Here is a 144179-nt window from a genome sequence, read left to right as displayed (position 1 = left end):
TTAAAAATTTACACGATTCGGAAACTATAGCTTCAGCAATTAGATTTGGGAAACAGGAAATTATATTTTAAGTAAGAAAAGGTCAAAATCTAAGGTAATACTATGTTTAAGATATAAGTAACTGATGAAAAGTATGTTAAATTTAGAGGTATAGTATTTGAAAAGTACAAAATAAGGTACGAAACAAGGTAATAATTTGCTGATATCTTTATTATAAAGAATGCAGGGTAAGGGAGATGCGAGGAAGTCCAGTTAGTTATATAAAAAATGTGTTGAATGGTTGGTTTTCTTTTCTTCTTTTTCTTTTTTTCTTTTTCTTGTTCTTTTACTTTTTTCTTCAGTGTATGTTTCTAACTTTGTATTTGAAACCTTAATAAAATATTTATAAAAAAAGAAGAAGAGAAAATCCTTTCGCTTTTCTGGGGCTCAGGGAAGTCTCAGAGCCGGAGGTTGGGGAAGGGACCCCCTTTGCTCTGCCCTCTTCTCCCGTCTTAGATTTGCATGGGGGTCCCCGCCCAAGCTTGCCTGGCCACCGGGCCACACAAGGGCCGCGCTCTACGCGGCGCACCTTGCTAGCCGCGCAGCTGTCCTCCGCGGCTGCGGAGCGGCCCTGCGCCGGTGCCCAGCCCCTCTGGGCGCCCGCTGCGCTGCCAATGACAAGCGGGCGACGTCGCGGGCGGGGAAGGCGTCGCTTTCTTTCCCGATCCTGCATCCTCCCAGTCTTCCAGCCCTTTTTTGGGTTGGAAGCTCGTCTCGTTCGCCCTTCTCCTTTCTTCACCCTGCGCGCAATTTTCCTCCCTCGTCTCCCTCCCCATTTCTCCTTCCTTCCTGACTGACTGACTGTCGGGCTTGGGCTCGGGCTCCGGGTCGGGCTCAGGCTCGGGCTCCGGGTCGGGCTCGGGCTCCGGGTCGGGCTCGGGCTCCGGGTCGGGCTCAGGCTCAGGCTCGGGCTCGGGCAGCCACAGCGTCGGCGGTGTTGGCGATCGGCGGCGCGGGGGGATGGCCCTCCCGGGGGAGCCGGCGCTGCTCAATGGGGTTGCCAAGGAGACAGGCCGGCCGCCCTCCTCCCCCGGCCCGGCGCCCCCCGCCGCGCCGGTGCCCGTTATCGAGCTGGTGCGCGCCGGGCGCCCTATAAAAGCCGCGGACGCGCCCACCGCCGCCCGAGATTATTGGGGGGGCTGAGCCCCCCCAAACGAATTTTTGAGGGGGCTCGGGCCCCCTCAAGCCCCATGGAGTCGGCGCCTATGTGTTTTTTAAAAAAGCCAGTATGAGTCCACATAGGGTAGCGTCAGAAGGAATCGCTCCTCACAATTGTTGGATCACTGCAGTCTGCTCTCCCTCTAGGATGCAAAGTATTTCGTGTTAGAATTCTCCTTAGGCTCATCCTCATCATGGCTAAAGTGGTTGGTAGCCATCTCAAACTTAATGGCCTTTTGAGCAAAGTATATACAGTGGTACCTCAGGTTACATATGCTTCAGGTTACATACGCTTCGGGTTACAAACTCCGCTAACCCAGAAATATTACCTCAAGTTAAGCACTTTGCATTAGGATGAGAACAGAAATCATGCTCTGGCGGCGCAGCGGCAGCAGGAGGCCCCATTAGCTAAAGTGGTGCTTCAGGTTAAGAACAGTTCCAGGTTAAGAACGGACCTCCGGAACAAATTAAGTACTTAACCTGAGGTACCACTGTATGTCTAATATTCAAGTGGCGGTCAGGGGTGTCAAGATCCGGCACATTGAGTGGACGAGACCAATAGCGGGTCTGGTTTTGGAATGGGGTGGGTTCGGTAACCCTGCTGGACGATCTTTGCTTAGAGATGGACGGATGGAATGTTATTTCTGCTGCTCTTACTGTACTTCTAACCAACTTCTGACACTGTGGATCACAAAACACTCTTAAACAGTGTACTCTGTTACATCCAGTTGTTGGTGCTTGGATCACAGCATGCAACGAATCTTGGAAAGACCATCTAACCTAATTTGCTGCTGATGCAGAAAACCCAGCGCTCAAACGGAAGTGATTGAAGGGAAAGTGAAATTACTGAAGGCCGCATATAGCATACTATTAGAATGGGAGACGAAAGATGAAGAGGTAAAATCAGTTATGATTAAATGGGCACAAGATGTAGGTCACAATATTATGATGGAGGATTGGGTTAAATTATGGAAAACTGACTTAAAATTTACAGATTGTTCACTATTGAAGGAGAACTACATGAAGATGATGTACAGATGGTACAAAACACCAGTGCAGCTAGGGAAAATGTACAAAACTAGCTCAAACATATGTTGGAAGTGTAAGGAAAAGGAGGGAACATTTTATCATATGTGGTGGGATTGTAAAGTAATTTTAAAAATTTGGGAAATGATATACAATGAACTGAAGAAAATGTTCCATTTAATATTTGTTTAAAAAAACCCGAGGCATTTTTGTTGGGGATTGTAGGGAAAGACCTGCCAAAAAAGTTGAAAAACATCTTCATGTATGCGACAACGGCCGCGAGAGTTCTGGTAGCACAAGGATGGAAGACTGAAGAAATCCCAACTAAAGAATCATGGCAAGAAAAATTGATGGATTATGCAGAACTGGCAAAATTGACACATAAGCTATGGGACAAGGATAACTGTGACTTTAAGGATGAATGGGAACCTTTCACAAAGTATTTGAAGACGCAACAAAGTGAACTGGACTCCTTGGCAGGTTTTGAATAAACATCCACAATTTTTTACCGATAATAAGTAGCTAAACTGTTGGAGGATCTGTACAACTCTGTAACATGCAGAAAATAGCATTATTAGAGAAACCAAAGACTGGAACTGAGGGAAGTCGGGGGTGGGGTGGGGGGATGGGTTTTGTGGGGGTGGGGGGAGGAAAAAATGGGCAATAAGGATATGTTTTTGGAAAATATGTTTTGTTATAACTTTGAATTAAAAAAAAAATTAGAAAAAAGAAAACCCAGCGCTAAAGCATCCCTAACATCCAGTCTTGCATGCCTCCTGCTGAAAGCAGCAGCCATGCCTCTAGCTCTAACCCTTCTAATAGGTCTGTGCTGTGATATCAGGCACTCGGCATTGCACACACAGCAGCCTGCAGCAGCCACTGCCAATGGTGTGCACAGGCAGGGAAACGCATACCCTTACGACATCAGAACAGATAGAATTACTACTAGACATTGCAGAAGGGAAGCTTAAAAGCACAGAGTTGCCATTTTCAGCAGCTTCTGGTCCAGATTGAGATTCTGAAAATGTATGCCGACTTCTGCTTCCCTGCCATTTATTTTCAGTTTGAAACATATAAGAACAAAGGGAGTGACAGCACCAAAAAAAGACCAGTGGCTTTTCGTTTGCAGGAAACTCACCCTTTCGAAGGCTGCACTGAACTTCCTATGACTTGGGAAAGAGGAATCAAAACACTTCTCTAAACTTGCCCTGGAGCAACATTGGCTTCCACAATGAACCCCGGATTTATTTATTTATTTAAAAAAAGAAACTTCCTCAAAATTGCTTTCAAACATCCTTTTTCTTTTATAGGATGAAATCAATCTGCTGCCGATAAAAAAATAAACAAATGCATGCCCACACAAAATTCTGTATCCAATATGGAATGAGGCACTTTGTTGCACTTGTAAGTTACAGCGTATCTCAAGGTGCTAACCAGGCTTGCGAAACTATGGTAGTTAAGGTTGCAATCCTCTGCAAGCACATGAACCTGGGAATTTCAAGAGGGTGGGGTCCTAAGCATACTTACTAGGGGAAGAACCCCACCAAACTCAACAGGCAACTTAAGTGTTACATGCAGGATTTTTTTTGTATTGAATCCTACTGGAATCTTTTGCATATGCCAATAAAGGTCTGAGAATCTGAAGTCAGCTTAGCATTGTGCTGTAGTGCACATGCATGTTCGGTTGGGCTGCATCTTGGCTTCCTGCATTTTGCCCTCTCCCTGTGTGTTTGGATAGTTGCAAGGAAGGGAAATTCCCCCCCCCCCCTCCGCCTCAGTATGACAGAGATCTTCATTTTCATGTACAATACCGTGATGAGACTTTACAGCATCTGTTCTGCATGATAAGAATCACGAGCAGTAAAGCACAACCGCCATATGATCTTAAGTGCAAACAGCTGTCTGCACAGGAATCTCCAGGGGGGTCCCTGAAATCGCAGCAGGAATCTCACAGCGATTACTGAAACAAACACTAAAATGGGGGTGGGGGGTGGAGAGTGATATAGAACCCGGATGATCTGATATAAGGCTCATTGAGCACTCGAAATATCTGACCCACCCAGAGGGCATCTGTCCTTCAAAACTGAAGACTTTTAAGTGGCTGAGGTAGTTCCACAAGGCCTGGAGAGATGAAATTCTGTACACATCTTGTTCCAGACCACCTAGAAAGCTACAGAACAACAGTGTTACTAACCAACATGGTAACAACTGAATGCTGCCCAGTTGGCTTTGACCTGCAGCAGGGCCTTCTTGGTGGTGTTTCCCTGTTTACAGAATGCCCTCCATGGTGAGGTGTGTGTGTCTTTCTCAGTACTAATGTTGAGGATGAAATTTTTAAACGTTCCTGTTCAGCCAGGCATTAGGTGGCTGAAAGATGCCGTTCCTGGCAAGCCTGAGATAGTTTCCTCTTGTGCCAGCAGAGAGGAAACAGAAACACACAGGGGTTGTGGAAGTCTTGTTGCCTTCCACACACTTGGATCAGTCTGGAGAGAATTTCCAGGCGTGTCCCGGAATGTGAATCTTTGTCTGCAGAACACAGACTTCCCCACACATATTTTGGTACACGCCCGTTTTAAGCACTGCTGCCATTCTCCAGGCTTACATATGCCTTTTGTCCTCAGCCCTTGACTCTGTTTATAGAAATATTGTTCTATAAATATTAAGCCCTTTCTCACCGAAATTTCTACAGATCACATGTTACGGCATTGCAGGAAGGTCTTGAAATTGGGACATCTGAACAAATGCATATCCCAAATGTCTGCTGTAATGCATTCTGCACATGCCACATTAAAAAACCCCAAAAAACCTAAGACCTATTTCAGAAATGTTGGCGAGAGTTCTAAAATAATTTTAATTGGTGCTTTTTTCAGCACCCTCATCTGTAAAATCCATGAGCTTGAAGCTCTGCAAGACCAGCTGTGCACGCCTGAAAGAGCGAATTACAGAAGCCTTTCTAGTAAGGACAAAAATAGATTTCTGACCCGGAATCATCTCATGAATATGAGCCAATATATTGAGACCTCCAAGGTGAGAAATGGAAAGCCATGCTTCCATCTGGTGTGACCTGTGAATCTCTCATTGGTGAACATGATAAAATAATGGTGCCCAACCGCTGAAGCACAGCTGTGTGTCTCACAAAGTTATCTGTGTACTACAAAATGGGTTAATTGTAGTTGATCAAATTCTGCTAACTGATATGTCACAATCAACACAGACCCAGGCAAGCTTTAAGTTCATTGGTTTCAGTGAACTTAAGCCTACGTAATTATGTCAGATTGTGCCCATTTCTCTACATTGGCCCCAACAGAAGTGAAAAATGGCAGACACTCTTCTCCCTTTTGCCTTGACAGCGTCTTTTCTACACTGAACCCTCTCTAGTTAGCTGTTTGGTCCAATTTATATATTGAGCTTCTCGCAGCCAAGCATCTGATACTGTTTAGCGAAGCTGGCGTGGCAGCAAAGGAAGCTCAGTTGTTGAGGGAAGTAAACTGGAGTCCAGCTTCTGAGAGGGAGGGGAAACATCAGTTTGGCTGGGATCAAAATCTCATACAGTGGCAGGTTGATGGTTGGGAAATGTTCTGGGACATAGGGAAGATACGAGGCAGGAATTCCAGTGGCAAGGAAGCTGAAAATAGTTATAACAGCCAATGGTCTGAGAAAGAGGAATCTGAAGGGTCCAAAGAGGGCTTGGGGAAAAGGGAGAGATGTAAGACAAGAGGGGCAGCCACAGAGCAGTTAAGAAGTGTGGGGTTTAGGCAGAAAGCAAAGTGGCATAGGGAAGCTGATAGGGCATCTAGAAAAAGTAGGCGGTGTCCTGGGACACTCTCCAATCCAAAGAGTGCTCACTAGTGGTTCCTCAACATCCTGGGGGGAAAGGGGCAAGTGGGATGCCACAGGGTTCTGTCCCATTGTTGTTCAATGTCGTTATAAATGACTTGGATGAATGAATTGGGGGGTGCTCATCAAATTTGCAGATGACACCAAACTGGGAGGGGTAGCCAATGCAGCCGAAAACATATTCAGGATTCAATATGATCTTAAAAGATTGGAGAACTGGGCCAAAACTAGCAAAATGAATTTCAACAGGGACAAATGTAAGATTCTACATTTAGGCAAGAAGAACCAGCTGCACCAGTATAAGATGGATTGCCAGTAGCACATGTGAAAAGGATCTAGTGGTTTTAGTAGACCACAAGCTGCACATGAGTCAGCAGTGTGATGCAGCAGGACAAAAAGCTAATGCTATTCTAGGCTGCATCAACAGAGGTAGGTGTATTGTCCTGATCAACGGAAGTAATAGTACTGCTTTATTCTGCCTTGGTTAGACCACACCTATGGTGTCCAGTTCTGGGCAACACAATTAAAGAAGGATATTGAAAAGCTGGAGTGTGTGCGGCTATCTTAAGGCTGGCTGAAGATTTAGGGTGGGGTGTCCACAGTACAGTACCAAAGGAAGTGTCCCAGCCCATCTGCAATGAAAAAAGTTTGGAGGCTATGGTTGCTGAAGGTAACACAACTATTGAATCTAAGACAGTGGGAACATGTTCCAAAAAAGATCCAGCAGACAAGGACCATACTCTTCTACATCCTTATGAGGAACGGTTGAAGGAGTTGGGTAAGTTTGGTATAATAGCCATCTTCAAATATCTCAAGGGCTGTCATGTGGAAGATGGAGCAGGCTTGTTTTCTCCTGCTCCAGAGGGTAGGACCTGAACCAATGGATTCGAGCTACAAGAAAGGAGATTCCTACTAAACATCAGGAAGAACTTTCTGGCAGTAGGAGGTGTTCAGCAGTGGAACAGTCTCCCTCCGGAGGTTGTGGATTCTTGGATGGCCATCTGTCATGGATGCTTTAGTTGAGTTTCTTGCATTTCAGGGGGTTGGACTCGATGGCCCTCATGGGGGGACCCTTCCAAATCCACAGTTCTGTGATGCTAAGAGGAGAGCATGATATTTTGGAGGTTGCTAGCAAGAAGCAGCCCTGGGGAGCCGCAAGTGTGTGCCTGTTTCTTTGGCAGGAACTGATAACTGCAAGACTTGTGTATCACTTATCCAGGTGCTTGCTTGCTTGCTTCCACCAGCTCAGCCTGTATGTTTGTCAACAGCCATTACAGACACATTACAGATTCCCTCCTCTCAGTGAACTGGACCCCATAAAATGAGTGCAAAGCAAATAGGCGAGGCTTTAACACTAATGGGTTAAAGCAAAGGAGATTATCTTTGCTTGTCGAATTCTCTTGTGGAAATTATCCGCGTGGTAGCCCCAGCTTGTTGGGGTTACGTTCAACTTCCCTGCCTCTTACTGATTTCTCTCTCCGGTGCTTGTGGTCCATTGACAAGCCTAGTGCCATGTCCCTCCCGAAGGGACTAAAGCGAAGCTGCCAGCAGTATCCCCGTGAATGGGGATGATCTCATCTCCCAGACGTGCAGAGCTAGGATTATATGAGAACAGAAAATATTTACTGCTGCACCAACTGGGTCCCATATAAAAAAATGTATGTGTGCAAAAAAAAAAAAAAAGGAGGGGGAATTAAGTGCATGCTAGTTATTTAGGGTGGAATTTCCATGCATTGATCACTCACCTTTTAGGAATCCCACACATCAACCAACTATTGTCATCCTATTATTTTCCCTGCAGTCTTTGCATGGGCTCCTGTAGATTCCTTGTTTATTGAGCATTCATTCATTCATTCATTCATTCATTCATTCATTCTGATTTGCTTGCAGGCAGGTTATACGACAATGACAAATCATATATAAATTGTATATATCTTCCTCTTCACTGGTCATTTATCCCACACATTTTTACTGCATTTCCCCATCACGTCCCACAAAAGGTCTGGGTTTTTTCCCCTTTAAAAGTTGATTTGTTACAGCAAAGCAACAGAAGGCTCTAATCTGCTTTAATTGCACGAACCTAAATTTCCGGATGCAATTGAATCCCTCCAGCAAAATACTGACAGTCTGGAGATGGCAAAAAAAAAGTCTGACTTTCCTCCTAGCACAATCTCCGCAGGTGTAGATATTATACTTCCATGTTTTTTAAAAAGGGCAGGGTTTGGACTTCCAGACTGCCAAACTTTTGCACGGATCTCTTGCCCAGTCAAGTCAGCGTATGACTGTTTACCTTCCTAACCCACCGCAAAGAATGTGATAAATAGCAATGGCGCCATATCACTCTTGGGCAACAAAATAACTTAATTTTTTAAAAAAGTAAGGCCTTTTACTATAAAAAAGTGGCCGAAAACTAAAGAGGAAATCACAAGACAACAACTTTTACACAAATTCTGTGAAAATAAGCCAGGATGATTGCTCAATATCCACTTCATCAAAAAGCAGTTGCAGTCAGCGGCATAATGAGCAGATGAACCTATCACAGATCTTTATAACCTTAGCAGTGGGCACAGTTTTATGATCCAGGTTGTTTTCTTTTGATCAAAATTTTAATTAGTGCTGTGCTAAAACACTTTTCTGGCTTGCCTCATCCAGTTACGACCATCAACCAAGTTGCTGAAATGCTGCTGACCAGAAAGGACACCAAATACTTCTTTCTTTCACAAAGCTATTTTATAAAAAATAATAATACTGTGTTCATATGGGTTTTAACTGGCATTCAGCAGGGATTAAGCTGTTCCCTTGTTTTAAATGGCATTGGGTTGAGTTGATAATGTACCGCTGTGGTTGATATATTTTAGTGTTATGGTTGATATGCTTTATTATGTAATGATGATTTTTTTGCAATATATTTTGCATGTCACTTGATTCACAGTTGTATTTTAGTGTCTTACAAAAGCTGCCTTGTGAAGGGATTTACTCCAGAAAAGCATCCGATAAATATTGTAGGTCTTCATTTATATATTTTCTGTATTCAGGGTTGCTGTTCTCAACATATTGAAACAATCTGTGACATATAAGATGACAGAAACATAATCTAAAACACAATGCTGCATCTATAAAAAAAGGGGAAAGTTACATCACCTTATCCACTATTTAGCAACAGCAACACGGTTTTATCCACAAGTTGTCACCTGGACCTAAAAAAGTGCACCTAAATAAAGTTTATGTGTCTGTGGGCTTTACTTTTTTCCACCAATGTTGGATGTTATGCTGGGGCAGCTGATGGGCAGGAGGTGGGGACTGTGACCACAGTGGGAGGCCTGGGAAGTTGTGATGAGGCCATGGGTTGACTGTTCTGATCAGTCCATAAAAGATGCCAGCAAGGCAGCACCATGGAGAGCTCCTAGTGAGCCACTTACTCCAGGGTGGACTGGGGCCTTATGATCCCCTCTACTCTTCCCAAGCTCCTCCTTCCTGGCTGGAGAATATGAATTCTTAATGGACCATCCATCTGGCCTGAAGCAAGCACTTTCCTACCTGCGGCCTCCCACCTGACATGTTCCTTGCAATGTTTGGGCAGGCATAGTAGTGCAAGAGATACCTGAACCCTGAAGGGAATCAGGTCTGGGAGGAAGGTGTCCACAAAGATCCTGGCTCGGGTCCCACAAGTTCCTGAACCACCAGCCTGAGGTTCAGAATCAGGAACATCAGAAAGCCAGTATGGTGTAGCAGTTAGAGTGCTGGACTAGGGACCTAGGAGACCAGGGTTCAAATCCCCCCTTCAGCCATGAAGCTGAAGGTGACCTTGGGCCAGTGGTGGACCTGAAGCTTGAACTGATATGGGGCCCCCTTTGCAACCAGCAATGAGGTCTGGGCAACCACTGTTGTCTTCTTCAGTGGGTTTGTTCCATGACAGATCACCATAATTATTATTTTTTTTAAATTAGCTACTGCATCTCAAATTTTGATTAAAATTGCTATACTCGATTATCTCACATGTCAAAGGTGCAGGTGTGAATTTAAAAAATCCTGCGCCTTATAGTTTGAGTTATAGCTCAGTTGGTAGAGTATGAGACTCTTAATCTCAGGGTCAGGGATTCAAGCACCATGTGGGACGAAATATTGGACTAGGTGGTCCTTGTGGTTCCTTCTGACTATTCTATGGTTCTATGGGGGAATGGAAATTAGGGAAATGTTATATGCATGCACGGTGCACTTTTTAAAGCTTCTGCTTCAAGATCTCCAGCAAGGGAGAACTCACCACCCCTCTGAGTGTCTGATTCCATTACCAGGTTCCTCTTCTCATCAAGAAGTTTCTCTGACTATTCAGCCAAACTCTGGCCTCTTGTAACTTAAGCCTATTAGAGAAAGTCCTATTAGAGATAGTTCCCCTCCAGGGAAGTGGAAAACAAATATTTGCCTTCTTCTGTGTGGCAACCCTCTGGGGACTTGAAGAGTCCTCTCATGCCCCTCTTCAGTCATCTCTCCTGCAGACTAAGCAAGCCCAGCTCCTTCCATTGTTCCTCAGAGGACTCAGAAGCTACGGTGACGCCTAAAATAACATTTGGCTTGTTTGCTGGTCAGCTTCTCCTGAAGAGCTTGCTACAGTGGTGCCTCGCAAGACGAAATTAATCCGTTCCGCGAGTTTCTTCGTCTTGCGGTTTTTTCGTCTTGCGAAGCACGGCTATTAGCGGCTATTAACGGCTTAGCGGCTATTAGTGGCTTAGCAGCTTTAAGAAAAAGGAAACAAACTCGCAAGAACTCGCAAGACGTTTCCTCTTGCGAAGCAAGCCCATAGGGAAATTTGTCTTGCGGAACGACTCAAAAAACGGAAAACTCTTTCGTCTTGCGCGTTTTTCGTCTTGCGAGGCATTCGTCTTGCGAGGTACCACTGTATTTCTTCCCAGTGATTCTGTTCCTAGAAGGAAAGTAAGTCTCCCTCTTCTCTGCACAACTCCTGGGCTCTCTCATTAGCTGTTTACAGTAGAGCCTGGAAAAGGTCCCAGCTTATCAGTCTAATTCCCAGTGACCTCATTTCAGGATGCCTCCCTCTGCAACCAAGTTTCTGATTAGTTAGGGTTTGTTTCCACACTTCCTTGCATTACATGCCCCATGCCTCACATCACCAAGAAGACCTCCTGTCTTTTGTGCTCCAGTCCCTCTTCAAGTGTTTTTGTTCATGGCTATGTCCCTTGAACCTGGAAAGGCAAATTGAAGTCATGGTTACCTGTTGATCAAGGGCTACCTCACAGAGATAAGTGGATTCAGAATCGTTAACCTCTCTGAATTGTTAGCGAGTTTGGCTGCTAAAGTCCACCTGAGCAAGGCCCTGATTCTTACCTGCTACGTGCATGTAGTTTGCTGGTTATATTTGTTTGCCCAGGACCCTTCGCAACATTCACCAAGGCAAGCATCTGCAAAAGAAGAAGAGTTGAAGAAGAGTTTGGATTTGATATCCCGCCTTTCACTACCCTTCAGGAGTCTCAAAGCGGCTAACATTCTCCTTTCCCTTCCTCCCCCACAACAAACACTCTGTGAGGTGAGTGGGGCTGAGAGACTTCACAGAAGTGTGACTGGCCCAGGTCACCCAGCAGCTGCATGTGGAGGAGCGGAGACACGAACCCGGTTTCCCAGATTACATGACTACCGCTCTTAACCACTACACCACACTGGCTCTCTGAGTGTCTGATTCCATTACCAGGTTCCTCTTCTCATCAAGAAGTTTCTCTGAATCTTCAGCCAAACTCTGGCCTCTTGTAACTTAAGCCTATTAGAGAAAGTCCTATTAGAGATAGTTCCCCTCCAGGGGAGGCCGCACTTTGCTGTGAGCTGCTAGTTGCATGCCCATTATAGAGGGAACAAAACTGGGAATGAGTTAGGGTGGGAGTTGGGGAGTGGGGCTTGGCTGGAAATTAAAAGCAGCAACAATGACAACAAAACAAACCAAGCCTCAACTCTCTAGTTAGCTCAAAACGAAGGAAGGACACCATTAAATTACGACGTGCAAGGCAACCTCAGGCTGACTAATAAATTCAGAGAGGTTTTATTGTAAGTTTTAATTCATGTTGCGTTAAACAAACCAGCAATGGTAGGTGAGCATTTCAAATTACAAAGAGAAAAAGGAATGGAGCCATGACAGATTTATCTAGTTTTCAGTCTCATCACTTGAGGCTAGGCATATTTATTCAGAAGTAAACCTCATTAAGTTCAATGGGGCATACTCCTAAATAAGTGTGCATTGAATGTCGCTGAAAAGATCTAGAAGACTTATTAAATATGGGACTTATGACTAAGTAAACGTGCTTAGGATTCTGCTGCTACAGAAATAACTTTGCTCATCCTGTGGCTCTTTTCTTTTGCTGAGAAATAAGTGATGGTCCAATTGCTTAAGGGTTATTGCATTCAATTTCCCCTCCTATTTTTGGTAAGAAATTCCAACTACCTTTTTAAACAGTCAAGCAAACCATTTTTCCGACAATATGGATTGAAAGATTCTTAGGTAGTCTCAAGATGAAGGATATATAGCTTTTCTCAACAGAGCTTGGAGGAGAAGGGCGAGTTGACTCCCTGAATTACAAGCTCAAAAGGCATTTCTAGGCCAAACATTAATAAAGTTGTTGCAGATATAATACAGAATGGCGATGCCCATTGTGAAATCCCTCTGAACCCATGCATGCATACACTGAAATAATGAAACTTCCAAGTAATAGCGTTAGGATTGTAAGCAACTTGACTTGGCAGCAAAATTCCAATTTGGAGTCGCAGCTCCACAAATTCATTTCCTGGATCATGGCACCTGCGTTTGTGGTTTTGAGTCCATTTTGCTTTTCTGCTTCGGTGACCTCCTGGTTCTTGATTTCAATTGACGATGTCATCTGAGGAGTGTGAATGCTTGAAACCAATTTACCTTACTGTAAAAGGAGGAGGAGAACTGTTCTGGTTGTGCTCTTTCTTCCTGTATTTGTAATACCATTAACCAGAACTAAGCAGGGCAGAATAATGATTTCACTGATTACATGCCTTGGTTTGTTTGTTTTTTGTAAATCCAGCGTTATGCCTGACCAGGGAGCATTTTGACTGTGGCCTCATAGCACTGATTCATGTCCAATGCACCCCCCATCATGAGCTAAAATTATTCTGTTGCCCTTCTCTCTTTGACTCTCCTGCCCTACTGCTGTGCTCCCCTCACCAATCCAGTATTTGTGCCTGTTGCTTGCAGTTCAGCCCCCATGCGAACCTCTTACATGAGTCGTGATTTATTTATATTGACCCACTTTTTCTCATTTATGAAAAGGTATTTATGCTAGGGGTTTTAATCCTGCTGTTATCTTCTCAAGAATCCAAGATCCCTCTTAGGTTTGTACCAGCCACAAATTTGATCAGCCCAATCTCCAGTCTACATTCCTTGACACTAATGAATAAGGATATTGAACAGCAGCGGACCAGTAAATGAACTTCTGCGGAAACCTGGTGCAGGAACCAACCTCCAGCTGGGCTCGTTTTGCTGTTGGTTGCTGAGGAGCAGGAGCAAAGCAGCAATGGGGATGCTGAGTCACCCTTGAGTCATCAGCTCCTAAAACCATAGGTCAACCAAGGGACAAAGACTTAACAGCACTGCAAAGTTGAGCAGAGTGTTTGGTACATTTCAACAGCTGGGGATTTTGTGCTATATACCAGCCCTATTCAAGTCTGTATTCTTAGGGGAGAAATAAGGAATGTGCCTGTAGCAGCTAACATGGGAGCAATATGGAGCTGTTGCTAAAGGTAAAGTAAAGGTACCCCTGACCATTAGGTCCAGTCGTGGCCGACTCTGGGGTTGCGGCGCTCATCTCGCTTTATTGGCCAAGGGAGCCGGTGTACAGCTTGCAGGTCATGTGGCCAGCATGATTAAGCCGCATCTGGCGAAGCAGAGCAGCACACGGAAACACCGTTTACCTTCCCGCCGGAGCGGTACCTATTTATCTACTTGCACTTTGATGTGCTTTCCAACTGCTAGGTTGGCAGGAGCAGGGACCGAGCAACAGGAGCTCACCCTGTCGCGGGGATTCAAACCGCCGACCTTCTGATCGGCAAGCCCTAGGCTCTGTGGTTTAACCCACAGCGCCACCCGCTACCCATTCACAAATCAGTTCTATCATGCAGCACATAGTTAAGCCATGGAAGTTACTCAGGTAGGAGGCAGTGATGACCACTAACTTGGATAGCTCAGTCAGTAGAACAGGAGACAATCTCAGAGTCATGTGTTCGAGCCCCATGTTGGGCAAAAGATTCCTGCAGGAGCTTCCCCCAGGGTCCTTTCCAACTCGACAGATCTATGAAGATTCCACAAATAAATCAGAACAAATGTTCAATAAGGACCAGGCATAGTCTAAGCTTCGAGCAAGCAGTTCAAGACAAATCTCGCTCAATAGGTTGTCTGGAGAAGCCCACAGCAGCCTACAATCAATTTGTAACAATTATAACGATAATTGCAGGGAATTCCTTGCTTTGTCAAAATGGTGGGCTCAAAACAGGCCTCATTATGAGACTCCAGCGGTGCTTTCCGGCATCTATTTGAATACCTCCAAAAAAATGTTCTGGGTATAGATGGCCATCGACACCTTCCATTTGACAACGAACTTACCATGTGCATATAACCATCTGCTGATGTGGCGAAATCTTCTTTACCACTTAGCAGGATGAGAGAGATGACTCAGGGCCCCAGGGAGAGAGCAAACACCCCAAGGTCATTAGGTCACTTCAGCTCCGTCCTGCCAAATAGGAAAGCACAGCGCCAAACAGATGACCAAGCTGCTACCCCAAGGAGAGGGAGTTCCCTCTTGCATCTTTGCTGTGCTGCCTAGGTGGTGATGGGCTGGATATGGGCCAGTAAACTGGGGGGGGGGTAACCCTCATAAAATACAGAGGTTTTATGTGTCCCAGGTCCTCATGTCTGAGAGGTGGGGAGATGGCCTGCAATGGATAGGATTACTATCCCCTGGAAGCAGCAGGTCTGCAGTGTTGGAGTGCTCCTATCACTGACTGGAGGTTCAAGTGACTTGCAATGCCTTTTTCCCAGTTACAGCTGGTTCTCCAGCTACAGCCCCTGTTGGACGGAGGTGACTTGGCCCCTGTGCTCCATGCTCTGGCAACTTCCAGATTAGGTTTTTATAATGTGTTCTACAGGAGGCTGTCCTTGAAGATGACTCACTTGGTCAAAAATGCAGCAGCTAGATTATTGGCTGGGGTTCTTTTCAGATCTCATGGAACTCCTGTTTTAAAGCAGCTGTACTGGTTGCCAGTTCGTTTCCCGGCCTAGTTCAAGGTTTAAAGCCCCAAACAACTCAGGTCTCAAATCCGGGAAAGGCCTTGCCCTCTCCTACAGACCCTCTCAGGTGCTATGATTGGTGGAGGGTGCCTACCTGGTTGTTCCACCACCCTCAGAAGCTCAGGTGGGAGCGGGCAAGAGAGGTCATTCTCGGTGTCACCCCCTAAGTTGTGAAACTTTCCACAGAGGTAGGCGTGTCTGTCCCCTTCATTATACAGCCTCCTACTGACTCAGCCCCTTGGCCTATCTAGCTCAATACTGTAGACACTGGCAGGCGGCTGCTCTCAAGGATGTTGGACAAGGAGTCTCTCCTAGCCCTAACCGGAGAGGCCAGGAATTGAGCCAGATTGGTTGCTCTTCCACTGAGCTATGACCCTTCCTGTAAAGAAGCTTGCACAAAGTAGCTCAGAGTTGTCCTCCCATTCTTGTCCTCCATTTTGGCCTCTCATGGCTGCTGCGCTGTTTACTGAAGTAGATGAGTTCTTCCACTGGGCAGGGCCCGGATACACTCATATTTTTCCTTCCTTGAATGCATGGTAATCTGCTTTTTAAAAAATGCTTGGGGTACTGCCTAGATGTTGTAGAAACCTTGTGTTGATCAAAACCACTATGGGATAGAGATATCATCTGAAAACATCCATCACTGAAACTCTCTCTCTCTCTCTCTCTCTCTCTCTCTCTCTCTCTCTCTCTCAGTGAAGAAATGATTGAGGGCTCTGTGAATTGCAGATGTTGGGGCACTAACATAAATTTCCTCCGTTTGCTTGTCAAGCCTTTTGGTTAGCTCATTAGGTTGTCAGGACTCTGCATCTTTCCTGAGATATGAAAATAAAACAGACATTGGCATGCGAAAGCCTTTTTGGTGGTTGAGCTGACTCCAGCCTCCAGAGTTTGAGATGACTCAGAAGTTTGTGGGGGGGGGGGAGTGTGAGCACATTGTGGTTAAAAAACAAAGATCGGTCCAGACATAGACGTCTCCCCCCCCCACCAACCCCCCGCAAAACCTAATGGCGTATTTGCAGATTGCTGTTTTCCCTTCTTGTGGTTATCGCTTATCAGCGAGGGATGCAGTGCACAGAGGGGTGACTAAGCTGAGAGCTGAGAGCAGCTTAGCATGGCTCCTGCCGGCTTGTGCAAGGCTTTCTTCTATCCATTTAGGATCTAGGTCTGGGAAGATATTTAACTGCATAGTAGACACATTGACTTTCAGAAAACTGTTGACAGAGAAACATGACTTGAAATGGCCATGAGATCACTAGAGAAATATGTCATATTTGGGAAGGTGGAGATTATTTTGACTGTATTGTTTGATCACAAGCCTTCACACACTATGGTATCAAAATCACCATAGTCATAACAAAGATGATTATCAATGCCCCACATCTGCCCGCCTGTTCCCTCCTTGCAAACTGCTTTGTCAGCATGAGCAGAAGAGGAACCCAGCAGTTATCACAGAATAAGAGGAAGGTAATAGACTGCAGTTACAGATCATGCAACCCTCCATCTATGAAACAGACCTCACCTTGTGGGTACAAATTACTGCTCCAAGAAGCCATCGGAACCTATGTGGTAGCTGCTGCCATTGTACCAATCCTCCCTCTCATCTCACACCTATTTGCATGTGTAGCAACCAAGACTACTGTGCCTGACAGATTCAGAAGCAGAATTCAGAATTCGGGTAGGAATATGGGCATGCAGAGGAGAGCCTCTCACTAGCCCTCTCATTCAACTCCAGCCTATGTCTGCTGCCAAATATCCATCCGTATCACTACCATTGTGTGGATATCTCATTAGAAATCATCATTATTCATTCACAGGCAAACTTTGGAGGAACTTCAGCCCACAGATCCTTGAGCAAATCTCAGCATGTATTCATCCAGAACTGAGGGTCACACTTACAGATAGGTAGCCGTGTTGGTCTGCCATAGTCAAAATAAAAAAATTCCTTCCTGTAGCACCTTAAAGACCAACTAAGTTAGTTCTTGGTATAAGCTTTCGTGTGCATGCACACTTCTTCAGATACACACTTCTTCAGATACTTCAGTGTATCTGAAGAAGTGTGCATGCACACGAAAGCTTATACCAAGAACTAACTTAGTTGGTCTTTAAGGTGCTACAGGAAGGAATTTTTTTATTTTGAGGGTCACACTATTAGCTTGGATAGCACTAATTGCACACTGGGAGAACGGGAAAACCAGGGCCCTGCACCCCTCCTCCCCAAGATGATCAGCACAATCAACAAGGTGAGAAAGAAGCGCTTTGCCAACCCTGTGTGCAGTTCTTCCTAAAGGACTGGGCATAGATCTGGCAACACCCACTTGTGCTGTGGTTCCCAAGTTCCAGCCAGCTGGTTTTCAGGCGCTTGGGAACCCCATGCACAGGATTTTGACGGGTGTGATGCCATGTGATTGACAGGTGGGTTGCCCTGCCCGCCTGTCAAAGTCAATCCACAGGGTAGCCAAAAAAGGTACCCCAGCTGTGTTAAGAGCTGTGTGCTGCCCCCCATACCTGATCCAGCACAGCCCAGGCAGTGGCTGCTGGATTTCTTAAATTCTTGTGAGCTGTGTGTCTAAAAGCTAATCCAGAGGGCAATCTGAGGGGGTCTTCATTCCATTCATTGATCAGCCATGCCAGATCTCCCAGCCATCGCATCTCTTCATTTTCTATTGCAGGAGAGGCCACGACTCTAGGAGGAGACTGCAAACGCTAAGCGCCTTAGACAGAAACAGACCGTCATCTTTTTCAGCTAAGTGGTGTTCCCGCACTCCCTGGGTCTGGTGAGCAGATAACATCTCAAGAGGGTCTGCTTTTCCATGCAGAGGCTCATCTGTGCAGGAGGCAAATTTCTTCAGCTGTCCCACTTTTTCTTTTTCATTTTCAGGGAGGAGAATCAAGCACATCGCACCCCTCTGGATAAGGCTGCCTATGTAAATCCCTCGGCTTGCATGTGATGTTATCTGCATGATGCAAGAAAGGAGCTCTCCGCTTTTGGCATCCATGAAAAACTCGAATACTCTGGGCCAGAAAACACTGAGGTTTTCAGGGTGGGTTCCAGGTTTCAGGGGCAAAGTGAGAGTCAGTGCAAGGACTCCTGGGTTTAACTAACCACTGGTGAAGTTTCCCACCGTGGTTTAACATCCAACCTCTCTTCCCAGGGAACCCTGGGAATTGTTAATCCGTGAGGGGAAGTGGGGGGGGGAGGGAGGTCTCCTATCAACTCCCAGCACCCTTAACAAACTACAGCTCCCAGCATTCTTTGGGGGAAAAGTCATGACTGGTTAAAGTGGTAGCGTAGCACTTCCAATGCATGGCGTGAATGTGGCCATTGTGTCTTTTTAAAAGCGTACCTGCTTTCTGACCCAGGGCAGTCTCCGGATTTTACTCCCCATATACTGTGAAATGGAAAAAAAATAAACTGTTTAATTTGGCAGAGATTAATTATTGTGGGAAGGGCATAAAGCAGGCTGTTGTGGGTGGGGGAGATGCTGGAGGGGGCACATGGCTGGCAAATTGGGGGCTGGGGGAGAGAAGTGAATGAAGCTCGGAGGTACAATGTCTCATGCAGAAATTGGTTTTATTTTTAGCCTCCCAAGCCCTGGCTCCACCACGGTTTCTTAATTACCATATTATTTCGCTGCTCAATGAAACCCAGATGGCTGTTCTGTGCTGTGGGCCAAGAATTTAATAGGGCTTCGTGTATGGTGGTACATCACAGAAATAAAAACATGGAAATTATTTTTTAAAGAACAGCAGCCCTGCTGGAACGATACTGAGTGGCCCGGGGCCAATGGGTGCATTCTGGGCAATGATGGAACGTTTTCGCACTGAGCAGGCTTCTTAATGGCAGAGATGTATGTTGGAGGAGCTGCTGGGAGCCTAAACATAACGTTTAGAGTCCCCCTTGGCGCTGTGACAGGCTCCTTGGCCAGGAGCCACCTCATCAAAGCTATCAAAAAGGGTGGGGGAGGAAGTTGGAAAGTCCCCAGGGAGACACCCAAAGCATTTTCCAAAATGGCAGGGTGCTGGTTCGGGGACCTAAAGGTTGCCATGTGGTGCAGCAGTTAGAAAAGGTGTGAGGAACCTTTTGCCTTCCAGATGTTGCTGAACTACAACTTCCATCAACCCTCGACACGGGCTTGCAGGGGCTGATGGGAGTTGTAGTTCAGTGGCATCCAGAGAATCACACTTTCTCCACTCTTGAACGTTGGACTTGGCAGAACCTGGCTCAAATTCCCACTCAGTCATATGAAACCCACTTGAGCTAGCATGTTCTGGGTGAGCAGACATAACCCACCTTCGAGTTAGTATGCTATAATGTTGTTATGGCAAAATAAGTTTCTGCTGGTTCTCACCCACTTTCTCAGATGCCCACAAACAGCTGAATTAGTCTGGGGGGGGACGGACAGACAGACAGACAGACTTAACTCTCTAGTAGAGCTGTCAGCCAATTGCAGCATTTTTGCCAATTAACTGCTTTCGAAGAGTTGCAATAAATGACTGTGGAAAACCTTAATTGGTAGGATTAATTTAAGCTAATTGCAGAGCGCAAGCGAGTGGGGCAGATGTCCCTGACAACAGGTTAGTGTGGAAAACATTGTTGTAAACAACAAAACAAAAACAGAGCCTGGGCCAGCTCAGTTCCACTTCCTCCCTGCCTCTGGAAAGCTCTGGAAAGGAATTCTAAGATGAATTTGACAACACCAGCAGGAATCCTGAGCAAGACCTCCACACCTGTAGAGTCACACTGTTGTCACTCTGCAGGTGGAGGCTGCCAGGAGACCAGCAGGGCAGGGCAGTGGAACACACACACATACACACACCAGCCCAGCACAAAAGGGGTTTTGTTATTCCCTAATGTGCCACAAGAATGTCGGTTCATTTTGCTGAGATGGACAAACAAGGCCACCCCTTTGGAAACCCTTGCAAACAATTTAACCAAGAGCACCTCTTAATTTGGTCAATCGCCAACTAACCAGTAGGGACGGGGCGGGGGGGGGAATGCAGGAGAAACAGGTGTCTGCAGTTATTTTCTTCTGCTCACCAGAGCTTTTATGTGTTCAGGGGTTTGGCAGCCATTACATGCAACAACCCTGAGTGTGAAACCATACGTTCAATCCTTGGCTGCCTCCTGAGTTGTCCCTGCATGATGCATGTTTCCCCCCACAAGTTTTTGTCTCATTCAGCCACATTTTTAAGCGTTTGCTTCAAGAATCTTAGAGGTGGTCCACCAGGTGTAATGGATGAAGATGTGAGAGAGAGCCAGTGTGGTGTAGTGGTTAAGAGCGGTACACTCATAATCTGGTGAACTGGGTTCGTGTCCCCGCTCCTCCATGTGCAGCTGCTTGGTGATCTTCGGCTAGGCACACTTCTCTGAAGTCTGTCAGCCCCACTCACCTCACAGAGTGTTTGTTGTGGAGGAGGAAGGGAAAGGAAAATGTTAGACACTTTGAGACTCCTTCGGGTAGTGATAAGGCGGGATATCAAATCCAAACTCCTCCTCCTCCTCCTCCTTCTTCTTCTTTGTATCCCCTAGCAATAGGGATTCCATGAGCAGGGAGGGACATCCTTCCTTCCTTCCTTCCTTCCTTCCTTCCTTCCTTCCTCCTTCCTCCTTCCTTCCTTCCTTCCTTCCTTCGCTTGAGAAAGATTTCCACCACCACCACCCTCCATCTAAGGTCCAACTCTACATGAGAGGTTTTGGAACTGGCAGGTAATGCCTCCAAGGATCTCAAGGTAAAACGTATCACTCCTCGTCATTTGCAGCTTGCTATTCGTAGTGATGCGGAATTGGATTCCCTTATTAAAGCTACTATTGCTGGGGGAGGTGTAATTCCTCACATTCACAAGTCTCTGATTGGAAAGAAGGGGCAGCAGAAGACTGCACAGAGAGGAGTTCTAAACAGCCCTCTTCCTCCCTGTCATTGTACTGTAACTGGGACAGAAGAAATATGGGGATATGCCATTTTTTAAAAAAAATAGTTAAATGGAAGAGCATAGACAAATGATTGTAGACTTAAAACATTTGTATGTTCTTTAGATTCAAAGTTTGACACAAAAGTACCTTGTTATGCGGCAGCAATTTATGTGTTGATTGGCTAGGTTTCTCACATGTGTTTTATATAAAAATGGAACTGATAAAACCAATTTTCTTTTTTTTACAAAAAGGGGAAAAAAGAAAAGTGAAAATGCAACCATCTATTCCTGTGCTGAAAACGCTTGACAACAATTCTAAATATAAAAGGGGAAACCAAACAAAAGGGTCTATTTCTCAAAGGAAAGCAGGTGACATCATGAAGGCACATAAAAGAACAAAAAGCAGTCCAGAAAATTACACATCACCCTTTCAGTCCCCCTCCCACAAGAGCTTAATTTAACCATTGTTATTATAATTCAAGCATGAGCTCAACTGCTGTCATTTTACGGTCGAGGCTCAAGCATCCACTGATGTTAAAGACAGGGAGGAAGAGCACAAATATCACAGCCGGTCAGAAACCAAGTCGAAGCCATGAGTCTAGACAGACCACAAGCATCCCAAACAATGCACAGCAAGCGCACTGGACCCACCCCAGATCACCCGCCTGTCTTTGCTGTGCTCTATTTAGGCATGGCACCACCTAGATAACACATTTTAAAATAACGCTACATTTCAAAAAGCTCCTCCTCCCATTCCGTAGAAATGTGTATGATTTGTGTTGGTGTATAATTGTATGGGGTAGGATCCAAAGAACCACACAGCTGTGCTCCAAATGCTCGGGGGTGCTCTGGAGTCATGCGCTGTGCATGCCACAGACACAGCCAACCATTTTGGAAAATGAACATATGGTACAAAGGAAGCTGCCTTACACCAAAATAGACTACTGGCCCATCAAGCTCAGGGGTGCCTAAGGTTTCAGGTAGGGATCTTTCCCAGCCCTTTCGGGAGATGCCAGGATCAAGCCTGCATGCAAAGCCCTTCCCGTCCTCCCACAGTGTACGTGGGAAGGCAAGAGACTGTTGCAGTAATAAAGAAAAGTCAGAGATTCCATCAGGTATGCAGAAATCCTTGGGCACACCAATGGTAGCCATTTGCCTCTTGGCTGTAATGGTTAAGTGGTGGAAGGAAAGAAAGAAGGAAGGAATCTATCCAAACATAGATCAATCAATTGCACCATATCAATGTGACAATACATTCAAGTAATCATGATAGGTAATAAATATATTCAGAATAAGTGTCCGATAGGACAAGTGGTTCCAAGCCCATTTTCCTGAAACACAAACCGCCCCATGAGCACAAAACCAACTGCTTGAACCAGACTGCTTCAAGCATCAGGATTTGTAGTATCCTTTGAGAATCAACTCTTATCTTCCCAGACCTGCTTGCAAACCCAACATGGAAGCACCTGTTTCAAAAGGGAAAGAATGGGGGACCATGGACCTCCATGTGATAAAAGGCCAGGTGTTGCACCTAGTTCCTGATGGTTACGCTGATCACCTGGGTGAGTAGCTCCTGCCCTCAGGAAAATCCATGAACCAACCTTCTGCCCAAGATTCCATACTCCCTTGTAGATCCTTGGCTGAAGTGACAGCAGGCCTAGAAAGAGAACACCATAGAAGGCAAGGCTCCAGGGCAGAATGTGGACCTCTTGAAGACCTAGTCACATCCCACTGAGGAGAGGGGCTAGGAAAGCTAATCAGGGCCTTTTGCTCTCTGTAGCTCAGGGATTACCAAGCTTTTTGAGTCAGTGGCCATATTTGGAATTTTGAGAAAGTGCCAGGTGTGCCTGTCACAAAATGGCTGCCATGGAGCTGCAGCATAACACAAAATGGTAGCCACATCTGAAAGATCAGAGAAAGAGGCAAAATGACGGGGCATGCCTGCCGCCAGTGGGGGAGGGAAGTCACTTACATTAGCTACTACCACACTTGTTCTTTGAGAGAATCTTGCACACATTTCCTCTGTTCGGTCCTGGAATCCAGCGAAGCATAGGCATGTTTAAGAGGGGTGTTCAATGTAGGAGAGGCAGGAATTGAACAGGAAGAGAAAACTGACTTTTGAGGTAACGATTACGGAGACCTTCCATGGGCACTATAGGATGCACTCCCACAGGTGCCACGTTGCCATGGCAGCTTGTGGGCAAGCAATTGTCTGCTGCCCCTTAGAGAGTTCAGGGTCTGACATATCTGACGTCTGACTTAAGTATCTTCCCTCATTATCTACCTTCTTCCTGCTTCCTTTGCTGACCATTAGCAGCAACTGCTGTTAACTCCCAGCAGCCAAAATAGGCCCGGCAGCCTCCGGCCAGTACCTGCAGGTCCCAGTCAACCAAAACTTGGACCAGCTAAACAAATAAATCTCTCACATACATTGGAAGGAACAAATCATACCAAAATTAGACCAGTCTGCTGCTGAAAAGTAAATACAGTTATAGCACATTAAAATTATATAGAATATGGCTGTGCGTCAGTTTTTTAATGTCTTCTACTTTTTCTAGAAGTTGCCAAGGCAGCCCCTACAATTTTATCCCTTCGCAGTCATTTCTGTATTTAATATTCTTCAGATTCCTTCAAACACATGTGCCTGATTCTGTATTTATTAAGTTCAGTGGTGATGGAGAGAGAAAGAGAAAGAGAGAGTCATAGGATCATAGACCTGTAGAGTTGGAAGGGTTCCCTAGGGTCATCTAGTCCAACCCCCTGAAATGAAGGAATATTTTTATGGCAATCAAGGTAATCTTTTCACACACACACACACACACACACACACACACACACACACACACACACCAGTTAATGCTATGACATAGAATATGGCTTTCTTTACAAACAGGGGAAGTCGTTTTCATTTCTTAGGGAACTGTGATGCAGTGGCGTAGCGTGGGTTCTCAGCACCCGGGGCAAGGCAAGTAATTTGCGCCCCCTAACCCGTGGATTTTAGCACTCGAGTCTCTTCCGCGCCCCCCCCATGTTGGGCCAGGTGCGGCAGGCCCCCCCTGCACCCCCACGCTACGCCACTGCTCCCACCACAAGTCTTCAGGACAGCCATCCGAAGGCTGGTGCGAGGCGAAGGTCTCTCCGCCCCACCGCCAGGCTTCGGAGGAGGTCCGAGGACAGTGGGGTTCCTGCTTCCTCTAGGAGGGCCGGCCAAACGCGCCCCCCCAAATGTTGCGCCCGGTGCGGCCGGCACCCCTGGCACCCCCCACGCTACGCCACTGCTGTGATGATTAGGTTCAGAGATATGCTATGACCCAGTCCCCCATTACAATATGGTTCTCATTAGTTGACCTCCTGAGGAGAAGTGAGTGGAAATTACTGCTAAGAAAGTCAGTTAAATAGCAACCTGAACACACAGTGCAGCAATCAGATAACAGCTTTGTTTAGTGCTCATATTTCTTGCCTGTACGTTTCCTTTTACGTCTCCAAAGCCACACATTGGTTCTGTGAATGGCCAGGAGGAACTTTTGCAGATTTCGGTAGGACGCAAAAAGACTTCATCGGTGATACAGGAGAAGATTATTGGTGAGATCTGAAGACCCACTTTTGCATATAAGTTTTAAACTGCAAGTGCATTGCAAGGACTTTCTTAATACCTTGAAATGATTATTGACCCAGTCACTCTTTTCAAAGCAAAGTTGGTTTTAAGGGAAAGTTTGTGCATCTGGAGATTATGCCAAGTATACAGGTCTGTATAATTGTTCCTAATTTCCAGATCCAGAAAGTTGTCCTGAAATGCAGGTGCTCCCGAATGTTGATCACATGAGGTCTGAATCACAGGAAGGGGTCAGTTTGGTGGGGAGGCTGACCTTATCATCTTTCTAGTATTCCAGCAAGTTAAGGTCAATTTCATTTGGTCCACCGCAAGCTGTGTCCCTGACTGGTGCGCAGGAATTGAATGTCTCCCTTCAAAGACCGAAATGCCATTTCACAGCGTTAAGTGCCAAGCTCTGCTTCGGCCTTAAACATGCCGTGCTGCGTATTTCTGAAACAAGAGTTTCTGTCGCTTTGCTGTTAGGAAACCTCCTCTTCTCCCCCACCATGTTTCAACTGTTCCTTCTGGTAACAACCTCTCCTTGGCAAGGTCTCAAATGCCACGTCAAGGATTGAGAACTAAGACAGATGAACGGATGGAACTTCGAAAAGCCAGTTTACTAATGCTGCGACAATGAGAACTATTCCTTTTGCTCCAGGTCTCCTGTTCAGCTCCAAGGGCACACTTTGGATACAAGGCCTTCTCCATTCTACCTGAGCTAAGCACTGGAATATGCAAAACAAAGGAGGGAGCTATTTGGAGGCAAAGCTTTTTGTGGCACCACTGAGAAACCAGAACTAGTTTCAGCATACCTTTAATTAATCATTTTTTAAAACCCACCTTCGAAGCTGTGGGTTGTTCATTAAATCTAAGAGCCAGTGAAAGGCAACATTACCTTGTAACAGAATTGAGTAAATCAACTTGCCCCTGTAATCTGAAATGGATTTGGGCATAGTTCTTTCTTTCCAGCATTTCTTGGGTCTGAAATGGCAGAAACTGACCTGGAAGGAAAATATGGAAGTCATTTATGCTAGATGAAAATTTTGACCTAGTGTGCAGCACCTGAGAAAAAGACAAATTGCACGCTAGGGAACATTAGAAGAGGGATTTAAAATAAAACTGCTGATACTATAATGCCTTCTACAAATCTATGGTGTGACCACACTTGGAATACAGTGGACAGCACTGGTCAACTCAGAAAGGGTATTGTAGAGCTGGAAAGGGTTCAGAAGAGGACAACCAAAACAATGAAGAGAGTGGAGCAACTGCTTATGAAAAATGGTTACGATGTTTGGATCTTTTTCGTTCAGGCCAAAGGACCGCAAGTGCTGGTGGTGGAGACATGATAGAGACATATAAGATTATGCAATTCTGGAGAACATGGATGAATCAAAGTTCCTCTTTCATAATATTAGAACTTGGGGGACATCCAATGTTGGAAGGTTCAGGATAATCCTTCACACAGCCCATACTAAAACTCACGGTGGCAAAAACCATCCATGGCTACTAGTCACAATATGTTCTACTTCTTCCACTTCTGAAGGCCGTATGTTTCTGGAAACCACAGGGGGAAGAAGAGTCCTCTTGCACTCAAGTCCTGCTTGTGTGCTTCTCAGAGGCATCTGGCTGGGCACTGCGAGAAGAGGATGGTGTAAGAACAGCATGGCCCCGATCCAGCAGGGCTCTTCTCAGGTTCTTATAGGGAAAGCCAACTGATCAAAACTGTTTTTCTTATAGGGAAAGTCAACTGATCAACTATATCAAAGTCAACTGATTAGGTACATACATATATACTTGATTATGAGCTCTTACCTACACTTATTGCCCTGCTACTTGCTCCCGGAAAAATTCAAATATTTACCGCTGAATTGGAACAAACGACAATCAGGTTTTCTCCAGATGGATGTTTGCTCCAATTTAGCACCAAATAGTGGGTTTCCTGGGGAAATGAGGAGGGTGCAAAGACAACACCATTCAGACGCTTGCCTCTCACACTCGTGCCATCTATGCATGGAACAAGCAGAAGTGTGGACGAGCCCCAAGTGTTTCTCCGCCAAGGGAACTTTCAACACGCATCCTGACCCTCCATTTCATCTGCATAGATGCAGATCTCTTCTCCATCTTCCACAGGGCTCTGTAGGTACACCACTTTCCCAGTCATTCTGGCAAAAGGCATTTTCCATTGTTAGCAGAGAAGCTGCTGGCACACACAAGATTGTCGTCCACCACCACCATAGAGGAGGGAATATTGCTGGAGTATTTTCACCCCAAGTTCCACTGCTGATGAAAAAGATTTGGTAAGAAGGGATCAGGGATGCCCTCCCTCCCCCCCCCTCCGGAGTAATTGGAGCTTGCAGATTTTATGAGCTCTTGCCTGGGTGTGGGACATTTGGCAGGAGCGGAAGTTGCTTCCTGGCAGTTATTTGCGATGCAAGTGATAAGCAATTCCCCAAAGAACTTGGAGGCTGTCCGATAGGCAAGCTGCTAATCTAGTGAGTGAGATCACGTTATTCCACTTGGAGGTTATTTTTAAAATGGATTTCGTTCAGCCAACATGCGGCTATATATAAACATTTTGGTGTTACGGGGGGAAAGCAAGTGAGAAAGCTAGCGGCATTTTCACTTTACACAAACATTTCAGTGGAGTTTAGGTGCTCTCTCTCTCTCTCTCTCTCTCTTACTCCATCCATTTACTTCCTAAAACTCCCTGTACCACTTCTCCTGAACTAACTGGTTTCACTTATGCTCCTTTCCCCCCCAGATCCAAAGAATTGGCTGTTTGAAATTACAGTGGTACCTCGGGTTAAGTACTTAATTCGTTCTGGAGGTCCGTTCTTAACCTGAAACTGTTCTTAACCTGAAGCACCACTTTAGCTAATGGGGCCTCCTGCTGCTGCCGTGCCGCCGAAGCACGATTTCTGTTCTCATACTGAAGCAAAGTTTTTAATCTGAAGCACTATTTCTGGGTTAGCAGAGTCTGTAACCTGAAGCGTATGTAACCTGAGGTACCACTGTAGTAACATAGCAAGCTGCCTTCTCCAGAGTCGGAACATTGCTCCATTTAGCTCAATTCTGCCTACACTGGCTGGCAGCAGCTTTCCAGGGTTCCAGACCAGAGTCTGCCCTAGCCTGACTTGGAGATGTCATGGATTGAACTTGGGACCTTTTGCGGGCCAAACAGATTCTTTCCCACTGAGCTACAGCTCCTCCGCTTTGTCTCATTAAACTGTGTTTTAATGGTATAAATAAAGTACCCTGGAGGGAGAGGGAAGTTGAAAGCTCAAGAAAGGAGGCTTATCAAAGCCACCTAATGCTGTGGGTCTGGTGAATGAAGAGGAAGCCTCCAGGTGATGTCATCCCAGCTTTCCATTTACACCGATAAGATCAAAAGCGTGGACTTCCGAAGCAATTACGGCTTAATTAATTGCACAGGGAGGCTAGAGCAAGGCTTCCAAAGATCTCTGCTGAGTGACAGGGGCATGGCTGGAGGGGAAGTGGGTAGTTATTTCACAAAAGGCCCATTGTTGGGAAAGTTTATAATCTGCTCTTTTGTTTAATTCAATCCTCATGCATCATCGCCATCCTCCTTGGCCTCCCCCCCCCCAAACAAAAGATCTCAAGGCAAGCTGCAGGCTTGGGAGGTTTTTATTCATATCCTTAACCTCACTATGGTCCGATTCTAGCATATGATCCGCGGCTGAGGCTGGGATTTTGCTGCTGTTTTCGCTTCACAAGTTATCACCATAGCACAGTGGCCCAGACGCAGCGAGGCCATTTTCGGGAAGTGATTGAGATGCCTTGACACAGGCTGACTGCAAAGTAGTAGTAGCATCTGCAGGAATGGGTCCGTACCACCCGGTGCTTGTGAGAGGGAAAACCTTTAAAGTAGGGGTGGCTGACAACCACAGTTCAGGGGTCTGATCTTGCCTCTTAAGCACTGTTTTCTGCTCCCCTCCCCTTCCGCTCCAAGGGCTCACTGACTTTGACAGCGGCAAGAAAAAATCATAGCACCTGAACTTGGAGACAGCCAATGAAGATGAATGTGGTTGGAAGGTTCACAGCAAAAGAAAGTACAGTGGTACCTCAGGTTACATACACTTCAGGTTACAGACTCCGCTAACCCAGAAATAGTGCTTCAGGTTAAGAACTTTGCTTCAGGATGAAAACAGAAATTGTGCTCCGGCAGCGCGGCGACAGCAGGAGGCCCCATTAGCTAAAGTGGTGCTTCAGGTTAAGAACAGTTTCAAGTTAAGTACGGACTTCCGGAACGAATTAAGTACTTAACCTGAGGTAACACTGTACTTCTTCACATAAGGGAAAGTAAAAGGTAAAGGAACCCTGGATGGTTAAGTTCAGTCAAAGGCAACTATGGGGTTGCGGCACTCATCTCGCTTTTCAGGCCGAGGGAGCCAGCATTTGTCCACAGAGTTTTCCAGGTCATGTGGCCAGCATGACTAAACTGCTACTGGTGCACGGAGGACTGTGATGAGTGCTAGAGCGCATGTTTACTTTCCAACTGCAGTGGTACCTATTTATTTACTTACACTGGTATGCTTTCAAACTGCTAAGCTGGGACAGAGCAACGGGAGCTCACCCCATCGCACGTATTCGAACCGCCAACCTTCCGATCAGCAAGCCCAAGAGGCTCAGTGGTTTAGACCACAGCGCCACCCATGTCTTCACATAGCACGTAGTTAAAGTAATACAGTATATAACAGTTGCCTTGCAAAGAAATGCAGCCTCAGTACCACATTCCAGATGGTGACTGGAGAAGCAGGATAAGCGGATTTTGCAATACAAACAAGAACTGTGTGCACGCAAGCACACACATGTACAGTGCACCTCCGTAAATATGATACAGCAGCTTCCTTTTATTCCCGAATTACAATATATCTTCTGACAGTTCACAAGTGTCTACGGGAGTAAGATTCTAGCTTTTGGACAGTTGCATTAGAAACAGCTAATAGAAACGGTCTGCTACATATTGTACCAAGTCCATTATTCAGTGACATCACCTGTAAATTATTCAAATGCTAAAAAACAAATATTTAAAAATCCCACTGGAACAATAAAATTCTACATCAGATGTTTCACATTTGAGAAGGAGAGCCACGCTGCTTCCTTCCCAGAAGCAAGATACTTGGCACATGGCTTTCAGAGTTTGTAGTTGTGGCAGAGCTTACTCCAAAGTGGGGTGGGAACCCCAATATGATTTACACCATTGGTTGTGGGTGTGATGATTGACATCCCTTCTGTTTCCCATTATTCTAACCCAAGCTTTTGATCCTTCCTTTCCATTCATGCATTGTTTGAAAAGTTGTATGCATTGTCTTTTTTCGTTACCATCCTCATAAAATTGTAACCCTTCAGATTCATAAGGCAGGGTTGTTGTTGTTGTTGTTTTGCAAGTACCTGGTTTCCTTTTTCTGTTGCACCTCACCTAATTTCCAACACAGCTGGCACTACTTCTTTAGGTAAATGCTGTGGAGTCTGGGTTCCTCCACATTTAAAGCTGCAACTCCTTCAGCTTGAGGCAGCAAGTCTAAAGGGCAGAGATGATGGGAGGTGCATTGGACCAACACCTGAAGAGTCACAGCTACTCTGTGCCAGATACAGGCGTTAAAAAGCAAGAGGGTTAAAAGAGAGAGAGAGAGAGAGCGCCACATATAAGCAATAAACACAGAACAGAATTCAGCTTCTTGGGAATCTCTGCTTTTTTTTTAAGGCATCTTTCTGGTTCTCATGGGTGCAAAAGTATGCTTGGGAGCATCCTGCTGGGCTTCTAGCAAAGCCAAAATAAAGCATGCAAGCACAGGAGAAATGATGCAAATCTGATCACTAAGTTGCACACTTCAGACTACCTGGGCAAAGAAATTTCTTTTCTTTTCTTTTTTTAAAAAAGCATGCTCTTTGCCATGCAATGGGTTTAAAGCTTTGGAAGAAGGGAGCTCTGTTACATTCTAAGGCAGGAATGGGAAACCTGTGGCTCAACAGATGTTGCTGGACCACAACTCCCATAATTCCTCTCCACTGGATAAGTTGGCAGGAGCTGGTGGGAGTTGGTGCCCATTAACATCTAGAGGACCAAAGCTTCCTCCACTTCTCTGTTCTGTGAAGACCCCTGGTTTTAGGAAAGTGGGCGTTCTCTGCATCTCTCCATGAGGACCATTTGAGCATCACAGGAGCATCCTTGCAGACTCTGTGCTGCCCCATCTGCAACAGCCCCTCAGTTCAACATGAGGCTCAGTCATTGAAACAGGAAATCTTTAGTGCACCAGAATGCACAGAAATGGGCCCAGCTGTGCACAGGGCTCTTTACATTTAGACCTTTCAGTTGCTGCAAATTTCTGCTCCCCGTATTTGAGAGACGCTCTTGCTTCTTCTTTTTATGTCAGATGGACTGTTGCTCAGTGGCAGAGCACTGGCTTCATATGCAAGAAGGTCCCAGGTCAACTGCAGCTGGGATGGAGAGAGCCTTCTGCCCAATACCTCATAGAGCCGCTGCCAATCAGTGTGGACAATATTGAGCTAGATGGACCAGTGACCTGCTTCATTTATCTGTGTCTCCTACTACATTTCCTGAAATCGGATTCTTTATTTCCAGTCCCCCCCCCCGTAAAACAATTTTTAATGGCCAAAAGGATGGACTGTTTACAACAATTTGACACACTTATTCACTTCTGACTGCTCAGACATGCCTTTCTGCAAATCAGGGTCTTTCTACTCACTGCCCCAACCAGTCCTCAACCAGGTCCACCAGGATGGTGTCACTTTACTTACCCTGGTCCTCAGAACCGCAAGCAGAACCTGCACATACAATGTTCTTCCTTCCAACAGGGCAAGTGTGTCAAGAGTGCTTCTTCTGTTATGCAGAACAGTTCCCTCTCTCTAGTGCCCTGCATTTGCTTGTGAACAGAAAGATGTTCCCTTAATGATCAGTCTAGTCTTTACTTAAACCAGGGTGGCCCTCCAGCTGTGGTTGGACTCCACCAGCTCCCATTGGGTCCAGCCAGCATGGCTTAATGGACAGGGATGGTGCGAGTTCTGGTCTGGCATTATATGGAGGGCCATAGGTTACCATAGCATGATCTAGACTGAGATTAGAAAGCATGTGTGCCCAGCAGCCTTCCGCTGCACTCAATGGCCAGATGAAGAAAGCACCACACATGCACAACCGTCCTATGTTTTCTCCATCCTGCGTTCCATGGGAGAGATATGCAGAAGGACACCCCTGTGGACCTCTCCCATTCTTTGTCGAGCCAAACTCTCTAACAGCAGTAGCTTCTTGCACCATCAAAAAAGGGTACCATACAAACTGAAATCCTCATCATAAAAAATATCAGGAGATTCACGTGGAAGAAAGAACGAAACGATCCCAAACTGTCCACTTCCAAACGCAGCAATGCCACGTATGTTTTTCCTGCACATGCATATTATTTAGCACATTAAGTATACAACAGACCTGTAGGGGATAAAAGTCTTTGGGGTGGGGGTAAAAATAAGGCAGGACAGCTCCCATTTGGGAGGGACTTTGGGGGGAGGGAGAGGGAAGGACACACCACTTGCCTCGACACTCGTCTGCAGTTATCTTAATTTATTTTTATTGTGTCTGAACGAACCCTACGAAAACGTCTTCAAGGCAGCTTAATGTCTTCTTCAATTCACAGTCCTCCCTTAAGACGTATTTCTCCACATTATATTTATATATAAAAAAAAAGTCTTTAAAAAAATCCACCTGGAAAAGCAAAGAGAGTGATGCGGCCGCGTGGGGAGAAGCGCTGCGATCCTCACTGTGCTTTGGAAAAGGCCAGGTCCTAAACAAACTCTCCCCGGAATGGCAGTGAACTTTGGCTCTGCTCCTGCCAGCGGTAGCGAAGCTGGGAGAGTGGCTTGTCCTCCAGCTTCTCAAATTCGGCAAAACCCAGCTGGTTCAGGATCTCATAGACGCCAGCCTTGGCCGCCACCTGGAAGCAGGGAGGGGAAAGAAAAGGAGGGAGGGAAATATACGCTTAGATTCCTCCATGTATACAGGTGAGCAAGTGTCCACATTGCAGAAGTGGCATGCCACATTATGTCCACATTTTGCAGCGTGGGGGGGACGGGGACGGGATGAGACGACATCCTAAATAAATGACCAGCATATGGGGGGTGGGGGGTGGCAAAGAACAGCAAGGCAACTCTGGTTCTCTGGGGAGCAACAGCAAAGTCATTTGCAGAGGGCAGGAGAGGAGGAATGGTCTAAAATGTCCTTTGCAGCTCTTGAAAGAACTGCTTGTATGCATCGTTAGCAGCATGTTGAGGAACACTGCCGTATTTTCCTTCCATTTCAGACGTGTCTGCAGACAGGTAAGTACTGATTGTGTGCACACCTAGACCCTGCTCCAATTCAACACGGCTAGTGTTCGCAGGCGCTTCCTGCAAGCATCACTTCTGCACTCTGCAGCACTTCATCTTGGGTTTTGTCCTATAGAGGAGGGGCTCCCTAGCCTAGGGGATGGGGCTTCATACAAAATGAGCAATTCGTAGGTTATTCTGAAATCCTTTCCCTTCTGGCTATTGAGACTTCCCCCTGCACCTCTATGCTATCATTTATTCATTTAAAGTACAGTGGTGCCCTGCAAGACGAATGCCTCGCAAGACGGAAAACCCGCTAGACGAAAGGGTTTTCCGTTTTTGAGCTGCTTCGCAAGACGAATTTCCCTATGGGCTTGCTTCGCAAGACGAAAACGTCTTGCGAGTGTTCCGATTTTTTTTTGCTCCCCCCCCTTTTTCTAAGCTGCTAAGCTGCTAATAGCCTTTTAGCTGCTAAGCCGCTAAGTCTTTAATAGCCGCTAATCCGCTAAACCGCTAATAGGGTTGCTTCGCAAGACGAAAAAACCGCTAGACGAAGAGACTCGCGGAACGGATTATTTTCGTCTTGCGAGGCACCACTGTATTTCTATCTCCCTTCTGCCACATCACCTTTAAGGATATATAATCCATCCCATAGTGGCTTCTTGTCCCCACTTTTACATCTTCTTGCTGTTGTTCCTTGTCCCCTTCCCACATCAAGCTTGGACAACCACCCTAATCGGTGCTATTTTTCTTTAAAAAAAAATGTGCTGGAACTAATGGCCAGAAAACCTCAAATTGGCTTTACACTTAGAGAGAAAACACGAATGCATCTGTTTCCTTCTCTGTGTTAACATGAGATTCAGATTGTGGGAAATGTATGCTCTTGCCTTTATGAAGTTATTTCACAACAAAAATGCATAGGAGTCAGTATTAAGGAGGCTGCGAGGAAGGGGGGAGTGATGGGTTATAAAACCTAAGGAAATGCTGTTCCTGGAACACCTGGGATGTCTCCCTGACCCACTTCAGATACATGCAAGAGGAGAGCCCAGAGACTCGTTCAGAGTATGTTTCATCTACTTCTGCTGCAGCAGCGGATTAGGCGAACATCTGCTTTGTTTGTGTTCCTCTCCATGCTTGTTCTTAAGCCAGAACATCCTACCCAAGCACTCCAGAAAGGCATAATCCACACTATTTCCCTGAAACTTTCATTCATAACCGCCACCCCAATTGCCCATCCATTCATCAAGCCTTCAGTTGACAGAGAATGACTCCAAGCAGTACAAAATGTATTATAAGGAAATGCTATCTATCTCGGTGGTATGAAAATAGATTTAGTTTTAAAAAAAACCACACACACACACACACACAGAGAGAGAGAGAGAGAGAGAGAGAGAGAGAGAGAGAGAGAGAGACTCTATTCCATTATTTTCCTCCCTAAGAATTAACAAATTATACTGCACCTTTCAGATGACCAATCAACTGGGATTCACCGCAGAATCTATTTTCACCATTATCCATGCTTGGTAAAGGTAAAGGGACCCCTGACCATTAGGTCCAGTCATGGCCGACTCTGGGGTTGCGGCGCTCATCGCGCTCTATAGGCCGAGGGAGCCGGCATACAGCTTCCGGGTCATGTGGCCAACATGACTAAGCCGCTTCTGGCAAACCAGAGCAGCGCATGGAAACGCCGTTTACCTTCCCGCCGGAGCAGTACCTAATTATCTACTTGCACTTTGACGTGCTTTCAAACTGCTAGGTTGGCAGGAGCAGGGACCGAGCAACGGGAGCTCACCCTGTCACGAAGATTCGAACCGCCGACCTTCTGATCGGCAAACCCTAGGTTCTGTGGTTTAGACCACAGCGCCACCCGCGTCCCTTATCCATGCTTACCTATTAGAATAGTTCATCTAAGGCTACAAATCTTGCTCCATTAGCATTTGCCTTTCCCATTTGCAAGCCTGTTTGCTTTCGAAATGTAAGAGATTACATACGAGACCTGGATACAGGATGGAGTCTTGGAAATACATTCCTCATGTTTATGCAACCTTAGTCAAAATGGGGAATAGGAATGTCGAAAGAAGGACAAGGCCTAGAGTCAAACAATGCATGCATGGCTGCTCGGTTTCTTTGGAGCAGCCTTTGCCAGCCAAGTGCTGCCCAGATGTTTTGAACTACAACTCCCATCAGCCCCAGGCAGTGCAGCCATGCCACAGCTGGCCCCGATGGGAACTGTAGCTGAAAGTATCTGGAGGGTTGCAGCTTGGCAAAGGCTGCTTTTGGTGACGTCAACATGTTTGCTGCTGGGGTTAGCGGAAATTTCTAAGCATTATCAAATCAAATGTGGCTTAAATAACTTTTGGTCCATCTATTTGGGACCGTTTACTCATAGCCAGAAGCTCTTCCTTCCTTCAGGAGGGCCTTCCTGTTAAGGTAGTGTGGTGAAAAAACTTTTAACCGTCTGGCCCACTAAGATTGACTCATAACCTCATGTTAACCCCTGTGTCTAGTGATAATGGAGAAATTGGCCAAGCAAATAACAAAGAGGCCGTGGTCCTAGAAAGAAAGGGGTATTTCATGAGAACTGGCTTTGCTTTATAAAATTTGCGGCTAACAAAGAACATGATTGGGCTTCTCCTTTGACTCATACCTCTCTGTGGAGAGATGTTTGGAGACGGTTTGTCATTCTTTCATTGTATAACAAATTTATAGAAAAACTATTTTTCAGCCTGACTACTATTAGATAAACATTGTGATGTAACACATATAGAAAAATCTTTTTTAATCAATTTCTTTAGAAGCAGGACAACATATGTATTTTATAGGGAACACTTACATAAATTTGCTCCATGTGTATTCATTTTTTCTGGATTTTTTTGTTATGTAATGTGCATACATTATTAATTTTTAATAGAATATTTTTTATAAAACCCTCTGTATTAATTAGAACAAACGAATTCTTTTTCTAAAAAAAGAAATAAGTTTAACTTATCTTTTGATTTAATCGTTGAGAAGTTCTTAATTTAGCAGTCTGTAGGTTTCTTCATGTGGGTGCTCTTTATTTTACGGAATAAACTGCAGCTTTTACAAATTTGACTCTTGCAAACATCTAGTGACTGGTGTTTGAAATGATGGGCAAAGGCTTAAAAAACAAACCAACCAGGAATTGCATTTTGTAAGTCAACATGTTTGTTTCTTTTTTTAAAAAAGTCACCTTTCCTAGGCTTCAAGGTGGACCATGTGGTGAGTTACTGATGAAGCAGGAAGCACCAAGCAGGGCTTAGAACTTCCAGTGCTTATCATTGTTCTCAGTATTCCTAGAAGTCCAAACATTATTCGATCAGTTTCCTGGTGCAACAAACTCCCTTGGATGGTATGGGATCTACAAGATGGAGCGATGGAGCCTTCCTGATTCAAGGAAACTTGCTCAAGGCAGGAGTAAAGAGTGAAGCTGAGCCTTCTTCCCTAGGGGAAGGAAATAAACAAGGGCCACCATCTTTGACTTATCTCAGTTCAGCAACAGAGCACATTCCAGCTCCATTCTGCTTTCTAACCAAGCACGAAGTGAGCTCGTGCAGATAATATTCCTTCCTTCTCTCCTGCTCCGCTTCATGCTGTACATCGATGGGACGCCAGCAACATCCCCCCCCCCTTTCATTTCCCCTCCAGCGCTTCCTCCCCGCCCCCCGCCCCAGACATGCATGCGGGGTGAATGTCGTTTTCCAGCAAGTCCCTTCAACCAAGAATGGCCGGGGCTCTGATTGTAACCGCATTTGGCAGGTGCCCCTTTCATCTCTCACCAAAGAGATCAAACATGCCAATATGAATTAGCAAAGCTAATTGAGACGGAGAGGAGCCGAGGCTTTCCCATCACACACCAGTCAGCGACTCCCCACTTAGAGTTGACACAAACAGGAGAGGGAGAGAGGCTTGTCTCAAGGACACCGATAAAATGAGCCCGTTCCGACACCCACACCGCTTTCCTCCGTCTGCACAGTTTTCACCTTCTCCCGTCACCGAACGGTTATTTTGAATCATGGCACTTTTGTTGTGCAATTCCACTCATTTTTTAATTTTATTTTTTACCACTGGAGCTACATTTGCAGTGCAGTTGCCCATGCTAAGGGGTGTTTCGAAACATGCAAACACCCTTTCTTTTGAAGTAGGAGGTGGCTCTTTGGGGACTATTCAGTGAATGACATATTGGTCTGAACACAGGCTACGCTCCTCTCCCCGACTCCCCCCCCCCCAAAAAAAAAATCTGGCTTGTAAAAGTACCCGAGTGTGGCCTATAACCACACTCTTCTAGGATAGAGAAGCTGTGATCTCATTTCAGAGGGTGGCCTATATTCCAAGCAATACAACATTTGAAATTCAATGGAAGGTTGCATTCTGCAACCGCAGCTTACCAAATCAACCTGCAGCTACTTTTTTAAAAAATCAGATCTCCTACTCCATCTTCTGCACCTACCCTTTCTCCAAAAGGAGCCGGGGGGTGGGGAGTACATGCTTTGTATGCAAAATGTATTTGGTTCAATTCCTGGCATCTCCAGTGACAATGATCTCAGGCAGGTGGCGATGGGAAAGACCCCACTACCTATTAAGAGAAGACAATATTGGACTAGGCGCACTAATAATCTCGCAAAGTCTAAAGCAGCTTCTTAGTTTCTTTTTCACAAGGCTGCAGCCGCCACCGCTCCTTCCACACACCCTTCTTTTACTTCTCGGAAACTGGCGTACAGGCCAGATTTGGCCTAGGAGCTGCCAATCATTGATCCAAAGATCAGCAGACTTGGTAACAGTAACTGGAATCCTCTTTTTCATTTTGACTTTGCCTCGCTTGAGTTTTAAAACATGCAGTCAAAGAGACAGGACACACGCCGGCTTTTCCAATAAGAAATTTGTATCTTTCTCCATACGCAGACAGATTTAGAGTTCCAGAATTATTCTTTTAACAAGCCTCCTGGCACCTGAAAAGGCTTAACAAATGATTACGGCACAAGCCTTTGTAGAGCAGAGACCACTTCATCTGATGCAAGATGTAGTCCTAAACTGGCAAGCATATGTACACCTTCTGAAATCGCTTGGAGGTTCTCAGCTGTGATCCACAGACCCCTTCTGCTCCACAACCTCCCCTCATATAGGGCTCTTCTTAGTGGCCTGGCTTAGGACACCCATGATTTTCATAACATGCTGATGGTTTGATCACAATGCTGGCATGGAAGGCAAACAAGGGAAGACCCCCAACTATTTCAGAGTGGTTGGGGTGGAAGGGAAAACGTTTGAGAACTGCTGCCTGATCATGGTTTCCAACTGGTTTCCAGGTGCATGTTTATGGGTATCTGCAAACATGGGAGATGTCACCCACATTCTCCATACTGGTTTCAGGAAACTCTGGCGCTGCATCAGCACACCTGCATAATCATGCCTGTCACGTAAAACATGGAGCTGTCGTTTGCGTCTCTTACCAAAGAGGCTAATTGGAGGGTTAATTTGTTGCAGAGGGATGCCTTGGAAGGTTCCTTTTTGCGGGAGCAAAAGAGAGAGATGGTGCTCTATCGGCCAACAGTTCTCCAGGCCTCTCCCATTCTCATGCACACAAAAAGCTCTCATTTCCAAACGGAGAGAGGGCGAGAGATGGATGAGGGGACCACCCTGGCTCAATCAACATTGCTGGCTGCCTCTACAAAGCCTTTCAAGTTGCAGCGCTGGGGCAACCACAGCACAGGCAGAGGTCTGATAAAAAAACGAGAGAGGGAAGGCCAAAGGTCCAATGAAATGAAAGGCCTCGAAAACCCTTTTGTGCCTGGGAATAATAGGGTGAAGGAGGGTGCTTTTCAAGGGACAGCTTTGATACCTTATGAATGAAAACAGGGGGACTCTGTGCCTTGGTGGCAAACACTGCAATGGATTGCAGTTGATCTCCCTCACTTCCTCAACATGACCTCATCCCCTGGGAAGAGCAACTCAGCCAAGCTTTGAATATAGGGACATGGTTCCCTATTCTGCTTCTTCGGAGATGTACAGAACCACCATGCCACCTCACACCAAAATAATTCACTGTCTCTGGAGAAGAGTGGGCATGAGAAGGGGGTCAAGTTTCTTTGCAATGGACTTGTTTTGTGGGTAAGGAAGCAGTGTGGCTTGTTTGAAGTAGAACGATGTACCTGCAAAGATCCATTACCTAAGCAGAAGGCAGACACAAAGGAGGAGAAATATTCCCCTAGGTGGAAACCTACTTCTAAGACAAATGGCAAGACTACATCCTCTTGAGATGGAAGTCTGTATGCCATGCTTTAAACATGCATGAGTTTTTCAGATACATGTGGAATCTGGGGAGTGTTAATGGATATTTCTTGTTCTCTATTACTGTACCAGAGAAACGCTCTGTTGTGCACAACTGTCCCATGCAAAAAGAAGTAAAACAGATTACAAAACCTGTCAAGAAAACAGTACTCTTCACAGTGCAATCTTGTACGTATTAATTCAAAAGCCAGTCCCCCCGTGTACAGGGATGCAGCCTAGGAAAACTTGAAAGATGTGTTCACACTTTGGTCTCTCGGCACAAGCTGCCAAAAAAAATGCAGGCATTACTGTAGGTAGGGGAGTCTGGGAGAGAGTTGAACGTCTCCTCTTGCAATCCTCACCAGCACCCCAGGTTTATCCAGCAACAACATTCCCCTCTTGCTGTCACTAAGCTCTCTTCAGCAAGGTGGGGGTGGGGAGAGAGAAGAGCAAAATAGCGCACCGAAGTGGCGAGAGCTGATGAATCAGCTGTAATCTGTGAAGAATGCACATGAATTCCATTCCCTTCTGTGTATGTCCATCTGACCAAACCGCATGGAGATTAATTCGCCAAGCCACAGACACTACGAAACCTCACTTGTGGAAAGAGCAGAGCTGGAAACAATAGGGAGCCATGACATGCACCGGTACATACATACACACATACATTCTTACAACAAGGGCAGAACTGCCTTTTCCCCTGTGTCTTCCACCCTGCCCCCTTCCCATGCACCACAAACAAAAAGTAGGACATGGTTGAAAGTTTGGTAGGAAGTGGCAAGGAAGAGGTAGAATGATGAAGAGGTAGGAAGATTCAAAGGGGGGCAAGGAGGAGAAAATAGGGGAAAGGAAAGCAGACTGAGATCTAGTCCTGGGATATGGTACACAGGCTCTTAACTGAAATGGCAAATGCCAAAAAGTCAGATGCGCCCATTTCCCCCCTTTTTGAGAGTCTCTCAGCAAGTGACAATGAAGCTGTATTATTTTGGAGAAGTGTAGAGGTAGATGCACACTTCTGTGCTAGAAAAGACGCAGTGCAGATTTCACTCCCCTTCCCCCATTCTTTCCATCCCTGCTGCAAGTGGACAATATTAATTTGACTTCTGTTATTCGAAGCAGGAGAAACTGACAAGGCTTTTTCACAGCATGACACATTTGCAGCACAAATTAAAGTAAGGATTAAAAGCTTCTAGAGCAGCCTTTCTCAACCTCAGGTCCCCAGATGTTGTTGGATTACGACTCCCATCATTCCTAGCTAGCAGGACAAGTGGTCAGGGATGATAGGAACTGTAGTCCAACAACATCTGGGGACCCAATGTTGAGAAAGTTTGTTCTAGAGGGCATCATAGCTGCATGCCAGGAATAGGGGGTCCAATCCTACAGACTGATTTTTTACAGAGGTCCAGACGATGTCCAGGAAATTAAACCATCCTAATTTCTGAAGTGTATTTTATGAGCCTTTTGTTGCTCTTGTTGATGTTCAGAAAGGGACTTCTGAAGATGCCTATGATTTGGAGTCCCTCCAGACATCCTTCTTATTATGCATTCATGATGATTTGTGCTCAGGAGGATACTGCAGAGGTTATATGTGATCCCACTTTTTACACTGTGTCTGCAAGTTTTGGCGCGGACAAACCGTTTCATTTCCAGTCAGTGTATGTCCTCATAACTTCCTGACACCATAGCACCATGAACGCTTTGGTTTATTTTTTGTTCCACCTTTGCTGCACTATAGCATAACACTGCCCCTCAAGTAAGACCAAGGAAGCAACGCAGAACAACTAAGAAAGCGGAATGAGGTGTGGACGGTCCAGTATAAATCCACTAATACTCTCTCATTTCATCGATGAGATGTTGCAGAATACACTTGCAAGAAAACCAGCAGCCTGGAGGAGCAGAGAGAGAGAGACAGAGACGAACAAGAATCACTCAAAACACACCTATCTTCTTTAGCTGCTAAGTGTAGCAGGTTAGCCCTGACAGGTTAACACAACGATATTCCATCTTCTCTAAGCTGCTTGCGTGAAAGAGTGGGAGAGCAAAACAGAGAAATAGCAGGGAGTTCATCTACGGACAAACCACAATTCTTTCTCTCCAGGACAAAATTAGATCTTGGATGTGTGAAACTGAGGTGCCTCTCAAAGACTGGCAGGAGAAAAAACATAATAGTATTTGTGGGAGTTCTGGATAAACCAGGAAAGGACAACCATGTGGGAGGCACAAACACAACACACTCACACACACAGAGAGAGAGAGCAACAGAGAACGGAACTGGGAGTGCAGTCAAGGAGGAAGCACTAAACAAGACCAATATTTGGAGGGGAGAACATGACAGGGTAGCAGCATGAGACAGAGAGGGCAAAATGCCTAGATGTATTTGCGTGGCTTCTTTCAACCCCAAATTTTTCTATTTAAGCACAAAATGGGTGGCTTTAAACATAACAAAAAGGTCAATGAGGCTCCTCAGTCTCCTGTCTGAATGACTCACTCTAAGGCAGCAGCACTATGGAGATTCTGGGAAGGTTTCTCCTAACATGCCTCATCCTGTGCAAGGACTTCCACCTGTGCACTGGGGCTTCCCTCCCCTCCCTTGTGTGCCCCCCACCATTGACCCTGTGGGGTCAGGAGGAGCCCAGAACAGCAAAAGGAGGGAAAGAAGGGCAATCATTCCACTTGGCAAGCAGCAATGCAGAATTCCACCCTCTGCCGCAATGCAACTTAAGAGCAACCATCTTGCAGCTATTCTGGATGGTGTCTGATATTCAGATCTCCTTTTTGTTCAGCTCCTCAAATATTTAATGCATTCTTCAACCTGCAGAGAGGAAATTCTTCCGGGTTGCCAGCTGTCCTGATAGTCACAGGACTATCTGATCTAATCCTGCCTCCGTCCAGCACTCATATACTAGGCTACTATTCTGTACTCTGTCCTCCCAAGAAAATCCCCAGTCCACTTTGTTTTGGAAAGCTGCCCCCCACCAAAGCATGAGGCTACCAGTTCCCCTTTCCAGTGAACACTTAAGTATCAGTGGGGAAACCCAAAATTTTACTGCTTCCCAGATTCTAATGAGGTATGAGCATGTGATAATGTTCTCCTCACCACTCGGCAGGATGATACAGACAAGCGGTTGCATGCAGTCCTCACTAAGCTGTTTGTTAATACCTGCTCATTTGTATTTACCGGTGGAATCAGTCGAACTGGAGAAAAAGGAATGTTCCCCCCCCCCCCCCCGCTCCTCCACTGCATGCCATGCAAAGTTCACTGGATACAGTGGGGAATTTAGATGAGGCGGCTTAGTATGTGAACTGGCCCTTAGCTATTTTATTTCATTTGGGTCACACATGGCAGAGGCACAGCATCTAAATATCTGGAGGGTCGGGGAAAGCTCAGATGAAGCATTTCCACGGGTGATTTAAAAACTGGGTGCTTTCCGTGTCAGTACACTGATTGAAACATCCATATTGACCAGGACATATAGCTGCTTTTAAAACGCCTCCCTTCCACTTACTCCTCTGCACTGACAGCATTCCAAAATGACACACTGGGGACAGAAAGGCATACCTGTCATCATGTGGGGCAATATATTTGGCTTCTATTTTCCATAAAGTGCTTGGTGAAGCTAAACTGTTTGATCCGCTGATTAACCTATCTTCCCCTGCTTTCTGCACCTTCCTTTCCTAGCATTGCAACACTCCTCGCTACCCCACTATAGGATTGCAGTATCCCTTTTTCATGTATTACCGTACTTTTCCATGTATAAAACTATGTTTTTTTCCCCCTTCAAAAATCATGCTAAAAAGTGGGGGCATCTTATACATGGATAGTGCATAGGGTGGACGTTTGATTGGCTGCTGCCACAGCTGTCAGCAGTTATTGTGCGTGTTATTGGTTGCTGCATCAATGGCAGGTGTTGATTGTCTGACGCTGCGGCAGTTGGGCAGGAAATTGGCAGCTTCTGCCGGTGATGGTACAGACTGCAGACGGGAGGCAGATTTTGTGACACATGCGGGTGAGCAATTTTTGGCAACCCCCCCAGGAAAGCTCAACAACTCTGTGCCACCCCCACCCCCCATTTTCTTAAATTTGAGTCCACCAAAATAGTGGGTGTCTTATACACAGAAAAGTATGGTATATTTTTTATGGTGAAGTTTTTTTATCTTATTCTTAACAAATTTTTAAAATTTGTGTTGTGATGTTGTCTGACCACAACTCCCATCATCTCCACCCAGCTTAGTCAATGGTCAGGGAAGATGGGAGCTGCAGGACAACAACTTTTGAGGTTGAAGAACACTGGTCTTGAAGACTCGAAGACTAAGTTAGCAGGTAACTAAAGGTAAAGGTAAAGGGACCATTAGGTCCAGTCGCGGATGACTCTGGGGTTGCGGCGCTCATCTCACCTTATTGGCCGAGGGAGCCAGCGTACAGCTTCCAGGTCATGTGGCCAGCATGACTAAGCCGCTTCTGGTGAACCAGAGCAGCGCATGGAAACGCTGTTTACCTTTCCGCTGGAGCGGTACCTATTTATCTACTTGCACTTTGACGTGCTTTCAAACTGCTAGGTTGGCAGGAGCAGGGACCGAGCAATGGGAGCTCACCCCATTGCGGGGATTCAAACCGCCGACCTTCTGATCGGCAAGCCCTAGGCTCTGTGGTTTAACCCACAGCACCACCCGCGTCCCAGGTAACTAATGACATGTAAATAATAACCTAAGTAATGGATGAAGTTGCCTCTTGGTTTCTGTTGGAATAGGTCTGGATAGCACACACCCTGATCTATAGAAACAGGAGCCAGGTGTGCATCCCTACCTACTGAAGTCAAGAACCCTGTTTATGCATCCATGAATAGCTTGCCTCCATCCTTTTAGCTGGAGCGGCCAAGAGCAGAAATGTGGCTGCTCCCAAGAGGGGCCCAAAGCATGTGGACTCCAGGGAGAGGAAGATGGGGCTGTAGGTTCCTTCAGCAACTCTCCCCTCAAAGTGGTGCTCTCACAGAGCTACTGGCCGACCAAGATCCAGGTCCTGCTGAAGCTGTGAGCCTGCCGCCAGAGCATTTCGACGGCTCCTGGTCAACTGAAGCCGCTCAGATGAGACTTGCTCTCTGCCAAATATGCTTACTAAATAAAAAGATAGTCCGAGGACAATGAACCAAAAATAATAATAAAATACAAAAACAGCTGTTTTCCATGGGAATCAATCCAGAAGGAATGCAACGGCAGCAGGCTGTGTTTGCTGTGCTTTTATTTTTTTTTCCAGCGCATGGTGTGATGATGGGTGGGGTGGAAGGCTGAGAAAGCTCTCTGCGACAGCTGGGTGAACCGCTAGCAGCAGCTATGAGCAACTGGTGAAACTGAGAGGGCAGAAATGTGGGCTTGGGAAACAAAACCCAAAGACCCTAAAATGCTGTTCCCATATAGGTCAACATCCACTGCACCATTACTGAACAGACATACAATGTAGACATTTAAGGTAATGGGTCTCCCGACAGCCTAATAACCATCTCATCATCCCGATCCTACAGCAGTCGAGATCACAGCAGTCAATCCAGCTGAGCAAAGATATTGCGCTTTGGACTTAAATAAGAGTGCGTGGGATATACAACAGAAACAATATTTCCACAGCACTTTCATGCAACTTATGATTTTGTTAGAATCTAGCTCTCTCCAGCGGTCATTTTTTTTACATACTGAAAAGCATGGCTGCATTTTATTTTTTTTTATAAGGATGACAATTAAGCAGCAGGGGCTGGGAAAACACCCAGCAAGTTCAAAACGTAATAAAACAAATCAGCGACCTTTACAAATCTCAACATCTGTTAAATGGCTAGTGTTAGTGCTTAGCATTTGGAGTTAGCAACTCAGTGGTTTGTCTATAACAGAATAGATGACCAATGTCGCATCGCAGGCAAACGGCAGTATAATGACAATAATGACTTTGCAATTGTTTGAATGGCGAGCTGCTCACCAGACAAAAGCATACATGTCGGCATGCTTCCTTCCAAGTTAATATCTGGGCTTTTTCAGGGCATTGTTTGGCACAGCCAGAAGCGAATGGTGTTGGAAAAGCGCTTACCTCACGCATCCAAACACTGAAAGGCCTCTGCCAGGAGTCCTTTTTCCCCAGATGCAGGTATGCATTGAACAAGATGAGATAGATATAGCGTTCCAAGTACTGGAGGCTCCTCAGCTGCAATGTCCGCATCTCCTTCTCCTCCTTAGCTGTTTTCCCCTGAAAATAATAATAATAATAATAATAATAATAATAATAATAATAATAATAATAATAAATAGTAGTAGTAATAATAATAATAATAATAATAATAATAATAATAATAATAATAATAATACAATTGCTTAAGGGCCAACACTAGACAGCAGAACTGCCCTGCAAGTCCCAAAACTAGGACAGGCCATCTTGCATTTTATCAAAGGAAATGCTGCTTCTGAAATGACCATGGTGGAATGAGAGCTGCAGTGGCATGGCTCCTCCTTCCTGTGCTAGGAGGTTGAGCTCTGAAGCTGCCCGTCGGATGGGAGGAGTGCCACAGAAAGGTTGCGAAGGGCTCTTTGGTGGAGCTCATGCTTTGCATTCAGGAGGTCGTAGACTGAGTCCCAGGGTAGGGCTGGGAAAGACCCTAGGGCCTTAAATACTTTTGCACCTGAAGCCCAACTTCAACACCATAGACTGGGGAGCTTTGGTTTTCTTTGGGGGACAGGAGTGGACTTTGCTTTTGAAGACCACAAATGGAAGGAAATTAAGAGTCACCCACCCTAGGACCTGCCACCCAAAGCGGGGTACTTTGTGGCATTTCAATGAAAGGCTGGGCCTGCTGCTATGTAGTTTTTTTCAACCCTAGTTCCTCTTTGACATTTAAGATCACTGTGGGATGCTTCAGTCACGGGAGCCCCTCTATAGAAGCAGCTCACAAACTGATTCATACAGCGGTGTGCCAAGCATGGAAAACCACCTTGCCAGCAGTGGCCTGGTGATCTGGAGAACCTCCTCCGGGCCAGGGCTGCACATTATCCAAAGGCTACTAAAGGGACAATGGGGCTGGTGTGGGAAGAGACTTGCAAATGTTAAAAATCGATGCATACACATACCCAACACACACACGGCAATTTCTGCAACCATGCGGTGGGGGGACTGTATTGTGGGAAACTTCCCTTGAAGACTCTGGCTGCGGTCAACTTAGAATGAACCTGCTTCTCATGCCAGGAGAACCGGCAGTGTTTGGAAGGTGGCTAAAACAGGGTGGCATTTAAACTTGGCAGCCCAGGCTCTCATTAAGGCAAACGCTTTCCTCTTTTAAACACAAAGACCCCTCCGAAATAAGTGTGGTGTTTTTTTTTAAAGCAGTATTGTATGCATCTACTTTCACGTACACATGTGCATTAAAAAAAATAAATCACACACACACCAAGCTATAAACGGTGCCATTATTTTATATAGTGCTTCTATTCCTGAAAGGCTGTGGTGACCAAGAATTAGTCCCCTCCTACTGTCTGTCCCTGCCTTGACCTCAACTGAGTCATTACCACACAACAGCAGGCCGACCGAGGTAGAAGCCTGAGGTGTGTTAGGGGTTTTATTCATAGTTTCTGGCCAAACATGGAGACCAGCCATCTTCCAGTTCAAAACGACCTCTTAAGCAGCTACTTTGCTATAAGTAGAAAACACCAATTAAAGCTTCATAGAATAGAAACACCACAAAACTGGAAAGGAAGAACCTGAGGGCTTGAGAAAACAGAGCCATTAACTAACACCCTATAGCTGCAATCCTACACATCTTTCTCAAGGATTAAGTCCCCACTGGGCTCAGTGGGGCATCCTTCTGCATCGACAGTGCATAGGACTGTCAGCTACAACAGTTTAGAAAAGTCAGCTACTCCTCTTTTAACACTTCGCTCATTCAGGGTTTAGACGCAACTTAACTTGCTTTTAACTGCATCCAAAGCATCCCAGTAAATAAACGACAGCAAACAGCGGCAAACGCTGCCATTATTTCCTTGTTTTGATTTGGCAGAATTTCACAACACGCCACTATTTTCAGTTTTAAACATTGCTTTGTTTAGATTGCAAATATTAATTGGAGAGGCGAGCGGGCGGGAACGCAGCCGATGGAAGTTGCAGTATTCCAAATGCTAACAAACTGACCAAATTTTGGACTCAGACTCGGCACAGCTGGAAAGCAGGCTCCACTGACAGCTACCCAAACTGGCAACAACCCAGACGCTCAAGAGACATTTCGTTCTAATTAAACACACGTGCAACATTTTATATATATATATATATATATATATATATATATATATATATATATATACACACACACACACATACACACATACACATATATATATTCCAACTGCAGCACTGCAATGCAACAACTTTTAAGAATCCAAAACAGAACTGTTACTCTGTGATCTCTTGTCTTGAAAAATTAATGGACCCATGGGATAACTGCCAGAATATTATCATAAAGAATCAGAGAAAGAGGACATGAAGCTCATTATTAGTAGCAACCTGATCTTACTGTGACTTTCCCCGTTTCAAACGGCTGCCAGGTCCTGCTTCCACTACAGTGTCTATCTGCCCCAAGTTCTGCCTGGCTTTTAAATCATTATATTTCAGCAATCTTGTAAACAGCCACTCGTTTGTGGTGAGTAAGAATTGTATTCAGGCAACCAAGCAGAACATTTTTATAAAATAGTTCTTTTTCTTTCTTCCTGACTACAGATTGATTAACCTTTGTGTGAGAGAAGCGGAGCTGGTAATTATTTTATTTGGGCTGGTACTTTTGATCCATTTGGACTAATTCCTTGTGTTTCATCTGTCTCCAGCACAACATTATTCACTGGCTGCTATTCCTCATTTTCCACTTTTATTGCCAATTTCCTTTTTTGGTAAATTCATCTATTTATTACATACACATATATAGATGTATATCCTGGCAATATATATATCCTGGCTTTTCTCCGCAGAGCTGAAGACGGGGTACATGATTCTCCACTCCCAATGCTTTTAACCTCACGACAAAACAAGCAGAAGCTGCCCTTGGAAAAAATGCAGGAGGTATGCAACCATTCTATTGCAGAATTTCAAATAAACTGCAGAAAGATGGTTCATGCCAGAGCTTCCTACACATATTGAGTGTGAAATAGGTTCTGGTGAAAATTGGTGAGCTTCTGAAGTGGTTCATTCTTGGACTTACATCCCTTGAATCATCTGCAGCTGATTACCAGCAGCCAATCATGTCTGAATGCCATTGGGAAAAACATAAGCTTTGAGTACAAAAATCAGTGGTGGCCATTGCAAAATCTGTGAAGGTCATCTGCATGTGCATATTTAGTCTAGAGTTGAGGCATAAAGTGATCCCAGGTAAACCACCTGGGTCACCCAAAGGCACATGGGATGGAACTGGCAGAAGGCCTTTTTCAGTAGTAGTGCCCTCCTTGTGGGATACCCTCTCTTCAGATGTCAAGGAGATAAAGAACTACACAACTTTTAGAAGACATCTGAAGGTTTTGTATATGCTGTAAGCCGCCCAGAGTGGCTGGGGAAACCCAGTCAGATGTGTGGGGTATGAATAATAATAATAATAATAATAATAATTATTATTATTATTATTATTATTAACTGCCAATTTAGAATTCTGATTTGGCTTCGCTAAACATCAAAGTGAAGATCTACTTGCTCTTTCTCTGCCCTGTTCCTTACAGTTCACTGCCCCAATGACTGTGAAAAATACACAGCTTTTCTGATGAGCTAAATGATCTAAACAATCCATGAGACAAAAGTAAATGATTAAGTAGAGTGATACTAAACTCTGTATTGTCTTGAGATAAAATGTGCCAGTACCAAAAGGAGAAAACCATTAGATTAATTTTAAGGCAGAGCTAAGGGACTTTGGAAGGCAATTTATATGACAGTTCACAGCATTCCAAAGCTGCTCTAATTACTCGTGGCGAGACCTCAGAAATGCGATCTGCCAAAGAGGTATCTCTAGAGAACATCCCAGTCAGGTTGGTGGTCTTAAAAGGCTGATGGTTTCTGGCATATGATGGGTTGGCATTTGGAATATGGTTTCTCACTATTGCTGCAAGTCCCTTCTTCCCAAAATAACCAGCACATAAAAATATTCCCATTTCCCTTCAGAAGTCACACTTACTTCATTTAATGTTATTCATTCTCAGCAAAGAGAAAAGCTTATCAACCGGAGTCCAAAAAGAAATCCAAAGTTCTCATCAAAAATACAAGGAATGTGTGGACAGTCCATTCAATTTTTTTCCTAGGCATAACATTTGTGAGCTGCTAATCACAGTGGTATACAGCCTAGAACATGTCACAATTAACTCATTTGATTTTGATTTCATCCTGCTTATGATTGGGACATTCTTCTTTGGCTATATCCAAGCAAAAAAAATAAAGTTGAAAATGTGCAGCCTCAAGTTCTCTTTTTTTATTAAACTTCATCATAAACCTTTAACATTAGCTGCTTCTCAGCACTTGAAAGAACAGAACAGTATGCGTTCAGATTTAAAGTCTTTCCATGGACACAAAGAAATGCTTTGCTTCCTTCCAAGCAATACTTACTACTCCTTATGTCTCTATGGTAGTATGCTCTGTGTAGCTGTGTAGGTAACCCCTCTCCCCGCCCCCAAAAACCCACTTCCTGACCCAAATATCCTATCAGCTATGTATTTTAATATGCCCTTTGGGGATCTGCATGGTTAAACGCACACTATTGCTTCAAAAGGGTCTAGTGATAAACGTTCGATTTCACACACACAAAAATGCCAAGAAGAAAATCCATTGAAAAAAATATGGTTTCTGTGCTAAGCAAAAGCACAGTTCTGACATGCAAAGCATCAAACTTTAGGGACACAGATGCAAGTACTAAATTTCCCTTCCACTTGTAACATCATTTAAAAAATAATAATAATGAAGGGATATTTCAAAAAGAGGGAATGGTTGAAGAAACCATCGTTCTTAAGTTTGTTTGTGGGTTTGTTCAGGATAGAAGGAAGGAACTTACAAGGACACTCAGTATGCTTCACTGTTAAGAAGATTTGAACTTGAGAGTCCATATTCCACCCAAACCCAAAGGTTCCCCCTTCTGAAATTAACCAATATTCATTTAAATAGCCAGCCGCATTTAAACAGTGTGAAATGAAATTAACTTGGGGGACACAATTCCAATCTACAATGGGGGATTTACTTATGTGTATACTATTACTTTCCTTCTCTTCAACCAACCTGCCCTAAGTGGCGGGTGTAAAAACCAGAGAGACAATTTGCACCATAAAAGCAACAAACAAAAACAACAAACAATGAGAACAGAAGGACGAGGAAGCGAAATCCTGCATTGAAGTAATCTTCTCTATAAATAATAAACAGGGAACTGTGTGTGTGTGTGTAGCTGCATAGTTAAAACCAATCTTGATCCACAGTCATAAAACTACGGCATTTGAGCGTAAAACATGTTAATAGAACTTGGATCAAAGTAAACGGAAGTTCAGTTTGGTGTTGATTTTCTGTGCTTAGCTGATTTTTCTTGCCCAGGGGAAAAGATCTACCCAAAGAAGATTCTTACAACTTAATTATAAATAGAAAAGTTAGAGGATTTATTTAAAGAATCCAAAAAAAGGGGGGCAAGTCAGACAGAGAAAATTTAGGGCCTGTACTTAGTTTCTTACTATTATTTCTGTCTGCTAAAGCCATTTGTTTCTCTTACCAGACAATCTGTCTGCTACATACTGAAGTTATATATCTCCCTCTCTCTACTCAAAAGGGCTGGAAGCCATTACAGTCCAGTAAGGGCCTTACTTCTCCCCCTACCAATGAGGCCCTCCAATCTATCACTCTAAAAGTACTTTAGGGAAAGTGTAGCTTTTTATGCCTTATCCACTAGCAAGATAAAGATGCTTGGTAAAAACTTCTCCAGGGAACAGTATATTTTCCATGTAAGCTTCACACTTGATGCTGCTGAAAGCTCCTACTTGAGTTAGAGCTTATTCAATACTTCGGCCTGTTTTCTCAAAAAGCACTCTCCCCGGCCCAGAAATATTAGGGGAGGGGAGGAGAGAACAAAGGAATAAAATGTGATGATCTCAGCCAGGCTGCGGTATGTGCCAGTAGCTCAGATGCAGCTAGACAGGCTCCAGATGCTGGTTGAAGATTAATGCCCAAGTTCTATTTGGGTTTCAGTGTAATCGAGGCAATAGGTTTCACCAGCAGTGTTTCTGCAGGGCAATGTGGTGTCTGTAGCTGGATTAGCTCTGGCATGTTGATTTTGCACAAAATTCTCCGCTCTTCAAATAGGAATGCTTAGCTTTACATAACAGGGCTTATTCTCTTCACTCTGCAGGGACAGAGGTGGTCACTCGCAGCCAAAGAAATCAGTGTGGAGTTAGCAGGCAGCAGACCCCTAAAGAGACAAACGGCCACCTTCATATTGCCAGCCTGGATAGCTCTGTTAGTTAGAGTATGGTGCTGATAACACCAAGGTTGCAGGTTTGATTCCTGTATAGGACATCTGCATATCCCTGCATTGCAGGGGGTTGGATCAAATGATCCTTAGGGTCCCTTCCAACTCTGCAATTCTATTCTGTATGCCACCCAAGCTGGACACCAAGGTTTGCATCCTCCATGGTACCTAGGACCAAAGAAGTCATCTAAACAACTGGCACCACCTGTCTTGCAGCAGCATCCTGTGTCACTCCCCAAAATGCTTACTGTCCTCTCATCTTAGATGGGCATTCTCAGAAACTTGCAGCGGGTCAATGATGAATAAAAGTCCTGAGTTGTTGGGATGTGCCAAGAAGTTCCAAGACCTTTGATTTGTGGAAGCTTCTCAATGACTCTTCATCCAGTGGGTGATATCTGTAATGTAACTTGGTTTGCTATGCAGGTGTGTGTTTTTGGTGTGCTACATTCATTTTGATGTATCCTTATAGCACCAAAGAATTTATTAAACTCAAAGAGTTTTATGCGTCGACAGCTGGGCTGGGGGCTGCTCCATCTTCGGATGAAGTTTGGATTGGCTGGGGTTCTAACTTGATTCTCTGCTATTTCTTCCTCTCCCAGCAACCACCTTGCCACATCCCTACACTGGTCAAGACTGCAGCCCCACCCACAATTGGGAGGCTTTTGGGGGGGCACTGATAAACACAGAGGGAAGGTCAGGACAGGAAAATTGACTCCCATGAGCTTCCTTCAGGTAACCTATCTTCATATCCATCACTTTTGCAAGTTTGGCTTGCCTGTAGCCATCAGATAGGAAGCAACCCCCAAGAAAAACGGCACACAGCCACCATCTGCTATGCTTTTAGCCAGTGCATTTTCAGCACTGCAACTGCTGGGGGTTCCTTGCCTGGCAGAAGGCCAATGCAGAGTTTACATTTGAGGATTAAAATTGGTATCGGTAAGACATTCCCCCGAGAAGCGCTTTAAAGTGAAAACAAAGCAAAAAGCTGTATGAGGGGAATGTGTTTTCTATGACCTGGAGCCCTAGTCTCAAAGTCCTGCAGGCGTTAGGGGCATGGCCATTTCCAGCTGCAGGTGCCACACAGTACAGTTGTATGGAAGCAGACAGCATGCACAGAATTTGGCTCAGATTTGCAAGTGGGGAAGGAGGATGCCACAGCGAAAGTGGGCCTGGCGGGTGTCCACAGCACCACGCTAGACGCCAAACTGTGCCAGGTTTCGCAAAACCATTACGAGGCACCTGGAGGTGGGAGTCACCTCTCATCGCTGGGTTGTAGATAGGAAGCCGGAGTGTGAATCCTGGCAGGATTAGAACTAGAGATGGCCACATTGTTGGGATAGATTCATAGTTAAGTCAGCTGCAGGCTAGGCTCCAAGTCAAGAATCTGCCGTGGCCTTGGCCTCAGAGGAGGAGGAAACAGCCACGTCTGTGTGGACTTGGACCACGTTCCTGATGCTGGCGTTTCAGAGCCAAAGGCTGGTGCTCACAGAACCGAAGGCTGGTGGTCTGGAGCCTGCAGAGCCTGAGCCAGCACAGATGCTGTTCCATGATCTTGACTTATCGGAAGAATCAAGCACCTGATGAAAGTTGCAGGGAGCATGCCAGAAGTGAGGCCACAGAAGGTGCTTGTATGAAGGCCAAGAGGTTGGGCTCTTTAACAGCCACCATCTCTTTAGGTTCAGGGGCTGGACCTCAGGAAACGGGGGCTGGAGGAAGTGACTTAACAAAGCCTCCATTCTCTTCTAGCCTTCACCAGAGCAAGTTGCTCGTTTGGAGCTATCCGTGGTGCTGCAACCAGTAAGTCTGCCTTGTTCTCATGAGTACCTGGTACATATAGACCGAAAGAGTGGGGCTGGAACATGACCACAGGTACCCAGGCAACAGCACAAGGAAATGCCCTGATGCTGGCAGACCAGGAAAGCAGCAGGCAGGCAGGAGCAATACTACTGTGCTACCTGAACAAGGGCACAGTCGGTCTGTTGCCCACACAGTACCTCAGGTCTCATCGGGAAGTACTCTCTCTCTCTCTCTCTCTAATTTAATTTATATCTCTCAGCTTCAAGGAGCCCAAGGTGACATACATAGTTCTCCTCATCCCCCTCTTTACCCTCACAACAACCCTTTGAGGGAGGTTAGGCTGAGAGTGAATGACCAGCCAAAGTGAGCTTCACTGCTGGTAGGAGGATTTGAACCCTGGTCTCCCATGTCTTAGCCCAACCCTCTAACTACTAAGCCACACTAGCTCTTTATAGGTCAGGTTAGAAATATTGGGGTGCCTGGAGTGGTGAAGCTATGCTGGAACCTGGGAGAACATTAATGTGCCACTGGTCTGTTTGACTATGTATCTTTGACTATGTACCTGTATGCACAGGCCAAGGAGTCACGGGCACATGATGCGGCTACTGCAGTCTAAGAATATGATCTAAAAGGCTCAGCAAACATATTTATTATGGAGCTCGGATGGACACAGCTGAGAAAGAGTTGCTTGCAAGGGCAACCACCAAGCTTTCTGGATCTGAACAGCAGCTGGGGATAACTTAAGTCCAGCACAAGTGTGGGGAGACTTTAGGTCTGCACGATCTACTTTACGCTTACTACAAAAACCCTAAGGTCTATTAACCAGAGCCAAGTGGCAAGGGCTGCAGCCAAAACCCACCATGCCATGAGATGAGAGGAGAAGCAAATAAACATGTAGAAATCAGCACCTTAAGCTACATCAGGGAGTCTACAACTTAATGTGCGGGGCAGAAGGAAGACTGTTCATTTGCTGAGAATCATAAACTCTTGCAGATTAACTATAAATCTACCAGTACTTCCTGACCTGCCTTCATCTCACCATTAAACTAGTTTAAGCCTATCAAAAGCACAAGGTTTCACCAGCTAGCCTGCCAGTTCTCTTTTGAGCTTTACAATTCCACAGCAGAGATTCTCGAAAGGATAAGGCAGCCCCCCATGTAGACAATTCCTAGGTGAGGAGGGTATGAACAAGCCCCCTCCACAGCCCAAATTTTGCCTGTGGCTTGACTGAAATATGGGTGGTTACATTAACCCAACCTTCCTTGCATCAAAATGGAACCAAATTAAATAAAAGCCACATGGGGTTTATATGTACTTCTCACTTACATCAGCTCCCCATTTTATAAAATGTGAGCGAATTTTAAAGAAGTTACATAAATAAAGCATATCCTGTATTCAAAGAGCTCATGTCCAATTTGTCATTTTTTTGAACGGAAAAGTCAGAGGACTACATATAAATTGAGATCCAAGCTGACAGGAAGCAGATGACATTAATGTACAAATTATGTTTCAGGTTCATCCTCCCAGAAAGTTATACACAGATGTCAATGAGAAACTCTCATTTAATTATGCCTGTCTGTCCTGGTGTGTGGCAGAAGGTTTTTTTTTTGGGGGGGAGGGTGGATGAATCCCTCCTAGTTAGAACTTAGGAAACTTGCCTGCTGTGGAAGTCCAACTCAGCAGGGATTAAAGGGGGGGCACTGAAAAAATGGCATTGCAACCTAATCTACAGGCATGCACAATAGGAGGCATTCAAAATATGATGCTGATCAATTGCTCAATCAAACCCGGCAGGAGGTTTGCCATCAATAGCAATTTAAGATCAGGATTGTGTTGCAGAGCACTGCCACAGACACCAGTTATTCAGCTCTGTCCTATGTAACTGAATAGAGCATGCAGAAAGCCGTTAGAGCTTTATTTTTAGGACACTAGTTTAAAAAACCCCGAAGAAACCCACATCCTAAAAAAATATCCTAGAAGCCACCGCAAATCCACTTCTCTGTCTAAATCTACCACTTAAGTTATTATCCAGCTACACATTATAAGCTCTGTGACAGCCCAGTTTCCCTGCATAGTGCTCGGAATAAATACAACTGCTAAAATCCGTTGCCCGGTTCACAGAGGAATCCATGAATGAGCCCATGCACATTGAGAAGCCTCCAGGTGGCTGCAATAGCTACCAAATATGACAGCTGCCACAGTCAGTTGACGATGCCCCCTGCTAACTCTTTGCCAGTGCCACTGGTTGCTCAGCCTCCCCTCCAGCTTCTTCTTGGATCGCAAAGAAGACAATAACTGCAACATCCTTATTCTCCTCTGCTGATCCAAGTCAAAGAAACCACCAGGTGTTGACTCGGAAAGTGAACTGACAGATGGGTCACTGAGAAAACATTAGCCATCTGCACAGAGCTATGTGGCTTACAAGAGGCTTGAATGCTCATTTGTAGACTCTGTGTAAACTTGTCCTTAAGTTGAGTTTCTTCTCTTCACCTACTGTACCTGAGTATTCCAATACTATTACAACATTTTCTTGCTGGGGCAGTGGGATTAAAGAAAGAAAGAAATCTATTTAATATGTTTCTTTTAGAAACACATATGACACACTTTCCCCCCTCCAATACCCCCACTGGAGCCAGCATGGTGTAGTGGTTAAGAGCGGTGGACTTGTAATCTGGTGAACCGGGTTCGCTTCCCCGCTCCTCCACATGCAGCTGCTGGGTGACCTTGGGCCAGTCACACTTCTCTGAAGTCTCTCAGCCCCACTCACCTCACAGAGTGTTTGTTGGGGGGGAGGAAGGGAAAGGAAAATGTTAGCCACTTTGAGACTCCTTCGGGTAGTGATAAAGCGGGATATCAAATCCAAACTCTTCTTCCCTGGGTTTTAAAACACGTATAGACACTACCAGTCAACCTTGAGGGAACTGCTCACAATGTGATGAACAAAAACAAAGAAAAAAACAAACTTGTCAACAGTAATATATAAAAACAAAAGAAGCAGTCGACACAAAATTACTGAGATTTAGCCTCTAGCGCAACAGTAGGAAACAAACCCACCAACTCAGCCCTCTCCTTCAAGAAAAAGCCTGTGCAGAAAGTTAAGACTTCAAGCTGTTTCCGGAAAGCCTGCAGGGTACAGCACTGGCAGGTAAGATGTGCCATTTAGGATCTGCAGGGAGGAACATGTCGTAACCCACCTGTGTGGGGTAACTTTTAATGCCTTCATTCAAATGCTAGGGATTGGAGTAAAGCTGCTGGACAAAAAGACAGCAGTTCCATTACCCTGGCAATAACAAAAACAATCCGGACAAGATGAAGTAAGCTAATCCAAATTCACACGCAACCTGGAAATCGTGCTCATCTGATGAGGAGCCTATTCAACAGCAAGCTGCTCTCCTGCCAAAGACACACCTAGTGCCTAACCAAACACCTCTTGCAACTCTGTGTGGCAAATATTGCTCTTGCCACACAAAAGCAGGCAATATGAACCTAATATGGGTGGAAGTAATAGCCTGCATTTTATTGCAAAGTTTCCTTACTAGCAGCTTCTTGGAAGGCTCGTTCCACAATAAAAACCCACCGTTCACATAGATGAACGCCATATGCAACAAGATGATCCGTGTGGCAATTTATTTCTCTCCCTCCCTTTGCAAGTTTTGATGGCGTGGGCAATGCTTGCAAAAAGTCACCCAACTGCCGTTTAGGCATCGTGGCATGTGAACCATGAAGTTTACTTGGAAGAAATGAACAAGCATGCATTAAAAGAAAGAAAGAAATGGACATGGAGACTTGCAAACAGGTTATGACGAACCGGGAATATTCTCCAAGGAAATCTGCAGCAGTTTACATGAGTCAAGAAAAGAGGAGGGGTAAAGCGTCATTGTTTCTAATGTGGCAGGCAAGGTTGAAGGGGCCACATCTGGCTGTGATCAGGTCGCTGGTACAAGTGGCAAAGAAAGCTGGGAGGACCTTGATGGAGACTGAACCTTTGAGCAAGAGCCGATTTTAGCAAGAGAATGGTAGAGATAACAACTGCACCCACCTATTACTGCTTTGGATGAATATTTGAAAGCAAGTTAGCGGCCAAAGGCCCATTTCCCTGCTGACCTTTTGCTGACCTCACTGGGCTGGAGAAAGGGAGCTTTGTGCCAATACCGTGGCAAGGCTCGAAGGCTGCCGTTTTGGAATTTTGGCATGTGGTTTTAAAAGGCACCTGAACTTGCGTTAAAAACAAAGTGGGGTGGGGAGACCTTTAAAATCCACCAGTGTTTTAGGAGAGAGCCAGGGGCACGGCATTCTCCTCTGTCACCTGGAAACCATTTAGTACAGAAAAGAAAAACCACTGCTGTGCTAAAAAAACACACAACAACCCCACACATTCCAGGCCCCAGAGTCAGCTTTGCTTGATCCTTGGGGTGAAAACAGCAGCAGTTGAAGAGTGCAAAGACAACCCAAGGCAGCCTGATTGGAGCAACGCCTCCCCTGATTTAGTACTGGGCAGATGTTAAACATTTCCACATTTGTACATAATAAACCACATTAAGTCTCAAAGGACCACATCACTTCTTGTCGTGTTAAGGATCGAACGGCGGCTTAAAATGCTTACAGAAACATACAAAGCAGGGCTGAACTGAGAGCACTTACTCTATTTCAGAAACCTTTTCCACCAAAAAGCACACAGCTCTCAACTATTTCCCAGCAACAGTTGTAAAAAAGGTTCACCTGGTTCATTTACATTGGGGAAGTCCAACTTCAGACCCAGGGGCCAAATGCGCCCCCCCAAGCCTCTCCACCTGGCCCTTGGGACACTCCAAAAGCCACCCCCCCTCCTGACCCTGCTTTGCATCGTCCTTGAGTGATTTTGTCTGGCTGGAATGTTATCTCTGAATCCTGCTTCCCGGGATGAAGGACGTGTGTAGAAACTACCCTTCTGTATAAACCTAAATTTTACATTCATTCCTTATGCCCACTTTTGCCTCTGGCAATTTCTACCGCTTGCATCTGGCCCCCAGAAGGTTACTCAGAAAGCAATGTGGCCCTCTGAAAGTAAAAGGTTTTCCACCACTGATTTACACTGTCTTTTCTTCCTGGACTGGCTTTACTTCAGTGATATCATCAAAGTTAACTCCAATTGAGCAGTAACAGGTCTGTGATGCCCTCACGTGTCACTCCATCGTGACATGGTCTCTTCTGTGTTAAACTCAGAAGGAGAAAGAATCAGTGTCTAGAGAGAGAGAGAAAATGCTAAAGCATCAAGTGAACAGGATGAGAATAAATGGTGAATATTCTCTAATGCAAAAAATTGTTTTTCCCTGGGAAATATTTCTGAACACAGTGCCACCCAGAAGCAGTATTTTTGGACTGAAAATGACAACAGGAGAATATTTAGAGCAGCCCTACATACAAGTCCCCCTCTACTAGAACAATTGCGGATTCACTGGGAGACCAATCTTGTCTATTACACATATGATGTGGAATTTAAAAATTCCCTGACCTTGGAATACTGTCATCACAGCTGTGGCCTAAAAATGGACTACTGGATGCAGCCAAGAGCAGCAATCTATAAATTTTGGGATGGAGGCTACACATGAGGTTGAATCCTTAGCGCTGGATTCATAACATCCCAGTTAATATTCATTTTGATTTCTAGCCCGTACTAATCTTAAGGTAACCAGTAAAAGTTGCCTTATTGGTTCTGTCCTTCACTCACCAGAAGGTGCATCAAGGGCTTTCCATGTGATAGAAGCAATTCCAAAAAGATACCCCCCCAAAGAAAATGAGCATTGGTGTAGCATATGAACTTCCAAGGGAGCCCTTGTTAAGTGACAATTCCCTTATACTTAGCCACACACCTCGGCTGTGAAGCAGTAAATTTAATTTTGATAACAAAACCATTTTATCCATAGAGTTCCTTCCTGAAAAGAAGAGTTAATTTTCTCCACTGTTTAAGCAGAGTACCAAATTCCATATAAAGTGATTCATAATCATTTGCATATAGACTGTCCATTTTATTTGATATTTCAATTTCAAAATATCGTATTGGCCATGATTTCCAATTATAGCAGAAAATCAACTTTGTCTTTCTTTAATTTGTTGTTACACTAATGCCTTTAAAAAAATATAAAATTGTTGCTTCCTTATTCACTTTATAGCCTGCCAATAACCCTTATTCTACTAGCAGCAATTCTGTCGTTGCCAAGATAGTTCATGGCTCACTGGCCAAATTCCTGGTGAATTGCTTAGTGCCGGCTGGTTGCTGACCTAGATTGGCCTTGATCTGATCCAGCAAAGCAAAAAAAGTGCATACTCAGGATCACTTAAGCGCAGATTAGCTATGCATTAAGAGAGTCCAAATACACACCCTTAATTTGTAAATTAAAAAACAAAGCAAAACATCAGCACATCTTGACATTTTAGTCCTAAGAAAAGCCTAAGAATAAAAATCTTTCTTCCCTATTATCAGGGGTGGGGAACCTGATGAGTCTCACTAGATGTTGCTTGAGACAACACACGCATCATCCCTGACCATTGGCATGCTGGCTGGGGCTGATGTTGGAGTCCAACAACATCTGGAGGGCCATAGATTCCCAACCCATATAAATAATGCTACTAGTACCTCTAACAAAACAGAAGTCAAGCCATGTCACAGCCACACTGGAAAATCTAGGAGAGACAAATTTCTTTTTTTTTTTTTTATTAAAAAATTTTTTTATTGGTTTTTCACCTTTTATAAAGACAAAATACACACAAAAAAGACAAAAGACAAAAACATGTATAATTTCAGAAAATCCTACTTTCCTAACCTTGTTCCCTGACTTCCCCCCACCCCCTTCATGCATCCCAATTCCCAGAATTATGTCAGCAAATTGGTATTTCTCCTCTTAACCATCTTAATATTACCTCTTTCATAAAAAAAATAAATTTTTCTAAGTTGGACTCAAATTCCCTTCCATCGATTTCCCATTTTGTCTTAAATAAAGGTCATATTAACTAAACCCAAAGGTCTTGAGTGTTTTTAAAATTCTATTCTTCCCTCCCTCCCATCCCCGGTTTTCGTCCCTTCCCCAATACATGTCCAAAATAGCAATTCTTAGCCTGGGTTCCTCACGTCCGAGGCTTTCAAGTCTCTTTCAGTCCCTCTCCGCCGGTCTTGTTGGTAGTCCTTTATGTCAGTCGTCGAATCTCGAAAGAGTTCTATCACCATCCAACCATATTCTCTTCCCACAAGGGCATTTGGAAAAAGCTGCTGGAAAATTTCCACAAGGCCTGCATCTTCAGAGTCAGAGTCAAAGTGGAGGCCCCAGTCATATTTCTTTATTTTAAGTTCCTGTATTCCATAAACTCCCGGGGCCTCCTCCTTCTTCTTTTGCATCTTTCGCAGATTTGTGGTAGATATGATCCAAAAGTCTCCTTGCTTATATTCCACAGATGTCAGCTTCTGGTTGGTGCTTTCCAACTTTATTTCCTCTTTTTCTTGTTTAGTCTCTTCCACTTCTTTTGATATCATTTCCAATTCAGCTGTGGATTCTTTCTCATTCAGGTCCTCAATACATTCAGCAGAGCTGCTTGTTCCAGAAGTCAAGGTCGTAAGTTGTTTATTCATAGCCAGACTCTGCTCTTGTAAGATTCCCACAAAATGAAACATTCTTTCGATTTCCACTAGTAACTTTCCATCCACAGCCATTGTAGTTTCACAGAGTTCCCCCTAGAGGGAATCTGGTTACTTGGTAATCTTTCTCCAACAATCCTCTAACTTGTTGTTATTACTTTGTTTCCAACAATTTTAGTTCAGTTGTAACTCATTTTAGTCCAGAGGAATCTTAAATAACAAATTTTTCCACTCTAAACTGTCCGTTTGACAGCTTTGACAGCTGTCAAACTCCGCACCTCTTCCACAAGCTCAAAAACAGGACGCTCCCGGGCCCGGGAGGGGGGGTTGTTTACAACAGAAAGAAAGCTTCCAAAACTCCACTCTCCAGCTCAAAATTTCTTTTTGCCAAATCTTGGAAGTTAAACTCTTTTTTAACTCACCCCACAAAGGGTAGGCTCTCCAGCTTAGTTCTTAAGTCGTTGCTTTAGATCGTCTGCAAAACGGGGGGTGCGGACTTCCTTTTAGCACACACCCCGGTCGTCTCAAATTCACGGGATAATATTCTTAAAATCCAATTCCGTCTTACTCACGGGTTATTCTTTTCAGTCCGAATTTCAAGGAAGGAAGTCAGCGCTCTCCAGTCATGGATCGCGGCTTCGCTCAACCGAGGTAGCGATCGACTCTCAGCGCCACGCCACCCTCCGTACCCTCTCCGCAGCCTTTAAAAAGGCTCTTCGTGAGTCGGGGGCGCTTAAGGCGCCCACCGAGTCTTCAGTCCGCAGGCTTCAGCGCCTGCGGTTTTTAAGGGTCCCCACGTCGCCGGCGCGGCAAGACCCGTCCTCAGCTGAGCAGATTCCCTCCGCAGCTCGGAGGGAATCCGCCATTTCCAGATCGCGCTAACCCGGAAGTCCTAGGAGAGACAAATTTCTGATAACACAGTCAGTAACTGAACAGTTACAGGAGCTGGGGAAGGAGATAATTTCCCGTTTCCCGTTGCAGGCTGCAAGCGCTGCTGAAACTCTCAGCATGAGGTGTTCTCTGCAATCCTGACCAGGATTTCTTTTTTTAATTTTTAAGTAACTTCAAGGTGAAGTTTCCCTCCAGAACAACTCTTTTTATTTATTTATTGTTAGTCCATACAGACACCAATCCCGAATACTGAGCCGAGGCTGACATTTTCCCCCTTGCAAAGGCCCTGGGAGGTATATGCTTGTTATTTCTGAAATATTTCTGCTTTCCTTTTCTCCAAAAACACCACGTGGTGCAGGGTTGATTCGAGGTCACTGGAAAGAGGACTCTTTTCACGAGGCGCAGGAGAAGACTACCTGCTTATGTCCCACGGCTCTGTATTTATATTTTATACCGACCAGGAAAACCTGAAAAACTTAAAAGGCACCAGTGCTCCCAGCATCGGTGTGGCAGCAAAGAAGAAAAACCTGGGTCTAAAAAAGTGTGTATTGAAAGATATGCCCTCATGAAGATTATAAATCCGAGAGGGAGGGGGAAGGCTGTTTTAAAACCCATTTTTTAAACAACTGTTAAGTGTTACTAACCATACTAGAGACGTTCATATCTAAAAAAAGACTGTCCTCCTGGTGCCCTGTTCCCTTTGTATTCTAGGGGATAATGCCTTAGCTGGATCCAGCCTATCTACTTCATTGGTAGGGGTAATTCTGGGAGCTCACAAACAGCACTGGAAGGTGACAGCCAGCCCATTATTCTTCCTGCCCATCGGCTATTCATGAGTATGCCTTTTAACGTGAAGGTTTCTTTTCGTTGCCATGGCTGATTTATCTGTAAATCTGTGGAACTGCCCTTCCTACGATGGTGCTGACCTTTAAAGACCTAAACGGCCTCGGTCCTGTATACCTGAAGGAGCGTCTCCACCTCCATCATCCAGCCCGGACACTGAGGTCCAGCTCCGAGGGCCTTCTGGCAGTTCCCTCCCTGTGAGAAGCAAAGTTACAGGGAACCAGGCAGAGGGCCTTCTCGGTAGTGGCACCTGCCCTGTGGAACACCCTCCCAGCAGATGTCAAGGCAATAAACAACTATTTAACTTTTAAAAGACAACTGAAGGCGGCCCTGTTTAGGGAAGTTTTTAATGTCTGATGATGTATTGTTTTTAATATTCGGTTGGAAGCCGCCCAGAGTGGCTGGGGAAACCCAGCCAGATGGGCAGGGTATAAATAAATAAATAAATAAATAAATCATGATGATGATGATTATGTGCATTCAGAGTGTCACACTGTAATGGCATTATTGCCAGGAATGGATAACAGACATGGTGTTGTTGTTGTTTTCCTAGCAAAAAATAAAATAAAAAAATTTAAAGCCATTGTTGCATCTTTCTGGCCTTTCCACCTATTTCACATGTTAATTAAGTGTTACAGACCTTTAGCTTTTGGCCACAGAGATCATTGATAAAATATTAGCCATGCATGAATTAAATTAGCCCCAATTCCACAAGCGCAATTCGGGAGTTGAGACACGATTACACGTATTGCCCTCCAAACCGGACTCTGCGCAAGTCAGAAAGAAGAGGCCATAGTTCGGGGGGAAATCCTCTGCATACAGAGTCCTCTGCATAACCAGGACTGCACAATACATATCCTAATTTAGGGGATGTGTGCTACCCACACATTAGTAGACTATTGGCTGCTGCTGCCAGCTCTGACAATACTAAATACTTGTTCAGGATTAGGCAACGAGAAGTCTATTTCAGCCACCTTTTCCCTGCTTTCCAATAGTTGATTAGAAATCAAAGTACAAACCATTTGCCAGGTGAGGAAATGCCTGCACACAGCCTAGCACATGCAAGGATCAGATTCCCTGCTAGTTTTAGTAAGTCTTGCAGGGACTGTGCTACCAAATGGGGAAATCCGCCACCAGCTCTCTACGAACAAATGTGTTGTTGATGGTTTTTTAAAAAAATGTTCACAATCCAGAATATGGAGATATTAAAACAGTTCGTTTGCTTTTTAAAGAAAAGCACACACACAAGATTGACAGTGAGATTTTAAAACACACCTCGATAATGTGGTTTAAAAATTAAGGTTTTGTTGTTTTCACTATGTCATGCAATAATGCTGTGCTCTTAGCCTTTGAGAGTGCTTGGCTGTTGAAAACTGCCATCTAGTGGGGTTTTCCACTCACTAAGAACACCCAAAAGCTTCACATGATGACAAAGGGCCACAGCTGTAAAAGGGAGAAGAGCTGTATTCAGGGATAAATATTAGTTAGGATGCTGGATTTCATTTTTATTAACTGAAGGAAAGAGAGAGGGTAAGTATCAAAGCAACAAGGTCTTCAACAGGACCAAGATCACACACCTCCACATTTAAGGCCCTTTCCATCCCCCCGCCAGGTATAGGCTCTTGCTTCTCATAAACCTTAGGCACACTAGCGGAGGTCAATGTGATCTCTAAACTAGCCCACATCTGTCAAGAACCACAGTTCCCCTAGAGCTTTGCGGCTGAGGCAGGAAAGCCAAATTTCATTCATCTTGAACTGCTGGGCTTTTGATAGCAGGGAAGTCAAACAGGTTTTTCCAGACAGGGTAATGGGGGAAAAGACAAGCCAGTGAAAAAGAAAAAAAAGACACAGAGGCTCAGTTCTGTGTCTGCAATACTGCACAAGGTCTCTTTTAATGACTAGCAGAAACCACCCTATATGCAAACAGCTTGAAGCTGTGTGTTGGGTCTGGGTATTGAATGCTCCGAACACTGGCTTCCTAAGCTAGATCTTGGATCCGATTCCTATATGCATGTACGTTTATTTCACTACAGGAGGCAGAATAACCACAAAGCCTGTTGGGGAAAAAGGACTGTGTTTGGGATTGCGTTCTGAGATGACATGAAATTTCCCTCTGTGGTGTTTACATATATGAAGTAAGTAATAATGGAGTAAAATAAAAATAATTTCATGCACGATGGGTCATTCACACATGCAGGGCATCAAGAAGCAAACACATAAGATGTGAGCCATCTCTAAATTGGAAGGAAAATGACTGTCACACTGACTCAGTATCCTGAGCTTTCTAAAGTAGTATGTGATTCCTCCTATTATTTTTGTTTGGATTTTTGCAGATTTCAGAAAAGCATCTATACATATTATCAGAAAATCCAAAGGCACTCGGCTGCCCTCTGTTGGCTTTGGGTAAATAATGAACTCTGACCTGAAGGCTAGTTATTCGGCTAATATATACTACTGTTGCTCAGTATATCAACAATTGCAAACAGCTTCCATGAAGGTTAGGCTGTCATGGGACTGGTGTCATGTTTGCAGACAGTGACCCACATTGTTCAGCATTCTGTAACTGGTGTCAGAGTGCCTTAGGCCTCAATGACTCCAGGGAGGCAGTGGTGCTGGAATCAGTGATCTTTATACATTAGCACAGAATCACGATTCAGTTACGTATGTGATAGCATGTTTTTGTTTTGTTTTTAAAGAAGCTCCTTTGCAATCCATGAAATATCATGCAAAGAAAGCCTCACAAAAACTTGTACGCAAGAAGTGCCTTTCCAGATATATTGTTGCAGAGGACGTGCAAATGTCTGTGGGTGGGTGGGTGTTTGATAGCAGTATAATGGTGAGCACTAGCGCTGGTGCACAGGATTGCTGTAACCAACCAGCAGCTCTGGTAGAAACTGGCAGGCTTTGATGTCCTTTTTATAGACAGTGCAAATCAGGGCGTGTATCTTACAAGGAAGGATAGCTTCTGGGTAGATAAGAGAGTTCCTTGCCCCCTTTCCCATGACTACAAAAGCCAAGAGAGGCAAAGCAAAGCATCACTTGGAGAATATACTAAGCTAAATATGAGAAATTATGTAAGCTTGCTTAATGCTTATAACTGATAAAGGCCACATAATTTTGATTGTCTAGGTGTGGAATTTCTTACAGTCCCTGAACACAAGCTTGGCAGAAGGTTCTGCAGCAGGCGGCCAGACCCTCCCTGCCCCAGCTATAACAACATGTGGATCAGTCAAAGACGAGCTCTCTGAAACTGCAGGCAAACCATTTCCAAACAAAACTGCAGCCCGTTCTCCATTGACTTGTGCACTCAGCTCCTGAGATCAGCAGTTGATCTCTATCTAATCTGAACAGACAGCAAACACCCTTTGCTTCTTGATGTCTCTGTCCTCTCCCTGTTGAACTCCTCCCGCCATCTCATTTGCACATCCAGCCTCGCCCATTGAAACTAATCACCAAGTATAAACAGATCTATGTCTGTCCTAACAGCAGAGTGAAACGGCAAAGAACAGAGGGAGCCACCAAAGGCGTGGTACGAGTTTGCTAGGCTTACCTGTCTGTAGGTGCATATGATGATTTCCCTCAAGTGATAGTGCATGGGTGTCATCGTCTCACTCACGGTATCCAGTGCCATATCTACCTCCTTCTTCATTCGGTGTCCCTCCGGCAACATCTGAACCACCTTCATGACCACCTGGCAGACAAAAGCAAGAGCCCAGCTTAACATGAAACCTGGAATGTTCTCTTTCACAAAGAGCAAATGTTAAGCCACTGAAATTTTCTTCTGGGGGAAGTAAAGAGGGAAATAGTTTGCCCCCCGTTTCTGGCATTCCGTTACCTACTAGTTTTGCAAAAACATCACATAAGGGACACAAAAGTACCTTCTGACAAGTGCAAATGCCAGTCTCAAGAATGTTCACAGGAATCAACACGTCACACTTAGTTCCGACTCTTTAGATCCCTTTAAAGCAGCCTTGCAAATAAGCCCACAAAAGTTACCAGCCTGCAAAAATATCTTACTGACCTGCTGGGTATGGTGGTACAAACCCACCCAACAGCATGGAAGATGTGGATCATGCCAGATTCACATCAGCACTGACAAAAGATTCTGTTCCTCAATATTTTGTTTTTGTCCCTTTCTTTTCTGAGCTGCAAACTAAGGCATCAGTGCCGAGTTGCACCCAATATTGGGGGGGGGGTGCGCACATGCATAATGTCACGCGTGACGCCCCCCACCCAATCCAGCCAGGCCAACTTGGCCCACCATCCCATACCCATCTACTGCCAGCCACCTTACTTTTTTGAAAAGGATGTGCAGGCGAAGATGCTTTACCCTGCACGTCCCTGGCAAAGATCGCCTGCGCGCCTTCTGGGAAGGTGCTCTGGCGATCATCAAAAGGACACATGGGTTGAAGATGCTTCACATTGCCAGGTTCCTGGCAATACTCAAAAGGATATGGCAGGGCTAAACATCTTTGTCCTGGTGTGTCCTTTTGAGGTTCACCACATTTGGGGAACCCTTCTTGAAAACATGGGGGGAGGGGTCCCCAAAATTCAGTTACTGCAGAGGCAGCGGGAGAGATGTGGAAGAAACTGGTGTCAGCAGCAACCAAGTAAGATGGAAGATCACCTGTGCACTCAGATGTGTTTGTGGTGATAGTACTAATTTATTTATTTGTGGTGGTTAAGGCTGCCCTTTCAGAAATATTACCTTAAGAATATTCTGTCACCTAATTTTAAAAGTGGAAGATACGCACCTCAAACTCTCCTTTGGTGTACTTGGCATCAGGCACGCTCACAATTTCATCTTCAACCATCTCGGGGATTCCCTGAAGCACCAAGAAGAGGAGTCTTAGGTTTGATTATTGAACAACACAGGAGATAAACAACAGTATCACAGAATTACTAACTGCAATATATGGCTGCTTATGAAGTTAGTAATATGCCATGTAAGACACAAGGAACTGTGAACATTGTAGAATTCTGGTACTTTTCACTTTCTGTGTTTTAGAAAAGGTATCATTCTTTTAAAAATGTATCCTTTATCCATTATTTCTATTTATGTATCTTGTCTAGGTTAAGAAAATTCCTTAAAATCTCAATCAAAAAATATTAAAGTGGTTTATGTATGTAACAGCAGCAGCTAGGATTCTTTATGCACAGAAGTGGAAGCAAGAAGTTCCCACGAAAGAAGAATGGATAAGCAAGATAATGGACTATGAAAAACTGGGGGAAATTAACAGCAAAATTAAGAGAATCTAATGATGAGTGTTTTATGGAAGAATAGATGCCTTTTTCGGACTACTTAAAGAAATATTATAGTACGATGAACTCACGAACAGGATTTGAGCTGTGAGCAACAGGTGTAATTAGATTATAATATTGTAGTTTTGATTTAATAGTTAGAAAATAGGGTGCAGCGGAAGGAGAGAAATAACAACTCCATGAAAAACGGGGTGGGAAGTCAACAAAAATAAGAGAAAATATATTATTGTGTCTTGATTGTATATGTTAAAAAAGTTGAAACTTAAGACTAGTCCTTAAAATTGTTCTGCAGAAGCCAAGAGACTTTTAACACCAAGAAGATTTAAACCCTTGGCGCTGCACACATTTCAGGAAGGATTTTGCCCATAATATCAGGTACCCCTCCCTGCAGAATCCCAGACCCCTCACAAAGTGGGACACAGGTCTCCAAATTAATACATACGTTGAAATGCCAGAGGGTGAGGACAGCAATGACCATGGCTGTGGTGGTTCTTCCTCTGCCACTGTGGCAATTGAACACAAAGGCTGTGCGGGAGTCTTCAGCCAGAGCACCCTTCATGGCTTCCAGCAGCTGGTCAAAGTCCTAAAGGTGGCACACAAAGGGCATTTGTCAGCAGCCTAGTCTTTCTCAGGTGTGTGTGCGTGTGTGTGTGATTTTAACACGTGCTCAGTACTGTACTCACGGCATGTGCCAACTGTATGTTCTGTCCCTCATAAGGCCTTTAGGTGGCAGCAATGCCCTGATGAGGCAAATCCACTACAAACAGACCAGATTTTAATCACACTAAGTTGCTGCAAAGGGATTTTAAATAGCACCTAACTAACAGTTCGAAAGTGCAAGTAGATAAATAGGTACCACTCTGGCAGGAAGGTAAATGGCGTTTCCGTGCGCTGCTCTGGTTCGCCAGAAGCGGCTTAGTCATGCTAGCCACATGACCTGGAAGCTGTACGCCGGCTCCCTCGGCCAATAAAGCGAGATGAGCACCCCAACCCCAGAGTCCACCACGACTGGACCTGATGGTCAGGGGTCCCTTTACCTTTTTTAATGCATATTCCAATGCCTCTTTTAAGGAAGCGTACACAGGGTTTATTGTGGGGGATGGGCTCGCTCCCATCCAGGGACTGAGCAGCCTCAGACTTTAGCTGAGTCATGTGAACTGTGTCACATAATTTGGAGAAGTGCAAAAAAACCACAGGACAACTGCATTTCATGAAGCACAAATCAGGTCTGTTTACTTAAAAACACGAAGACTAGACAAAATCCATGGAGGCATCCCTATTGCAAAATCGAGTGGATGGGGCAAAAGGGGGTGGGAAAAAATAATGGCTCCTGGTTTTTGTCTAGCTGAACAAATGGTTTTAGGATAAAACATTATGTGCAGCTGTGCAATTTTCCCCCCACAAGAGGCTTCACTTCCCTGCACCCCATCCACCCACTCCAAAAAGAAAGGCACCCACAAAAGGCTGGACTACAGTGGTACCTCAGGTTACATACGCTTCAGGTTACAGACTCCGCTAACCCAGAAATAGTGCCTTGGGTTAAGAACTTTGCTTCAGGATGAGAACAGAAATCGTGCTCCGGGGGTGCGGCAGTAGCGGGAGGCCCCTTAGCTAAAGTGGTACCTCAGGTTAATAATAGTTTCAGGTTAAGAACGGACCTCCGGAACGAACTAAGTACTTAACCCGAGGTACCACTGTATTCAGTAGAAGACTAGCAAGCGGAGAAAAGGGTTGCTTAAGTATCAGCCATCTCAAAATTCTCCATGTGGAAAATGGTGGGGGGTAGATATGGGGTCCCTGTGTGGTGCTTACCTTTTCCTTAGGAGCACAGAAGTCTGGGATTGGAACCCGTTTATACACCAACCCCTGGCAGGTGCTTTTGTGCTGGTTGAAGACTTCCTGCACGGTCAGGCATGTCTTTAACATTTTCATCTGCTTCTCCTGTTCCAGATAGACCTCGAGCCATTTCTGGGATTTCAGCAGGTCATTCTTCACAACAGATTCGAGTTTCTGAAGGAGGGAAGCAATGAGGCCAAACCAACAAACAAAAAGGCTCATGAGGAATTACCACAGTTAACTCTGTAATTATCACTTTTCGTTTCCCTCTGGCCTCACTTACTTACGATTCCCCTCCCCACAATCCTTGTGTGCCTACTTTTCGTAACTGCATGCATCTGACAAAATGAGGTCTATGAAAGCAGGTGCCATTAATAATAATGAATTTTTAAAGTTGTTTAAATTGGTGCTCCCCCCCCAAAAAAAACCCCAAAGCCTTATTGCTAGGGGTAATTGGGATGGAGGCTCTGAAGAATCTGACTAATATTTTTATGTATGCAACAACCGCAACCAGAATTCTATATGCGCAGAAATGGAAAAAAGAAAGAGATTTCAACCCAAGAAGAATGGCTTATAAAAGTAATAGATTATGCTGAAATGGCAAAACTGACTGCAAAACTGAGAGACCCAAATGATAAACTGTTTATGGAAAACTGGAGGTCTTTTTATACTGTTGAAGTTTTATAGCGATATTAAATCGTGAGCAGGATTTGAGATATGAGTGGTGGTGGGGAAAATATAAGATGGAGTTAGGGGGGAGTTGATAATAAGCATAATGCAGCAACTAAGGATAAGAACAAAAACACCAGGGTGGGAAGTCAAAAAGAAATATATTGTATGCTTAGTAAATTTGTTTAAATCTTTGAGAAACAATAAAAATCAATTAAAAAAGAAAGAAAGCTGATCAATTTAAGGCTTCAAGGTGCTCCAAAGTGGAATTTAAAAAATTAATGGTGTGAGCCAATAATACTTTCAAACTTAGTTTGTCTGATAAATAATGCAAGGGGAGAACAAGCAAGGCTGGCATCTATTATTTCTAAGAAAGAGGATCGATCAGCTCCATATGGAGACGCAAAGGTTAAATCTGGAAAAGACAACAGGCTGAAAAATGTCCTTTCTGATGAGCACACATTATTTACTTGGATGCATCAAAATGTCACCATGGATGAGTCCCCCTTGTTCACTCCTGCATCACAACAGTTTAAAAACCAGGGCTTGGGGTGGGGGCGCAACAGTTAGCCTGTCACACCAATAAAACAACAGCCACAGTGAAAGATGCAACGTGCCTTCCAGTGTAAACAGATAGTAAGAATCTCCTTGTTGGATACTTTTTAACTGCATAGCATCCTTAGAAGCCAGCCTAGAGGAACACTATCTTTTTTCCCCAATTCCTGCAGAGTGGCTGCCTGTTGTGAAATGCTAACTGTCCCAGATCAAGCCAAAAGTTTCCCAATACTTGCCTGGCGAAGGAAAAAAGAGAAGTTAAAAGTGCCTGAGCTCTCACCTCCAGCTGTTCAGGTGACGTTGCAGGCACTGTAATCTGCTGCTCCAGGTTGCCAACCTCCCGGACGGTGTAGGTTTGCTCGTTCCCTTCTAGGACCACATCTTCGCGAAGATTGACCCACAAGATGTGGGAATACTTCCTCTTCGCATCTGTCAGGTAGCTCAAGACATTCCCGATAGCCTGAAGAAAATGAGTAATAGTGGTCTTGTAGTAAGGTTAACACTTACTGTGGTACCTCGGGTTACATACGCTTCAGGTTACAGACTCCGCTAACCCAGAAATAGTGCTTCAGGTTAAGAACTTTGCTTCACGATGAGAACAGAAATCGTGCTCTGGCGGCACGGCAGCAGGAGGAGGCCCCATTAGCTAAAGTGGTGCTAAAGGTTAAGAACAGTTTCAGGTTAAGTACGGACCTCCGGAACGAATTAAGTATTTAACCCGAGGTACCACTGTACTGGGAAATGATATATAATGAATTGAAAAGGATGTTTAAAATAATGTTTGTAAAAATAAAAAAAAACACCAGAAGCTTTTCTTTTGGGAATTATAGGGACAGAACTACCAAAACTGTATAGAAACGTATTCATGCTACTACAGCTGCAAGAAAAATAAAAAGAAGCAGAAGTCCCAGCAAAGGAAGAATGGATACAAAAACTTATGGAATATGCAGAAACGGTGAAACTTACTGGAAGAATAAGAAAGCAAGATAACAAACTCTTTATAAAAGAATGGAAGTGGTTTATTGAATATTTACAGATAAATTGTAAGCAGATAAGAACATTGGCAGGGTTGTTGTAATGACCTCCAGTTTTATAAGAGTATACATTTAAAGTAAGATGAATAAATGAGCAAATTAAGTTAATTTGTATATGCACAAGATATTAAAAATAAGTTTAAGGTAATGCAGAAAGAAGGGGAAGGAAGTCAAGTTCTGAAATGTTAAAATGATTGCAAAATTAGTGAAATGTATAAACCTGAAAAGCAATCAATCAATCAATCAATCAATCAATCAATCAATCAATCAGAGAATGAGTAACTACAATCATGCCTGCATTTATAAAGATTTAAAAAGCAACAACCCTACAACTGGTTAGTTGTGTGACTGTTTCTCAAGGGCTCTCAGTCAGCTTCTTTTTGTTTCCACAACTTCACTGGGTTTCACAGGTGTGGGAAATCTGGAAACTCCACTGTCTTTTTATTTTATTCTTTTAAGGGTCAAATTCCTGTTTTGATTTTAATAATGATAATAATAATAATAATAATAATAATAATAATAATAATAATAATGCCTGTTTTTAATCCGAGAGCTCTCTGGCCCTATCTCAGTCTCTCTTCCCAGAAACTACACAGCATTGTTCGATTACCTTGGCGTTCGGCTGTGCCATCCCATACACAGGCATCTTGGGGACTCTCCGGAAGTTGGCCACACTCATCTCCTTGACCGTGCTGAGCACATCTGGAGAAAACCTTTCATCCACCACCTGTGGCAGAAGCAGAAGAACTCTGAAGGCTGCGGCAACCAACTAGGAAAAGCTGGACATTCATTTTGCTCATGCGGTTCCCAGAGACACTTCCTCAAGCACTTCCTGCCTCGGCAAGATCATACCGGGAAGGACAGCAGCTCTTACACCAACAACCTCCTTCCAAATCCCACTTAAACTAAAAACCTAATGTGGTGCCTTTCCAGATGAAGACCGTCAGCCGCAGCCAATGTGACCGGTGGTCAGGGATGAGAAGCACCGCAGCCCAACAGCATCTGGGGGTGGGCACCAGGTTGGGGAAGGGTGGCCTACAGAAAGAGCAACAATAGTCCCCAAATCACATGAATGCGATGCAGATCTGAAATCACCCAAGGCATACGCAGGTACAGAGGGTAATCTGCCCAATGGGTGGCATTCAACTATATCCCACCACTGAAATTAACGAACCTAACTTAGCCACGTCTACCAATGTAATGGGGCTACTCTGAGTAGGGCTAGCACTGAATGCCACCCAACGTCCGCTGGTGCTCAGGCATGTCTGGGCACACTCACTTTAACAGAATCCCTGGAAGAACGTGCTGCTACGTTTCATAAAACCTGACTGCGTCCTCAGAAGAAGGCTGAGCATGTAGGGGTGGAGGAGAAAGGGGATAGGATATAGTCCAACCCTTTAACAAGGAGATCAATTACATCCGCAAGTGGGCGCCAGTGTAGCACAGTGGTTAGAGTGTTGGACCTGGGAAACCAGGGTTCGAATCCCCACTCAGCCTCAGCCTACCCTACCTTACAGGGTTGTTGTGAGGCTAAAATGGGGAGGAGAACTGTGTACGACACCTTGAGCTCCTCGGAGGAAAAGTGGGATATAAATGTAGTTGTGATAGTAATAAATAATAATAATAATAATAATTCTTACAGAAATGTAATAAAATGCAGAGCTGCTGTCCAAGATGGCTCCGAAGAAGGGTGTTCAGGAGTCAGGCAGTGTAGGCAGGCTGATCAGAGTAAATATATTTAATAATAATAATAACAACAACAACAATAACTCAAAATAGTTGACTCACCAGCACCCGTGCCCCCTTAGTTATCTGCTCCCCTGTGACCACAAGCTCTGACAGGTTCATGCTGGCCTGAAGCCTGTATAGTTCAGAGTGCCTGCACATCCATCGGCTGAAATCTAGGGCAAAAGCAAGGGGGTACTTCCAGTCCAGGAAGGGAGACAAGACAGACAGGGACACTGTCAGAAGCAAATCAACATACTACACACATCACAAGTAATCATTAGAAAACATGGCATCCTGTTGGCACAAAAAAACGCTATCTTCTCCTTATGGAATAACACACATTGGCTGAAGGTGCTGCTAGTTGAGGCCATAATCTTAGCAGCAGAGAGAATTATGTAAACGTTTTGTTGGGAATGGAAGACACAAGGCATGGTGGCCAAATCTGCTGTCGCAGCACAGGATATAAGGTTGTCCTTTTTTCCCTTTCCTTTCCTGTAAACCAGTGTTTCTCAACCTGACCGCTGGTGTTGCTAACTAGGGATGATGGGATTTGTAGTCCAAAAACAGCTGGAGACCCAGGTTTGGGAAACACTTGCTGTACACCAACATCACAAATTATCAAGGGGGTTTTTGCTTGATTTGACTGAGCTGAAGGTTTCTTTTATTACAGGGCTCGTAATGTTTTCATCATAGTGGCCACTGAGTGAACGGTAAAGAGCAGTGGGAATGACAGTGACACTGACAACAGCCAACTGGATGCCATGGCCTTTGGCTAGCGCAATAAAAGTTTATCTAACACAAGCCATTTCCCTTTACAATTTGATCTGACCACAAACTCCCAAGAGCAGGCATAGGCAAACTCAGCCCTCCAGATGTTTTGGGACTACAGCTCCCATCATCCCTGACCACTGGTCCTGTTAGCTAGGGATGATGGGAGTTGTAGTCCCAAAACATCTGGAGGGCCGAGTTTGCCTATGCCTGCCCAAGAGCTTGCCAGCAGAGAAACCTTCGATGACTGGTTGGGTTCAACATTCACTTCAGTCTCTCTGGGGTTCACGTTCAGTTTCCATTGTGTGCAAGTAAAATGTTTATAAGGGTGGAACTAAACAATGTGGATTCAGCATTTCGCAAGGACCCCCACTTTCCATGTGGGTCTGCCCAGGCTTCCGCTACCCCACAGCTGTGGTGCCTAGGCTGTGGAACACCCTTCCCAACAGAGACCCTGTCTGCCTCAGTGCTTTTTGCTGTAAAGTGAAAATGGGGCTTTTTAAGAGAAGTTTTGGCCTGATTTAAAAGCTTTTTTGTTTTGTTTTTTGCCTCTTGCAGCTTTTAAGGATATTTTTGTTTCATTTTCAAGCTTGCTTTCCCCTCTTCCCTCCCATTTCATTTTCCTCCTGTGTTTAGACGGCAAGTCTTAGGGGGCAAGGGACCATATTGGAACTGGCTTTTGTAAGCTGCTCTGAGAGCCTTTTTTTGGCTCTGAAGAAAGAGGCTTGGTGTCCGGTTCCTACCCCCTTGGCATTGCAGCATCTAGTTCCACTTTCCCTGACATATGTAAGATGTCTGCACCCCATCACTGGGTACACCTGGCAAGGGTGGAAAAATGCACAGCATCATTTAGGAGCACAGGGAAGAATACTCACCTGTTCATGAAGGTAATAGTTGAAAGCTATCAAGTAGAAGTAGCGCTCAAGGCTCTGCAACGTCCTCTGAAGGAAATACTCTTTGGTGCTGTTCCCCTACAATGCAAACACACAAATAGTAATATTAATAAGAGGCACTTGCCATTGTTGTAGTTGTAGTTGCTATTAAATTTGCATCTCACCCTTCCTCCCAAAGGAGCCCTGGGCAGCAAACACCAAGAGATAAAACAATAAAAACATATTAAAAGCAATTCCAAAACAGACACAGACTGGGACAGATCTCAGCTTAAAAGTTTTGTTGAAGTTGGATTGTATTTGGTAGGCACCAAGAAGACAGAAGCTGTGTTAAAATTCATGGGGCAGGGATTCCAAAGCGTAGGTGCTACCGCACTAAAAGCCCGACGGTGCAGAATGAACATCCTAATAAGAGGGTATCTCCAGGAGGCCCTCAGCTGCAGAGTAGGGCTAGGCGATATCTGGTTTTCAACACTTTGAAATATCTCCCAGGGAGTTCCATAGTTGAGTGAGGATTTGACTGATTTCCCCTGTCCAACTACAAAACTAAAACATACTGGCTCTCCATATGGAAAATGTAGAACTTTAACATTTGACTCTATTTATAAAGGGACTACATTCTGTTTTGGGGAGGTGTGGCGGGGGGAGAGAAAGAATTTGGCAAGCGGTCCACTGGAAATCTGCGGCATTACATAATTGTCTTTCGTTAATATTTACTTGTTATCCCCCTTAAGAGAAATCCGGCCACAAGTCATTTATCAAAAAGATTAAGGAACATGCTTAGGACTGAACTGAACATTCTCCTGCATGGAAAATATGCAGCTATGTGTTAAAGTGGAAGAGAGAAGTCTTCTTAATTATCTGTGGGGTGAAGGTGAGGCAAGAGTTTAAAATTGTGACACACTTTATGGGTGCCCTCTAACATTCATTTGTCGAGTGAGCGATACCATGTTTTTTGTTAGCGTAAACTTATATACGAGCCTTTTCTCAGTGAAAGAAGACTGAAAGGTGCAGATATCAGATTTATATGTGATTTATCAAGACAAATGTAGCCTGTCCACCCGCTGTGGCTTGCCAGGTACCCGTAAACCTCTCCCATTTTTGCAGTTCCAGATTGGGGATGAGGGGAGGTGAAGAGAGGGATATTTAGCCACTCTATAGCAGGCAGCCATTAGCGGCTTTTGAGATGGAATCAAGAGATTTACAAGCTGGAAAGGCATGGTATACAGTATAAACATAGATTTACAGAGACACACATCGCTCTTCCTCCATGATGCATTTTGTCCAATGAGAACATAACCCTAGGAAAATTTTCCATTGTTTTAAGAAGAGCTGTTGCTGTGTTTGAACTTCAAATAAACAGTCCCTGTGTTTGAAATGTAGAGCGGGGTCCAAAGGCTTATTTCTCAGAGCCGCTGGAAACATACGCCAGCCGCATCCTGCAAAGGCCAAACTGAAATTCACCCTGACAGGAAATCCAGGGCTGCATTCGCAAAATGGCTGCTCCAGAGCTCCATTCGCAAAATGGAGTGGTTCTTCCCCATCCTTTTTTCCCTTATGAGGTAGATAAGGTTGTGATGAGACAGCATCTGGCCCAAGGTCACCCAGTGATCTTCAAACCTGAGTTTCAGAGCCGGGCCCTATCAAGAGGCACAGTAAGGTAGCTGCCTCAAGCAGTGGGTCAGTGCTTGGCACACCAGCCAGCTTGCTCCTCTGCCACCTTTTCAAAGAATTCAAAGGACGTGCTTAAATCACACTCCTGATTCTTCCTTTAAAGTGGTATCACCTGACACCATAGGATGCCACATCCCTGACAGGTGCGTAGTCCTGCCTACCAGTCACAAGCAGTCTGCAGAGGATGGATTAGAGCAGTGATGGAGAACCTCAGGCCTGAGGGGTGAACGTGGCCTCTCTGCCTGCTCCTTGGGATTCCCACCAGACCACATCCCCTTTCCCCACCGTGCCCCTCCTTTGCGTGTTTCTGGTGGGCAAGAATGCATCCGTGAACTCCCGTAATGCTTTGAAGCATTATGTCAGGTGACAGGATGTCAGGTGATTCAGTTGGATGGAGGACAGAGGGGGCTGTGTGAGTGTGGCCCCCAGAACGATGACTAGAAGGGAATTAAGACTTTCAGGCTATAAAAAAGGGGGTTCTCAACCCCTTGATTAAAGTACTAAACAACAGTTTTTCAGTATGCACCAACAGAATGAACTTTGTATTTAACTGAATAATGTTCTAAAAATTCATTTATATGCTAACTAATTAATTGTATCGTGCCTAGTAATGCACCTTCCTATAAAGGCAAATGTCAAAGGAGTTGGGGCTTTGGAACGCTGCAGGAAGAAGACGAGGAAGAGGAAGAGGAAGAAGATGATGTTATTTATATGCCTCCAGCCACTCTAGGCAGCTTCCAACAAATTAAAACATTAATAAGCACAGTAAACATTGATGAAACATTAAAAATTGAAGTGCTGTTACTTCAATCTTCTTTTCCGAGGTGCAGCTGCCACATCTTCCTTGCACAAATTAAAAATCAAGAGTTGCTTACACAGCCTTGCATATAGCGCTTTTTTCACAGGAGACTAACTGCAGCTAACAGAGCTGGATTAAGGCAGGAATGAGGAACCTCAGGGCGGGAGCCAAATGTGGCCCTCCAGACACTTGTATCCGGCCCTCAAGATTCTCCTCATTCCACACCCCTTCCCCAGCCAAGCCCCTTCGCCACCCCCCAGGCCACATCCTCACCAGTCCTGCCTTGCACCTTCCATGCCTGTTAGACACAGCCCTTGCTAAAGAAGGAAAAGAAGGAAAAGAGACAAAGGCATTGAACAGCTGGCAAGAGAAAAAGACCCTCAGGTATGGGAGGGAAAGAGCTTTTATGAGAGTTCAGCCCTGCCACCACACACACATTGCCCTAGCGGTGTAAGACAGTTTCCTTGCAAGTGCAGTTAAGTCTCCTTCAGCCAAGCAGGAGGTGGCGCAGAAGATAAATCCCTTCTGGTGTGAGCCCTGCCACCACCCGAAGTCTGGATCCCCCTTTACAAATGTGATGATAAAAAACAAATAATAGCAAGCGCTTTTATCTTCAATGGCAAGTGTTCTCTTGAAAAAACTGGAAACCTTTCTGGCTTTCAGTACAAACCGTCCTTGTTTATAGCCATAATTTACACCTGAAGAATTTTATAGTCTATCCTGTTTATGTCTTTTAGGCACGCGGGGGGGGGGGGGGGCAGGGAGGGCAGGGGAGAGAGGCACCCAAAAGGAAAATTAAAGCAGTGTGTCCCCTGTGCTCATCTTTCCTTGTTCACATTTCTTGTCAACTTTTAGGAAAAAGCTGCATGTCAGGAACGGAGAGCGCATTTTCTCAAAAAGCCAAACAAAAAAATCTAAGAAGCAGCAAGGACAGATGGAGCCGAGTCTCGGAACTATTGAGAACCGTACACACTAATTAACAACAGTGGGTCCAATAAGAGGCAACACATAATACCGACAATAAACTGGTATGCAAAAGGAGAAAATGTCTAATGAAGCTTGGGAGAACTAATGAGCAAGTACAATTTCTATAACACATGTTATGCTGAATGGGGCTACTGAATGCTACTCTATGGCCCTTGGAAGTCCTTGGAAGATTTTTAATGCACTACATAAAATGCTAAGAATAATATTTATTTTTAATGATTCTACGGAAGCAAGATGCTAAGATATTCTGCAGAGGCAAAGTCACATGTGTATGTATACCAATGTAAGTTCCTAGCTAGGATGAGTTGCAGCAACACAACTAAGCCAATACCCCAAAGCTCCTGAAAGTTGTTAGGAGACCCCTAAAAAAAAGTAAAGGTAAAGGACCCTTGGACTCCGAAGTCCAGTCAAAGGTGACTATGGGGTTACGGCGCTCATCTTGCTTTCAGGCCGAGGGAGCCGGCGTTTGTGCACAGACAGCTTTCTGGGTCATGTGCCCAGCATGACTAAACCACTTCAGGGCGCAACGGGACACCGTGACAGAAAACAGAAATGCCATTTACCTTCCCACCACAGTGGTACCTATTTATTTGCACTGGCATGCTTTCAAACTGCTAGGTTGGCAGGAGCTGGGACAGAGCAATAGGAGCTCAACACTGCCGTGCGGATTCAAACTGCCAACCTTCTGATCAGCAAGCCCAAGAGGCTCAGTGGTTTAGACCACAGTGCCATCCGCATCCCTAGGAGACCCCTAGTCCCCTCACAGAGATACAATCCCCAGAGTGGTTTAACAACCAATCCCTCTTCCCAGGAAACTCTGGGAACTGTAGTGCTGTGAGAGGAATAGGGGTTTCCTAACAACTCTTGGCACTTTTAACAAACTACAGTTCCCAGGATTCTTTTGAGGGAGCCATGACTGTTTAAAGTGGTATGAGATGGCTTTAATGTATAACACAGACGGAGCCTAAGTCAAATTTTAAAAGGCAGCCTTTCTTCCAAGGAAGCATCAGTTGTGAGCTGAGGTAGACGTACATTAAATGTCCCAATGTCCCTTAGAAAGGCATAATCATAACATGGGTCAAACCCAGCTGTGGACGCCACTTTAGGAAACTTAATAATGCCATAAGCTTAGGTCAAGATTTTAAGTAGTAAACTAATTCAATCATTAAATTAAATGCTCCTTAAAAATTTAAGGAGGAGGCTCCGCCCAACCGATACCTGAATCCGATAATCTTCTCCAATCCCTTCCAGCTTCTTCTTATTCTCGTAGATGGCTTCCTTCATGTCATGCATTTCCGAACACAAGGAAATGGCGGAATCCACCTGAGAAAGCCAAAAGGCAAATATCAATCTATGCAAGAGAGAGGATTCTGTCCCCTTCAATCTCTTGCATGCTACATTTGCCTCCCATTGGTCTTATCGCCTGGAAAGGAACTCCCCAGTTTAATGGCACAGTTCAAAATTGCGGCCACTTTCTGGACAACCTTCAAACTTATCAAGTTCACAGGTAATCAAAAGGTTTCCAGTGTCGATGCATTCCCTTTCTTCAATGGGGGGTTGAGAACAACTGGGGAGAATAAACAGCTTTGGTTTTGACTGTGCTGTTCTCTTAATCCAGGTTTTATTAAATTTGTTTTATTATTCCATGCATTTGTACAGAACCCCCCCAAAAAGGTGCTGGTAGGTACAACCTAATTAAAAGAAAGTCAGTCCATCATCAACCTCTGACATTAACCATTATGCAAAGAATGCTAAAGGGAGCACTGCAACCAGTGTGCGCGCCCCAAACTTTTCATGATGCTGACACACTTTTTGGACATGCATCATTTTGCATCCCCTACAGCACCATCTTAGCTTTGAAGAGATACAGCGTGCTTGGTTCTACATCAGTAGCTGCCGCGGCCAAGGACTTCAGACAGCAGAAATGGGGGGGGGGGAGAGAGAGAGAAAGGGAGTCAAGAGAAGGGCAAGGGCAGCAGGGGACTTTATTGCCAAGGCTCCATCTGCAAATCAATGCAAATTTGCTTACCTCCTCAACTATCTGCTGGCCTTTCGGTACTATGTCAATAAAGGTCTGAATAATTCGAAATCGATCCCTTGGCAAAGACTTAGTGGACTGTGGAAGGCTGTAATTGGAAAAGGCCAAAATATTATTTCTTTAATGTGAAGTGAACTCTCTCTCTCTCTCTCTCTCTCTCTCTCTCTCTCTCTCACACACACACACACACACACACACAGCTATGCCAACTTGAGAGCACAATTCCACCCATTCAAAAATATCCATCAGATGTAATCCCCTGCTTCATATACCAACACCCTCATATAGACACACACAAGCCATGGTGTTTATTACATCCACACTCAATGAAATATCAAGAGCTGGCCACTTATATACTACTACAGGAGTCAATAATGTCTCCCAAGCCAATTGTTTCATAATCCTATTTTCCTGTTCTGCATTTTGGTCATCTACATGCAACATCTAAAATCACTGAATCAAAGATTTAGATAATAGAATCACAGAATCATAGAATTGCAGAGTTGGAAGGGACCCAAACGGTCCTCTAGTCCAACCCCCTGCAATGTGGGAAGGTAAGCAGTGCATGCTTTGTTTTCCCAGGATAATAACCCTAGAGCAGCCTTTCTCAACCTTGGGTCCCCAGCTGTTGTTGGGCTACAACTCCCATCATCCCTGACCATTGGTCCTGCTAGCTAGGGATGATGGAAGTTGTAGTCCAACAGCAGCTGGGGACCTAAGATTGAGAAAGGCTGCCCTAGAACATCTAGGGTTCCCACAAATGCTTCCCCTGTAGTTTATGGTGTGGCTTAGTTACTTGAGACACAACTATTTGCACTGTCATACTTGCTCCCACCAATCCGAGTTACAGCAGCAATGGAAAGTGAGACACTGTGGACCAGGGTACAAAGACTGATCCGCAAGGGAGAGTGGTGTATGGAGGTGAAACATAAGAGAGTCTTCTGTCCCCTTGAAACTATATAGTTCCAAATGGAGTACAGCCCCAACATTTGGGTGTAAGGGAAGCCAGAATCTCCAATGCCAGTCAAACCAACACTCCTCCCTCTCAGCTTCACTTCCATTATGCTAGCTCAGGATGAAAAGGCATACTTACTCTTGTTTCTGCAGACCACCCTTGCGGTGATAAAGCACCAGAGTGCCCAAAACCATGGCTAGGTTGGTCCTTCCGACTCCTGTTTGGCAGCTGAAGAGCAGGGCGGGAGGAGGCCTGCTGGGGTCTTGGAGAAGGAGCACATTGGGACTTTCCTGCAGGACAAAAATACAGTGCAAGGACATTTCTTGGGCTGCCATTCCCTCAGATTGACAGCTGATGGGGCCAGAGGAGAGGTCTCTCTTATAATCTGGGAAATAACAGGCTTGTATTGCTGAAGCACAGGAGGGAGAGAAGGAAAAGTACATGGCAGAAAGAGGATAGCGGCATTTCTCCCAAACTAGACCGCCATCTCGTTTGTTCTGCTATCGGGGGGGGGGATAGTTATGTTGCTCATGTCACATATGGTTTAATCCAGGGATGCTGAACCTGTAGCCCTCCAAATGCTGCTGGGACTCCAATTCCCAGCATCCCTGACCTTTGGTTGTGCTCCCTGGGGCTGATGGGAATTGCAGTCCCATGCCATCTGGAAGGACATAGGGTTCTGTATCCCACCAAGCACACAGGACTTGCAATTGATACCTCAGGTTAGATTGCAACCTTTGGGGGGAAAGAAACCACTGATTTAAGACAAAGTCCAGCCCACAAACTTATTTGGGGCTTACATAAAACGTTCAATTTCAGTCACCTAATCAGTCTCTAAAGTGAATCTGGAAAACCAGAATGCCTCAACTCCAAACTTACACTGGAGTAGTATAGAGGATACAGTTGACCGGGTGCCTTAATAAATAAACAGAAGAGTTGGCAAGAAGACAAAAAGTGATTGATTTTTACATGCTGCTGCTGTTTCTTTTACTACTGTTTGATTTATTTTTTTATGATGTACCATTAGTTTGTTTTTAAAATGAGCTGCCTTGAGTGCTCTTTTATGGAGTATAGGATATAAAAATGAACAACAAAAAAGAGAAACACATTCCAAAATGGCTTACTGTCCCCAAAAGCCAGGAAGATCTTCTTATCCCCTCCCCCCCCAAAAAAACCTTTCTCAAATTAGTTTCATATATTGAACATGGTTGAAAATTCCTTGGGAGGCAGAAATATTGAAAAACACATTTCTATTTCTTGTTATCAACGGAACAATATCTCATTTCTAAAACAATCTTATGCTTGCAGTTTCAAGCCCCACTGATTTCAAATGAAATCAATGATACTTTTTGAAAAGTGTTTTAAACTTCTGGCTGGGTCACACACCTTTTTTAAAAAAAAATCAAACCTGTGTGGGTAGACATTTGGGTTTTTCACATCAGGCATCCAAACATGGTCGCGAAACTCCAGACGAGCTCCCAAAGCGAATATAGGTTTGCCAATAAAAATGCATGTATTCAGCTACAAGCTCCAGAGTGCCAAAAAATAGCCACCGCTTTTAGCTGTATGTGCATGGCAGCAGCAGGCAAAAGGAAGGAAAGATAAATCTTTCACCAACCAATGGCATCCAGCTTGCGCTACCTTGAACAACAACAGCTTTGCATGTTGCCGCCTGTTTAAAACAGAGGATGCTACAACTCAAGGTAGCTTGTAGACCTTAACATTCTTTGGCAGCCCTTACCCTGAGGAAACTGATGAAAGCATCAAGTTGCGCTTCCAAGGGGGCTCCATCCATAGGCAAAGGCAGCCGATGGTACCTGCCAAGAAAGAAGGCCCACGAAGGGGGTGTTACTGGGAGCAGAGAGACAAAAGCAGCCAGGATCAAAACTGTAGGCGATTTAAAAATAAAATAAAATACTGCGTTGTCAATTCCACGCACCCAGAAGTTAGGTTAATTCAATGTGCCAGCATGGAAAGAAGGAGGAACCCACATACGATGCCTGTGGCAACCTGCTATATTCACTCCACTTGTCCCCCAACTCTTTCTTTTGTCAGTTGTTCAGTTATAAGCCTCTGTAGTAGGACCGTGTTTGGTTCTTGCCATTGTTGTGTACCTCAGCAGTGTAACAGCCTGCTTGCTTTCTGAACTTACAGGCTGTGTGCAAGGCTTCCCCTCTCAACAAAAATACTTTTATTCTTTAAACACCGCTACCATTATTATTACAGTGGTACCTAGGTTCTCAAACGGCTTAGTTGTCCAACAAATCGGCTCCCAAACGCTGAAAACCCGAAAGTAAGTGTTCCAGTCTGCGAACGTTTTTCAGAAGCCAAATGTCTGGTGCGGCTTCCGCTTGAGTGCAGGAAGCTCCTGCAGCCAATCGGAAGCCGCGCCTTGGTTTTTGAATGGTTTCGGGAGTCAAACGGACTCCCGGAATGGATTAAGTTCGAGAACCAAGGTTCCACTGTATTATTGTTATTATTACCGGTCCTGACAACAATTTGAAATTTAGAATTAAAAACAGTTAAAACAAATTACAGTCCCAGGAATATGATGGATAACCCCGAGAACACACATCTCAAGTGTCAAAGGCCAGGCTGTATCTAATACCAGACACACCTCTGTGGGGTGTTCCATAACTTAGGGCGGGGGGCTGCCACAGAAAAGGCCTCTTCCAGGCTGCCACCACTTCTGAAAGCAGAGGAATACCAAGGGGGACACTACTGCTAATCTAATCTATTTACAGGTAAAATGTTTGTCCTTGAGGAAAGTACAATATGTTTTTACAGTTCTATTACCTTACGGGGGTGGGGGGTGGGACAGAACCCTTAGTAATACAGTGGTACCTCGGGTTAAGTACTTAATTCGTTCCGGAGGTCCGTTCTTAACCTGAAACTGTTCTTAACCTGAAGCACCACTTTAGCTAATGGGACCTCCTGCTGCTGCTGCGCCACCACTGCACGATTTCTGTTCTCATCCTGAAGCAAAGTTGTTAACCTGAGGTACTATTTCTGGGTTAGCAGAGTCTGTAAGCTGGAGCGTATGTAACCCGAGGTACCACTGAACACACACACACACACACACACACACACACACACACTGCGGAAAAGGAAGATGAAGATGGACAAAGAACATTTGTAAAGAAGAGATAGCCAAGTTAACACAAATGATATAATCAAGCAGGGACTATCTTCTTCTCTCATGGAAAAGTTACCTGTAAGATGGCAGCAGGAAGACAGGCCTCTTATACACTTCTTCTGTCACGTGGATGTCTTCTTCATAGCGGATTCTCACTGAATGGGGCTCATCTTTGAAATGCTCAATATCGTTGTAGACGTAATACGTGTTCTCCTTCAGCTGGGCGAAGTCGTGTATCTTCAACAGATAAATCCAATAAACCAACCTGAGAAGAGCCTTGCTTTATAAAACACGCCTTCACAACTTCCCTACACACACACACACCTGTGCCACTGAACCGAGAGGCACCATGGCAGATATCTGTGTATCCCGCTGAAACCTTTGGCAGTGATGGCCAAACTTGGCCCTCCAGCTGTTTTGGGACTACAATTCCCATCATCCCTGACCACTGGTCCTGTTAGCTAGGGATGATGGCAGTTGTAGTGCCAAAACAGCTGGAGGGCCGATTTTGGCCACGGATAGGTCACCATGGCAACCTGGGAACCACTTCCTATCCCTAGTCCAGTCCTATCCAGTAAGGCAGATGCTACTGAAACAACACTGGACTACACTATGACAAAGGAGCTCACAGAATGCCATGCTAATTAATATACCCATTTGTCCTCTCAGCAGAATATGAAGTTGTCTATAATATGGCTTCCCAGTTCTACAACACAGAATTATCAGCGAATGTATACACACACATACTGACTTCCCATCAATAAACTACATGACCAGCTCAATAATTTAAGTGCATACCTACCATCTAGCTATATTTTTAAAAAACACCCCCAAAATAAGCCAGAAGATCTGGAATAAAGGTCACACGTTACGTGCAAGGGGACTCCAGTGCTGCCAGTCCTGAGCTAGATAGATCAGTGGTATGACTTTAAGAAGATAAGGCCCAACTAGCCCAGCATCCTGTTCTCGCAGTTGCTAGCCAGATGCCTGTTGGAAGCCCTCAGAGCAAGATCTGAGCACCACAGACACTCTCCCCACTTCCAGTTCCAGGAACAGGTACATGGAACAGCTTCCTATGTCTGCTGTAGTGGAATTAAGTGGCAAGGCACTGGGACAAGGAATGAACGGACTATCCGATCTCTAGCAGGTCCCACCGAACCGTGCAACCTCCTTGGACACTTAAAAAAAAATCACCTCTTTCCGAATAGAGAGCTCCAGGTTTTCGACTTTGACACCCCTGTGCAGGCTGTGCAGGTTTTCGTGCAGGTTCTCCTTTCCCCTGGGAGTGTAGGGCATGAAGTCATTGTCCACGTGCAGAAAAAGCACAGGTTCCTCGCGCACACAGAATACGATGCACTCCTGCTGCAACAGAGAGGAAAGTGTTGGCTAAACCGTGTCGGTAAGCTAAGCTGCAAGCTGATATCAGGTAAGAGCCCATTTGATGCATTGCCACTTTCCTATGGGTCACCTCTTTTCTTTTAAACCTCTAGCATTTTCTTCTTGGCTCTAGTGACCCTGACTAACTATACGGACTATGTGCTACATGCACAACAGCTCGAGGCAAAGCTCCCAGGTGCTGTTCCGAGAAGAATAAAAGATTGTCGCTACATCACGGTCTTCATGTACATATTAAAGTGGAATCTTTTTGTTCTGTTCCCACTCAATAGCTATATTTGGATTCATCAAACACATGCACACATGGGGGAGTGGGAGTATAAGAACACCACACACATATTCGTATAGTTATAGGGACACGGAAGCATGAGGCTAACGGCACATCATAGCTGAAAGCAGATAGGAACTTACGACATAATCAGAAGCACGCAAAGGCAGACACAAAATGCTTTGCTAACATCTCAAATGTAGAAACGGATGGGCAACGAATTTCAGTAGCGCCTGTGCCCTTAATCTGATAAAACTGACAGGATTTACTTGGACTTTGTTATTTTGACTCCAGTGCAACTGCTCATCCTACTATTTCATAGTTTGTTCGCCTTGTAATTTTTGTAGGTTGTTATAATTGCACTCCCTGTTTTATATGCATAAAAAAATAACAATAATTAAAAGTTTACAAAAATTTGGGGGGTCACCGGGCCGGTGCCCAATGATTTATTTATTCTTTGTTTCATTAACATGTATACACCCCATGGTTGTTAAAAACAACAACCTCAAATCGATACAACATCAAAGCGAAAAGCAAATAGGATTTTTAAAAGTAAAATGGTCAGCAGGGGCTTCACATGAATCCCTCTTATGCGTTGAAAGAACGTGTGGAGGGTTGTGGGAGTAGTGAACTGTTGCTCCCATTTGCATTCTGAGTTGTGCATTAGCTTGACTTCCATGCCCACACAGACCTTGTGGCCGTCGCTCTGCAGTTTCTGCAGGACCTGCTTGAATCCGTTTAAGCTGGGCTGGCCCATCCCAAACACAGAATATCCCCCTTTTGCCTGCCGAAAGTTTGGAGCACCGCAGCTGCTGGCAGTGTTGAGGACATCTAGCTTGCTGTATACGTCACGGACCATAAAGTATTTCCCCTGTAATAGGGAAGGGAAAAAGAAAGTAGAAAAAGTATAATGCATATTTCAACATGGAAAAGAAAGCAGGATGCTATGAGCCAGATTCAGCTGATAAGTCCTGCTAGCAGAAGACAGTGCAAGGTTTTCTGCTAGTGCAATGAGCCCTTTTGCCCCTACTGGGCACCCAAACCCCACAAACTTGACTTTGGGAAGGTCAGGGGAACCTCCAAAACAGTGTCCAGGGGAAGGAAAGGTGAGATCATTCCAACCAAGAAGCCAAAATGCTCACACTGGTGGAACCATCTCCAACCAACTTTTTCATACAACACATAAATCGGTCACAGAATTTGCTGCCACAAGATGCAGTAACGACCACTAGCTTAAATGACTTTAAAAGGGGATTGACACAGATTCATGGAAGATACGGCTGTTTGCTGTATTGGCTGGAGGGAACCTCCTACTCAGAGGCCATTTGCCAGATGGGACAACAGCAGGAGGGGGCAACTAGCTTCATGCTCCGCTTTCTCCAGCAGCATCTGGCTGGTCACAGTAGGGGGGAGGGGGGAGGGGGGAGGAGCTCTTCTTACATCCTTATGCCTCCATCCCTGCATGCTGGATGTCCCAAGCCAAGTCTACGGCGCTCACCTGTACAAGGTAATGCTCCGGAGTAGACTCTGTAATCCGCCCCACAGTATAGCTGGCCTTCAATAAGTCATCATGAATCTGAAACTCTTCTTTGCAATTGTAGCTGTAAGAAGCACATGGAAGAAATTCATAGCGGGGTTTTCTGAATTAAATAGGGCTTTAAATATGTGCTTTTCTTTTTTTAGCAGTGTAACAAATACTGCAAATCACCCAAAGATCTGGCAGTAGATCCCAGTCTACTTTCTTTCCACCCCTAGTTAGTTTGGACCACTGAGAAGAGATGAAAAGAGGTGTTAAGATGTTAGAAGTCTGTGCAAACTGCCTCTTCTACCAAACTGCACAGGCAGAATTACAGAGGAGGCTGCCTTATACAGAGTTCAGATAGCTCAGAATTGTCCACACTGGTTGGCAGCAGCTCTCCAAGGTTCTGGGACGCTGGGAATTGAACCTGGCACCCTCTGCCTGAAAGCAGATGCTCTACCACTGAGCGATGCCTCTTCTGCCAACAGTCTGGTCTGCATTCCTTTGACGCAGGAAGACAGGGGGAAGCAGCCACATGCATTTCAGAAGAGCATGGTGCTGGTAATGCCAAGGTTGCAGGTTCGATCCCTGTATAGGACAGCTGCATATTGCAGGGAGCTGGACTTAGATGATCCTCAGGGTAGGTCCCTTCCCACTCTATGATTCCATGATCTGCAATTCTAAGACAACGGTTCTCTAAGCCAGTGTTTCCCAACCTTTTTTGGGCAAAGGCACACTTGTTTGATGAAAAAAATCTCGAGGCACAACACCATTACAGCCCTGTGACGTCAGCGCGCAGCGTCACGCCGGAAGGGACGCACGAACGTGTAAGTTTCAATTTTTTTCCCTCCCCCTTGCTGGGGAACCTCCAAGCTTTGGGGGTGGGGGGGGGAGGAGGCAGCAAAGCGAGGCAGGAAGGAGAGCGCGGCTTGGCTGGGTGAGCTTTGGCAGGGGCAGGGAATGAGAGCCGTGAGGCGGGCACTGCGGACGGAGGCGCTGCCCGCCGAGCTCGCAGGCAGCCAGGCAGGCAGACGGCGAGAGCCCCGAGCTGGGCGGCTTCTCCTCGCCACCGCCGCACCGCCTCTCGCCGCCCGACTCGCCCGCCTCCCTCCAGGCAACATCTCGCGGCACACTAGTGTGCCGCGGAACAGTGGTTGAAAAACACTGCTCTAAGCTACCAGCACAGAGGTTCAAGGAATTTCAGGAACATCACTGGTTGGGGGGCAACTCACGTGATGACTACAGGTGCCACCTTATTGGTAATAATCGACTTGGCCTTGTTGTTGTGGAGTCCGACTGTCTGGAAGGAGTGGATGCTGAGGGAATGGCGGTCTTCCATCGTTCCGCTGCTGCCGTGGATATTCTCAAATGTTGCCGTCGTCGTCTGCTGAGCTGTGCTGGCAGTTGTACCCATAATCCACAGGCAACTGTGCAAAATCAGAAGGTGAAGAAGAGATACACGGAAAGATCAAAAGACTGCTTTTTCTGGAGTGAGGAGGAAGGAATACAAAGATATCCAGGAAGAGGAAATTTGGATTTGACACAAACGTACACAATCCTTTTAGAACGGCAGTGTTTTCAGGGAAACCCTGGACCTCCATGGAAGTTTACCATTACCTCCTCAACAGAAAGGTAAGCAATGACTGACAAGCTTGTCCACCACCACTGATCTTCCCCTACGGTAGGTATGCAATTGTGATAGAGAATGTTGCACACTCGGTTCAGGAAAGAAAGATCAGACAGGCCTGGCCTGCGCCCTTCAGAAATGAGTGAATGTGCATCTCCCAAAAAAGCCACTCTGCAGTGCTGGAGTTCTGTGGCAGATGTGCCAAGCATCCTTAGCAGATGAGCTGGTGCTGAAAGCAGTAAGTCTGAAAGCCATCCATTTATACTTCCACCAGTTATGCTTATCTTGACATTTATAGATGGGTTTTGTTGGCTTCTAAGCATTAGTGGAGTACAGGACTAGTTTGAGGAAGTTGCCATATCCTCCGAGGAATATGCAGGATATTTTTGCACCGCCTACTGCAGTGGCTGGATTCCACTACAGACTTCCCCCCTCCCCAAACTAATCCCAGATATATGGGCCTTCTTTCATTACTGGGAAAACACAGAGAGATACATCCTGAGTGATACCTTCTAGGTTCCAAGGCTAAGCTGTGACTCAATAAAGATTCGATTTCATTAAAACTCTTGGAAACTAAGTCAGGTTAAGCTGCAAAACGCAGGACACACACCACACACACACTCCAGCACCGAAGTACGAAGCTGAGACCTGTTTCTTCCTAATCCTATTCATAAATAGCTTAATAACATTCCAACTCTCACAGGAACTTGGACACCCTTTGTATCTAGAGAGCTTGTGACAAAGACAATATTTGAACTGGAAGCTTGTGGCTACGATAGTGTGAGCCAGTATCCCATTTTTAATTAACGGCCTGTTCTTCACCCTTTCCTCCCCACAGCATCAAATCCACATAGGCCTTGGAGGCTTCTCTTTATCTGTCACCGTAATCTATTTCCCCATCTTTCTCCAAGTTCACATACAGCTATACAGAGAGCATCAGGAGTGCCACTCCCTTCATGTCTGGTCCCATGCAGAACCACGTAAATATTTGGAACATGACACTCCTAACCGTGTGTCTAGCATGCCACAAAGGCAATACTTGAAAGAGTCATATTTCTTGTCAGGAGTGCGTGCAGGAGCCAGGCCCCGTGACCAATAGGACTTTGCAGGACTGGGGCCTTCCTAAGTGTGTTCTGAAGAGGCAAGGTGCGGCTGCAGAGGTGAGGCCGATTGGTAACTCACAGCACCTGGTGGCAAGAGCTGGGAAGGGATATAAGGTCAGCATTTCCCTTCAGCTTTTTGCCACAGCAACACGCACCCTGCCTTGCAGCGTTTGGCTTCTTGCTTCCTGATCCTTGAACCTTGGCTTCTTGACTCCTTGCTTCCTGACCCTTGGCTTCTGGACTCCCAGATCTTTGACCCTCGGACTCTTGGCCTCTGGACCCCCGTTCCTGCTCCCACCCTGCCATCTTGCTCCCAATCCTGAGGTCCCCCTGCCAGGACTTTGATCGCCTGTGAACTGGACCGTGACATTTATCTGGCAACCTCTGGGGATCACAGCACTCGCGGGCCTCCACATTTTGCACCCACCAATGTCATCTACCCCTTTCAACTTTTAAAATAAAATACTTTTGATGATTGTTTGGTTGGGGGGGCTGTCTGTTCCTTTGGGGGGCTGACTTCCCCTTTGTTTTGAGAGTGGGAGGGGGGTTGTCTGTTGTTTTGGGGACCCAAACATTACCAGTTTTGAGTTGGTTTATTTATTTATTGTATTTTGAGGGGGCCGTGAGCATGTGCAAAATGTTCAGCGGCCCCCCCACCCCCGATACACCCCACCTATTTTTTACTTGGGCAATTCCTAAGGCCACGCTCTCTTGCCACCTTGTAAAGGCAATTTAACAAACAGTTGTAGCTCACAGCAAAGGTATTGTGAAGCAGAAATGGAGCTCGCTGTATTGCTGCAGCCTAAAGGTGCACACCGCAAGCCACTTAAAGGGTAAAGGGACCCCTGACCATCAGGTCCAGTCGTGGTGGACTCTGGGGTTGCGGCGCTCATCTCGCTTTCTTGGCCGAGGGAGCCGGCATACAGCTTCCAGGTCATGTGGCCAGCATGACTAAGCCGCTTCTGGCGAACCAGAGCAGCGCACGGAAACGCCGTTTATTTTCCCGCCAGAGTGGTACCTATTTGTCTACTTGCACTTTGACATGCTTTCGAACTGCTAGGATGGCAGGAGCAGGGACCAAGCAACAGGAGCTCACCCTGTCGCGGGGATTCGAACTGCCGACCTTCTGGTCGGCAAGCCCTAGGCTCTGTGGTTTAACCCACAGCACCACCCACGTCCTGCAAACCACTTAACTATGTGTATATTCCTCTATGTAGTAAGACTTGTGGACTAGAAAGATGAAGAGGAATGACCGTTGCCTGAGAAAGCAGCTTTTGCCACTATCAATGCCTTAAGTCTTTGAAATGTATCTGAAGAAGTGTGCATGCATACAAAAGCTTATACCAAGAACAAACTTAGTTGGTCTCTAAGGTGCTACTGGACAATATATAGAGAGAGAGGGGGGGAGCAAATTCAAGTTTCACAATTAAATTGATTTGGACCCTTTGTGCCACAAACCTACTCTCCCCCCCCCCCATATATATAAATGTGTGTGTGTGTGTGTGTGTGTGTGTGTGTGTGTGTGTGTGTGTAATTAATATATATATATATATATATATATGCAGGTTTTGGTGTCTTCGGGTGTCTTCCCGTGTAAGAGTTGGGGTGTCTAGGCGACGTTTCGACGAGGTCTCACTCGTCATCTTCAGGCTGGTGCTTTCGGCTTCTTGTTACTAGAACAGAGCAGGATCTCAGTGTTTGAGTTCCTATAAATACTGTTGAGGGGGTGTGGTGTATAGCCTCCAACGTTCTATACACCACACCCCCTCAACAGTATTTATAGGAACTCAAACACTGAGATCCTGCTCTGTTCTAGTAACAAGAAGCCGAAAGCACCAGCCTGAAGATGACGAGTGAGACCTCGTCGAAACGTCGCCTAGACACCCCAACTCTTACACGGGAAGACACCCGAAGACACCAAAACCTGCATTCCTGTACCCGTGAAAATCTACGAAAGCATATATATATATAGTGATAAGAAAAGTATTAGGAAAACTCACCAGAAAGCATAGAGTAACATTTGCTTGGGGTAGCATGTATACAGTATGTAATGAATTAAATTTGGAATTGAATTAAAAATCACCCAAGGAACTTAATTCATGTTCAGTTCACCTAGAAATTATATGAACTACTTTCAGGTGCAGTTCAGAGATTTTTTAAAAATTAATACAGTGAGTTGGTTAATCTGAATCAGGTCATTCCAAGCATTGCTCAAAACCCACCTCTTCAATGAAACTTTTAGCTTACCCCTACTCCCACCCTAAACAAAGCCCAAGCATGTGTAACTTCAATTGCCTATCTTCCTCTCCTGCAAACCTTGCCTCCAGTCCTGCCACTCATGGTTAAAATTTTGCAAGCACCTTGGGGCAGAGACCAGGCTTTTTTTTCCTTTCTTTTTTTTCTTTTTTTGCTAATAAGACCTGACTCCAGTCTTCCCCCATTTAAATAGAACTTAACCAGAAGCACCCACAACAACAGACCCACAGGTATTAAATTAGTATTCAATTAGATATTCTATAGCAGACTATATTAACACCTGGCCCAGCACAACTGGTAATTTAGACTCAGGAGATGCTAGGACTAGTAAGCGTTTTTGTGACTATATTCAGAAGTTACTGAAATGTTTTAAACAAGACTTGGCCTCTGTTTGTATAGCTGGCAAAGTCTACTTTGTCAGACTAGTTTATAAAGAGTTGTTGCCTTCCATAGGAATGTGCTGTCTGCAACATTGGGGGAAAGCCTCAATACATCCCTTATAAAGCACTATTACATGCATGCTCAATGACATTTCCTTCTTCCTTCAGGCTGTACACAGTGTACATGGGGAAGCAGAGAAGAATATTTAAAATTGGAATATTCCTGCAGGATGCCAATAGGTGGAATAAACACTGTGTGTCAAGAAAGGCTGCTTGGGCGTGGCATCTTTGCCCAGTTGGGCTCTATAGCGCTCCTCCAACCTTGTGAACTGCAACAACAGACCTCTGAAAAGCCTGCTCATATTGTTCAGCACATTGTCCCCCTCGTGTGTAGCCCACAGGATTACTGTTCCTTAATCCCAGTAGCCCCTCCACATTATTGCAAGGCTGAGGAAATCAATGGTCTTCCAGATGCTAGACTCCAACCACCACCACCCCTAACTACTAGCCCCCAGGGGGAATCATGGGCTGCAAGTTTGTCATCCTTACCTGTGACAAAGCACTTGAAGGATTTAGACTGGAGGTAAAATGCTGGATTGAGTTCTGCACAGGTTCACACGCCAGTTTGCTCCAGCTCAGATATAGCATGGGTGGGGTTCTCTCCCTGACTTCCTGTCCCAGTAGTTCCTGTATCCTTGCTGGGTCCTGATTCTCTCTCCCACTTAGGTCTATTGCTCATGATCAACCCTGTAACTAACCCAAGTGCATGCAATTGAAGCAATCCTGTTTTCTGCACATGCTTCCATTTCCTCTCTTGTTCCCCTGTGCCTATTTCATATTGTAAGCCTCTTGGGATAGGGACAAGCCCTCCCTCTTTTTGACAAGTGCCACAAAACAGATGGTGTTATACGAATGGTCTATAATAAGACAGCTAGAAGGGGGGGGGGGAGAACATCAGAGCTTCGTTTCCTTGCCTGCTTGGATCTTTCATTAACAAAATGCAAACCTGGCTGCATTCCCGTATCCCTAATTGGTCTGTGTTTAGCAGAGGAGCAGACCGAGAACTTCAATTAAGCCAAGAAAGCCTTTATCTTGATCAATAGCCTTACCTCCATTCCTACCCCACCCAAACTCTTAAAAAACCATGGGTCAAAAGGTTATGAGTGGGTTACAACGTGCTTCTGTTGTGTTCTAGAGGTTTTTTTAGTGAGAATGTTAGGACGCAACATATCGAAGAAAGCCTTATCATGGGTGGCTTCAGACTGCCATTTACCCAGCGGTAACTTGCACACGGCCATTTGATTTTGCAGCATCCTGCCAACTGGTAAAGAGAATTTTACTGTTTCCCCAGACTTCTAATCAGGTGGCTTCATTGTATGATGTAATTCTTCTTGCCATCAAGCAGGATGCTGCAGCCTAACCAAGTGGTCACATCCACACTGTATATTTATCCCGCAGTGGAGTGGTTCTTTGCATCATTAGAGCAATGGAGGGATGTGCTTTCGTTACCAAGAACAGCAAAAATGAAATTGCTGTCACACTGAAAACTGTGTGCCACCTTAGAGGAGGAAAATAATTCTAGGAATCAGAGAAGCAGAGACTCTGTTCCTGGAAGTCAAGAATTCTGCTAGCAATTTCAGACACACCAAATATAGACCCACCCAGTCAACACATCCTGACTATATTAGCATGGGAGTGGGCACGGTTGAACCATGAAATGTTTTCCTGCTAAACAGCCTTGGCCACAAAATTACTTTTCCAAAGCTCACTTTTAGGTGAAAGTTTTAGCCGCTTTATTTGTTTATTCCCAGAACTGGTGACTTTTGAGTGAAGGAGGCAACATTTCCTTGGAGCTCTCTCAGTTCCCAAGAACAACACGCTTGTGGTGACGTGTTCCAGCTGCTCAAAGCAGCTGGCTGCCTTCTAAGCAGCAGAGACTGATGTTTACAGCTGAAAGTTTGGAAAGCCAGTCACACGAAACTCCGATGGTGAAGTCTCCCCAACCCCCTGGTTTACACTTGCTGCTGTAACTCAGCCAGTCGAGAACAACATACTTGGTAGAATCAATTTTCTTCCCTACCCTGTTCACTGTTCACTTTTGAGTTCTAGTGGAATGGTGTGCAAATGCTCCCATAAACAACAGCCCCATCTCTCATGCGCCTCTTTTGCTGGGTCACCCAAGACACACGACATACCGTCGTCATTATTCTGCAGGTTCCCCCAATTTGAATCTGCTTTGTTAGTTGCTTCTTGAGCGGGAGAGAGAAACATGCAGTAAAATGACACCACATGTTCCATATTGGTAGGAGTAATCAAGGAGGATGATACACATGTATTCCCGTGGCACCTTTACAACTGCCTTAATGTCTAACTCCAACCTGAACTTCCTTCACACCCCAGGATCAATTGCAGCAGAAGCTAATCTGGTCCAGGCCAATTGCGGTGCACTGATTCACAAGGCTTCTGAAGCAAAACAGGGCAATAAATATCACCCTGCTTTCCTATCTCTGTGTTGGCGGCAGCCAAAAGAATCTTGCAACATGTGGTTCATGAAGGACAATACACAGACTGTCAGCATCAGGGCGCTGCAAGCTCTCTTTCTCAGTGGGTTAAATTTTAAAGGCTATGAACTGATGAGAAAGGCATATAGGAAATACCATAGCAAGAAGCACAGTAGAGGAAGATTAAAGGCAAAGGCACTGAAATTAAAGAGGAATCCTAGAATGAATTGTTTAAAAGCAATGGTGGTGGTGGCTTTAAAAAAATTACATATAACTATAGAAATAACCGTCCTGCCCACCTAGCAGTTCAAAAGCACGTCAAAGTGCAAGTAGATAAATAGGTACCGCTCCGGCGGGAAGGTAAACAACGTTTCCATGTGCTGCTCTGGTTCGCCAGGAGCGGCTTAGTCATGCTGGCCACATGACCCGGAAGCTGTCTGAGGACAAACGGTGGCTCCCTCAGCCTATAGAGTGAGATGAGCACGCAACCCCAGAGTTGGTCACGACTGGACCTAATGGTCAGGGGTCCCTTTACCTTTATAGAAATAACCGTATCACAAATATTAATATGAGAAGGTCCCAGAGTATTCAATCTTCCTAAATGACCATTTAGGACTTTACTGACAGGAGAGACAATCTACTTCAAAAGGCTGGTGCAAGATTTAACCATTCATATTGCACTGCACACATGCGAATATGGTAAATGCAGAAGTAACTTGACCAGATTGTATCTCAGCAAATCAATCGAGGTGAATGAGTTGCATAAACATTCTTGCTACTATGCAGGGTTATTGTGGAAATTAACCAAAGGACGAGCGTATAGCACTTTCAAACAGGACTGAACAGCAGGCTATAATAGTGAATTGCAAGTTGGTGTACTGTTGTGGCAGTAATTTCCCCAAGAGCAAACCGAAGTTCAACATACGTAATCTTCTGAATGGCACCAATGTCTATGGGAAACTGTTACCATCTTAGACCCAGTATATTAAAAACAGCCCACAGGAGAAACTGGGCATACCATATTCATCATCCAGCCAGAAATTGCTATACACTTAAAGGAAAAAAGCCAGTGTGGGAGGATAACTTCCTACACAGCTAGTTTTCAGTAAAGTTAATCTGTAAATCTTTGATCTTAAAAACACTGCCATTTGTGATAGCATTTAGTCGTGTTTTAATATTCCTGGCCGCAACCACACATAAGAAGAAACGCAGCACAAGGGCAATTGGCACATCATTAAAAAGAAATGGCTTTTTAGAAGGCAAAACAACCCTTCGGCCACAAAAACCTCAAATTCTCTCTTTTAAAAGGAGTTAACTCCAGATGTTGCAAGAAATAGAAGAGTTGCTGGCATGTATGGGGCAGTTTCTCTCCATTCTTTTTAAACTGCATCCTATTTCTATGAAGAAGGGCATTATTTTCCTGTTGTTTGAACCAGGCAGAAGAGGCCGTTACTGGTCCCTAAAATGCTGCCGCACTAAGTAGCAAACAACATGCATTGAGATGCAGTTGCTAATCCCAACCTTTCTGTTATTTTGTTTAACAAGTTTTACAGACTGCTTAACCAGGAAAAAAAAACATCTACAGAGTTTACATAAAATAGTAGCAAATATGTGTAAGAAAATATCAACAGACTTTAATCACAAGTCGACATAGCAGAATTATCAAAATATGGATAAAATCAACAGAGTTTAAGAATAAACGTAATAGAAGAACGTGTCTGGGTAGGATTCCAAAACCTGCTTCATCCTTTTCAATTTTCTTCTTCAATAGGTCTAAATACTTTTCGCTCCATTTCCGCTCAGAGGATCAAGCAGAAGGCGTGTTTCCGAGAAAACATACATCCCATTCTCCCTTGGTTGAGAGGGGCTTTGCAGGCACAGACATTTAGAGGTGCACAAACATTTGGATGGGATGTTCCTCGCTCCTAGCTGGGCAAGTCTCATACTACTGCCCCACCTATATGGTTGCTTTGTTCACATTCATGCTCACCACACTTCATGGGAATTTCACTACAGGGAAGGAAGTCCCAAGCAGTTGCAGTGACATGGGAAGGGGGCAATTTGTGACCTAGTAATTGGAGTCGGAGTGCAATCTTTTTTTTAAAGTGCAAACAAGAGAAGAATCACACAGAAAGCCAGTGAGCTCATTGGTTTCCCATTGCCGTTCTTCACATTTTGTTTTTTGCACATAGCTATGACCCCCTTTGAATACAGAACTGGGGCAAGGGGAGAGGAGGGTTGAAGGGGTTCTGGTCAAAGTGTATAGCAAGGTTGATGTATGTTCCACACCTGAGACAGGAAACCCCACAAGCGCCTCTTTCCTTCCTTCCCTCACACAGCCTCAGAAAGGGCAATTAAAGAGATCAACAGGCCTCAAGCTGCATTAAGCCTGGCCCTCGGGCCTCACCAGCTCTATCCAGTTCACCATGTGCAGAAGCTATGCGTATTCAGATAACGGCCCTGTTCTTGCGAAGGAATAATGGCCAGACTAGTTGCTACTGGCTTGGCAGTCATAGCTTCATTATTTTCTATGTTCCGAAAGAAGAGCAGGACGGGGCAAGGGGGATGGGAAGCAGGGGTTCCAAGGGGCAAGTAAGCCCCTCCCCCACATAACTGATCGCAAGGTGTGGTGCCCACACACCATCGGCCCCTAGGAGTTGGCTCCTATGGTAGGAAGCATCACTCCTGACTGGCAAACGCTATGCAATGCTTCAAGGGAAGACTCCATATCCAATCAGCAAATTTTGATAAAGCCTTTTTCCGCTGGGAAAGCAAGTGTCATCACTCCACTAATAGTCCTCCACGGTTAGCCGCATTTACTTTCCAAAGAAGAAAATAAGATTTCTTTTCTGCTGCCAAACATTTCACCGCAACAGTCTCAAAGAGACGTAGGAAAGCTTGGAGGAGACAGATGGAAACGATGCTCTCAGAGATGGCAGCTATATTGTCAGGATCTGAAATATGAAGGAGTTCGTAAGGACTCCTTCCCACAGAAACACGATGTCCTTAAAATGACAGCTGACACTTCAGAGAAAGCTGCAGAAAATTCTCTTCAGAGGCAGTTCTGCTTCTCCCTTCCCCTCATTTGTTACTATAATGGGAGTATTTTAATTTTTTAAAAAAGAAATGCTGATACACATGACAGAAGGAGAATGTTTATTTGAAAGATCTGGTTTAACTTTTCCTGTCAAATATGCTTTTGAGTCAGCACAGTGTTGTAAAACCTGGATTCAAACCCACACACAACTCTGAAGGAGATTTCCGTGGCTTATTTCTATTTCTCAGCCTAGTAGGCCTCAAAAGTACTTGAAATGGGTTAATAGCCCCTTGTATGATTTTTATCTCCAAGCCAATAAATACACAAAAAGAAACCAGGAGTCACTGAGGGTGTTCAGTGTTGGACTCCCAACTTCTCCCTCTACACCAGTGCTTGTCCAACTTGGGTCCATACCTGTTGGTGGACTACAACTCCCCTCACCCCTGACCACAGGGCCCTGCCAACCAGGGGTGATAGGAGTTTTAGTCCAGCAACAGCTATGGACCCAAGTTGGAGAAACACTGGTGTAGAGGGAAAGTGGGACCACATTTCCAGGCCCTACCCCAACACTGCATACCCCATAGCCTCCGTCATACTCCCTGGCATCTGGTATCTGTGCACATACAGATGCACCCATGTTGGAGCTCCTTCACATGAACAGGAACCCCAGTTAATCACAATAGTCTCCTTTGTGGAGTCAGCCTTTCTGGCACTAATCTGCTGCCTACTCCTGGGCTGAGGAGTCCAGGGCAAAAGTCAGTGCATATGTTCCATATACATCACAAAAGCAAGGCTGTCCCCTGTTTTGGCCTTGACTTCTGCCGCACATGCCAAAGAGCCTCGCCAACCCTATCTGACTAAGTTAGCAATCTTAAAACACACACACACACACTTCCTAGAAAGCAAGCCTCTATCAAGTTCATTCGGAATTATTTCTAGGTAAACTTGCTTTGGGTTGTCTTGCAAGTTGTGTTTGGAATTGCAAAATTATATTAAATTCACAAGCTTTTTCATAATTCCCCTCAACAAGGTTCCAGACCCTCTGTGTCTCTATTTTCCAGGGCATCCCTGACTTAGAGAAGCCGTCCCGGTTTCTGATTTGATCCTGGAATGTCCCACTTTTCCTTAGGATGTCCCTATTTTCATTGGAGAAATGTTGGAGGGTATGGAGTTATCTGACTCCCAAGATGTCTGAAGGCAAACCTGTATAGTGGTACCTCCGGTTGCGAATGGGATCCGTTCCGGAGCTCTGGCCGCATCCCGAGGAATTCACAACTGGGGGTGCCACTTCTGTGCACGGCGCATTTTAGTGCTTCTGCGCATGCGTGCACGGCATAACCCAGAAAGATACTTCTAGGTTTGCCGTGTACATATCCCAAAGGATACGTAACCAGAGGTGAACGCAACTAGAGGTACCACTGTATAAGGAAGTTTTTTTGAAAAATGTTTAATGTTTTATTATGTTTTTTATGTGTTGGAAGCTGCCCAGAGTGGCCGGGGCAACCAGGTAAGATGTGTGGGGTATAAATAGTAAAATTATCATTATGGAATGGGATGTCCCTAATTTCGTCGGAGAAATGTTGGAAAGTATGATGTTCTTTTATATAGGAAAACAGAAGCCAACATCAACCACCAATGCAATGCCCAACTAATGTACAAGAATGCTCTTCCAGTAATAAAATCTAGCATTCATCCATCTACAATTTTTCAGAAGCATGCAAAATTGAACACTAAGACACTAGTTTTTGCTAAGATTGACTGTGCATACATTTGCTGATAATGTGCATGAAATTACCTCCACACACACACACAATAAACATCATGCTGTAATCATGCAAAAAAACAACTGGGAGGGGTGCATGTAGAAAAACCAGCGGAGTTTTTGCACAATTCATCTGTGTCCACATCCACAGAAGGAAGATTAATAAGCATTTGAGCCAGCCAAACATACACCAGCCTCTCTCTCTCTCACGGCATCACCTGGAAATCAGCTGGTTTTAAGCATCAGTGCTCTGGCCTGGAGAAAATGGACCTTTAGCCGGCCTCATTTGCTACAGAACGCCGTTTCATTCAGTGAAGCTCCCAAACAGCCAATCCAAACTGACAGGCTAGAATTATGCCGCAGCGCCTGGACCCAGTTCCAGTGAAGATGGCAAATTGGCACACAGAGCATGCCTCAAACAGTCCTCCAGTCAAGACAAGAGAATGAATGCATCCCATTTACATGTGTATAGGAGAAGGGACAGCTATTCCCCAAGCCACTCTCTGAAAGGAAACAAGAGACATTCTCTTCCCAACTCTCTGTCTCTGTCTCTTTTACTCTCACTCCTTCAGAGTATGCAGGAGTTTCACTGGAGGCAAAGGTAGTGGGATAATATTATAGAACAACATCTGAAGTGTGTGTGGTGATGGTGGGGTCAAGCAAAGAAATGGGGCAGGGGACAGCAAACTTTTTCAGCAGGGGGCCAGTCTACTGTCCCTCAGACCTTGTGGGGGAGCCGGACTATAATTTTTTTTTGGGGGGGGGGGATTGAACGAATTCCTATGCCCCACAAATAACCCAGAGATGCATTTTAAATAAAAGCACACATTCTGCTCATGTAAAAACATGCTGATTCCTGGACCGTCCGTGGGCTGGATTCAGGGACGCGGACTTAGAAAAAATATTGGGGGGGCCCGGGAAAGCTCATGAATAATAAATAAGCTCATGAATATGCAAATAAAGTGGCTCCGGCCCTAAATAGGGCAAGCCACGCCCCCCCAGCCAGCCGATTGGCTGGCTGGGAGGTGTGGCCAGTCGGGATTCCCCTGTTCTCGCAGGATTTCCGGCGGGGCTCTCCGATTAGGGCGCGCGGCTGGCTGGCTGGCGAAGGAGCAGGTGGGGAGGAGGCGGGGGACGGCGGCGGCGCTCTGCTGGAAGGGCGCCCGCCCGAGATTATTGGGGGGGCTGAGCCCCCCCCCAAATTTTTTTGAGGGGGCTCGAGCCCCCTCAAGCCCCATGGAGTCGGTGCCTATGGCTGGATTGAGAAGGTGATTGACCCCCCAGGCCTTAGTTTGCCTACCCATGAAATGGGGGGTGGGAGAAGAATTTCAGGCTGTTTCTCACCTCTCAATGCTATATAACACCAGGCAGGCCTGCACAGCTTCGGGCCAAGGCTAAAAGTAGCTTGCTAGCCAAATTTCGGGAGCAGAACCAATAAAAAACAGTGACAACTCTAGTGTACCTGGAGGAAGTGATGGAAGGGGTAGGTCTTTTGGAGACCATATTATCAGTGCGGGGCAAGGCTAGAGACAAAAACGGGCAATTCAATGGATGTGGCACTTACCTTTGTACATTACAAAGAGGCAGGGGTCTCCCAATAGCTCTGCACGCTTAAACTACATTTCCCAGGATGCTTTGGGGGGGGAGAAAACCATGACTCTTTGAAGAGGCATGATACTGTTTCAAATGTATTGTGCAGACAGTGGTTAAATGTTTCTTTAATTGTTAAAAATAGAATTAGATGAAGATGTGGAGGAAGGATGTAACTAATAGCCATGGTAAAGGTAAAGGGACCCCTGATCATTTGGTCCAGTCGTTAAACCCCTCTGGGGTTGCGGCGCTCATCTCGCTTTACAGGCCGAGGGAGCCGGTGTACAGCTTCCGGGTCATGTGGCCAGCATGACTAAGCCGCTTCTGGAGAACCAGAGCAGTGGATGGAAACACAGTTTACCTTCCCGCCGGAGCGGTACCTATTTATCTACTTGCACTTTGACGTGCTTTTGAACTGCTAGGTGGGCAGGAGCAGGGACCGAGCAACGGGAGCTCACACCGTCGCGGGGATTCAAACCGCCGACCTTCTGATAGGCAAGCCCTAGGCTCTGTGGTTTAGACCACAGTGCCACCCGCGTCCCATGGTAGTCACCTATGTAACCTCCACTTTTCTTTTAGGGATCTCCAGCTATCAGATGCTGGGGGATTTACAACCAGAAATGGACATTTAACCAGGTGGACTATTGATCTACAATAACAAAGGAAATGTGCTAAGTACATTATTTTATTTAAAAAAAAATTATTCTGCTAATCCTTAAGGAAACTATCAAAGTGGTTCACAACGGCTGTACATAAAACCATGCATTAAAAGCCATATAAAACAGTTTAAATCAGAAAACTGTTGTGGAAAGATGCTATTCTTAATGTGCCAGATGGACTAGAGAAGTCTTCAGTAGGTATTTAAAAGTTGAAACAAAAGCACCTGATGAATTTCCATTGGCAGGGTATTCCACAGGACTGGGCCAATGCCACTAATGGCTCGGTTTCTTGCTGTCGTCGAATACACCTCAACAATTCGGGCTCCCCAAATACTGATTTGCCTATGTGCTTAAATTTACCTGTTTGGCTAAACATACTTTTAAACTACCTCATCGGCAAGTTATTTCAAAGTTGGCGAAGCAAAGTCAGAAAGCTATGTTGGGAAATGAATCTTATGTATGTAGAAAACTGAATCTAAAGCCTCTCTCTTAAAGGGTGGAAACTTACTCAATTTTTTACAGAAAGAAATATTAGGGACTGTGCAGGATTCCTGATCAAACGCAGAGAGAACCTATGGCCATACAATCTGATGCAATTTTGTGACTGGTGCAATTCTGTGGAAAGTCGTTGGGGAGCGAAAATCACCCTGCTTGCTTTTCTTTCTAATGCTTGAAATTCCTACATGTCTTGTACCTCGTTTCCACAGAAAGCAGCACCCCTCAAAACCAACAGAGTCTGGCAGAAGACCAAACCTTCAGCTCTTCCAGAAGAATGTTGGGGGCAGCAAATTTAAAAAAGGGGGGGCAGAGGCAAAGGGGAATGAAAGGAGTTGAAACAAAGGGCAAAGAGAATAGGGACTTCACAACTGAGTGAACAAACACAGAGTTTCTTTCCAGAATGGCCAAACAACTATCCAAAGAAATAACCATCTGCCTTTTTCTCCCCAAATAAAAAAACAACACATTTTTTTTTAAAGGACTCATAGGCTTCCAAGTGGTTTTTTGTAATGGATTAAGTCTGCTTCCTCTCTGCGCCAAACATCTCAAGGAAAGTGCTCTCAGATTGCAAAGCAGCTGCAGCCTCAACTGCTGAGTCAGCGTTTGCTTTTCATTTTGTTCACTAGAAAGCGTACACGTTTGCCCGTCCCCTCAGTTGCATTAAACATGAAAACCCGCTTTCAAAATCCACAAAGGACACCAAATCTAGGCTAACCCCAATCACTACCAGATCAGGAACTTGTTGTCTCTCTCTTTACAATAGGTGACTCAGGAGTTAGTAACATGCAGGTACCTCACATGTACAGTGGTACCTCTGGTTAAGTACTTAATTCATTCCGGAGGTCCATTCTTAACCTGAAACTGTTCTTAACCTGAAGCACCATTTTAGCTAATGGGGCCTGCCACTGCACCGCTGGAACACAATTCTGTTCTCATCCTGAAGCAAAGTTCTTAATCTGAAGCACTATTTCTGTAACCTGAAGCATATGTAACCTGAGGTACCACTGTACTCCCAAGGAAGATAGCTCTCCGAGTTCATTGGAATTTACAGCATACATCTTTTCTTTGAGCTCTCGTGGCTCCAGATTAAAGAGGTGTGCTTGAAAAACGCTGCAATGACCCAGCGCTGAAGACACCGGTTCTGTCAGGCAAGTGTTTCTTTTGAGCAGTGGTCTCCAATTAGGGGTCCGAGGACCCCAGAACACACCCAGGGGGCCGCAGCCCCATCCGTGCCTCCCACCAACTACATTTTTTGTCATTTTTGTATGGTAATATCACAAATTTTATGGTCTGTTTTTGCACTGTGCGAATATTCGATATGTTGGCCAAAATCAGTTTTGAAATGGCACCGCGATAACGATTTTGACCCAGCAATACGCAGCAGCCGATTAGGGCAGCCGATTTCAAGGAACTGCCAATATCGTGCCATGATCTCAGCCAATAACGCTGCTGATCTGACCTGCCTTCCCACACGCTGAGGGAGAACAAGGCAGCTGATCGCCCTCACTTCAAGGCACTGCCCTCACTTCAAGGCACCGTGGAAAAACCTCCCCCTGGCACTGAGGCAGATCAGCTTTTCTCGATCAGGAGGAAAGCAGCAGCAGCCACAGTGGATGTGCATCTTCGCTGGTTGCCACTGCTGGCTGCCCCATCCCCGCAAGCCACACAATCTCTGTGCTCCTTCCCTCATTCCCAAACCTGATCTGCACACACACCACCTGCCAGATCTCCTTGACTGCTCCTTCCCTCACCTGATCTCCAATTTCAGACATTGCGATATATCGGAATATCCTGATATTTAGCTGCTGACATATCACGATGTTGAAAACCAGATATCGCTCAGCCCTAGTCTGGTTGTTGTTGTTTTTTAGTATATCTAAAAATCCTTTGCTTATTAGGGGCTACTCCACATTTTGTTCAAAAATTTGCTTTGCAGAGTTAACTACCATAGAAATATCAAAATCCTGCACCAGCCCCTCGCATGGGAGCCTCGTTCCTTTCCCTGGGTTGTCCAGCGCCACAATTATTCACACATCTTGAATTTACATTCCACCAAAAGCAGCGAGCTTGGCAAGGAATCAGAGAGACAAACATAACAATGGAACTAAATATAGACAGTGTGTCTATCGGGGAGGAGAAAAGAGGCCCACAGCTGCAGGATACATCTGTCCAGGACTGGGCTCATTCAATGGATGTATCTCTTCACCTTTCTTTCTTTCTCTTTCTTTCTTTCTTTCTTTCTTTCTGAGCAGAGAGAATCGATGCAAAGAAAAAGGGAGGGGGAAAGTCTGGACTCACGACCTCAAATGCCCAAACATGCAGGCACTCATCTTTAACCCCAAAAGCCTCTGTCCAAGTCACAGCCAGTGTGGCACAATGGTTAGAGTGTTGGACTATGGTCTGGGAGACCAGGGTGCGAATCCCCACAAAGTTCACGCAATGATCTTGGGCCAGTCACTGTCTCTCAGCCTAACCTATCTCACAGGTTTATTGCGGGGGTAAAATGGGGAAGGGAGAAACCATGTCAAACAACCTTGAGCTCCTTGGAGCCAATCAGCTCCTGCAGCCAATCAGAAGCCACACTTTGGTTTTTGAACGGTTCCGGTAGTCAAGCAGAACACATTCTGTTTGAAAACCAAGGTAATAATAATAATAATAATAATAAATAAAATAATAATAATAATAATAATAATAATAATAATAATAATAATAATTTATTGTTTATACCCCGCCCATCTGGCTGAGTTTCCCCAGCCACTCTGGGCGGCTCCCAATCAAGTGTTAAAAACAGTACAGCATTAAATATTAAAAACTTCCCTAAACAGGGATGCCTTCAGATGTCTTTTAAAGATAGGATAGCTGCTTATTTCCTTCACATCTGAAGGGAGGGCGTTCCACAGGGTGGGTGCCACTACCGAGAAAGCCCTCTGTCTGGTTCTCTGTAACCTCACTTCTCGCAATGAGGTTGTTGTTTAGTCATTCAGTCTGACTCTTCATGACCCCATGGACCACTGTGATAAATGTGATAAATAAAAAACCTTGAAAGGCCAGTGAGCTAGACAGCAGCGCCATGAAAATTCTAGCACACCTAAGCAGAGAAGACACTCACAACACAAGTGGATTTCTACAGACTCATGACCTTCTTTGAAAGCCAGTGAAATATTGGTGGCTGGAGTGTTGGACTTGGTCAAATACTTCCATCAGCCTCAGAACCATAGTGGTCTCAGCAAATCACCGTTTTTTAACCTCTACTTTCTTGTTCAATAGACTGCTGCTCAATAACAGAACTTAAAGCTAGATGCACGTTAGCAGCTTAAAACACAGCAAGTTCCCTTCCACTCCAGCTGCATTTCAAGCTGCGTTCACACACTGTTGTACACAGAGGAGATGGGGATGCCTTAATGCTCATTACCTGCTTGGTTTCCCCACACTTACAACCCCCTTAGCTCTTGTTCATGAAGCTGTCATCTGCACATGCACAACAGCTAGTCTCAGATATGTACACCTCAGCTCAACTACGAAGTAAATGTGGCTTAAGCTTTCAATTTGGGTTGAAGGTGGTTTGAGAGAGGGAACGCATTGAACAGCACTATTTCTCAAGGAACAACAGAAAACCATAATGCACACAAACAGCCCAAGAGTGTTGCAGAATTGCAAAGCAAGTTGAGCCACATGATCAGCTAAATTATTGCAATGAAGCTCTATTTCAGCCTGCAGGTAGGAAATGTGTAAATGTTGCAACAGCATTCGTTTTCAATATTTAGCCAGGCATCATTTCTTTGTTTGTTTTTGTTCCTTTTAAAATAATGTTGGTTTTAAGTTTCGTAAGCCCTGCTGGGAATTTACTGAAGGCTAAGGTATGACTCCGTCATGTAAACAAACAGTAAGCATACAAAACAACATCTGACGCCTAAAATAGTATATAGTCCAGAAAGAGCTGACCCTCCTGATCATGTAGATTAGAAGGAGGGGTGGGTCCATCTGTCGATTTCAGTTTCTCCTTTTTCCAATATTAAATTCAGTTCTCCATGTCAGATTGCATTTTTTTAAAAAGAGTCCACATGAAAATGCATCAGCGATTTCCTTCAAATATACATGTCTGTATGTAATGTTAGCTAATATGCACATTTTTTGCTAAGCAGCCTTCCCTAATATGTTTTAATGCTATTTTCACTAACACATATATATATATATGCATTTTAATGCACACTTTATCCTAGTATTTGCATTTTGGTACACACTATTTGGCTAGAGAACTGAATTGCAAAACTCAGAGAAGTATTGATTTTGAAGAATGGCTCTGTGTCATTTCGTATATAGTTTGGAAAGTGCACATCAGGTAGGTTTGCCTTTAAATGTCAACTGAACAGAATTGTTCCCCTATCCCTACCTGGCAGTCAGGCGTACATTCACCCAAACAGGAACAAAAGGCAATACATTCAGAGGCACCTCTTTGTCAGAGGAGATGCCTACTAGGAGAATTAACCTTGGCCATCAGTAAGACACGGGCTACTGCTGAATAACCATGCATCATGCTGGTCCATGATTCTCTTCCACCCCTGTATGTACAGCAGGAGAATGGGAGTTGGGGTTAAAGGGATCTCAAGCAACTAGTTTTGCATGGCATCTCCCCATATCCTCCTTCCCCAGAAAGGAAGAGGATGCTGAAAAAGTCTATGTCATAACCTTTGGGAACCAGAGCTCAGAACATTAATAAAAGCCTACCTCCAGGAATAGAGGGCCCATCTAGACCATTGCTAGGTAAAGGTAAAGGGACCCCTGACCATTAGGTCCAGGCGTGAACTACTCTGGGGCTGTGGTGCTCATCTCGCTTTATTGGCCGAGGGAACCGGCGTACAGCTTCCGGGTCATGTGGCCAGCATGACTAAGCCGCTTCTGGCGAACCAGAGCAGCGCACGGAAACGCCGTTTACCTTCCCGCTGGAGCGGTACCTAGCTTTCTACTTGCACTTTGACGTGGTTTCGAACTTCTAGGTTGGCAGGAGCAGGGACCGAGCAACAGGAGCTCACCCCGTCACGGGGATTTGAACCGCCAACCTTCTGATCGGCAAGTCCTAGGCTCTGTGGTTTAACCCACAGCGCCACCCGCGTCCCTTAGACCATTGCTAACCCTTAGCAAAAGTAGCGTTCTAGTTTTATCTCCAAGGCTTAGTATTGGTGTTTCCTTTTTAAAAAAAGAACTTGTTTTAAAAAAGAACTGCACCTTTGCTGACACAGTCTGTTCTGAAAGGGCCTCATTTGACAGGAAAGAGAGATCATTCAAGGAAGACAAAGATATTTCCGTTTCAAAGCTCAGCGTGCAAATTCAGAATCACATCTGCCGATGACCTGAACCACGGGAGGAAAATGGGACAACAGCAACAGGCAGTAAAAATGGAAATGTTATTGTGGAAGAAAGCAGCAGCTAGCGCTCTGGAGAACAAGGAAGGAAATGACTTCATTGAGCAGGTTGTCTTCTGGCATTTCCCAGTGAACATCCGGCACATCCCATGCATTTCTTTTCAAGTCCTCTGTCAAAAAGTTAACAGCATTTTTAAAGTCAATGGTGCGTCCTCTTTCCAACAGAGATGGTTTTGATGAGACCTTATCTCTGTAATTGCAGCCACCAGCTTGCACTCCTTGTTTTGAGCGACCTTAAAAGCAGCAAACAGTACTGGATAAGGCTTGTTGATGAAATTCAGACAGAACAAAGGGGTGGAGAGGCAAAGGGCATTTTAAAAGGATTATGTTTTGCTTGCAGAGGTGGACAGCACTGAGCAGAAATGGGAAATTTCTGGGAATTTTGAAGCCAGGGAGGGAGTGGGAAGAAGAAAGTAAATAGGCTCTCTAGGGTTGTCACTTTTTTATAAAAAGGAAAAAACAACCTCAAACTTTGTGGAGAATTGAACCACACCCGAAGGTATTCAAATGTCTTAGTTTTGGCCTTTGGGAAAATTTAGGGGGGAACATACAGTGGTACCTTGGGTTACATACGCTTCAGGTTACATACGCTTCAGGTTACAGACTCCGCTAACCCAGAAATAGTGCTTCAGGTTAAGAACTTTGCTTCAGGATGAGAACAGAAATCGTGCTCTGGCAGCGCAGCAGCAGCAGGAAGCCCCATTAGCTAAAGTGGTGCTTCAGGTTAAAAACAGTTTCACGTTAAGAACTGACGTCCGGAACGAATTAAGTACTTAACCCAAGGTACCATTGTAGTTGAAAGCAATCAAGTTTATCGAAGCTCAGAAACTGTATACAGATAGCAGTGTCATAGTGAAGAAACAGAGCAAACTCATAGGTCTGGTTTACATATAATGCTAAGCTATGGTTTTTCGTAAGCCATGAGTTAACTATGAGTTGTCCTACAGACAATCAAACAGACCCTGTTTGTCTAACATTTGTCTTGTTCTCCAGCAGCTCTTGCGTCATGGTTTTGTAGTTTAGTGAGCATCTGGCGTGGGGTGGCCGAACACACTATGGTTAAGGAAGGGTGCTGGGTTCACACATAGCACCAAGCCATAGCTGAAACAAAGATTATTTAGCCAACAATCAACTGTGGCTTCAGTTCATGGTTTGCTGGTAGCAATCAAACTACAGTTAGGTTTCTGGGCAGGGTTCACACATAACACTTAGTTATGGCTTAATAAATCTGGTGTGTGAACCAGGTCATACTTTTAGGAGGAAGGAGGCTATATAATGCAAAAAACATTTTTTTGCTATATAAAGTAGCAAAAAAACCAGAACAAAAAAAATCAGTCAAACTTTAGAACGTTGAACTCTTCAGCAGCATGCAACCACTTTAAAACAGAAATCCTATGCACACTCAGCTGTGAATAAGTGCACTCATTGGATTTGGATCTTAGTGAACATGCATAGGATCTGGTGACATGTATCATAGTTGACTAGGTAAAATGAGTTATCCTGAATCCCTGTTTATTTATATCCTACTCCATCTAAGTAAATCTTGCTGAAACTAAGAAATTTGCAAAAAGTGTGACATGGATGCTACAACATTTTAAAGCACTGCTCTGCCTGAAAGTAGAATTTTGTGCACATTCATTCTGATGGAAGGGATGTGTGCCCCTCCCAACCCCATTTTAAGGCCTCCTTTGGATAAAAGAAAGGTGAGGAATAAAGTCCCATGGACCGCAATGGGACTTACTTCAGAGTAAGCATGCACAGAATTGGGCTGCAAGTGGGTGGGGAGAGGGTCCCACTAAGTTTTATGTAAGTTAGTCTGCTTTTGCTTGTTATGGAGGAGAGCAAGGAGCACTGGAAACCTTATTCAGCCCCAATCAATTTGCAAGTCTCTACCACGGACTCAGCTACACTGGCAAAGAAAAAACGCTTTACACGCGCTGTTTATGCATTCTAACACTGTGACACCAGATGGCGCTGTGGAGTTTGGTTTTTGCTTACCCAATTTTTCATACAAAGTATGCAACGCGTTCAACAGAAACGCTTCTTTGATGTGTCTAGATCCAGCCTAGATTTGTTACCTGCCATGCACTTGCAAGCCTCTTTCCTCCAGCCTTAAAGTCTATCTCTTTTTCCGTGCGTGAGGAATAAATGGCAGGCAGCTTTAGCTGAGAAGCTAACCCAGTTTGGTTGAAGCAGTCAGAAATAACACAAGCAGTGCTGTTTCTGAGACAACTTGGCATAGCTTCGCTGAATATGTAAACAGAGGTGGTCCTGGCCAGGAGCCCCACCCCCCACCCACCCATGACCATGTATGGTATGATATATTTCAGCAGTGAGTAACAGCCAGTCATCTTCTGTTTGGTTTCAGATGTCAGCTTTTCTTTTCTTTTTTAAGCTTTTCGGCAGGTAGGTGCAATTTTATGTGCCAGCTTGTCTTATATGTTCTAAGTCTAAGATGAACCTGTATTCTTGTAGAAAGTTCTGTTTTACTTTTTAGATATTTTCTGCTATTGTTACAATAAATAATAATAATAATAATAATAATAATAATAATAATAATAATAATAATAATACTTTATTTAAAAGACCCTGGGTTTTATTCAACAAAATGCACCACCCAAAAAAATAATTTTTGGGAGGCACACAAATGGAAGAGGAGGGGAATTTCTGTTGTACAAGCAGAAGTCCTTGTGAAAACAGGACATCTTTATTGGGCACAGCCTGTTTTATTTGCCCAGGCATTTAAAGCTGATTACAGTGGTACCTCAGAAGTTGAACAGAATCCGTTCTGGAAATCCATTCAACTTCCAAAACGTTCAGAAACCAAGGGGCAGCTTCCGATTCTCCTGCAGCCAATCGGAAGCTGCAGCAGCCAATCGGAAGCTGCGGAAGCCCCATCTGACGTCCAGGTTCCAAAGAACGTCCACAAACCGGAATACTCACTTCCGGGTTTGCGCCGTTCAGGAGCCAAAACATTCGACTTGCAAGGCGTTTGGGATCCAAGGTACAACTGTATTGTTTAAGCTGCACTACTGTTTTCAGCTGCTGTATTTATTTGATTATATACAGTGGTGCCTCCGGTTGCAGACAGGATCTGTTGTTTCAGAGGTCTGGTCAGATCCCGAGTTTTCCGCAACCTGAGGACCGCTTCTGCACATGCACAGACCACTTCTGCGCATGCACACACGGAGAAACCCAGTAAAATGCTTCCGGGTTTGCGGCACGCGCATCCCAAAGTTTACGTAACCAGAGGGTTACATAAACGGAGGTTTGACTGTACTTTATTTAATACATATTGTTATTTAATACGTATTCTGCATCCCACCCCTAGCACCTGTACTGAAGAAAAGCTAGTAATGAATATATTCAACAAACAAAACAGTAAGGCTGTCCCAATGAATTACACAGGATCTCCTAATACAGCACCTTGCTTCTTCAAGGCTTCAAAACAGAGGTCAGTCAAAAGCCAAAGGGTCAACAGTGACAGAAGGAGAGATACATGAATTGCAAAAAGTAGCCCACTTTTTGCAGAGGGGGCAAACTTCGCCAGGTTCCTTTCAGCACAAGGGGTTCCTTTGCAAACCAACTGAAACCAAAACCTCTTGGAAAAAGGAAGAAAGGGACTGGAAGCAAAAGCAGCCTGCCCCCTTATAATTGCCGGAAAGAACATTAGGCACGCAGTTCTATGAGGGGAGGAAAAGGTTCCTGTTTTCCCCACTCAAGCCAGGGCAGCAGCTTTTGCGGGCTGTTTAATTAAGCTCAATCCGAGCCAAGAGACACTTCCTGTGCAGTAGGAGAGGCCTTTTTTATAATCGGCAACACCTCTTCGTCTGATCTCACCCTGCTCCTAGAACATTTGTGGCCCTGTCGCTCTGTGGCACATCAACAAGCCCTGCGACCCGGGCTCCAGCATGGAGACAATTCAAATTCAGAGTTCCCTTGCAGGGCTTATTAAGAGTCTTCAAACCATTCATTTTCAAAGTGTGTTGCTAGTTTCAGTGGGACTGTAACCTAGAGTGATTGTGCTGAAGGCTGCAGCCATGAGGACCTATACAAAGCAGGCAAAAGCTGTCATCATCTTGCTAACAAACAGGCTATCCAAAAAAAAAAAAAAAAAGGCCTAGGAGTTTTAATTCTTTATACCTCTTTGCCAGCACGGTTAACACTGAGAGGAGCAACCTTGCCGTGTGGATATCAGCAGTCCTTGGCTCTGCGGGGCAGAGTTGCTCCATTTCATTCCCACATTAATCTGTAGGCCTGTCTGTTTTTTAAATCATCTCAAAATATTTTCTGTCAACATACGCATTTAAACGCGTACTTGTAGAGCTCAACTAACAAAATCTATGTTGCCACAGCTGGAGAAATAGAAAATAAGCATGCTGCTGTTAGGAAATATCCTAACATCCTCCCCCTTTCCGTGTAACCTGTAGTACCTGTGGTTCAACCCAATTGCAACCTCTGTACTTAAGTTGTTCTCTGTTAACAACCTTAGACAACAGATCAGCAGGAATTTCATTTCCTGGCATGTAGGACACCTGAATGAGTCCTTTTTGAATACACTCTCTTGCACAATGTAGCGTAATCTGCAAGTACTTGGTTCTTTGCTTGCAACTCTGAGTTCAACAAAGCCAAACAGGATCTATTGTCTTGATACACTTGTATAGGACATTTCAAAGAAACTCTGATGTCCTGAAACAGTTGCATCAACCATTCACAATCCATGAGTGAAAATGACAGAGCATTGAGTTCTGCTTCACAGGAACTTAGGCTTACTGTCGTCTGCTTCTTGCACAGCCAGTCAAGCAGACAACCATTGTACATGTAGCATACTCCAGAAGTGCTTGTACCATCCGTGACGTCACTTCCAAAATGAGCATCTGCAAAGATTTCAAGACCACCAGTCTTCTGACTGGTGAACCTCAGCCTGTAGTGCAAAGTCCCTTTCAAATAGCGGGCTATGCGCTTCAGAGCTTTCCAATCCTGTAACAGCTGCTTCATTGCCTAGCTACACTTTAGAACATGGTCCCAACAGCTATGTTCCGACCCGTGTGTTATAGTCTGAGAAGAGCAGATCAGGTCTTTTTGCAAAGCAATTTGCAAAGACCAAATTCCTAGAGTCTCCCTAGAGCTCACAATTGAGCAGGTGCTGTTTTGCACATGAGGTGCTCTGTGACAAAGCAGGGTCTCCCACACAGAGGCCCTGCTCCATCCTACTACTGCACTACGCTTAAGTCATGAAACTCTCACATACAGCAGCTGCACCATAATCCAGTCTTGCAAACGGAGAATAGAATAAGTGAAGAAGAAACTAGTCAACAGCAGCCAAGACCTCTTAAACTGGGCACTAAGGGGCTTTCAGACTGTGCAGCACAGAAGCAGAGTCTGCCTGATAGATGAGCTGAGTGCTTTTGACAACAGCAAATCAGGCACTAATGAGACTGAAATGCCTTACAATAATCCTTTGTCTTTGGTAAAGCAGTAACACGTTAAGTATCCTCCTTGTACATAGGCTCGCAGCCCAGTAGGTCATACGTTAAACCTTAGAAAATTCATTTCACTGAGCCATAAATTAATTGAGAATTACCTTGACTGCACAGCAAAGGAAATTTTGCACGGCTGCAAGATAGTAGAGGTTTGTTTAGGTGTTACTCATTAGACCAATACAGTGGTACCTCAGGTTAAGTACTTAATTCGTTCCGGAGGTCTGTACTTAACCTGAAACTGTTCTTAACCTGAAGCACCATTTTAGCTAATGGGGTCTCCCACTGCTGCTGCGTCACCGGATCACAATTTCTGTTCTCATCCTGAAGCAAAGTTCTTAACCCGAGGTACTAGTTCTGGGTTAGCAGAGTCTGTAACCTGAAGCGAATGTAACCCAAGGTACCACTGTATTTATATCCCTGAAAACCCTCCAGCCTATATACAGGGCTGAATTCACCAAATAAAATCTGCAACGGAGGCTGTCAAGCAAAGCTCTGCAATTGCTGGGCTGAAATAAAATTAAAAAAAACCATGCTGTTTTAGTTGCCTTAAAGATAAACATTAGGGTAAAACTTGGGAGTTATTTTTTCATGTTTAAAATGACAATAGGGTGCATGCAGATATTTCATACTATGTATAATAATATGTCAATGGGAAGAGGGACTATCTTATGGGGCAAGTCTCTCTGGAGGTGTGGGTTTGAATCCCACCGCTGCCAAGTGTTCTTGTGGCTGGTATAGCTCGGCTGGTACAGCATGAGACTCTTAGTGTCAGGGTCGTGGATTCGAGCCCCAAGTTGGGCAAATGATACCTGCATTGCAGGGGGTTGGACTAGATTAACCTCATGGTGCCAGTGGTGGCCAAACTTGGCCCTCCAGCTGTTTTTGGACTACAACTCCCATCATCCCTAGCTAACAGGACCAGTGGTCAGGGATGATGGGAATTGTAGTCCCAAAACAGCTGGAGGGCCAAATTTGGCCACCACTGTTATCCCTTCCGACTCTACAAATTCTGTGCTTCTAAATTACTCTAAACTGAACTATATCTACCAGTATAACTGTACTGGGCAACTTAACTGAAGCAGCTATTGCTTCAAGAAGATAGAAGGGATATCGTACAATGATAACTGGAATCGTGGTATGAAGAACAAGAACTAACTTAACAGAGGCATGCACTTCTGAGGAAATATTATTAACAACATCTGTTTTCAGTGTAAGGAGAAATGGTGGAAACCTAGACATAACAGATATAATTTTCATCAAATATGTGCAAAGGAAGAAGCTGCTTGCCAAAAACCAAGGAATCTAGATGGCTTATTAGAACCTCAGTGTGTTTACGTGAAGAGGGAGATTAAATTTCTTTCCCCCAAATTTATTACTGTTATGCACAGTGAAACGTGAGTACTTAAGCCAAATGGAGTTTTAAAGCCTCCAGTAGCTTCTCCAAGCATCCCTTAAAATATTGTTCTGAAGCAGGTTATTGCCCACATTTTTAAAAGGAGCTAATGGTCTATTCCTAAATCTTGCTTGGGGCCAATTTCAGGGGTTGCGATAGGGATCCTATAGCCCAAAATTCAGTTTTATCTGAGAAGCATCTGAAGCCATGCAATTAACAGCAAAATTTGAATTGTAAGGGAACAGAGTAGTGGGTAGGTGTGAACAGCTTGAATATTCTGGGATAATTTTAAAAATGGAGATCCCCCCCAAGGTGGAGACAACCACTAGAGTTTTTGGACCATATTTATCCTTTTAATAGCAGAGAAATACATGTTAAAAATTGACTTGGGCCCCTCTAGATAGGTGGGTTTTTAAAGGTAAATTCTGCAGCATGCCACTGATGCAACTGCAATAATTCGTGGTGGTTTCATACTGTATTATCCACACATAAATCCATTTCATTATTTGTTCTGCTATGCTCTCCCCCCAGTGTTATCACATTATTGAGGTTTAGAGGGGCACTCTTGTGCAACAAAAGCAAGACAAAAAACAACAACCTGGGGACGTTTGCAGTATGAAAAATTACAGGATTTCAGCAGGAAGCCACAGGGAATGCACTGGTTAGAAATGAAGCAGAGCGTCTGCTCCCAAAGCTTTTGCAAAAGCAAACAATTTTGAAAGCAGGATCATGTATAACCTACCCAATACTATCACATGCACAAATCATCATGAATGCACAAATACAAGGAAAATCTGGAGAGGCCCCTAATTATGGTGTCATAACACAATAAATAGTGGGTTGCCATTTCTTTTGTATCTCACTGTTCCTCTAAAGAGCTATGGATGGCATGCATCTTATCGCCCCACAATCTTGTGATGTACTTTGGGTCAAGAAAGAAAGGGTGTGTGTGAAACCACAAAACTGGGTTTGGTGTGTTCTTACTCATGTTGATTCTACAGGCACCACATCTATTGATGCCTCTGCATAAAAGAAGAATGAAGTGGTTATCTATATCTGCAAAGAACTGCTCTTCATGGTGACCAGAAATCTCTTCGTACAGAAGCCAAGGAAAAGAACCTAAGGATCAGTATGAGGTTTTTGACCCAGTATAAGAGGAAACACCCAGGCAAAACCCAAATGCTACATAGCACTTAAGATAACAAGAAACACTCATGTGTAAGCTTTGGCCTGGGGAAAAGCACACAGCATACAAAAGGATGTATATTTGGAAACTCAAGACTATGATTTTGTTCTATTCGTAGCAAAAACCACCATTCCTCCTGCCAATTTAGAGAATCCTGAAAACAGCAATGACCATGTTTACAAGACACTCATAATATTTCCACACTGGAAGAATTAAGACACCTGAGAGCACAGTCTGTAAGGGGGGGAGGGGAGTGCCCTGCAAATTATGTTTCTTAAAAGCAAAACAAAACAAATTATGTTTCTTAAAAGCAAAACAAAAACCATTGCCTCCACCAGCCTGCTCATTCCCCTGTATGGGATTCCTGATCGTCTATGGTCCATGGCCATTCTAAATGCATGAATACAATAGAATTAAGCCCCTGATCCACCTGTGGTTGTGTTTTATCCTATGTGACTAGTAGCACTAGACCAGTTAATGGGGACCAGATGAACACCACAAAGCAGATCAGCAAAAATATCCCTCCCTGTTTTAGGGCAGGGGACCCTGGCGCTCTCCAGCTTTGCTTGGAGCCGCTGCAGTGCAATCTGAGGTTAGCCCAGAAAGGCAATATGCTTATTATCGGAAGGCTCTCGTCAACTCATAGAAGTTGTTCTTACCCATGGCCAGATTATACACATGCAGCCTAGCAACCACCCAAATAAAACTTGCTTCGGAACCATCTACCTGCTAGTAACTGGAAAGGGAGCAGCACGGAGAGAAATTTGGGGGTGGGGAGCCTGACCAGTTCTATTGCAGTTCCACTGTATTTGGAGGTGCGAAGAGAGAAAGGGAGGGGGCTTCTGCCTTTCCTTGTGACACACAGCTTTTCTGTCACCTACAGCCAATCGTTCCTCCAGCAGCCGTAGGGGTACAGTTGCTCTCCAAATATGGTACACTGCAACCTCAGTCTAGGTGTGTCACAGGCAGGAGGGGATGTGTTGATGGTCTGGCCTTAAAACAGAAGACGAGGCGATCTATGCCCCTTTCACTACAGTTTTTTTATTCCAATACCTAACTTTGGATTTACAGCCGTACCTTGGAAGCCGAAAGGAAGCCGTTCCGGAAGTCCCTTTGACTTCCAAAATGTTCAACTTCCAAGGCACGGCTTCCGATCGGCCGCAGGAGCCCCGCCGGATGTTTGGTTTCCGAAAGAACGTTTACAAACCAGAACACTCACTTCTGGGTTTGCAGCTTTCAGGAGTCAAAACGTTCAACTGCTAAGGCATTCGTCAACCAAGGTACAACTGTATTTTTGTCAGATTAACAGCCTTTACAGGAGAGATGGGGAATCTGTGGTCCTCAAAATGTTGTTGGACTGCAACTCCCATCAGGGCAGCCAATGTGGTATAGTGGTTAAAGTGTCAGGTTAGGACCCAAGAGGTCAAGAGTTCAAATCCCCATTCTGCCACAAAGCTGGCTGTGTGACTTTGGGCCATTTGCCCAAAGTCTCTCAGCCTTTTGAGGACAAAATGGAAATACAGAGAACCTTGCGTGTGTACCCCCTTGAAGTTCTTGGAGGAAAGTTAGAATATAAATGTCAATAAGGTTTCTAGGAGCTATGAGCATGAAAGAAGGTGAGTGAGGTGGAAGAAGGCCAAGACTTGCAATGGAAAATACGAGCTGGCCAGCAGCATATAACTGCAGGAGACAACAACTGAAGTCCTTGTGAGCTTCCCAAACACCACGTCTCATTATGCATCTCTCTGGGAGCTGCCAAAGCGCAAGGGCTCATTAACCCCGCCCACCACCCTGCCCAGTGCAAACAAAGGTTTTAGCAGACGTCCCACTTTACACTCCACAACTGTTTATGCTCATCTCAAAAAGACAACAGAGATGTTTAGGTGCCACCACAGAAAATACACAATTCCTACCTTGCACGGAAGAGATATCCTAATGGGTATTACTGGCAGGAAGGAGGCCCTCCCTTGCAAAGCGCAGTGATCCGTTTGGTATACAAAACACTGAAATGGCATTTCCAACAATTGCTATCCAATTGCTTTTGGGAAGATGACAAGCAGGGTCTGCCTGTGATGATGGAGGCTTCTATTTAGCTATCAAGGCTAATAGCAGCCAATCCCCCATCATCTGCCTTATTATTATTATTATTATTATTATTATTATTATTATTATTATTATAAACTATCTATCCTAGCAGACAATTCCACATTTTGCGACACTGAATGCCATAAAAATGTCAATCTCCTTAAGTTGAGCATGCATCTAATGCAATCCCATACATGTCTACTCAGAAATAAGCTCCACTAATTTCAAGGGATCTTGAGGGAGGTTGCAGTCCTGCACTGTGCTGTCTTATATGCAGGTAAGATTTCGTTGAATGCAATGGGGCACATATGCATAAGGTCTGGAATTTATGTAACTAGCATGATTTTACATGTATTGTTTTTCATTGGGTTGTCCCTATTCTGCGATTCTGGGAGACGAGGTTGCTTGAACCAGCAGGGGAACAAACAGAAGAGCAGAGATTATCTTAGCTGATCCATCCCCATCGCCACAGTCTCTGCCAAAGCAGAGGGGAAACTGGCAAAACAGAGAACCAAGACGATTCCTCCCAATATTTATTTTTCCTGGTTAAATAGCATTTGGGGCGCATACCCGATTCAAAATCATGAATTACAAACACTTCTTTAACGTTACATAATAGATTGGAAACGTCATGGTTTCCAAAGTCAAACATCCATTGAGATCATATTTGTAAATAAACTGGAGATCATATTGGTAAATAAAAGAGAAACACCATCAATTGTTTGCTTTAGGAGTCTTGTAAAGGCATATGCGCAAAGGCTTTCTCTGATCCATAAGACGGGACCCTGTACTTCTGTTTTTCCTCTCAGCTTTTATTACATTGTTTTAGTGTTTCCGTTTTGCAAATGTTTAAAATGTTATGCAGCTTAGAAATACATTTGTATGTAAACAAAGTCTGAATTTTTAAAAAATGCAACCTATGCCACAATCCTCAGTCTGCTTGTTTCAGTAATAGCAGTTTTCAAAATGACAGCAAAAGCAAATAAGTGGATTTGCCAGTCCCACCTTGTGTTAATTTCTGTACAGTGGTACCTCGGGTTACAGACACTTCAGGTTCCAGACTCCACTAACCCAGAAATAGTACCTCGGGTTAAGAACTTTGCTTCAGGATGAGAACAGAAATCGTGTGCTGGCAGCGGGAGGCCCCATTAGCTAAAGTGGTACCTCAGGTTAAGAACAGTTTCAGGTTAAGAACGGACCTCCAGAATGAATTAAGTTCTTAACCCGAGGTACCACTGTACAGTGAATTAGGGCTGTGGCTGAATGTTTGAACATTCTCAGGACAAAAAGAAAGTTGTGATTTTGGAGGGGGCAAATGATGCCCCTCCTCCTCTCTTTGCCCAGCTGTATACTTTGCAGTATACATTTCTCAACTTTGCTGCCATTCTATATACCTCCTTGAGTAATCCCACCCAATCCAGGATCAGGCAGGGAGCAAGATGAAGTCATGCTTGATATCATATTTGGCCATGTGGGGTAATACTGATAACAAACAGGGCTACCCCTGCCCTGCATGCAAGGGAGTACCCCCACCCACCGACAGTGGGATGTGAAACACATAGCAGTCAAGTTCAACATTCCTAGAATGGACATGCTAGGAGATGCTTTGTACCAACCAGGAGAAAACTTACTGTTTCCTCCTGAGCTGGGACAAACTTCCTCTGCGTGTGACTAGATGTGGGCATTGCCTAAACTGGGTAGGGGAGCACACGCTCTTCTTTTGCTCCTCCTTCTCAGTTTTGTTTTTCTACATGTTAGCAGAAGTGACTGCCTGCCACTGCATGCACACAAAAGCTTATACCCAGAACAAGCTTAGTTGGTCTCTAAGGTGCTACTAGACAATTTTTATTTATTTTTTTTATTTTTTTTGACTGTGTCAGACCAACACTGCTACATACCTGAATCCCTTATAGGATAGTTCCGCATGTATGTATACTTTTGTAACCTGAGTCTGCCTTCAGGGATCCAACTGTGAACTGAATGAATGTGAGTAAATTACTTTTATATAGACTTTAATAAGATTGTCGTGTCTATTCTTTTAAAGAGGGACAAGAAGGGATCTTACCAGGAATTTTATATAGAGAGGTACAGATGAACCTACAACAAGCAAACTGCTGTGAGTTTAAAGGGGAATGTTTAAACTCTGCTAAGACATAGAACTTGCTAACACAAGTTAGGAAGGATATCATTGAACAATATATCCTCTCCTGCCTCCCTGAATATTCCCACACCCACTGCCAAGGAAACAGAGAAAACACTGCGGCAGTTTACCTGGCCATCCTCTCTGCAATACAGCAAGGTCAACCTCATTGTCTCAGCAACAGGGGCATATTTCATACTGCCCCACACATTTTGTGTGAAAGTGATCTTTCACAGGACACTACAAAAAGGCCAGCAAGACATGACCCCACTCCTTCAGCAAGAATATCTAGGTTCTTTTTAGCACATGTCCTAGATTTAGATAACAATCTTAATTTTTTAAAGGCCAATTACTTTTCTGGCGCATGCGATCTTAAGATTGCTTCACTACTCTACCAAATTACTGAAAACAAGACAGAAAGACATCCCGAGGCAGACAGACAGACTGCCTTATAGCTCCTTATAAGGCCTCTTAACAATAGTTCTGTGACAAGGCATGGTTTGGAACACAAAGGCTGATCCCGTCAGACAGCTGGCAGCACACCCTCCATAATAGACACGTCTCAGTGCCTGCAGAAGTGTAATTTTAGAGTCCAGGGCTTAATTTGAGCCAGACCTCAGTCCTGATACCCATTACCAATGTCAAGACTCAGCCAAGCCATGCATGAACCAACCTAAGGGTTTCTGAAGATGCAGGCTGCATTCCCACCTCACAAATCTAGGGTGTGGTAGGGCTTGCAGATCAGGCAGAGGGAGGGCCATAAAAGCCCAAATCCCAGCACTCCTCTTTTCAAAAATTAGACCTGCCAAACACAAACAAAAGAAAACAGCAGCCCCATAGACATCGTTCAGGAAACTTCGGTTCCCCAGTTACCTCATCCTTTTTTTCTACCAGATATTGCTGCACTCCAGCTCCCATCAGTCCCATCCTGCATGGCCGATGGTCAGGGATGATAGAACTTGTAGTCCAGCAAGATCCTGAGGGCACCAGTTAGGGGAAGTCTGTGTTCCTAGGCACCATTCTTGGCTGCCTGGTTACGGAAGCCAAAAAACAACATAGGGACCAGAGCTTCCTCTTGTTAGCTGTGATTTCATTGTTACAGTTTGCCGACAGCAAGGGTAGGAAGAGTCTATTTGCTCAAGGTGAAAGCATCCCGTAACGGAACCCCAGTGTAAAAAGGTAAAAGGTAAAGGACTGCTGTATGGTTAAGTCCAGTCAGAGGTGACTACAGTGGTACCTCGGGTTACAGACTCTGCTAAACTAGAAATAGTACCTTCAGGTTAAGAAATTTTCTTTAGGGCAAGTACAGAAATCACGCAGCAGCTGCACGGCAGCAGCGGGAGGCCCCATTAGCTAAGGTGGTGCTTCAGGTTAAGAACAGTTTCAGGTTAAGAACGGACCTCCAGAACGAATTAAGTTCTTAACCCGAGGTACCACAGTATAGGGTTGCAGCGCTCATCAAGCTTTCAGGCCAAGGGAGCTGGCATTTGTCCACAGACAGTTTTCCAGGTCATGTGGCCAACATGACTAAACTGCTTCTGGTGCAACAGAACACCATGATGGAAGCCAGAGCGCATGGAAACTCAGTTTCCCTTCCCGCCATAGTGGTACCTATTTATCTACTTGCACTGGTGTGCTTTCAAACTGCTAGGTGGGCAGGAACTGGGACAGAGCAACAGGAGCTCACTCTGTTGCAGGGATTCAAACCGCCGACCTTCTGATCGGCAAGCCCAGGAGGCTCAGTGGTTTAGACCACAGTGAAACCCGCATACCAGTGTCAATGGCTTCCACAAGGAAGCCACAGAAAGAATGTAGCTTGTCAAGAAAGACGTGGACTCGAAAAGGATGAAAACCACTATCCTACTATATCACACGGATCAAGAGTTTGCTGGGGTAGGTCCATTGTCCTACACACATAGTTGGTTTTTTTCTCCCATACAAGAGGTAAGCCAATGGTTTGAGCAATACAAGAGAGAGTAGAAAGAAAACTACTTCAAACATCTTTGATGAAGATGGGGCAAGTTTCTAGCCCACAAAAACCTTGGGGTCACATCTATACCACACATGTGAAGCACGTTGCTTCCCCCAAAAAATCCTGGGATCTGTGGTTTACCCCCTCAGAGAACTACAATCCCCAGCATTCTTCATAAACTGCAGTTCCCAGGATTCCTTGGGGGAAGCCATGGTGTGGATATGATTTGTATATAACACAGTAGACCAGCTGCAGCTATAAGGTTGCTTTTGCTACAGCAGACCAATGAAGCCACTCCCAGGAGACAAATCCATTTCAAACCTTCCCGTACCCTCATTCTGAAGGATTCAAACAGGCTCATGGGCAGCGCATGGCTGTGCAAAATGTTCTGATGCCCTCCAAGCTAACTAACAGCACAATCCTATAACAACATATTCTGGTATAAGCTCCATTGAGTTCAATGGGGGCTTACTCCTGGGATTGAGCCTAATAATAATAATATTTTTTTATTTATACCCCGCCCTTCCTGGTTCAGAAAACCAGGTTCAGGGTGGCTAACAACAAATTTAAAACACTTAATTGTAATACAACATAGAAGCAGCATAAAATACAGTATAAAAGCATGAATGGCAATCAAATTCAAAGTTCAAAAATCAATTTGGGGGAAATCCATCCAATAAACATTAGATAGTCACCAGGGCTAGCTGGCTGAATTAGTCCTACTTGGGCCAGCGAGGAGGCCAGGGGAGAATTAGCTGTGGGGTCCCAGAGTGGGAATCTTCATAAAAGGGGAGGAGGAGGGAAGAAAGGGGAAATAAAAGATCAGGCTGAATTCAAATTAAAGGCCAGGTGGAATAGCTCTGTCTTACAGGCCTGTAGGGCCCTAGTCTCATGGGACAGAGCATTCCACCAGGTTGGAGCCATCACTGAAAAGGCCCTGGCCCTAAGTCCATCTCTTAAAACATTCGGCATATAAAAGGGAGAAAACAGATTTATATATGTATGAAAATTATTGTTTCATGAGTAATATATTGAGGCAATAGGTTTATTAGAGTGGAAAAATTGGGAAAGGACAGGAAGTCAAACTTATGTACTAAATATATTTTAAAGGTAAAGGTAAAGGTACCCCTGCCCGTTACGGGCCAGTCTTGACAGACTCTGGGGTTTGTGCGCCCATCTCACATCTATTGGCCGGGGGCCAGCGCTGTCCGGAGACACTTCCGGGTCACGTGGCCAGCGTGACAAAGCTGCATCTGGCGAGCCAGCGCAGCACACGGAACGCCGTTTACCTTCCCGCTGGTAAGCGGTACCTATTTATCTACTTGCACCCGGGGGTGCTTTCGAACTGCTAGGTTGGCAGGCGCTGGGACCGAGCAGCGGGAGCGCACCCCGCCGCGGGGATTCGAACCGCCAACCTTTCGATCGGCAAGCCCTAGGCGCTGAGGCTTTAGCCCACAGCGCCACCCGCGTCCCAAATATATTTTAGGAGGACTTATATTCTTTTGTTGGGTTTTCATTTTGACAAAACTGACTTGTGTAAAATAAAGAAGAGATGTCTTTGATGTACAGATGCAAGTATGAACAATAAAGCATTTAAAAAACAAACAAACCATTCAGCATAACATCACACAAGGCCTTTCCTTCCCATTCCTTTCTCCACAAAGTGCCTTTTGCCTCTGCCGGGGAAACAATGGGTTCCCCACCCCCATGTGCTATAGTATACTGTCTTGAAAACCGTTAGGCTTACAAACAAGCCATGGGAGGCACAAATAGACTTGGGAGACTGCCAAAGAAACTTGCTGCATGGGAGTTTTCCAAATCTGGCACGAGAAGAAATAAAACTATGGCTTTAATTCTAAGCGCACTTGGAAATTCATTCCACTGTCAGCAGCATTCACTTCCAGATCAGCATGCTAGTCCTTAAGAAAAAAGAAAAGAAAAACAGAGGTGCACCACATACTGCCCACCTAGGCTCTCACTGACATTTTTTTTATTGTCCACAGGTTCCAAATTAGAAGTCTCAGAATCCTAGCTTTAAAAACAAAACGGAAAAGGGGGGGAGAGTAGTCCCTCCTTGATTACAGAGAGAATAATTTTCCATTTCACAGATAAGCCCAACATTCATAACTTCCTGCCGGTCATATATCAAGGTTTTTATCTAGATAACACACTGAACAACCTAAAGCTGTATATAAACGTTACGTATTGATCTGCTTTCTTTCTTTCTTTTTTCAAAGTCAATCTCCAGTTTGTGAAAGATTACTTTTGTTTCATATAGCTAAAAAAAGGGCACTTGGTGCGGAAAGGTAGCAATGTGCTCCTCAATGCTCAAAGCATTGTCCCCGAAGGGGGCAATGACAATAAAGATATTATTATTATTATTATTATTATTATTATTATTATTATTATTATTATTTCAACAGCATCAAGACAACATGCAACACCCAAGAATGTAAGGCACCTTCCACAAACCTGAGAATTAAAATAGAAGATCCAGGGGCTAAGCACCTGACATTTCTGATTTGCTTTTATAGATATATAAACAAACAAACCTACTAAATAGCCACAGAAATCAGTAAGTGAAGAGCTGAGATGAAGAGGGACCTGTTTAAACGAGGCAAGCAAAACAGGTATCAAAGATTTTACATGCATGGAAGAACTGACCCTTTTTCCATCCCAGAGTGCGGGAGGAAAGGGTTTCGAACCATAAAAGAGAACAGCAGAGAGGAGAAAATTCCGAAGGTACCTGACTTGAGGAATCAGGGGAGCGCATCCAGTATCCTTTTCCTGGTGCACTGAAGAACAACAATAAATAAATACATAAACTTCGGCGATTCAAACGATGCCGCCCAACTTTCTCGGGAGCGATTTAAAAGGGAGCTTCTTCCCTCCTTTCTCTCTGCAAATTCTCAGGACGTTCCATCAAAGGCTTTGCTGCTGCTGCTACTGCTGTCGCCGCTGCTACTTCGGTGGCTAGGCAGTTAAAACCATCTCTGGGGGTGGGGGGGCAAAACAATTGCTGCCGCAGAGTCTTCTCAGCTGAAGCCGAGAGACTGTAGCACTTTTGTTTTCGAGAGATCAAAAATCCTATCCCGTTTGCCAATGAAAACAGGGGCCGGCAGAGCCCCGGGAATCTGCACACTCTGAGCAGAACAGCCTCGGCTGTCTGTGAGCTGGAGGGTGGGGGGGTGGGCTTTATATAAAAAGAGGGCCAGCTCAGTGGGCTTCTCTGCCAATGAAAAGCTTGGGATTCCTGGCAACCAAAGCCACAAGGCACTAGGAGACCACAGGCCATAGAGACTGCCAAGGCAGGACAAGGTTTCCGTACAGACGATGAGGAAGGCGCAGATTTCTCGGCTCAGGAATCGAACCGCTGGACGGGCTTCTTCTGCACCTTTTGAGAAACATCACCACCTCTCCTGACAGGGATGCTTTTCTAGATGTAGCTTTCTGCCATCATTTGCTTTTCGCGTTTATTCTCCTTTTCAGGAGATGTCTCAGCAACCACCAATCCAGGAAGAAAAGCAGAATCCGTAAAACAAGGAATCGACTGCTGGTTGTTCTTTCCTTGAAATGCTCCAACACTTTCAAGGTAATTACTAAAATATTTTATTCCCACCCAACTATCAGTATGTAAAATTAAACAGGCAGGGACTGGTATACAATCACATAAGAATGTGTCATTATCTACTTCGACTGCCTGGCTTTACAGGGGCTGCATACTGATGTCTATGGTTTTCATCGTGTTTTTCAAAAGCATAGGCAGCCTTGAGTATTTGGAGAAGCGAGGAAAATTAATAAAAGCTTCTCTCTTTGAAAAGGGAGATGCTAATGGAAAATAGCCTACGTGCAACTGCACTTGATTGCATTCATTCTATTTCATCCTAGCTGATAACTTTTCTACATATCCCTTATCACTTCCGCTACTGTTTAAAAATCTAAATTACAATCTGCTTGGAGCAAAGACTCAAGACTCATTTCTTACTGTGTAGGTCGGTGGAAGCACCAGAAATTGCTCAATTTAGTATTAACCACTCTCCGGGCAGGTAATGTGAGGTCCATTAGTTTTAACATGCAACAATACTTCCAGTCAATTTTTTAAATGTATCCATCTTATTGCACTGAACTGCTAATCATTTCCGCAGTGAACCAGGTCCTGAGATGGCTGGCACAATGTTGACTCAGCAGTTTCATAAGGAACTGTTAGCTCCTCTCTGGCAAGATGTCAGTGTTCCAAATGGGCATCACTTTGCAGGAGAGATGCACCCGTTCTCCTTTCGCAATACCTGGAAGCACAATTCAGTTGCGCATCCCTTTCCCACTATTTCGCCGAATGCACGAAGCAGCCCCAAGCTTATTTACTCCTCGTGTCTCATCCACCATCCATTTTCACCTGCAGTCTGCAGTTTTGCCCCACCCCCAAAAAACGAAAACAGAGAGCAGCACCATAGCACAAGGGAAGAAAAGCCAAAGCTTCCAGGTCCAACTAATATAAATATATAAGTTCAGTTTCAGGTTTCTCTTCAGATTCAGCTGCAGACATCAGAACAGAGACAGAGAGAAGGTACACACACACACACACCAGACCCAGCAAAACAGATCTTGCCCTGCCTAAGGAGACCCACCACGCATCCAAATCCTCCCAATCTCATAGCCTTTTGCTGTGATGTTTCTTTTACAGAGTCAGCCCAATACATTTTCCTACCTGAGGCAGAAATTCCTAGTGCCCTCACCCAGTCAAGGTGTGCAGTACTCACATTCTGGCCCCCAAAATGTAGGGGGGACTCACAAGCATCTCACCTTGGGAGTGAAACTACAACAACAATCAAAACAGTAATTTGCTATTATTTCATGACACCCAAAATCAGCTTCATGAGGCAGTGGCCTCACTCTGCCTAATAGTAGCTCTGCTAGTAAACGGTTGTGACCCTTTTCACCATTGGCTTCTAAAACCTTTCTGTAGAAAACTGTTTAACGTCTGCAGCTAGCACAGTTGTAGAGTTGATTATTTGTAAGCAGGAGATCGCAGGTTCAATCCCTGGCAACTCCAGGTACGGCTATGAAATATCTTCGCCCACCCTAACATTATCACACCCCTCACCTTTTGGAGTCTCTCTCTACGGTCAGTAAGTTTCATCTGAGAAAGCATTGGATTAAGTGGCAACCATGCATAAACGAGACACGCTCTTTAAATATTATGCTTCCTCCTCCTACGAGGCTGCCAACCTGCACTGCAGCTGCCAAGCAGAAGCCAAATATTTATGGGAGGCCACGGAGCCAAAGGAAAAGTAGTGAAAAGGCATTCAGCCCAATAAACATCAGGAGGAATGTAAAGGGAACCCAGGCAGTGCCCGAAAATGGTAACGCTTGAAGGCCTGGAAGGCTGTTAATACAATGCTCATGCTACGGGCTGTTAAGATACTAGCCAAACTACACGGGCTCCTTACAAGCTGGCATGAGGAATTCATTTTACTTTGGCTTGGCCCAGGAACTCCTTGCTGGCCAGGATGCTAAGGCTGCTGTGGCCTGGGTTTGCTTTCCATAGGCTTAAGCATATGTCAGTCTGAGCACCAAGATAAGAAAACTAAAAGGCATGGCATAAGAAATCAGAAAATTTCCCCTGCAAGGAATGTGTGGTGGAGATTTGCAGCGGTCCTTTCAAACAGATAAAATGGGCAAGACACAGCAGGCCAACAAAGGAAGAGAGCTAAAAGTTCACATGATATTGCCTTTTTTAAAAAAAAATCAAAGCTAAGCAGAATTTTGCAACAATCGGGGGGGGGGATACTTTTCTGTTGTTGCTAATTGTTGCAAAGCTGCCCAGAGAATGGATTTACTGTATTTTCATTTTATTTTCTCTTCTCTCCCCCCCCCCCCCTTCTTCAAATGAGGACTGTTGCCAAGCTGTTTCCAAGTGGTGGAGATTTCCTTTCACAGATCAGTGTTATTAACTCTTGCTGCCACAATGCTATTTGTGAAACCGGAGAGCTCAAGAGGAAAGGGGGAAACAGCTCAGCATTAACTTTCCTAAGGAAAGGAAGCTTGCAAGAGTTCTGTTCCGTGGTGAGAGAGACGCTTATGCTCTGAAAAACAATGTTTGTAGGGAAACCGTGCAAATTTGCTGTACAGGCACCAACAGCAACCCAATATGGGACAATCCTCTGCATTAGTAACCATTTTAACTTCAGTAAAGGTCAAGTAGCCCCAGGCCTCCATTAAGTCCCCCGAGTGAATGGGTTTTAGAAGATGGTTGGAAAAGATAATGCAAATGGGGGAGTGGGGGTACTGCCAAAATCTCTGCCACCGGCCTTTCTCCTTCAAGCAGCGCAAGTTGTTTGATGTTGTCATAAATGTGCCATCTTCCAGAGAAGTAGCTGTTGTTAGTTGTTTGCCACAAAAAATAAAACAAACTTGTGGCACCTTAACACATTTATTGTAGCATATGCTTTCATGCACCAAGGGCCAAGTGCACCCTGATGCACAAATGCTTATGCCGTAATAAATCTGCTCTATCTTTAAGATGCCACAAGCCTCTTTGTTGACATAAATGTGGAAAGTTATGATCAGAAACACTATTTTTACTTTCAGGTGCCTCTGGCATGGCACATGCCATTAAGTTTTCTGTGAATTATAGGGATGCAAGCTGATATATGAATGAGCACATCTAAGAATGGTTGGTAGAGGGACGCGGGTGGCACTGTGGGTTAAACCACAGAGCCTAGGACTTGCCGATCAGAAGGTCGGCGGTTCGAATCCCCGCAACAGGGTGAGCTCCCGTTGTTCGGTCCCAGCTCCTGCCAACCTAGCAGTTTGAAAGCACATCAAAGTGCAAGGAGATAAATAGGTACTGCTCCGGCGGGAAGGTAAACGGCGTTTCCATGCCTTGCTCTGGTTCGCCAGAAGTGGCTTAGTCATGCTGGCCACATGACCCGGAAGCTGTACGCTGGCTCCCTCGGCCAGTAAAGCGAGATGAGTGCCACAACCCCAGAGTCGTCCTCGACTGGACCTAATGGTCAGGGGTCCCTTTACCTTTACCTAACAATGGTTGGTAGTTCTTAATGACTTTCAGATCTCTCCCAGCATTGAGATCCCAAAAAGAGACAGTTACATGGAAACACGATAGTACTACTTCCTTTATCCCACATGCGGGGAACCTTTGGCCCTTCAGGTGATGCTGAGTGACAATTTCCATCATCGCTTGCTACGGTGGCGTAGCATGTGCAGGGGGGGCCGGCCGCACCGGGAGCAACATCTAGGGGGGCGCGCTCGCACTTGCAGCTCTCTGCCCCTACCTGGCTCACTCACTCTCTCTCACTGCAGTGCTGGCTGTGCGAATCCGATCCGAGCAGCTGGGTCGCCGCCCACTGTGGAGGGGGTGGGTGCCAGGCGTGCGGTGCGGAGAGAGAACGAGGGACTATCTGGGGGAGGGACAGTGCAGCGGCCGCCCAGCGCAGCGCTGAGCGCGGAAGAGAACCACACCAGACCAGACCAGGCAGCAGCAAGAAGAAGCTGGCAGTGGCGGCAGGTTAGGGGTTAGGGGGCGCAAATTACTTGCCTTGCCCCGGGTTAGGGGGCGCAAATTATTTGCCTTGCCCCGGGTGCTGACAACCCATGCTACGCTGCTGGCTTGCTATTGGCCATGCTTGCTGGGGCTGATGGGAGTTGTAGTTCAGCAACATCTAGAAGGTCAGTGGGTTCCCACCACTTTTCATCCACAATCAGTTGCTGTTTTCCTTCCACACCTAAAGCTCATTTCTAAACCACTTCATATTTTAAAAATCTCTAAATGGTGCACAGCAAAGCCATCAATATGAACCACAAAAGTCAACAGCTATTTTAATACTAGATCTATACCTTTTATTCATTGCTGTATTCTTTTATTCATTACCATCACATTTAACACGAGGACAGCTCGGTTCTATTTTTATTTATAGCATATCAAAAACTTCAATAAGTTGTCAAATGGGGACCTCTTCTGGCAAAGTAAGGCATTCCCACACAAACTGCTTCCTTTAAACCAGAGCTTACCAAACCTCTCTCACTACCAAAGGAACACAAGCGAACAGCAAAGAACCTGCACAAGCAACGCTGACACCAAACCCTACATCATAGCTGTCAACTTACAGATTTGAAAATAAGGGGCCAGCAGCCTTGAAAATAAGGGACCAGCAGCCAAAATAAGGGACCTGCAGCCTCACCTGTTCCAGGCACTCCAGTCTTCCTGTCCTCCTGCGGTCTGGTCAAACTCATGCTGGTAGCTTCGAGAACACTGTCCAACCAACTTTGTAACCAGAGGTTCAACTGAATAGAATCTGAATCACACGCACCACAAGGCCTATGCAGCCTCAACTTAAGATGGCTCCCCAGCCTGGCTTTGCACTGCAAAGTTTGCAGCAGCACGTGCAACAAAATGGCGTCCAGCATTCAAAAAACCCCTCAGCTTGCATTAACTAGCCACACACAAGGCATGCAGGCTCCACCCCCCAGTCGTTCTTAGACTTCTTATTGGGTGAGCAACACAGCCAAGCAACACAGTTGGAGCCTTCCTCCTCCCTGGCCGGCAGGGAGAGAGGGAGAGGAGCTGCTTCCTTTGAAATTTAAGGGACATCATTTAAGGGACATCTATCAATAAGGGACAGCAGCGGGACATGGCGCTGGAATAAGGGACTATCCCTTCAAATAAGGGACACTTGACAGCTATGCCCTACATATAGTAAGTAAAATAGAAACATCGCCACCCGACCCCACCCCCAGTCATCTTTCCCCCCTTTCTTCCTAATGTCTCAACAAATGAAACTGATTTGTAAAAATGTTACATGGGAAGAAAAAACACGAGAGAGAAATATTGCACACTTTTGTAAATCAACAAAATCTTTAACGAAACAAAAAACCAGAGCTTGCTCCTACCAGGGCTGGAAAGGGTTAGTTTAGCCTCCTGTTTCCTAGGAAAACTTAATTACTGTTTCGCAAAATGATGCAAGTTTTAAAAGAGTACTGTATCACCAACATGAAAAGTTCAGAAAGCTCTGTTTGAAACTACTGTACTGGGAAAGGTTTTACAGAAATTTTACCCATTTACACGTGGTGGGCAGCTCAACAACTGAAGGCAAACTTACAAATGACATATTCCTAAGACCTGGAACGTGGAGCAGGGCTCAGGTACTACTTCACACCACTGACCCACATCAAACACTTTTCAAAACATGTGTAAGCAACTTGTTTTGTGGGGTGTTTTCCCCCTACAATACACAGGGCTATCAGCTGATTAACCACCTCCTCTTGCTTGGATACATCTGCATATTATTAAAACTACAGGAGAGGTGCCCTTTTGAGAATGTGAAGGAAGTGCAAGAAAGCTTTAGTTTATAAAATTGCAAGTTGCCATTCACAATCCTCCTCTTCTATAACCTAAATGCATGCAATTGCACCTGTTCATTTTCAGACTCTTTGAAACCCTTTGCCTCTGTCTCTACATTGCAAGCAACCCCTCCCCCCCTTTTTGCTTACGTTTATCTGTAAAGAATGTAATGTACGTACAGCAATTTTATATAAAGCAACTATAGTATGTCATTAGAGGGAAATGCTATCATCAAATTCTTAATTTGTATCCCCATTGAAGTTGGTCCTCAGCAAACAGCTATAAAAGCTTGCAGCCTTAACAACACAGGTCTTGTGTTTGTTTGTTTACTGAGCCCTTTGCAACGTGAGGTATGCAGACTGGAAATTAATTCCAAAACTCTTCTCTAGACTTTGGAACTATGTGCAAAATGCCTGCCACTAGACAATGCTCCGTGAAGATCATATATAGATATACCTGTTTCAGACACCAGTCTTAATGCCTTGTGCATTTTAATTTGCTTCCAGGACATTTGCTTATGCTTTCAGATTTATACCTCAGACATGCATCCACAATGAATGGGAGGGAGAGCTGGACTCTCCCTACGGATGTGCCTGTCTAACCCCCTTCCTTGGATAAACCTTGCAGGTTGCAGACCCATCAGATGCCAGCGTGAATGACTGAAAGAACAAAATAATTGCAACCTATACTTTTCTACTAGAGAAAAAAAGGGTTCTGGTACTGCGTACTCTTGAGTACCCCCAGAGAGAGAGAGAGAGAAAAGCAGTGGTTGTAACTGTATAATAAGAACACAAGATTTTAAAAGGTGCATGGATAAGAATTGTACATAACAATTGGTGACGGGGTTCTGTGGCTTTTTTGTGAAAAAGCAACAAATAAAGGAAGTCTAATGATCCACTCTGGAGCATTCTGGATTTGTTTGCAGAGCACAAACGCTCAAGAAGAAACCCTAGTGATTCTCTATCAACAAAAACAAATTTCTAGAACAAAACTGTCATCAACAGGGCAATCCTATACATGGCTATTCAAAAGTAAGCCTACACTGAAATTTAAGGAGAATTATTCTCTGGTAACTGTTATAGGTCTAAAGCCTAAATTGTTTCTAATATTTTGTTAGGAGCCACCCAGAGTGGCTGGGGCAACCCAGTCAGATGGACTTACTTACTTACTTACTATTATTATTATTACTACTACTACTACTACTACTAACATACAGGCATGCAAAGGCTCCATAACCCAGTCTAAGCAAGGGCAAGACATTAGCAGCTCCACATTTGGAGAGCCAAAACACTAGAAGCCCAGCTGCTCTCTAGGATACCCTTGCAAGCTTGTGACTGCTGTCTTTTATGCACAGGTGTAGCTAAGCACACAAGGATTTCTGCTTCAGAAAGCAATGAGTAGAACAAACAACAGACAGTTTGCCAGACCAGCCGAGAGCACCCACTTGATTATGCCACTGATGCACTATCCGCATGACAAGAGAGGCACTCTTAGGTGGGGATAATGCTGAATTTTAATGCCCACAGATGCAAGGACAGTAAAATATAAGCTGTATGCTACAACAACAACAACAACAACAACAACAACAACAACAACAACAACAACAACAAGACACATTCCAACCACAGCCCAAAAATAGGAGAAGCTTTGAGAGGATTGTGAAGGGGTGACATTACAGCCGCTTTAAGAAGAACGTAATAAGCAATCTTCTGTCAAAGCCAGTGCAGTATTGTCTAATATTCTGATTGGCAGTGGCTCTCCGAGGACAGAAAAGGCCTCTTATCAAATGTCTTTCAAAGTATGTGTTCTGCCTGAGATCTAAGTCCTTCCCTTTCAACAGATAAAATTAACACGGAGGCATAGGTCACCGGGCACACAGCAGCAACAATGTGCGTTCATCAAAAATATGTTGTTGTTGTTTTAAAAAAGTCTATTATAATAAAAGACAAGTGTTTGCACATTACACTAAGCCATTCAGTACGGTTTAGTAAGCTAACCTGTGCACACAGTCCAAGCACCGCTGCTTTGCTCCTCCACCTTGCACAAGCAAGTAAACAAACCACAATGGAGATAGTTTAGCTGCATAGCCCGGTTTTCAAATCCAGAATCTTGGTTTGTTTCACCCTATTAAACCACAATCAAGCACAACCATGATCCTGGGCTTGGACGTCATGCTAAGCCATAGGTAGGCAAACTAAGACCCAGGGGCCGGATCTGGCCCAATCACCTTCTAAATCCAGCCCACAAACGGTCTGGGAATCAGTGTGTTTTCACATGAGTAGAATGTGTGCTTTTATTTAAAATGAATCTCTAGGTTATTTGTGGGGCATAGGAATTCGTTCATCCCCCCCAAAAAATATAGTGTGGCCCCCCACAAGGTCTGAGAGACAGTGGACCGGCCCCCTGCTGAAAAAGTTTGCTGATCCCTGTGGTAAGCTATCCCCATCATGGTTTGTTTACGCATTTGTGCAAAGACAGGAGCAAAGCAGGAGTGCTCAGGACACAGCTCATGCACATTATGGCTTACTAAACCATATTTATGGGGTCCCCAACATGATGCCCTTGGGCACAATGGCACCCTTGAAGACTTTCCCTGGTGCACACAAAGCTACTGCACACACTCCAATGCTCGTCCTCCACACTTCCTGGTGAAGGGGCAATGGTTACCTTTCTTCTTGTGAGATGAAGGCAAGCATGGGAAGAATGGCGCTCTTTCCCACTTCCTCTTTCAGCTCTATATGCTTCTCAAGGCCCAGAGCGGCACCTGAGCAGAAATTGGAGCAACTAAGAAGGGCAGGAGAGAAAGGGTTTGAGCGGCGGGGGGGGGGGGGGAGGAAAACAGTAATCGGAGGGGAGGCAAAGAAGACAAAGCTGGGTGTTGCAGGAGTCAAGAGGGAGACAGTGCCAGAGAGGGAAAAGAGGGAATGCCAGAGAACTAAGGCAGGTGCAATTTACACAGTAAATTGAATAATATTGAAATGGAATAATCTCCCCATGGATCCTGCCTCTCCTCCATCCCCACCAAACCATCCTGAAATCACATCTCCATGGAATGACCTGCAAAAACATGGCCCTGATACATGAATCCTTTTGATCCTCATAACTTTTTTTTTAACAAGGGATCCACTCAAAACCTTTGTTAAATCATAGGTGTCTTCTATTGTTTACAGATGACTTCTGTGATTTGTTGATGGTGTCGTTGCCATCTTATGTCATGAATATCCAGGAGGACCAATGTTTTCCCCCCTGTTAATAGCAGGCACAGGATCTACAACGCCTTACTACCTTTGTAAACTTTCATTTTGTAGTGTGCTTTTTGGAGTCTCCTTGTAAAGTTATGCGAATTCAAGTGGATTTGTTTTTAATTCCATGGGATCCTACTTTTACCTGGACCCCAGTTGTACCCACACCTTCCCCTACCTATGCAAAGCCCATCACACTCTTTCAAAACTCCAAAGGTGCCCACAGGCTCCAAAAGGCTGGCGAATGCTGGCTTAGCATTACAGTATGTGCAAATACTGCCAGTGGCTGGGAAGAGGGGAAGTGTTCAGAAAGACTGGTCCACAGCATTTGCAGTAGGAGATCTATAAGGAGAAGCAGGTGCTGCTGTGAAAAAATTCGCTTGGAAAAGAGCAACAGTGACATGTCAAGGGATGGAGGGTGGGCAATACATCACAGGTCTGGAGACACCCATTTATACTGTATTTAAGTAAAAGCAGAAGCCATGCCATGGAAACCAACAGCAACCTGTGCTGACTCAGTAAGGGTTTTCTGTTATGATCGTGTCCATTTGTATCTTGCAGCATAGCAAGTGAGGTGAAGCAAAGAAATCACAGTTGCATTTGGAGAAGACTCATGCAGTAAGCACACAATGTGGTTTGGTACATGGCCAAGTCTAGAAAGGAAAGCCTCGAAAATGCAAAATATCGCTCCCAGTCAGTGCAGGCCTTGTAACTCCCAAGGCAAAGCAAACCTATTTCCTTCCTAATGGAATGAACTGCCTCCTCTGGTTGCAAGGCTTTTGTGCTAGACTACAGAGTACTGATTCCATCAGGGATCCCATGGGGAGATGTGGAATGTTTTCTTCTTTTTTATATATATTTTTAGGGTAAAGGCTGAAGAGTCAAAAGGAAAGCAGATGAAGCAGAGAAAGCTCAATTTCCTAGGAAGGTGGGTTCCCCGCCCCCCAATTAGCAACATTGTGGATTATCAGGCTGTTGCAGAGAAATAAGACAGCCCCATTGACTATGTGAACAAAAAAGTGCTTAAAACAGTAGGCATGAGACAAGAGATCAGAACAGAACAGGGTGGCATTCCACTAAGTTTCACTAAGAGTAGACCCACTGAAATAAATGAACACGGCTAAGTTAGGCTGATTAATTTCAATAGGTCTACTCTGAGTAAAAACACCAACAATAATACACGTGTGAATTCTTTTAGCCATGCACTAACCACCACTTACCTCACTTTAAAACTGATCCTAAACACACATACAAAAAAACCCCCAGATCCTACTGAGATTCACATTACCAGTGGTTATTTCTAGATGGCCACAAACTAACACAAGAGGGTTGTTTACCATTGTATGTAAGAGAGTGCCTAGGTTTTGAACAGAGGACCTTTCGCTCTGTGTCTCTTCCAAAGTGAGGCTCATACCCTCTACAAAGCCTTCCTCAATCTGGTGCCTTCCAGATGTTCTGGACCAAAACTCCCATCACCCCTGACCACTAGCCCGACTGGCTGTGGCTGATGGGAACTGGCACTCCAAGGTATCTGGAGAGGTCAGGATGGAGATGACTGCCTTAGAGACCCACACAGAGAATTGCACCCACATCTTCCCCTACCTATGCAAAGGATGCCTTTTAACAATGCCTTTTGGTCTCCGACCAGGAATGGGGTGTTTCTTTTTTTTTCAAGGAAAAGTATTGGATCGCACACATGCTGCCCATTCAGAGTATGCATGCATGCAATAGGATACGAACCCAATTCAGACCCACTGAATGAAACTTACTTCCGAGTAAACATGTATGGACCAGCCTGCTGTGAGGCTGCAACCCTAAGCACCCCTTCCTGGGAAGCCAGCTGCAATGAGCCCCGTGGGGTTTACTTACGAGTAGGCATGAAGCGCGCCGGGATGCCAACGCGAGGTTCCCTTGGCCAAGCCAGCGAGCGTCTCGCATCCAAGAAAGTCTGCAGGGGCGACGGCTGAGATCTTGCCCTTCAGCCTCGACAGCTGCCCTCGGCAGGGCAGGCCTCCGATCCCCGGCGGGCTGCGGGAGTCACGAGGGCTGGGGAACTCAAGGCGGCCCCTGATGCCTCTACTCCTTCCCGGTGGCTCTTAGCGGTAAACCGGTGCATGGAGACGAGACTCATGCGGCAGCGGCAGCAGCAGCAGCACTTCCTGCCAGCTCGCCAGGAGACGCGGGGAGCGAGGGCGGCGGGACGGACCCAAAAGGCGGAGCACCAAAGGAGGGGACTCACTCACCGGAGGGACGGCATCCCCTGCCGGCTCTGGAGAGAGGAGCTGCGCAGAGGGGCGCCGCCTGGGCCAGCCTTTTGTTCCTCCTCCTCCCCAGCGCCCGGGGCGCATCCACTACCGCGCGCGCCTCTCAGGGCTGCCCGCCCTCCCCAAAACAAGGAGCCGGGCGGAGTTCCTGCCTCTTGCCGAAGCTCCAGGTTCCGATCGCCGCTTTTTCTCCAGCGGACGGAACCCCCTCAGGCTCACCGGCCGCCCTCGCTTGGCTACAAATGTGCGCACAAAAGCGCCGGCGGCGGAGGGAGGGACATGCGCAGCCGGCTGCGCTTTCCCAGCTGCTGCAGCTGTTTCCCGGCGCAGACAGATGGCTCTTTTCAGCTACTGCTCTTGCGCCCGTCCCAGGAAAAAGCAGCACTCGGCCCCGCCCCTCCTTTCCTCTTTCTTTCTTTCTTTCTTTGCACACACCTCATTATGCAGAACTTAAACCTAAAGCTCAGTGCATGTTTTGAACCGCCGAAGGATGGGAGCGGCTTCAGAAACTTGGGTGTGCAGATTTACTCGTTTGCCAGAAAGCATGTTGTTGTTTGTTGTTGTTTAGTCGTGTCCGACTCTTCGTGACCCCATGGACCAGAGCACGCCAGGCACTCCTGTCTTCCACTGCCTCCCGCAGTTTGTTCAAACTCATGCTGGTAGCTTCGAGAACACTGTCCAACCATCTCGTCCTCTGTCATCCCCTTCTCCTTGTGCCCTCCATCTTTCCCAACATCAGGGTCTTTTCCAGGGAGTCTTCTCTTCTCATGAGGTGGCCAAAGTATTGGAGCCTCTGCTTCAGGATCTGTCCTTCCAGTGAGCACTCAGGGCTGATTTCCTCAAGAATGGATAGGTTTGATCTTCTTGCAGTCCAAGGGACTCTCAAGAGTCTCCTCCAACACCATAATTCAAAAGCATCAGTTCTTCGGTGATCAGTCTTCTTTATAGTCCAGCTCTCGCTTCCATACATCACTACTGGGTAAACCATGGCTTTAACTATACGGACCTTTGTTGGCAAGGTGATGTCTCTGCTTTTTAAGAAGCTGTCTAGGTTTGTCATTGCTTTCCTCCCAAGAAGCAGGCGTCTTTTAATTTCGTGACTGCTGTCACCATCTGCAGTGATCATGGAGCCCAAGAAAGTAAAATCTCTCACTGCCTCCATTTCTTCCCCTTCTATTTGCCAGGAGGTGATGGGACCAGTGGCCATGATCTTCGTTTTTTTTATGTTGAGCTTCAGACCGTATTTTGCGCTCTCCTCTTTCACCCTCATTAAAAGGTTCTTTCATTCCTCCTCACTTTCTGCCATCAAGGTTGTGTCATCTGCATATCTGAGGTTGTTGATATTTCTTCCGGCGATCTTAATTCCGGCTAGGGATTCATCCAGCCCAGCCTTTCGCATGATGAATTCCCAATATAGGTTAAATAAGCAGGGAGACAATATACAGCCTTGCCGTACTCCTTTCCCAATTTTGAACCAATCAGTTGTTCCATATCCAGTTCTAACTGTAGCTTCTTGTCTCACATAGAGATTTCTCAGGAGACAGATGAGGTGATCAGGCACTCCCATTTCTTTAAGAACTTGCCATAGTTTGCTGTGGTCAACACAGTCATGGAAACTGATAATTGTAACCATCAAGCAACATCTGGAGGGCCAGAGGTTCCGCACCTTGCTTCAAATGTTTTGATCTGGGCAGCTGAAGGATTGCCTACTGTCACGCCCCCCCCCCCCTGCCTGTGAACTGAGGTCATCCTCATAAATCCTCTTTGTGTGTCCCTGCCATCTAAAGGGAGGCAGGTGTCTGTTGAAGAGACATATCAGTGGTGAACCCCTGCATGTGGGATGCTTTCCCTAGGGCAGACATCCCACCCAATTTTCACTATTTCTGACACCCCAGCAAACCCCTTGTTATTTTCCCAGGCTTTGCTTTTAAAAAAATTCAGATTGCTTTAATTCTACAATTTTCTCTTTTTTGTTACATCTGTTTGTTGTTTTATTGCTTTTATTAAGAAGTGTTTGAAGCCCCGGAAATACTTATATTAAAGGGTGTTATTATATAATAATTAATAATGTAAAGTTTCATCCTGAAAAGAAATGCAAAGCTACGGAGGGTGTGAGGGTATAAAGTGAATCAGAGAACCATGGAGGCTGTGAGGATGAGTCAGGAAGGTATTACGGTGTTTCTTGCTATGACATGCAGGAGAATCTGGAGAAAGGGAATTTGGTGTGGGATTGGAGAGATTGTTGTGAGAGTTGTGGTTAAATTGATTGTGGTGATAACAGACCTCTAGGCCAGGAGGAAGACAACACAGGGAGTTTATTGCTAAAAAGTTGAGAAATGTAGGCCTGTGGCACAATTGTGAAAGATCCAAGGTGAAGGGAGTTTTGAATCCGTAAGAGTGGATGAGGCAATTCTTGAACATAAAACTACATACAATGATTTTCACCTGGAGTTCAGGTGGGAAAGCAGCAATAGAAGTTTATGAGCTCAGGATTTATGAAGGTGCAATATTGTGAGGAGAGGGGTTATGGAGGAGGCATTCTGAGGGCATCAAAGGAGGGTGCTAGGGAACAGAGGATTTGGTGCAGGAGGAGACTGTGGTGATAAATCCAGGGATGCTGAAGAAGGAAAAAGTAGGGCCTAAATAAGGATCTCAGCCAAACTCCTTACTTCTCATTCCCTGCCCCCAGGTGGACTTTGGTAATATGGCACCCTGAGCAAAGACAAAATTTGGTACACCCTATAAATAGAGGAGGAGGATGTGCCCCCTGGGCTTGTCCTGCACGGCCCTAAGTCCAGCGCTGTTCCGCAGTCAGCTCACATTTGCTCAGTCCTCACTGGGATGACTTAAAGGACTCTACATTTTTTGTCTTTACCAAATGGGTCCCGACAACTGTTTGGTTCCCTCAGACATGGTTGGTGCCATAGGTTTTTATAATGCATATGCCTTTTCTTTGCTAAAATAAGGAATAATTACGCCGGGACTGAGGCAGCAAATGACGCAAGCGATATTCGCGAGGGAGGCGGGAGGGCTGTCTGCCTCTCCGCGTAGGAAGAAGTCGAAGAGTCCAAGAGCAAGTTGATGATATTTTCAGAAACTGATAGGTGGGACAAAAATGTACTAGTCGTCTCAGTTTTGCTCTCCCCCTTTCACTGTTTTGCTGCACCCCACCCTCCCCCCAAAGCCTGCAGACCTCCAATCCTCCCCACTTTCCCCTGCGCGCGCGCTTTCTCCCTTTTCAGTTTTGGCATCTTTTCCCCGGAGCCCGCATGGCCGGCAAAACAGAAGCGGCAAGTCAGGGCAGGGGAGGCGCCGCCGCCGCTGGCCAGGACGACCCTGGCAATCCTTGCTGCTGCGGAGGAAGAGGAGGAGCAAGCGGTGGCGGCTGCACCTTCTCTCGGCGGGACTGGCGCAAAAAGTGGCCGGAGGAGGAGCCCTCGGAGCCTCGTGAGGCTGCCGGCCAAGCAGGGAAGGGAAGGACGCTTCTCCTTTTCTTCCTCCTCAGCTGTGCCATCTTATAGGCGCCAAGGTTCCTTCAGGGCCCCCCTCAAATATTTGAGGGGGATAGAGCCCCCCAAAGTTGATGGGCATCGCCATTCAAATAGTGTGCATGCATCATGTAATCAATTACACAGGGCGGGGCTCACCTCCCCCCCATTTTATTCAAGTTGCCCCCCCCATGGTGAGCCTGTAGTGGGGCACCCTTCCCCAAAAGTGCCACCATATAGTAAGCAAATGCCATCGTCTTGACTGGGTGGAAGTCCTTGGGAAGAAGGAGTTGGACAAGGCAGGTGATGGTGCCCACCTGGCCAGGTGAAGGGCAGGGGTGAATTAAGGTGAGGATGGGTCTCTCTCTTTCACCTCTCCTTTTATCTCCCCCCCACACACACACACTCCACAAGCACCTGTTCCTGTTGTATTTTACTTAAGAGTAAGTAAGCAGTATAACTAAAGCAGGAGCTGCTACACTGAGTTTGGCAAGGGCACGCTCAAGTTGAGACCACACAGGATGTGCTCTCAGTTCAGTGCAGTAGAAAACATGCCAAAGCACAGGAAGCATCATTTGAAGGGCTTTTTCTCCTCTGACAACATGCCAAATGTGGAAGTTCACTGTTAGCCATGCAGACACTTTCCTTGAAAGTTTCCTAGTTAATATATGGGGACTGAGGTGTAAAATCAGCATAGGTGATATCATCCTGCTGATGCCCACATCCAAGTCCCAAAATAAGCAGCGTTCCAACTTTCATCTGTCAACACAGGACATCAAGATTTCTCATATACTGTACATGGGTGGGGGTTTGAGCCAATCGCTGCTGCTCACTGCATTTTGCCTTATTCCTTCTAATGTGATTCATGTGACCAAGAGCAGGCAAACCTTTCATCCATCCAGTCTATGGAACTGCCCACTAACAGTGGCTCAGTCTTTATCTGGTTTGAGCTTCAGTTTGTTGGATCTAATCCAGTCCCATTACCAAGGCAAGATAACGGCCCACCATATCCACTGCCAATATGTTATGCAGGAGACCCCAAAAGTCACCAAGAGGCAAAGGCACAACAATAAACTCTGGAACTCTCGGTTACTGAACTTGAAATAACTGGAGTTCCATGAAAGAGTGGACTTCAATGTGAATTATGAGATAGGCAGGAGCTCCTCAGTTGTATACCCCCAAGCAATACAATGCCTTCTACCATGAGGGCCTGTTCTCCCCTATTGAAAGAGGAATTCCAGCCAACAAAAAATACCATACCTACATGCTGGCAAGTAAGTCAAAAGTAGCACCCACCAATTTTGGAAGAAACTGGATGAAGCTCAGTTTAATACAGTGGTACCTCGAGTTACATATGCTTCAGGTTACAGACTCCACTAATCCAGAAATAGTACCTCGGGTTAAGAACTTTGCTTCAGGATGAGAACAGAAATCGTGCTCCGGCAGCGTGGCGGCCGTGGGAGGCCCCATTAGCTAAAGTGGTGCTTCAGGTTAAAAACAGATTCAGGTTAAGAATGGACCTTCGGAACAAATTATGTACTTAACCTGAGATACCACTGTACTTCACCGTGCTACATTTATACCTTCTCTAAGGAGTTCAGAGTAGCTTACATATCATTCCCATCAAGGGGAGGCCTGGAGGAAGCGAATGAAAAAGGACACAGTCCCTTTTTGCAGAAACCTCCCCACTATGCTCGCCACTATTTGGCAATAAGCAGCTTGGGCTCAGGGCTAGCAATATGTAGTACTACAGTGGAAGGTTTGCGGAGAGTAGGGAAGTGAAGAAAGGGAATACTGTCCTTATGCTTTCCAGAGAACTTTCTCACCACTTCTCAGAGCCCTCAGCTCAACATGACTATAAAGTTCTTGTTCCAGGGTGGTTAAAGCCCAAGAGAAAAGCCCACCTGCACTAGGTGGGGGATGCATTGCAACATTCTGTTGCAGGTGGAATGGAGCTAAACTGAAAACAAGTTCCCAAAACGTACATAAAGCAAACCATCCTGTGTCCTCTCTAGAAGACAGCTCTGTGAACCACACCCTTCTCCTCTTCCCAACCTGGACATCCCACCCCAGCGCCACCGGTTTCCTTGCTTCTCCTTCCCAATCCCAGTC

The 144179-nt window shown here is 45.0% G+C and overlaps 1 protein-coding gene across 3 annotated transcripts; it reads right to left on the bottom strand.

The window, feature by feature from the left end:
* Positions 1–32451: 32451 nt before the first annotated feature.
* Positions 32452–138800, bottom strand: PALD1 (phosphatase domain containing paladin 1). Of its 3 annotated transcripts, none has more exons than XM_081189592.1 (20): positions 138185–138800; positions 89856–90050; positions 88603–88705; positions 87796–87975; positions 86636–86800; positions 85518–85678; positions 84047–84122; positions 82444–82595; positions 81342–81438; positions 80531–80635; positions 75838–75933; positions 74255–74389; positions 73077–73193; positions 71713–71892; positions 70185–70382; positions 68815–68955; positions 67865–67936; positions 66661–66801; positions 45556–45711; positions 32452–32836 (listed from the first exon to the last, which is right to left on the bottom strand). In XM_081189592.1, exons 2-20 carry the CDS (start codon positions 90035–90037, stop codon positions 32687–32689), a joined length of 2607 nt encoding a protein of 868 aa, XP_081045718.1. In that variant the 5' UTR covers positions 90038–90050; positions 138185–138800; the 3' UTR covers positions 32452–32686. The 3 variants fall into 3 exon arrangements, with proteins under 3 accessions (XP_081045718.1, XP_081045719.1, XP_081045717.1); XM_081189593.1 differs by lacking the exon at positions 138185–138800 and adding an exon at positions 128817–128982; XM_081189591.1 differs by lacking the exon at positions 138185–138800 and adding an exon at positions 126462–126867.
* Between the last annotated feature and the right edge of the window lie 5379 nt (positions 138801–144179).

Source organism: Podarcis bocagei (genome assembly GCF_964188305.1).
Source record: "Podarcis bocagei genome assembly, chromosome: 4".
Classification (NCBI taxonomy): domain Eukaryota; kingdom Metazoa; phylum Chordata; class Lepidosauria; order Squamata; family Lacertidae; genus Podarcis; species Podarcis bocagei.
Note: the sequence above shows the minus strand (reverse complement) of the source record. Positions and strands in the feature narration are given on the sequence as shown.

Bases quoted from the DNA above. Each gene is read 5' to 3' on its own strand.
- PALD1 (XM_081189592.1), bottom strand. From the start codon at position 90,037: ATGGGTACAACTGCCAGCACAGCTCAGCAGACGACGACGGCAACATTT. The intron at 84,123-85,517 runs GTAACTTTTCCA...CTTTCTTGGCAG, and splicing joins TTCCTGCTGCCATCTTACAG to GTACCATCGGCTGCCTTTGC. The intron at 70,383-71,712 runs GTGAGAGCTCAG...TCCCTCCTTCAG, and splicing joins CGTCACCTGAACAGCTGGAG to AAACTCGAATCTGTTGTGAA.